This window comes from Vicugna pacos, chromosome 21 (assembly GCF_048564905.1).
Source record: "Vicugna pacos chromosome 21, VicPac4, whole genome shotgun sequence".
NCBI lineage: Eukaryota > Metazoa > Chordata > Mammalia > Artiodactyla > Camelidae > Vicugna > Vicugna pacos.
In genome coordinates this window covers 5515490-5657933 of record NC_133007.1, presented here as the reverse complement: position 1 = coordinate 5657933, position 142444 = coordinate 5515490, and the positions used below count along the sequence as shown (strand labels likewise).

The following is a 142444-nucleotide window of genomic DNA, read 5'->3' as shown; positions in this document are numbered from 1 at the left end:
ATTAATTTTGCATCCTTTCCCTCTCCAGTGTCCAGGTTTGATAATAAATTATGGAGTCACGTTAGTTATAGATTAAAATCCCACTGGATCATTATTCAAATGGAGATAAAATCTGCTGTGGGGTGCGTTAACCAAAGCAAGTCACCACGCCCATCAAGATGTCCCATCTCCTGATTGCCCTGTGGTCCTAACCATTCTTGACAAGTGTCAGGAGAAAATGTAAGACTTTCTGAAGTTAACACGAACATGCTTGTCTCCAAAACTTGGATCATATGCCCCATATCGTCTACATTTAACTTTTTCCACTTTATCTTGGAGAACTTTTCATGTCAGGACACAGAACGTCCCTGTTCCTTTTAACTTCTGCATAGTACTGTATGTTGTATTTACCCTTTCGCCTATTGGTGAACACATTATTTAAAGTTCCCTATGGACACAATGATTCAGTGACCATTCTTGTACGTGCTTTTTTGTGTGAATATGTATTTCTAGAATAGACACTGTATAAGAGTTCTTAGCTACAGACAGTGAGAATCCATTCTAGCTAGTTTAAGGGAAAGGAATTTACTAAAACAGATGTTAGATCACAGAATCATTAGGGAGGCTGGAGAAATGCTCCAGGTTAAGTTTGATGGACAAGTGTCCAGAGCTTTACTGTCAAAATGGACTTTGGTTGCTGCTCCTGGCATTGACCTCAAAACTCCAGGGCACTTCAGCCTGGTGACGAACAGAGGTTACCATCTTTCCCACTGCTCTTGCTACAGGAGCGAAACCCCATGCAGATTCAATTTCATTACACTGTTCACTTCTGAGTTGAAGCCTTAAGTGCGTATATCCAATTGGTCACAGGCCTGTGCCCTAGCTAGCCACAAGGGAAGCCAGGCTTTAAAAACAGAAATCTGCCAGGAAGGCAGGCCTGACCATGTGGAAACTGACCAAAATGCTGGGAATCTATTTCAAAGATATGGTTAGGCTCACGTGACAGACGTCCAGTACAGGTAGCAGGAAGCAGGATTGTCTGCTTGCAGGATATATGCGCTTGACATTCTGGCACACTCTGCCAAACTGCCTTCAAGAAAATGTAGACCACCGATATATGTAGGTATATGCATGACTGGGACATTGTGCTGTACACCAGAAATGGACACATTGTAACTGATGGTACTTAATAAAAAATGAAATAAGTAAATAAATAATAAAATAAATATAAAAATAAAAAAAGAAAAGGTAGACCACTTCACCAATTGCCACCTTCACTGTATGATAATCTGTTTTCCCCTAATCTTCTTCAGCAATAGGTAATACTGTTTTTTCAATTCTTGTGACAATTTTTGACAACCTGGTGAAAAATAGATCCAACTTTATTTAAATCTGCTTTTTCTCAAAATTGCTTAGGTTAGCACATTTTTGTCTGTTTTGAACCATTTGTTCTTCTGAGACAGTTACTTATATCTTCTGCCATTTTTTATATTAGGTTGTCTTTTTGTTTCTTTGTTAATATTTGAACATCTCTATATATTCTGGGTGTTGATTTTCTGTGTGTGTGTGTGTGTGTGTGTGTGTGTTACATATATTGAAAATATTCTTCCTTGTGACCCTTTATCTCTTTTTTTTGTGTCTTTTATTTATAGGAAATCTAAATAAAATGGATAATCTTTTCAGAGTATTTTTTCTTGCTCAAGAAAGCTTTTCATGTCTATTATTATTAAATATCTTCCTTTATTTATATATATTTATTATAAAATATCTTCCTTTATTTCCTTCAAAACTTTTTTAGTCTTATTGCTCATATTTAACTTCTCAGTCTGTCTGTAATTCTTTTTTGTGTGTGTATTGTATGAGGCTGTGTTTTTTTTCCCCCAAATAGAGTCATTTACTCCTCACATTGATTGAGGAGCCCATTCTTAACATTTATTTAATTCTCACATATTTCTGTTCCTGGGGTCTCTGTTACATGACACTATGTTAATGTCAACATATGATACTTGCTCCTACACCACAGTTTTAATTATTGAATATTTATAATGTATTATGAGATGAGTCAATTTATTCCTCATTTTCCTTCTAGGGGAAAAAAATAAGAAAACTGGGCTCTTCTCTAAATTTCTTTCCCAGGTATATTTTAGAGTGGGTTTGTTGAATTCTATTAAAATCATGTTGAGAATTTTTTTTTATCAGGAGTGACTTTAATTTAAATATGTTTCTATAAGTGCAGGTATGTTACCAGAAGATATGTTTTATGAGGTATTCTATTGGGAGAAATTCATTAATTATCAGAGATTTGTTTAGAACTGGGACACAAATGACTTGCTAAGCAATGAGCAAGCGTTTTCTGCATTTCTTCATCACTTATCATGACTGTATTAAAAAATGGGGGAAAAAAATGAAAGTCCAGAAGAAAAACAATGGGAAAGAGCCCAGCAACCAAGTGCGAAGAAGCAAGAGGGATTAGAAACAGTCAAAGCAGCATGTCCCAGGCTCCGCTCTGACCTGTACCCACTTTCTACCCATTTTGTTGTCTGGATCAGTCACCCCCATCTCTGCAGAAAAGTCAGTGGAGCCCAGATGACAGAAGCAGGGGCTTGACGTTCTCACCTATCAGCTTAAGTCCCTGTGCCTTCTCTGACCAGCCCTGAGTCTTTGGACAAATCAACTCATTGGAGTCTTAGTTATGGAGGCTCCTGGAAAGCTACCAGGGCATACCTGATGTAGAGATAAGAAGCAACTATATACAGAGAAACTCATTTTTTTTTTGTTTTTCTTAACATGTCCAATTTTTTTTATTTACTTATTTGGGGGCGGTAATTTATTTACTTTATTTATTTATATATAGACATGTTTTTTTTTTAGTGGAGGTACTGGGGATTGAACAGGACCTCATGCATGCCAAGCATGCACTCTACCACTGAGCTATACCCTCCCCCGAGAAACTATTTTAAATAGCTCAGTGGAGTGTTTTTACACACAGACCAGAAGGAGAGTGGACCTGCTGTTTAGAAAACTCAGACTTCAGACCGTTGATGCCTCCCTGAGCGCTCACACAGCAGTCAGATGTGACACTGAGGAGAGACAGGGCAGGGAGGCTCTGGAAGCAAATGAGACTTTATTAAGCATTAACTGTGTAGAAGGAAACATTATATTCTTCAGGAATGTGCAGAGCAAATTAGGTACCTAGGATACGACAGCCTCTGCTCTTAAGGAGTCTATTTTCTAGCTGGTGAGGGCAAAACCTCCCCGCCAGCAACACAAGAAACAGGACAGAGCAGAATGTATCATCTAATGGAGGAGAGAAGAGTAAAACTCAGGACCTCTCGCTGGAGGGCCCCTCAAGTTTTGGGCTGTGTATGCAGAGCTAATGTCTGCTTACTTTTATCATCTCCCTCTGCCCATTGCTCCCAGGCAGGATGGAAAGTTCTGGACAGGAGCTGACACCTTTGGTGGGGTGGGTCTCACTGTTCCATTCCATTCCAGTACACTGGGGACTGGGTGACTTCTGCCAAAGGAGGAAGATAAATATTTTCCAGTGTGCACCTGTAAGAACATGTGCTCTCATGCGGTCTGTTTGAGCCTTTGAGATGTTTCTGGTTACACTTGTCCCTCCCTCTCATGGTTTCCTTTCTTTTGCTTCTGCTGTCAGGCGCTTAGAGGAGCCATGGACAAGGTGCAGAAACACAGAGACTATCCAGAAAAGGCCTGAGTTATCCACACCATCTGCACATGGTTTAAGATCCCTTACTCATATCTTAGGTCTTATGTTGAAAGCATAAAACTTAATAAATATTTGGGAGTGTGCTCACATTAAACATACTGAGCATCTATCCAGCCTCTTCATTTGTCTGTAACAGACAGATTTGGGGGACCACCAAGGAAGCCCCTCCCCTGCCCCCAAAACTCTCTCCATTGGACAGTAGATGAACCTGAAAAACCACCTTTGAGATCAATTTTGGGGCATTAGGGTGTCATTTCTTATTAAAATGCAGATATGTTGAGACAAATAGACTTAGTGAGCTACTTATATTTAATATGAATTAGCTCTTCAACTTTATTCTAATTGTCACCAGCTGTGTGTCTGATACATACAGTTAGACAGAGTCCTGAGCACTAGATGGCATTCAGCTGCATTAGAAGGACTGTATCCAAGGCAAGCATCTTCATGTTAAAGGGGATGGCAAAGAACAAGGTACAGGGAATGTGGGGCATGCCCTGGGCATACAAATGGTCCTGGGTTTATTGTTTAAGAGGTACATGGAATAGGAGTTTCTCTGGGAGGGACAGGCTTGCTGACAGGAGAGGAAATTCATGTGATGCTGACATCACAGTCTTCTGCATAATTGTCTGTCTTTACCATATTAGCTGTTAGTGGGGCAGAGAGGCAGCATGCATATGCTGACAGCGCCCCTAGTGGAGAGGAGGACAGTTTACAGGCCGCAGCACTGCCTCTGAGCTCTGTCTCAGCCCTTAGCTTTTCCCTTTCCTACACCCATTTAATACCAGAAGGCCTATTCTGTCCACGCCCTTGAGTGTGAAGGTCACTTCTTGCACGTGGGAGAGTGAGAATCTGAATGTAAAAATGCTGCAGAAGAGAGAGAACTTAAGGTTGCTATAGAGAGGCATGTAACTTTCTCATTCCATTTTAACTTTGACTTTCTTTTCTTTTTCTCACCCAGGTGTGGCATAGGTGGGCTAGCAATTCACTGTATTCATTTCCTTTTCTTCTTTTGTATGCTAATAAACTATATTTGTGGATGCAGACTTGCAACTGGGTTCTAGGCAATGGAGTGTGGATGGAAGTGATATATATTATTTTCTGGTCATGAAATCCTGTCTGACACACTCTTCCATGCTACTTTCCTTGCCTCTGGATGTATACAGACTATCACAGCTTACCTGGGAGCCACCTGTTGTTGCGGACGGCGGAGCCCCAGCAGGAGGGAACAGGTCACCTGGATCGCTCCTTTTAGGAGGCCTATACTTCTTTCAGGAACACTCTTTTTTTTTTTTTTTAATACAAGTGGTCAGGAAATACTTTTTTTGTTTCAGCAATGGATATTCTTCACGTTGTTTGTCATAGCAGCTAGTTCACCAGAGCTAATGCAAAACCAATACGTAGCCTCTATAGACAAATTTGGAAAAATCCATAAGCAACAAATGAGAGACAAATAAGCACCTGCAATTCCGAACCTGATGACAACCACTGTTAACATTTTGCTGTAGAATCCTAGCTTTAAGAAGGCAGGGTGGTGAAATGGGGGAGGGGGATGACTGGGAAAAGAGAGAACAGGATTGTGGTTCCAATTCCCCCCTAAGTAGCAGAGCTTTGGTTTCTCTATTAGAGAAGAGAAAAAGCTTTGGCATCTGTGTTTTCCAAGGAGAGAGAGAGAGAAAAAGAGAGAGAGGGGGGAAAGAAAGGGAGGGAAGGGAAGGGAAGGGAAGGGAAGGGAAGGGAAGGGAAGGGAAGGGAAGGGAAGGGAAGAGATGGGAAGGGAAGGGAAGAGATGGGAAGGGAAGAGAAGAGGGAGGGAGACAAAGGGAGCGAAACATGGCATTGCTGCATAGAAAGGAGTGATTTTGTTACCCCATATGTTTTTCTTTTTAGCTGGTGGTTTAAACACCCAGAAAACTTTATAGAGCTAAATGCTCAGGGAGAGCAGGTGCAGAGGGAAGCCCTGAGCATGGCGCTGTAATAGAGTAAACCAGGGAAGGGAAATCTCCGGTACTGTCTTTGGTTCTTGCCTTTGCTCTGGGGGATTGTTGAGCTGCTCTGAGCGGAAGTGGCCTCTGTGCAGCCAAGTCCATTACTCCACTAAGTATTTACCATCAGCAAAGAGCCAGCGCCTGTTTCTAAGTAGTCCAATTCTACCTAGATTGGATGGCAGTGTCAGAAAAGGCTGTTTTAGGTCACTAGCAATGATATCTACAGCTCCTCAGAGCTGTGGGTCTAAGGGACGTGGTGGACATGGAGGGACAAACAGACACCACTCACGTCCTGACCACCACAGTAATCTCCACCTCTTGGCCATTTCTGGCAGCTGGGAGCCAGTGGTCAGAAGGGGAGAAAGAACAGCAGTGCTGAGCCAACAGCCAGGCCAGGCTGAAAGTGGCCCATCTGAGGATCAGGAGCCCCACTTAAGGTCCCATCCGGGTGGCTCAGGCCCCACCTTGGCCAGGCACCAAGGCTACGTGATATTCATTAAAACATGAACATCCTGACCAGGACTGTGAAGATAGGAATCGCCCATCCCAAACCAGACACTGCCCACAGGCAGCCGAGGAGGAAGCCAAAGGTGGTGAATGATTAGCAGGACTGGCGGCCGGTGCCACAGTCTATGGACGCCGAGTACCTGGGAAGAGTTTCATGAGGAAAGCTCAGTTTGACCGCAGGAGCCCACGGAGGTCCTTCATGGCCGGCTGCTCCACAGCGAGACCCCCCTCAGAGCCGCCCCCCACCCACCACCCCACATTCTCGAGGGGTCCCAGGCTCAGCCACTGCTCCTTGTCTGGCATGAAATGTCAGAGTGAGCCAGAAAGTCCTTGGGAATTCAGTGCACGTGAATTTACTAAAGGCTGTGAGAAAATCTTGTCCTCACAAAGCTAACAATATCAAGTGAAGTAGGGGGAGGGTATAGCTCATTGGTAGAGTGCGTGCCTAGCATGCACGAGGTCCTGGGTTCAGTCCCCAGCACCTCCACTAAAAAAATAAAATATGTAAATAAATAAACCTAATTACTTACCCCCACCCAAAAAAAAAATCAGAGGGAAAAAACCCAGAAATTTTTTTAAAAAGTAAAAAGTAAAGACACACACACACACACACACGAAATGTACAAATACACACTTGTTAGTGAATTATTAGAATTTGAGAATGTCATGCTGAGTGATGTGTAGAGTGCATATTAGAATATGTCAGTGACAGGAGGTGTTCAGGCAGGAGGTTCCAGGTTAGTCAGAATCAACCCTAGGTATGTCTCAGAAAACTGCCAGTAACTCGGGGAAGGCTTCACTGTCCAGTTCTTTCAAAGGCCTTTATAACCAGTCTAAAGGAATCCTTCCTTTCTTATCACTGCAGGGCCGATATGGCTAACAACCCAGTGCTGTACTGTATGGCTTGTAGACGGGCAGGGCCAATTAAACGCTTGCCCCACCAGTCCCTAATGCCAAGATGAGAGCACTTGTCGGGGAAGGCGTGGGACTCAGAGAGCTGGGACAGGGAAACAAGTGAAGCTGAGAAATCTGAACTCCCCAATTCCATAGGACCTCTCTTTCTAATGAAGGAAACCTCTCTCCCCACCTGCACAAAAGTCTTCCTCTGCATAAACACCCTTCAATGACCGCACCTGGGAGCGTTCCATCGCAGGCGGATGCTAGTCTCTGTAGGACCTGTTCCCACCACTCTTACTACCTCCACGTCCATAACGAGAGTAGATCCCAATACGGCCCAGACAAGGATGTACGAGGCCTGGTCTGAGGTGAGAGAGGAATCAATGCACCAAAAGGAGTGTAAACTCACCAATCCGAATTGGCAGAGTGTGGGGAGCGTGGATGTGAACGAGTTCTACAGGTGTTCGACCATGTAACGTGAAACTGGAGAGTTGAGTGAGCCACAGTTATCAATATGAGTTTACTTTCCTGAGATTCTAGGTTTAAAATGTGGCTTGAGCACCTGACAATGCTGTAAAGAGTCTGCTAGGTTGGCCAATTGGCACCTGGCCTTAGTGGCGGCCATTGGTGAAGGTGGCATGTTGGAATTTCCCTGGCGAATTCTAGAGAAGCATTGCCAGATAAGACTTTGTGTAAAGATAGGAATTTTCTAAAATCTGTTTCTATAAAGATAGGAATTTTCTATAAACTTCTAGCCATTTGTGGCTATTGGGCACTTGAAATGTAGCCAGTGCAACTAGGGAATTGAATTTTTAATTTTAGTGAATTTAAATTTAACTAGCCACACGTGGATAGTGGCCATTGTATCAAAGGATGTAGCTCTAGTGTAAAGAGCCTGAAGGCTCAGGAGAAATGGCAAGGAGACTTCCTTTTTGGTTGTTTTTTGGTTTGTTTTTGGTGGTGTGTAAACGAGCGCTCACTGTATAATTCTTTCCATTTTTCTTTTCTTTATTTACTTCTTATTGAAGTATCATTGATTTACAATGTTCTGTTAGGTTCTGGTGTACAGCACAGTGATTCAGTTATACATTTACATATATATTCTTTTTCATTACAGATTACTACAAGCCATTCAATATAGCTCCCTGTGCTCTACAGTAGGACCTTGTTGTTGGTCTATTTTATGTAGAGTAGTTTGTATCTGCTAATCCCAGACTCCTAATTTATCCCTCCTCCACTCCTTTTCCCCTTTAGTAACCATGTTTGTTTTTTATGTCTGTGAGTCTCTTTCTGTTTTGTAAATAAGTTTATTTGTGTTTTTTTTAGATTCCACATATAAGTCATATCATATGATATATGTCTTTCTCTGTCTGACTTACTTCACTTACTATGATCATCTCTAGATCCATCCATGTTGCTGCAAATGGCATTATTTTATTCTTTTTTATGGCTGAGTAGTATTCCATCATGTGTGTATGTGTATATCTATCTATCTGTCTGTCTGTCTATCTATCTATCTATCTATCTGTCTGTCTGTCTATCTATCTATCTATCTATCTATCTATCTATCTATCTATCTATCTCACAACTTCTTTATCCAATTGTCTGTTGATGGACATTTAGGTGGCTTCCATGTCTTGGCTTTTGTAAATAGTGATGCTATGAACACTGAGGGGCATGTTTCTTTTCAAGTTAGAGTTTTCTCTGGATATATGCCCAGGAGTGGGATTGCTGGATCATATATTAAATCTGTTTTTAGTTTTTTGAGGACCCTCCATACTGTTTTCCATAGTGGCTGCATCAAATTACATTCCCACCAACGGTGTAGGAGGGTTCCCGTTTCTCCACACCCTCTCCAGCATTTATTGTTTGTGGACTTTTTAACAATGTCCATTCTGACCTGTGTGAGGTGATACCTCTCTGTAGTTTGGATTTGCATTTCTCTGATAATTAGTGATACTGAGCATCTTTTCATGTGCCTGTTGGCCATCTAGACGTCTTCTTTGGAGAAATGTCTGTTTAGGTCTCCTGCCCATTTTCTTGATTGGGTTTTTGTAGTTGTTCTTGTTACTGAGTCGTATGAGCTATTTATGTATTCTGGAAATTAAGCCCTTGTCAGTTGCATCATTTGCAAGTATTTTCTCCCATTCTGTAGGTTGCCTTTTTGTTTATTTATGGTTTCCTTAGGAGACTCCTCTTCTATCTGAGGCCACTCTGGCTGCATCTCATGGGTTTTGATACATGAGGTGCTCTCGTTATCACTCACTTGTGAATAATTTTTCCATTTCTGTTGTTTTTTTTTTCTTTAACCCCAAAGTTATCTAGATGAACATACTTTAATTTTCAAAGAAATTGTATCTTTTTTCTTTCATTACTCTTTTTATGTTGATTTTTTTCTGCTTCTTAAACATATGTTGTTTTTCTTCATTAATGTTGTGGTAAGTACCTAATGATTTTATATTCCTATAGTTTTTATATGATATATGTGAAGATTCCTGAGAGGTGTGTGTTATGTTCTTTGACTATGACTCCATATTTGTTCATTTCTCCTTCTATTTCTATCAGTTTTTATTTTATGCGTATAGCTGCCCCAATGTTAATGCAGTAAAACTGATAATTGCTATATCCTCTTGTGAGTTACATGTAACTGAAAGAAGAAAATATATTTTCCCTTTTAATTGTTAGTGCTTCTCATCTTTAATTTTTGTCTGATGTTAGTATTCTAACATCTATTTTCTTTTATTATTTTTCTAGTGTTCTTTCATGCCTATGTTTTCAACGTTTCTGTGCTCAGTTTAAGCATATATCTTGTACTCAGCATATAGCTTGACTTTATGTGTTAACCTGTTCTGAAAATCTATTACTTTGACAGAAGAATTTAAGGCACTTACATTTATTGGGATCATTGATATATTTGGACTTATTTTTAGCGTTTTATTTTATGCTTGCATATTCCTTTTTTTTTTTCGGTCCTGACCCCAATTCCTCATTTAAAGGTATTTCCATAGGAATGAATAACTTACATTTACTAGAATTAAAATTTCCACTGAAACGAAGATATGTCTGTCAGAATGGAAGGTACGGGAACTTGGGTTTGGCAGCACATTACTGTGCCCCTGTGTCCCCGCTTCCCTCACCCCTCCGGCTCCGGCTTATTAACACTTTACAAATGTCCTGCTGAGTCCTGGAGCCTTGACGTGCCGTATGGGCATGTCACGTAGGCAGAGTTGTCCTTGGGTTCTCATGGCACCACTTGTTTCTGTGACAACCTCTATTCTTTCATTCCTCAAACACATGAATTTTTATATATGAAATTTCATAAAAACCAAGGCCTGACCCACTGGTACCTCATTCAGAGCGGCACCCTCCAAGGCGGCAGTTACTGGTTAATGCCTTTCCTGCCTGCTAAGAACACATTTTGAGGTAGCCTAACAAAGCAACAGGATGAGGCGGTTAGTAGCCCAGACCCTGGGACTGCCCTGCCGTGGTTGGAATCTCAGCTTCGTCACTTTCTCTGTCATCTGGTGGTTGTAAGATCTCAGTCCAGTAACTGTATTTCTCCTGGTCGCGCTTTCCTCATAAGAAAAATAGGGTCAATTGTAGCATCACCTCAGAGGATGACGGGGAGCATTACAAGAGAAAATCCATGTGAAGGTGCTCGGCACTGTCCCCAGCACACAGTAAGAACCAGAATGATACTGTTAACAGCTGATACTGTTAACAGTCATCTTAGTCCACACCTAGGACTCTAGACAAGACTGTTTTCATACAAACTGTCATTTCTTAATTACCTTCCCCTTCACTGAAGGAGAGCTGTGGGACTCCTTGAAGACTTACCATGTCTCTAGGAGAAGACACAATCTACTTCTCCTGATAGTCTTAGCATAGCAAGGCTGGTGAAGTCCATGAACAGAGGGTCCAGGGTTTAGACAGGTGCTACACACACTGACCTCGTACTGATAAACTCTGCCCTCCTTGTACATTTTGTCTACAGTCGCTGGATTAAGAAGACCTGGCCTGAATGAAATACTCAGTCCTGGGTCTTTTCATGTTCCAAATCAACTTTAGTGAGCAAACAGGGAAAGATCAAGAGGGCTGCGACTGGGACTTTGGGGGAACTTTGAAGTAGAAGCCAGGAGGGGGTAGATGCCCTCTGGACTTGCGCCAGCGTTTGCTCTTGATGACAGCAAACCCTCACATCTCGTTCAGCTGAGCTGCAAACAAGGGGCTCTGATACCAGCATACCTGAGATTTCACCTTTTGCAATGCCTCTGTGTTCCTCATTCAACAAACATGAGTTGAATACCTACTCCGAGCAAGAAACTTGCTCTACTGCTTTTATTACATGCTTTGCGTAATACCAAGGTGAATAAGACACTGTCATTGCCCGCAAGGATTTTTTTTGTTCTAGCAGAGGAAACGAGATATACACAAATGGCCACATTAGAAAGGGGAAGATGACATGTTGGAAAAGAGGTAAAACGTTCTGTCAGATTGAGGAAGGAGCAATTGCTTCTGCCTTGGAGGGACCCAGGACTGCTGTGCACAGGTAGTTAGAAGTGAGCTATCCTTTTAAGAAAGATGGGATCTGGACCCACAGGGATGAGCGGTGGTCTCTCGGGTGGCGCGTACACGGTGAGCCCTGGCAGGGGAGTCCCGGGGATGTTCTTGGGACGGCAGGTTGTACCTACCCTGTCTGTTTTAGCTGTGTTTTCATGGGAAAAGTCTCTTAAATAATTTGTGTCTCATTTTCTTCATGGGACTAGTTTGGTATATGCCTCAGAATAATTATAAAGTTTAAGTGGCTTGTAATAGGCAAGTGTGTAGATCATTGTATGTGCTTCAGTAATGGTCATTAGTGTCCCTCTTGCCTGCTTTCGTTTCTCCCCTTCATTCCAGTCCCTAAGCTGGTGAGAAATAGATTCTCAGGAATTTCTACTGGGATATGGAGTTTGGGGGCAAAAAAGGGGGAGATCTGTAGGCCAGTACTGATGTTTAAATACAGAGGTTCAGAATTGCCACAAGCAGCCCCCAGCAGAGACAGTTCCCTCCCGTCACCAAAGGGCCCTAGTGTCCTGGATAGAACTGTCCTCAGCTTTGTTGCAAACTCCCGGATGGCATGGGCATCTTTTCCAAGTGTCTTGTCACATCCACATCCCCAAGAACTCTTCTTTCACAGTCATTTCCTTCACTGTTTCCCCAGTCCTCTGGTTGAAGACTTTTCCAGAAAGGAGCTTAAGGAATCCTCAGCTGCTCTGTTCCTAGCAGAGCCAGTCTTCTGTGTCAAGAGCAATAGATCTCATTTGGAACTCTATCTTGTCATTTTCCACTTTTTGGTATTCAAGTCAATAAATACTTGAAACAAGATCTTAACTGTAATTCACCCTTTTGTCTCCAAGTTTCAGCAGAGGCTTCAAAGGCTAGTAGTACAACTGTTGATGAGAAATCTCATTGTCAGTCCAAGGGGAGGTGCTGGGGCCTCTTGCAAGACTTTCAAGGGAAGGCCTGGAGTCATGCTGCTGGTCTTTGCCCATCTCATCCAGCTTAGCCCATATAAGAAATTGAAGTTGACAAGAGATGGAAAAGTGAACAATTCTTTGCAGAGAATGTCAGTGAAAGAGCATAAATTGCCTCCAGCTTGCACCCAGACATGAGAGCTCATTCAACCAATGAAAGTCTCTGCCATAACCACACTGTATTAAGAGTCATGGGGGTCACCAAAGTGAATAAGCCTATTACTTGCAATCTAGGAGCTAAGGAACAGTAACTCCTTTAATGACAGGTAGACCCTGAGAAGCCTGACAGCAGCATTCCACTGGAATATAGGGAAATGGGAAAGAAATCCCATCTTAGGACCTGGAGCCTTTGTAGAAGGAGATCTGAGCCAGATAAATGGCATCGGTGGGGCAGAGGCATTTAATACAAACAGAGCTGCTTGAGACAAGATACATGTACAAGAAAGCACAGGAACACTTGGAGATCAAGATCATACAGTCTGTGCACCCAGTGTTCATAGCAGCACTGTTTACGATAGTCAAGTCCTGGAAGCAACCTAAATGTCCATCGACAGATGATTAGATAAAGAAGTTGTGGTATATTTATACAATGGAATACTACTCAGCCATAAAAAAGAATAAAATAATGCCCAGAAAGAGAGAAAAATACCATATGATGTCACTTCTATGTGGAATCTAAAAAAAAAAAAAGACACTAATAAACTCATTTATAAAGTAGAGACAGACTCATGGGAAACAAACTTATGTTTACCAGAGGGAAGTGGGGGTGGGGAGGGATAAATTGGGAGTTCAGAATTTGTAGATTCTAACTACTACATATAAAATATATAAACAACAAGGTCCTACTGTATCACACAAGGAAATATATTCAACACCTTGTACTGACTTGTAATGAAAAAGAATATGAAAAGTAATATATATGTATAAATGAATCACTACTCTGTAGAGTAGAAACTGATACAACATTGTAAGTTGACTATACTTCAATCAAAAAAAAAAAAAGATCCTGCAGAGGGTGTGCACAGAGTGAGCTGCAGATGAATGCCAGAGGGCTTGGATCTCAGCTAAAGGACTGTATTCCAGTTACTGAACTGTCACCAAGTGGACCTTTTGAAAGTCATGATCTTCGAAAAGGGTTTTCCTGTGTGAAAAAGGAACTTCTGCCCAGTATCCTCTTGAATTATCAGAAAAAAATTTCCAGCTCAACCAAGATAAAATGAACTTTTCCGCACTGAGAAACATCCAGGGTCTATTTGCTCCACTAAAGTTACAAATGGAATTCAAGGCAGCACGGCAGGTCCAGCGTCTTCCATTTCATCCAAGCTCAAACCTTTCACTGGATATTTTGAGGGGTAATGATGAGACTATTGGATTTGAAGATACTCTTTTTTTTTTTACATTTTTTATTGATTCATAATCATTTTACAGTGTTGTGTCAAATTCCAGTGTTCAGCATGAAGATACTTTTAATGACCTGTCACAAAGTGAACTAATGGGGGAACCACACTTGATGGTTGAATATAAGCTCGGTTACTGTAATGCATTGTGCTGTTCATGGAAACAGAGGGGTTGCTTCTTGTTTATTTAGTGTTCTCTTTACTATAATTTGATGTGCACAACATTAAAAATACTGACATCTAAGAATTTTTTCCTAAATAGTATTTGTGACCATTTGAAATTATTTGAGTCTTTGGTTTAAGGCCATGTGGTAATTGAAAGCACTAAAAGGGAGGTGATTTTAAAACTTCTCATTTATATTAAAACAGTAGCCTTCTATGTCTTTAAAAAATTGTTGCTAATTAATATTATAAAACTGTCCACAGGTTCCAATTCAGTCTGTTTCCTAGTTATTCAGATGGAATATTTGAGTCTGCAGCTTCATAGTAGCATTTTTCAGAATAAACCTTTGTAGTTGATTTCAGTGGTAACACTTCAAAGTAAGTACAAAATAAAAGTATTATATTTTACCTTGTTTCAGTATATAGTCCATTAATACTAGTAAGGATAATATTTGCTATTCTGATGCTACTTTAGAATTATAACTATATTCTTTGATTCCTTCATGTTGAAAAGTAGAAGTTCAGAGGTTTTGATTTTGGTCTTTAAAGTGAAAAATAGAAGAACAAACAGATGTTGATTAAAAAAAAAAGATCCTGTAGTCTATTATTGTGACAATGGGAAGGAAAATTGCAGTATGTTTTAAAGATAAACATAAAACAAATTCTTATAGTGCTTTATAGTTTGGAAATCTTTTTTGGATATCTTACTAAATTTGACAAATACCGCAACCCATAGAACAGGTGGGGACTGTGCTCTTTAATCTTATTTAACAAATGAAAAAACTGTAGGTCAGCATTATTATCTTATCCAGTAGAACAGGGCTAGCCAACTAGGATCTGAACCCAGGCTGCCTGGTTTCAGGTTTTGTTTGTTAGTTGTTTCATAGCATTTAATCCTGTCCCTCCATGCAAGTTAGGTGCAGTTTGTTTCTCGCGACTGTTTCAAATTTTACTTTTGAAATTATAGGGGTGTGTTGTCAAGATTATATTGATTGATTCATTCATTCAACAAATAATTACATTTTAGTGGGAGGAGACAGATAATAAAAGATGACCAAGATAAGCAAGCAGTGTACGTATATGCTAGATGCTGGTAAATGTTAGAGAGAAGAATAAAGCAGAGAAAGGGAATAGGATACGCCAGGCCTGCGAGGGGTTGCTATTTAAAATAGGGTCATCATTGAAGGCCTGTGTGATGCTGGCGAGATCTGAGCAGAGACCTGAAAGAAGCGAGGTCAGCTAGTGGCTCCCGCAGGTGTCTGGAGAAGAGACCTGTCAAGATGACAGCAGTTATCCAGGTGGGAGATGATGGTGGAATAGACCAGGATGAGAGAGGTGAAGATGTGAGAAGTGGCCAGAGTTTGCATGAGTTTTGAAGGTAGTGTCAAGAGGATTGAGAGATTGATAAGATGTGTGGTATAAGGGAAAGGAAAGCATCAAAAAAAAAAAAAAACCAATACAAAAAAGCCAGCAACAGCAGTAGCCAGAGAACCTGCCTTTTCCTGCCCTATTCTCTGAGTCTTCGTTCCCCAAGGCAATGTGGAGGGGAACACAGTGGGTCAAGTGACAGGAAAGGAACCCCAGGCTGAGGAAACCTGACGCCTTTGTAACGGGCAGTAAGCATGCCTAGCCTTTGTTCTGAGATGGACATTATCTGTATGTTCCAAAGCTGTTTGCTACACAGATGTCCTTGACAAGATAGTCTGGAATAAAGCCAGTCGGCATCTCTGCACATGAACCCTGGAGAAATGCGGGGGACCATGGAAAATCGTCACCCCCGAAAGAGCATTGTGGGAATCTTAAGGGGCACTTTGGGTTTTTTATAATAATCAGAGGTGCTACTGGCCTTTCACAGGCAGGAACCAGGGCTAATCAATAGCCCACAATATATGGGACAGTGTCACACAAAAAGAATGACCTCATGTCCCACACAGCTTTTAATGTCCTATCAGGCATTCACTTAAGAAAAAGAAAAAAAAAATATATATATATAAAATTATTTGAATTATTTGAGCCCAGGCTCTATTTCCACTTTACAAAATATTCTTAGTACAGGTTAATATACACTTAACATTTAATCATCTAAATCAAAGGAACATTGTCCTTTGCTCTGTTCAGAATTCTATCAAAGGAAGATTACCATCTGGGGGAAAAAATTCATTGCTAGCAGCAATACCAGTTATTTGAGTAGCCGCATTTATATCAGATTACAGTCACAGCTGACGCAGTTACAGTAATTTTAGCCGTGTGTTTATATATATTTATTCAGCCTTCATCTCACAAGATCAAATAGGAAAAATAATTTTCTGAATGTTATCTAACTTCTCTTAAATAAAACTTACTCATTATAAGAAGATAACGGTAGAGTCAGATGCTTGTATCAAATCCTATTGAAAGGTCAATGAAAAAGAGGATTGGAAAGCGACCAGTGGATTTAACAGCATAGAGATCATCAGTGACCTTGAAAAGGACAATTTCAGTGGAGAAGTGGGGGCAAGAGTGTGTTTGAAGTTGGTTCGAAAGAGCAGGAGAGGCCAGGAATTGAGACACAAGTACAAACAATTTCCTTGAGGAGGTTCCCTGTAAAGGGGAGCAGAGCAAGAGGGTGAGGTGCAGAGCACTCATCCTGGTACCTCGCACGCAGAAAGGGCGCAGAAAATGGTGGCCAAAGAAGGACTTGATGTCTCTCGGGAGGTGCTCGGGAGGTGCTGGTGAGCTAAGAGCTAATGAAAGAAATGTAGGTTTGGGGCTGGGTAGGAAGGGCTTCTTGGAGTCTTGTGAGTCTTAAGGGAAATGATGGATTTAGGGGAGGAGGATGGAGGTGAGAGGGTGTTTCAGGCGTGAGCCAAGGCACCATATGGGGAGGAGTCGTCAGGGGGCTGCCAGCCAAGCCAGAAAGCTTTGAGGGGAGCAGCCAGGCTTGACTAGAGAGCCCTGGAGACACAGCTGACAGAAGACCTTGAATGCCAGACTGTGGCATTTATCTGGGGTCTGCTGAATCAGCAGGGAGCCGGAGATCTCGAGCCCTGAGGGACATAGCGGGAAAATCACATTAATTGTATTTCTCACACTACTGTGCTGTGTTTCGATTCTGAGTGTTGACGTTGGGCAGGTTACAACTCATGCCGCAGCCAAGCTAATGAGAAGCACGTGGTTTTTTTTGCTAATCCAACCTTCAGTTTCTTCCCTGAGCTAGAACCATCCTAGGAATAAAATTCTGGGGATTAAGGTTAACAGGAAATAGAAACTCACTAGGGGTTTCAGGAGAGGCAAGGAGAAGAGGTCCTCCTGAGTGACTGCATTTGATGCTGGCTTTAAAACGGACTGTTTCTGCAGAAAGCCAAGCTGGCTGTTAGCAGGCTCTCGTTTCTCAGACGGGACTCCATCATCACTAACAATTATTGTTATTAACAACACCTCTTCATGTCCCTAAATCAGGGTGAGAAAGCTGTGTCCTGGCTGGGTATTTTAGAAGTAGCATTCTTCATCTTGTCACACATGGTGCTGAGACTCTGAGCAGGCATGGCTGGCATGGGTTACGCAGGGACATGAGTAGGGAGGGTGGGTCTGAGAGGCAGGTGGCCCAGGGGCAAGCACCAGGCTTTGGCCCCAGCTGAACATGGATTTGAATCCCCATCTTTCACCTCCTGGCTATGTGACCTTTGACAAGTCCCTGTACCTCGATTACTTTGTCTGTCAAATAAGGATAACGCTTACTGTGAGGATTTGCTATTCACAGACAGTGTTGCATAAGAAGGTTTATTACTGCCATTCGTTTTTTTTTTTTAATGCCATCCAGTTCTACTGAGTCAATTAATGTTAGAGAACCATGGGAGAGAAGCAGCAATACTTTTTGGCCAGAACATGACAGTTCCACCCAGTTAACCCTACTCAGCCCAGATTATAGTCCCCTTCGGCAGTCCTATTTTGTTCACGTGGTCCAGGTTATAAGGAAAGCTCTCACAGGACATTGCAGTCACTTCTGAATTCTTTAGATTATTAGGTTAACACTCAATATCCTTTTTTTTTAAATTGAGGTATAGCTGATTTACAATGTTGTGTTAGTTTCTGGTGTATAGTATAGTGATTCAGCTATACATTTATATATATTCTTTTTCATTATAGATTATTACAAGATATTGAATATAGTTCCCTGTGCTATACAGTAGGACCTTTTTGTTTATCTATTTTATATATAGTAGTTTGTGTCTGCTGATCCCAAACTCCTAATTTATCCCTGCCCCACCCCTTTTCCCCTATGGTAACCATAAGTTTGTTTCCTATGTCTGTGAGTCTGTCTCTGTTTTGTAAATAAGTTCATTTGTGTTGTTTTTTAGATTCCACATATAAGTGACATCATATGGTATTTTTCTTTCTCTTTCTGGCTTACTTCATTTAGAATGACAATATCCAGGTCCTTCCATGTTGCTGCAAATGGCATTATTTTTTTCTTTTTATGGCTGAGTAGTATTCCATTGTATATATACCACAACTTCTTTATCCAGTCATCTGTCAGTGGACATTTAGGTTGCTTCCGTGACTGACTATTGTAAATAGCGCTGCTGTGAACATTGGGGTGCTTGTAACTTTTTAAGAGTTTTCTCTGAATATATGCCCAGGAGTGGGATTGCTGGATCATATGGCAACTCTATTTTTAGTTTTTTAAGGATTCTCCATACTGTTCTCTATAGTGGCTGCACCAAGTTACATTCCCACCAACAGTGTAGCAGGGTTCCCTTTTCTCCACACCCTCTCCAGCATTTATTATTTGTGGACTTTTTAATGATGGCCATTCTGACCCACGTGAGGTGACGCCTCATTATAGTTTTGATTTGTGTTGACATCCTTTCTGATCCTGGGGCTTTTCACATAGAGAGATTAGGCAGGTACATAGCTAGAGGGAAAGGGCAGGCAAAGAAAGTGCTTATAAACCAGTGACCCTGGGCTTGATTGGCAGCTCAGAGCTATAAGGAACTATATAGAACTATAGGGTCCTATTAGATCATCTCCTGCTGGTTGGGACGATGGAGCCACCAAATGTGTTTCCATGGGTGTTAGGGCCCTGCTTGCCCCACTCCACCAAGGGAAAGCTGCAGTTCCAGCCACATAGGGGCAGCCACAGAAATTCACCCTGGCCCATGCACGGGGTGGATCTGACCTGTCCACCTGGAAGGGAGGTTGAATTCCTCTTGGAGCGGAACTCTGAAAGCTGGCCGTGGGGATGGGGGGCCAGGGCTACTCTGGGCCTGAACAGAGAGTGACGGAGAGACACTGGGGCCTGATCTGAGGGTCCTTTGCTGCTCTGCTCCCCTAACTAGCCCCTCCTCCCTCCTGACTCCCATCAGCCAAAACAGCTGAATTCTGCCATTGAATGGAAACTGGGAGCTGGGGTCTGCCTGAACTTAAACCCTGACTCTTACACTTACTAGCTATGTGAACTTAGGAATTATTTAGCCTAAGTGTCAGTTTCCTCACTCTCAAAATAAGAATAATAATTAGCATTATTGTTAGCATAAATTAGGATTTCTTTCTGATAAAGATTTAATGAGGAAAAACTATAAAGCCTAACTCGACGTGTGTCACAGAGCAACTCTCAGCAAACATGAGCACCAAGGCACGTGAGAATGCGACGCTGGGCGATGACGGCATTTTTAGCAAATGCTTTCACAAGCATCACCATTTTCAGTTTTCACAACTAAGAAGAACCATCACTCTGTTTAATTAGGTGATCGAGGTTCAGATCAGCTATGTCACTTTCCAAGTTTATGTTATAAGGAAAATTAGGACTTCAACTGGATGGTCCAACTTCAAAAGCCAATTTTTTTTCATTGCAATATGCTGCCAGCATCAATGCTTAGAGAGAAGGAGGCAGGATCAGATGGGAGAGGGAGAGAGGGAGGGCACACAGAAAGGAAAAATGAAAGGGTGCCCAAATCCACACTTTCATGCGTGGAGTTAGGTGTTAAAGAGTGGAATTTCTGAGAATAGTATCTACAGTTACCCTTCAGTCACCCTTGAAAGTTCATGTATAGGAAACCATAAGTTTCCAGAATATAGAGACGGTCCAAGAATAAAAAGCATCCTTAAAAACTTTAGCTTGAATCAACGTTCTAAAGTTCAAGCAGTGACAATCACAGAGAGGCACCTAGAAACCTCATTCAGGGGCTGTTCGCTCTCCTTTCATGTGCAAGGTTAACAAGTTTGTCTTCCTGATTCATTTACTAGGTCATAGCTTAGAAGCATATTAATCAAAGAAAACATTGACATATCAACAGCAGATAAGAACTAGCTGGTAGCCTAGAGAAAAACCTCTTGACAAGCAAAACAAAACTTAAACAATTTTAACAGTGTGGGGTTGAGTGTAGATAATCGCAGTGTCCCTTCGTACCCCACCCCCTGCCTCGTGGTGATCCTTCTTATATGATAGCACAAGATAACTGATAAAAAGCTATATTCACCATACCGTATTAAAGGCAGCAGATATTTCAACATATTTCAGTGATATTCACGCCTAAAATCATTTTAAAAACTAGGGGGAGAAAGCCCTCCATTTTAATTCTGGCTTCCTGGACACTTTGATGGCAAATAAACTTAGGTTTTATTGTCACTAACAAGTAATTCATTTGCATAAACATTATTAAGCCCAGAGGACTATCAGAAAGGTCAGATCTCAAGGTCATGGCGCACCATTTCCTGGTGTAATGGAGTGAGCCACCAAAACGCAACTTGAGTGTCCTGTGGGACTTCTAGCCTGCGTGTATGTATGTGTCTCTGCTGCAGGAAAAGTCCCCTTGTCTCCCTTGGGAAAAGAGATGGAAACTCAGCAAGAGGAATGAAAGGTATGGTGCTGACTATAGTGCCAGGGTGGCAAACAAGCCTCTTCCTGGTGATGCTCACACTATGGAAGCAGGAGGAGTCAGGATGGATCCTTTGCGTTTTAGGAAGTTAAAAAGCTGGCAGCAGCCCAGGCTCGAGGGAGATGCTCATGGGAAGAGTATGAGACTCAGGGCTTGGCTGGGAGTAGGTTCAATCGCTCCTCCTGAGCCGGACCGCAGAGGAGACAGACAGCAGGGGTTTGGTAGGACTGAGCGGGGAGACAACGTCCCAGGGCCCTTGTGGGGAGAAATGGTGTCTGAGGTCGCACAGAGTGGCCTTGGCAGCTCAGAGTGGCCCCAGCCACGGGGTTGCTGGAGGAAAGAGGAGACGGGTCCTGGTGGATGAGGCAGGATCCATTTCCTGGCAGTCTGGCTGACTGGGGCTGGAGCCAGAAGTGAGTGACATGCCTGCTGCCAGAGAGTGTGAAACCATTTACGTGGACTTTTTTACATCTGCAGGAAACCAGGAAGAAGGGCCATGTGCTGTCCTGTCTGGGGTTCACATGAGCGAGTCACTGATTCTTACAGCCACTCCAAGGACATGAGTGATTTTGATGCCCCTGGGTCTGCTTTCAGAATGACCCCAGTAACCACAAATTGCTCTCTCCCTTCTCCTGATGGAGATTCAAGCAAGTTTCCCCTCTCAGAGGCACATCCAGGCCCAGAGCTGATGTTCAGTGTGACGTGCGCAAGGCCGGCGTGGTCCTCAGAGGCTGGCTCACCAGCTGGCTGAAGCATCGCAGCGCGGAATCTTGCAGACGCAGGCGGATGGTGGGAACCAAACCGCGTGGGAGGACTTGAGGTTCCCAGACGGCCTGGAAGTAGCAGCCCCTCTGCTGCTTCCCCCGCCTCATCAGCTTGAGGATCCTTAGCTATGTGGAAATAATGCCAACGAGAGCGGGCAGGTCCCTTAGTTAACAGTCATTACCACAGGGTATGGGTTCACCGGGGTGTGTCTAATGGCTCTGACCCTGGCTTAAATAGTTAGAGTTTTCCGTATGCATCTCTCTACGTCTGTCCTCCTCAGGAGAAGAGAAATCAAAGTCCTTTTCAGGTGGTTTGGGACCCTGTTGCAGTCCAGCAACGCTCTCTGATTTCTCACCAGCACTGAAGGCCCCTGACAGGCGTGGCTTTGCCAGGGACGAGGGCCACGCTCAGGGTCCTCCTGTGGGAGCGACCCCAGCCCGCGGAGGAGGCGCCTTCTAGACCGCGGACACCCTCTCCCACCCACACGTGCACACAGCGGCTTGGCTGGACCAGAGCCCCCATGCCTGAGAACACAGCAAAGTCCCCATCTGGGGGTGAGAACTGCCCCAACTCAAACGCCCTGCTCCCTTTAGAAAATGCGCTTCTCTTTAATAACTACTCTGGGGACTTCCATTTTTGGCAACGCAGCAGACTGATCTAATACCCCAATCCTTGCTCCGTAGGGAAAGACATGTTGGATAAAATAAATAAGACGTAGGAGAACAAGATTATTAATTTCCATCCAAGATCTAAATAAGAAACCCCAAATCCCCAAGTGGTAAAATATAAACTGTGACTCAGAGCTGGATGTCAGGCTGACGTGGGTCCTGTGGCAGGCGGCGGTGGTGAGGAGGCTGGGGGGCTGGACCCAGGTAGGAGCTTTACCAGCTGGGGTTTTCATGCCAGCAGCATGGACTTGGGCTCAGACATTGAGGGAACTAAAACACAGGCTTGTGCATAAAGGCTGGATTTGGAAATGTAAGAGAGATACTCAGTGTAAGGGAAATAAACTCCCTGCAGCTCAGAAAAGGGTAAGGGAGCTGCTCTGCTAGGAGCTCAGGATAGAAAACAAGGCAAAAGTGAGAATTGGAGGACTCTCTGAATTCACATCACTCAAGTTTAAAGGATGCAAGGATTTTTTAAACACTTTTTTATTGAGTTATAGTCATTTTACAATGTTGTGTCAAATTCCAGTGTAGAGCACAATTTTTCAGTTAGACATGAACATACATATATACATTGTAGCATTCTTTTTCGCTGTGAGCTACCACAAGATCTTGTATATATTTCCCTGTGCTATACAGTGTAATCTTGCTTATCTGTTCTACATTTTGAAATCCCAGTCTGTCCCTTCCCACCCCCCCGCCCCCTTGGCAACCACAAGTTTGTATTCTATGTCTATGAGTCTGTTTCTGTTTTGTATGTATTTTTGGGGGGGGTTCCACATATGAGCGATCTCATATGGTATTTTTCTTTCTCTTTCTGGCTTACTTCACTTGGAATGACATTCTCCAGGGACATCCATGTTGCTGCAAATGAGGATGCAAGGATCTTGAGCTGTGAAATTGACATAAAAGCTAGTTAGCCCTGGACCAGTGAGACTCGTGGGGTGCCCAGCAGAAGCAATGAGACTCCCAAAGAGAAAAGCAAGCCCAGTGGGAGGCGGGGTAGCGCCTGCCCAAGGAGGCTGTATCAGTTTGCTGGAGCTGCTGTAACAAAGTACCACAAACTGAGTGGCTTCAACAACAGAAATGTATTATCTTTCAGTTCTGGAGGTGAGGCGTACGAGGTCAAGGTGTCAGCGGGGCTGGTTCCTTCCGAGGCTCTGAGGGGGTGTCTGCTGCACGCCTCTCCCCGAGCTTCTGGTTGTTTACTGGCCATCTGAGGTGCTCCTTGCCTCGTCGAAGGATCGCCCGGGTCTCTGCCATCATTTTCATGTGGCAATCACTGTGTGTGTGTGTGTGTCCAAATTTCCTCTTTTTATGAGGACGCCAGTCTCACTGGATTAGGGGCCCACCCTACTCTAGCACAAACTTATATAATTACACCGGCAGTACTCTTATTTCCAAGTAAGGTCACATCCTGAGGTGCTGGAGGGAGGACTTCAACTTAGGAATTTGGGGGTGGGAGGTGGGCATAATCCAGCCCAAAACATATAATCCACAAAAAGGAGGGTGAGCTGATGCACATGGTGGGGGAGGAGTGCCCCAAGAATGTACCATAGAAAGTAATAGAAGAATCTGAAAAAGACAAGGCTTGTGAGCACTCTCAGTCTCAGTCCCCCAACCTCACAGGGAGGGAGCATCCTTCCCCTTACGTGCTGGTTATGAGGCTCAGACCAGATAACGTGCAGAGAGCTCCACAAACTATGATAACATGAGTGTTTATTTTTTATTATACTAATTAAGAACAATGACTCCCATCTATTGAGGGCTGTGCTAAATTCTATCTCGTTCAGTTCTTACCGTAACCCTGTGTGGTCAATGCCCTCACTTTACGGATAAGGAGTCTGAGGCTGAGAGGTTCTGTCAGTGGCCTGAAGTCACGTGGCTCATGAGCGGCAGAGCTGGAACTGGGTCCAAAGTGTGAGCCCTCACTTGTTCTGAACATTTCCTGGAATTAGGGCTCAGTTCTGGGCAGTGATGAGGCTGAGGAAGAGGCAAAGAAAATTCAGTGCCTCGCTGGGAAAAAGGTCCAGCTACTGAGGAGGAAAATCCAGTCTCGTGAGGAGAGTAGATGGAGGTTTATTTTAAAAGCAAGAAAGCATGGCGTTAGAGGGTGGTGAAAAACGAGACATAAAATGATGAATGAGTCCCTGCCCTGGAGGAGGCGGGGCGGGCACATCACAGCTGTGCAATGCGGCCTTGAGGGCAAGACGCCGCTGAACCTGGAGTGAGTGACTGAGGTCAGGGAGGCTGCAGGGGGCAGGTGGCTTTGACCTGACCTGGAATGTGCCAGGGTATGGCTCTGCTTTGAATCCCAACCTGGCTGCTTTCAAGTTGCATGACCTTGAACAAGTTAATTAATTCTCGAAACTTCTCTCTCTCTTTTTTTTTTTTTGCAGTTCTTTTTTTTTACATTGTTTTATTGAGTTACAGTCATTTTACAATGTTGTGTCAAATTCCAGTGTAGAGCACAATTTTTCAGTTATAAATAACATACATATATTCATTGTCACATTTTTTTTTAGCTGTAAGCTACCACAAGATCTTGTATATATTTCCCTGTGCTATCGAAACGTCTCTTTCTTAAACTGTAAAATGTGATTTTTTTTTTTTTGCCTTTTTAACAAGCCATTTGCCTCTTCTTTCTTTAGGTGTGGGCCTGAAATCCAGGCCCAGTCAGGGAGATGTGAAGGAAGCTGGTCTAGTTACTCTGGTGAGTCCTCCCCCATCATAAAGAAATATACACATACACACAAATACGGCGGGGCTGTCTTCTCTGCCTCTGGACCTTCTCTGAGGATGTGGTGTCTGGAAGTTGGCAGCATCTTGAAACCGTGGTGGTTGCTAATCTGAGGACAAGGCCCAGGAGAATGGCAGAGAGAAAAACTAGACACAAATTGGACCTTGATGGTTGCATTCCGTTAGCCACCTCTGGAGCTGCATATCTCTGGAGTTCTTCAGCGAGACGTTGCATGTCTTAATGCTTAAGCCAGCAGCACCAAGGTTTTCTATTGTTTACAGGCAAAAACATATGAAATGACTTACTGCCGCATAGATTTGAGTAGAATAAATGAAGTCATTCCTGTCAAGTGTTTAACACTGTGAAGTATTAACACTGATCATCAATAGAACACTTTATTGTGAAATTATATACTGCTTTCTTCTTAACTAATATGTGTCCTATTTCTTCAAATGTATATGACAACATTTTTGGCAAGAATCTAAGATTCTGCATCTTTGGTGCCCAACTCAGTTGCCAAACAAAATGCATAGTAGATGTTTAATATCTGTTTCATAATTAATCTATACATATATACTTTTTTTCCTCTAAATGTAACCCTGATGGACAATATAATCCAGCTGCCCTTGTTAGCTGGGTGGAGATCCTGTCCTCAAGAAGTCAGTTTTATTTTGCCACTGAGCAGTGAATTCCAAAAGAATCTAAGCAATTTGAAAAAAGGGAATAGGCCAGACCTTTGTAAAACTGGAAGGTTCCAGAGTCACAGGCGGTCGGGGCTGGGGAGGGCCTGGGGATCATCTGGTCTATCTTCCTCGCTTTACAGCTGAGGCCCAGAGACCTCCTTATGGTCACGCAGCCAAGGGCCAGGCCAGGACTGGACTTCACCCTCCAGCCTCCGCCTCAGTCCCTTTCCTTTCTGTGTCATTACTTTCTCAACTTTCTCCAGAGTCAGCTTCTCTTACAACCTGAATAAAGAGGACACCGTCTCCCCAGAGGCTGTCTGGGCTGCTGGAAACCCGTGAGAATCCGTGGGAATCTGCGCATCCACTTCCTACCAAGGTCGTTCTGCAGAGTTGTTGCCAGAGACCAGGTGGCCTGGCATGAGATCTGAGACTCGGCATCCTTTGCTGTCTGCAAACATCAGCCCCTCATCCCCAAGGGGTCACTGAGGGCCAGGAGTGGGAAGAGGCTTCTAGGAAGAGATCAGTCCTGGCCTGGGGTGCTGGTAACGAGGGCCGTGCACAGGCAAGCACAGCCCTGCAGGCTGGGCAGCTCCATCCATCCCGGAGCGAGGCTTTGAGCTCTTGAAAGGCCACTGTTCCAGTCTGTCCCCATCTGGTTCTGTGCGTGGCCCACCCTCACCCCACCCCCAAAGCGTGCACAGCCAGAGCTTTGTTCACGCCATTGTCCACAAATGAATGCTCCTACCTACTCTCGGTTGCTCCCCGTCCCAAGTTGTTGGCCAGTTCAGTCTCAGTGCCAATGGCTGCTCCTTTCTCAGAATTAACCACAACCTACCTGATGCTCCCCTGACACTGGGTTTATTCCAGCATCATAAAATTTACTTCAAGATGGCTTTAGCTGGATCTTTCCTACTAGATCAGTGCTTCTCAAACTTTATATGCGAACAAGTCACCTGGAGATCTTGGGAAACAAAGTATATGTCCAGATTCAGGAGGTCTGGTCTGGGGCCTGGGAGCCTGCATTTTTCACAAGCTCCCAAGTGTCGCTGACACTGGTGACCTATGGACCCACGTGGCATGGCAAGTACTTCCTCTGAGTTCCTTGAAGGCAGCTGCCATATCTTACTCATCTTTGTAATACCAGCTTTTAGCATAGTGTCTGGCTGATTATAGCTGGTTTATAAACATTTGTTGAATTGAAATGAAATGGGTTAAGGCACTGGTATCTCTGAAGTGTTTCCTTTAGGTATAAATCTGTGATCTGGGCAGTGTTAGAGGAAGGTTGTAGCCGAGATGGCTGACAGGAGGGTAGGGCAGGGCTTGGGACTCAAAGGAAAGCAGGATAAATCCTGAGTAGGACCAAGACCTCAGCTTTACAAGACTCAGACATTCAGTTTTTTATCAGTCTGTTCAGGATCTGAAGGACTGACTGACACTAATGTATAAACCTGAAGGCCAGTGTATTTATTAACATCAAAGGATATGTCTTTCCACCCATCCAGGCTCCACCCCACTGCCCCACCCCTTGCCTGGGATCAAAGTAGCAAGGGATGGCTTAACTCAGAACATCGACTCAGAACATCAATAACCAAGTGTGCTTGTGGGGAAAATAAAGCAGGTGTGGAAGACCTTGATAGGTTGTCCCTTCTCCAAAAAGATTTCACTTCTGTAATAGAGTATCTATTTTCTCCCAAATATAGTCTTTCACTGGATGAAGACGGATAAGTTCTTGCTTCTAAGCATCTATGTTTCTGGAGTCCGTATTGACCAACTACCCCACTTCAGCCAACACATCCTTCTACTAGGAAGCCCAGCTTCAAAATAATGGACCCACTGACAGCCTTTTCCAGCTGTGCTCTAGTCCTTGAGGGTACATTCAAGCCGGCAAGTTCATGATGGATGTGTGTGTGGTGTCTGGCAGCTCTTGGGGTGGGATGCTTCTGCAGAGATAACTCTGCTCATTTGACACAGACTCTGCTGGACTTCCAATTCTGGGGATGCCTCATTTGGCCTCTCCTCTTGACAATATCCCTGAGGGGCTGGGCAGGGTGGGACAGACCAGCATCCAGCTCGTAGGCCAGCTGGAGTGCTGGGCTCTCCTGTGGCCTTGGAGCCATCAGCCGAGGGGGCTGGCTGGGAGAGAGGGCTCACAACCTTGGCCCATGTACCTTCCCTTTTGCCTGATGACAAGCTGAAGTTCTTTTGTACTTCTTACTGACAGTCAGCTTGTACTTTGTTACTAACTAACCCACTAACCACGTGACATCTTGTGAGTCACTTTTCTCTGAGCTTCAGTTTCTTCCTTTGTGAAAGAGGGGATTTGGAAGAAATAGACCCTATGGTCTCTTCCAGCCCTAAGGTTAACAACTTAAAGTACTTCATATTAATAACCTGCTTTAAAATACAATATTTCATGGGATCCTCACAATTAAACTTCCACATTTACCTAGGAGGAGAATGAGTCTTAGAGAAATATCTTAAATATCTTGTCTTAAAAATGGCCTCTTAATATTTATACAGTGGAATACTACACAGCCATAAAAAAGAATAAAATAATGACATTTGCAGCAACATGGATGGACCTGGAGATTGTCATCCTAAGTGAAGTAAGCCAGAAAGAAAAAGAAAAACACCATATGATATCACTTATATGTGGAATCTAAAAAAAGAAAAAAAAAGATAATAATGAACTCATCTACAAAACAGAAACAGACTTGCAGACATAGTAAACAATCTTATGGTTATGGGGGAAAGCAGGTGGGAAGGGATAAATTTGGGAGTTCAAGATTTGCAGATATTAACTACTATATATAAAAATAGAATAAAAAACAAATTTCTTCTGTAGAGCATAGGGAACTGTATTCAGTATCTTGTAATAATCTTTAATGAAAAAGAATATGAAAACGAATATATGTATATATATGTATGACTGGGACATTGTGCTGGACAGTGGAAATTGACACATTGTAACTGACTATACTTCAGTTTAAAAAAAAATCCACCTAGTAACTGGCCAGAGTAGGTCTCAAACCCACACTTTCTTAATCACTAGCTGGTAATGTCACCCGGGCCTGGACAAGGAGGCTTTTTTACTTTTCTCCCACCCTTGGGAAAGAAGGCACAGCCTTCTGACTCCCTCACTCTCCCCTCTCCTCACGTCTCCTTTCCAGGATTTGGGCTGTGCTCACCCTCTTTGTCTTCTTTCTGTGGAGGTCTCCACATTCTCCCTCAGCTTCCTCCATCTCCCTTTCTCTCTTCCACCTTCCCTGCCCTCCTCTGCCCTCCCTGTCCTCCCTGCCCTCCTCCTGCGTGCCAGCCTGTCTTGGTGGGTTTTGCTTTTATGAAGATGTCACCCCCACGCTCCTGTGTGAATCTTGGGGTCAGTGAGGGCAGGAAGGTAGCATCCAGGTGTGGCCTGACAACCAGGGGGCTGTTTTCTAGTCCAGTGCAATGGTTTCCAAGCATCAGGTGAAGGAGAGCCTGCGCTGGACTCACCTGTGACAGGAGAAGGGGTATGATTCAAGATGCAGATTCCTGGGCCCCAACTCAGAGACTTTATTCAGTAGGATCATACAAAACTCAGTACTCTTGTGTTTTAAAAAAAAAAAAAAGCTCTCTGGAGGTGACTCAGATGTGTAGCAAGATGCATACTTCACTGCTGAGACCTGTGCCCATCAGACCCCAACCCTGGGGGTGAGCCAGTGAGGGGCCAAGTGTCCACAGTAGTACCAGGAGGGCTGCCTCAGGCGGAGGCCTTGCTTCTAGGTCACAGAACGTCAGTTAGTGAGTCTGGCACCTACTCCTCCCCCATCCTGGCTGGATGTCCCTGTAGAGGTATGTCTGGCTTAATAGTGGGGAGCTCCTTGCTTCCGCCACATTTGGAGAGGTGAGTCCCCTGATTTGCACTTCGTCTATTTTTGGCTGCAGGCTGTGCATCAGAGATACACTCACCCCTCTCATCCTGTTAGGTGTCACTTCCTCCTCTCCCACAGTTGTCTCCCCTGTTATCAACTGGAGAGGAAACCAATTTTCACTCAAGTACTTCTAATTGAACATGAGTTTCCTAATTAGTTTAATTAGTTTCCTAATTAAATTAGTTTTCTAATTAAATACCAGGGCTTTCCCCCCTGAGATCTCTGGGCTCTGACAGCCACGTTTGCAGAATTTGGAGGGATCTTTGAAGTCATCTAGTCTACCTCTCACTAGGGACCCCCCCCAGCCCCCACTGCCTATCACTGAAAGACAAACGTTTTTCGAAAGGAAATATATTCTGAAGATGAGCTCTGTGCTGCATCACCAGGCTCTTTGCTGGGATCACACTCTGCTCCTGGTTTATACTATGTGCTCTCAAAGGGGAAAGTACCATCCCCAAGGACATAAAAATTTGTGATTTTAGATATTGCAATGGATTGTGGCTTTCCAAGAGGCCACAGGACATAAAACAGATAGACAGTATATCTAGGTATTAATTATTCATGGGGGAATATGATGACAGAACACGTTGAGAAGCTTCCTTAGGGAGGACAAAAATGAGAAAGGGGCTGAGAAACACTGGTTTATGCAAAAAAGAGTCTGTGTCTCTGGGAAGTTATAATTATGCCATGTCATCTACACCCTTTTAATCTGCCTCTTCTGTGTTTAATTAAGGACAAAGGAATCAAAGGTAAAATTTGGACACACAGATGTTAGTCTCTCCAGCTGTTCACTGGGAATGACCCCATTTGCCCTGACTTCTGCAGCTGGGGTGAGCCCTCCCCTCTAGTTCCACAGCTCTGGTCATTTGTTCTACACGTCTGGTGTTTCACCCTTAGCATGAGTGACCTTGCATCATTTGAATGTATCTGTTCTGTCTTTGTAACTAGATTAAAAGCATTTCATGGTAGAGACCACGTGTTTATGCGATAGCTCATTCAGGAATTCATACATTCATCAAACATCCATTGCGCACCTCCAGGCATGAGGCTAGATTCTAGAGACAAGACAGGACATGGTCTCCGACTTCAAAGACTTCCGAGTGAATGGAGAGTGGTGAAACAGCACGACAAGTGTAATTCTAGAGACGTGTGGACGTTGCATGGAGAGGGCTCCTTCCCGGTTGAGAGGAGACAGTGCTTGAGCTGGGTCTTAAAGGAAAAGCAGAGTTTCTCAGACAGGGGAAAAATGTGTAATGCGAAGACCATTCCAGACCAAGCTGGAAGCTTCCGACATGACTGGAGAAAATGGTACAAGGGGAAAGGGACCGGAAATGAGGCCAGGGCAAACCATGAGGGGCCTTGAAGCTCGTGCTAAGGGCCTGGATTTTATTCACAGTCAACGGGATGCCACTGGAGAATTTAAATTAGCCAGGGGCATGACTCCCTCTCTATTCCCAAAGCTCGCTCTGGTTGCAGTGTGGTAGGAATCGATGAGGATTGGAACCTGGTTAAGAGATGCTGCAACAATGCAGGGTTGGTAATGGCTGACCAAGGGCAGTGGGTGAGAGGAGGTGGGAGGAACTGACCAGAGGAGTTAATTAGGAAAGAGAATCTGGAGAACTTGTTAATTAATAAATAGGCTGTGGAGCTGAGTGAAAACTGGTACCACTACTTTGAAGGGACATGTATTAGCACCTGTTAAAACTGAAATAGGAAATACTAGTCTATAATTCAGAAATTAATTTATGGTTATCTACCCTAAAGAAGAATATTTATTCAGCATTGTTTGTTTTTTTAAAAATCGGATAGACCAATGCACGCATCAATAAGGAACTAGATAAAGAGTGTGATGGGAAAAGGAGCAAGCAGAGCTTCTATATAAAAAAATGGTTCTGTCTCCATCACAGTATATGACTGACTGAAAAAAGTCAGTTGTAGAATAATGCATGTTGAGTGTGATGTCCTAGAGAAAAGCTCACTTTGGCATTTGAGAGAGTGCCTTTGCAAACAGCTAACTTCCTACCTCCTCACTCCAAAGCAGCTCTGTTTGGCACCAAGTCTCACCCACACAGCACTTTTACTCTGTCTTCTTGTTTCTTAAAAAAAAAATGAACATTGAGTAAATACAAAATAACATTTATATAATGCACGGACCCTACAGAGGTGGGATACAACCCTCTTGTGCTCACCACACACCGTGAGAACAGGAAAACACCGCCATGATTTTCAATGTCTTGTGTGTCCCTCTCATATCTATCTCGTCCCTTCCCTCTCAGAGGTGACTGTTTTCCTGAATTTTGTTTATGGTTCCACATATGTGTTCACATCGTTCAGTTTTGTGTGGTTTTGAACTTTATATATAATCATCCAGTATGTATTATTTTGTGACATTCTTTTTTCACCCAAAATTATGTTTTTGAGGTTCCATGTTTGTATTAGTCAAGGTTCTCCAGAGAAATAGAACCAGTAGGAGACATATATAAAGAGATTTATCATGAGGAAGTGGCTCACGCAATCATGGAGTCTGAGAAGTCCCGCCACACGCTCTCTCCAGGAAGGTCAATGGTATCGTTCCAGTCTGAGTGTAACGTCTACTTTATTCATTTGACATAAATCCAGTGCAACAGCAGAAGACCCGTGACCCAGCTCAGTAGACAAGCAGGAAAAAAAAAAGGGGGGCAAATTCCTCTTTCCTCTGTCTTTTGTTCTTTTCAGGTCCTCAACAGATTAGATGAGCCCCACTCACATTGGGCAGGCCATCTACTTTCCTCAGTTCACCAATCCAAATGCTAACCTCACAGACACCCCCAGAAATGATGTTTAATCTGGACGCTCTGTGCCCAGACAAGTTGACAGAAAACTAATCACCACAACGTTGTTATTGAATGTAGCTGTGATTTTCATTTTCACTCCCCTATGGTATTATTTTATTTTATGAATATTTTATAAATTTATCTGTGCATTTAAATAGTGAAGGACATTTTGAGTAATTCTGTTCCTTTCTGCCAATTATAAACAGTGCTGTTGTGGGCATTCCTGAGTTACTATACGCTATGTGCAAGTAAGAATGTGTTGTCTTCGACTTCACTATCTCATGTCGTACGTTGCCAAATTCTTTCCCAAAGCGGTTGTATTAACTTACATCCCCCCTCATAATGTATTAATTATTCTATTTCTTTCACATTTTCAGACTATTTTCAGGCTATTTTTGTCAGTCTGTTAGGTGTAAAATGATAGTTAGCAAGTAAATGAGGGGACCTCAGTCCTACAACCACAAGGAACCAAATTCTGCAATAACCCTATCAGCTTGGAAGAGAACCCTGAGCTTCAGAATGAAACGCAGCCTGGCTGAAACCATGATCACACTTGGTGAGACTCTTGAGCAGAGGACCCAGCAAAGCTGTGCCTGCATCCTGACCCACAGAAACTGAGAATAAATGTATATTGTTTTAAGCACTAATTTTGTGTTAATCAGTTATACAACAACAGGTAACCAATACAATATGGATCCGTGGAGAAGGAGATATAAGCCGAATACACTGCTTGTTTCTGCAGTGAACAGAAGTCATTCAGTCCGTGAAAAGGCTGAGAGCTGTTGTCTTTGGTTAAAAAAAATCTGGTGAAGGGCTTAGGTTGCCCTGCTGGGTCATGCACTCATCTCGTGGCCACTCCGTGGCTAGGAATGCAGAATTTGTTGGAAGATGATAGCTTCCATCTAACCCAGATGGTTTAGGGGGACACTTCCCAGAAGAGGGAAGCTTTCACAATCAAAACGATAGATTTCTACCATGCCAATTCAATTAGAAAAGGCAATTAGAAAAGACAAAAATATATCTAAAAGGACACAATTTTCCCCCTTATTTACAGATAATATGATTACATACAATCATTCGAAAATTAGTAAGAAAAGTATGTAAATGCAACAAGATGGTGCATATAAAGATCAACATAAAAGTATAGTTTCTTATATCAGTAAAAGTTATAAAATAAAATGGAAGGTGCATTCATAGTAGCAACAAAAGACAAATAAACCAAAATGGAAACCCATAAAATCAATGTAAAACATAATAAATTTGAGACATTCCCTGTCCTTGATTGACTGTCATGAAGGGGTAATATGACCAATAAATGCTTCTTTCATGAGAGGAAATATTTGATGGTTAATTCACATGAAGTTTACTAGCTTAATAGGACCTTCTTTCCTATCAGTACCTACATTTACTCAGTGTTTCTCAAAATTTGGGATGCATAAGAATTACCTGGGATGTTTACTGAAAGGCTTATTGTAAGACACCAGCCCAAGAGATTTCAAATCAGTACCTCTGAGTAGAACCTACTTATCTGCATTTTAACTTGAAAAAACACTGAAACCCAAGGAAAGGAATCTCAGATGGTGGCATCTCAGTCCTGTCTGGAAAGGAGCAGAAGAGATTCTCAGGAGTGAACTGGCTCCCTCAAGTAACATCAGAGTCACTGGGCTGCGTGTGTTTCCTTGTGGCTCTTAAGACTGCTTGTACCCAGAAGAATATACTCGTACCTCGTGTTTGTGTGAGGCAACCTGTGTGTCCTCCCCCGTTGTCTCTGAGTTGTTCCTTCCGTTCTGTGAATCTGGGGGAAAGTAAGGAAGGTAGAGACCACATCAGGGACCAGTGGGGGGAGAGGCATGGTCTCTGAGAAGGGCAGATGCCAGGCGTTGTGCTGGAGAATATGCTTATTTCACCATTTGGCAATGGTTGGTTAGCCATCAGTGAACCAAGCAGAAGACCAGAACGGAAACCAGGACACTCACCCCACCGTAAGTTTGGGCCTTCTCCAAAACCATTTCCCTTCTGCATGTGCATGCAATGAGCTGAATATAAGCAGACTCCGAGAAGCTCCCTCCACACCCTAGAGCCCAGCACGGACGTTCCCCGAGCCTCTTGCTTCTGCTTGTGGTCAGACCTACCTTCAGTTCCATGGGAGGCTTCGAGGGTCATCTGTACCCAGGACTGTCCCTCTTCTTCTATGGACTTTATCACGCACGACTCGTCTCCAGGGCCTTGATATGCAGCCAGCCTGCCCAGTACCCGCCACGCCCTCCCTGGAGCAAAGGCAGATGGGCAAGGCTACAGCAGGTTCACTACGTGGGGCTGCTGAAGATACTGAGCACCTTCGTTCTAGTGGCCCAAGAGCTGCATAACATTTCTGGGCCGTTTGTACTCATCAGGAAGACGTACCACGCGAGAGACTTCCTGTACTGCAAGCAGTGGCAGCACCTCACCATATACACGACCTTCGTCCTGAGCGGCTGTGTCGACGCGGTGAGCCAGAACCTGCTGCCCCGCAGGAGTGCCGCGCTGGAGCAGGCCGCCCAGGCCCTGGGCCTGGCTCTGATCCTGCCCCTGATGCTGTCTCACTTGCAGGGCTCGGAAGGCGTGGACCTGCAGTCCCACCTCCTGTTCATCCAGGCCCTGTTCCTGCTGGTGCTGGTGGCGGTTGCCGAGCTGTGGGCTCCCGACGCGTGGCAGCTCCGGGTGATGAAGGCCTTTCTGTACATGCTTACGGGCTCTTGGCTGATCCAGATAGGCTTCATGCTCTACAGACCGATTTCCGGCCATAAGTGGATGGATGATGACAAAAACAATATTATGTTTGTCACCACCTTCTTCTGCTGGCATGTGGTCGTCCTCGCCTTTTTGATGGCCGGGATCCACGGCGTCTCCTTTTTGTGGTATCGCTACACGTGCTAATGCCTGAACCAGGTGAGCCCGGAGTGGCTGCTGTCACCTGCACACGCTGGGACACCTGGAGGAGGACTTGCCGGAGGTGGAGCTGCAGGGAGGGACACCAGGTGTCCTTCCTCCAGAGGGCGCTCCTGAGCCAGCCGACTCTGCGGGGAGGGGCAGCCCTCTCTCTCCCGCTTCTTGGCTCCCCTCTGTCTCGTTTGCTGAGCAGTGTGCGGAGAAAAGGCCAATGGAGCCCAGGAGGCATGTGACTCGGACCTTCGCTTTCAACTCCCCAAGTATTTCCCCCAACGCCCCTCAGCTGTCCTCAGCTCCAGCCACTGCCGTCTGCTGGCCCTTCCCCTTTCTCCCCGCCCCTGCCCCCCTTACTCTCCCCTCCCTGGTAGAGCATAAAAGTAAATGTACTATATCCTGCCTTTGGGTTTTTATACATACTCCTTGCCCACCGCATGGAATACTGACATATGATCCTAAGAATTTACATTCTTTAGTCCAATTTACCCATCATACAAACCACCTCCTCATCCTTTCCCTTCCCAGGTCTCTTCAGTACTCATACTAAATCCGAACTATCATTTTAACCATCTAGAACTCACAGAACTGTTACTGAGGTCTTTCTTTTTTTTTTTTTTATTACTTTATGGTTTATCTAACAGAAAGTCAGATTCTTTTTTTTTTAGCTTTGTGGAGGTACACTTAATGCACAAGCAATTGTGCAAATTTAATGTATACATTTTGGTGAGTTTGAGCATCTCTGTACTGTGAGACCATCACCAGAATCCTTAAAGGCAGTTTCCTCTGCAGAGTCCAGTAGAACAGACCAGCATCCTGCACATAGTGAGGGCGCAGAGGGTATGTCTCCTTCTAGAATTTCTCCACCCCTGTCTCCCCAAGTGTAGAGTCTGCCAGATTCTTCTGCCTGGGTAGATCAACCCATTGCTCTGCACACACTTCAATTTCCAAGTAAGACTCACCTGGACCTGCTCCTTTCTGGTTCTCATATCACATAAAAGCCAATGGTTTGCTTATTCTGCACACTTTTCTCTCTAATCCTCACAACTCTTCTCTGAGCTAGGCTTACAGATGGTGATCTAAAACTTCAAGTCTTAGGAAACTGGCTTAAAGTAGCTAGACATTCAGCCGTGTCACATAACACTCTGGCTGGGAGTATGTCATACGTGCCATCTGTATGTCACAGGGAGTGGCCTTCTGAGGGGCAGAGTTAAATTCCTGGGGACTTGCAAAAAAAGTGTCTGCCACCTGTTCTGCTCCCCTCCTTGCCATCCCCAGGATACAGAGAATCTGTTAAGCTTCCCTTGCTCGGGGTCACAGCTAAAAACATCCATGCTTAGGACAGAGTGAGGCTGGGGCAGGGATTCCAGAGGGCCATCATCTTTCTACTTTCCCCTTTGCTTCTAGTCCCTAGGAAAACCAGGGGTAGCCCTCTTCCTCTGGTTCTGGCCCTGTGCTTCCTTGTTAATTTTCTCATTCAGAAGTTAAGGGGTAGCAGGGGTGAATTGTTATCCAGCTGTTAAGGGCAGCTCCCCTCTGGTCTGGGGGGCTGGCGAACATCCTGAGTTATTGCAAAGGAAGAAGGTGCCTGCCGGTGTTACTCACAGGGGGCGCAGCGATGTCTTGGAACGCCGCCTGGCGGGCACACGCTGGACGTCGAGCGTGTGACCAGCAGGCGGCTCTCCACGGAAGGCTTACCCCTTGCACCGGCGGGATGACCCACTGGAGATGGGCAGTGGTCCCCGGGGCAGAAATAAAATCTTCCCCCCACATTGATTCAGCTTCGGCGCTTCTCCTTGCTCCGGATGACGTCGGAGCTCCGCACTGTCCCCTGGAGGTCCTGCCCTGTTCCTGCTCGTCACCTCTGGGGCCCGTCCCTTTGTTTCTCGCCCACCACCGTGGGTACCTTTTCAGGCCTTGCCCAGACTTGCGGCTCCTCCGTCCCGTGGCCCAGTTGAAACTCCTCTAGCGCCCTGAGGTTCGGGTGGTAAGGAATCCCTTTTCCTCTGTACTCTTTCCTAGTGATTTGTCAAAACTATTCTCTACTTCACTCAGGCCTCCTCTTTTTCATATTAAAAGTATATTTTGTTGTTGTCTTTTTTAAGCCTTAAAATTGACTCTTTTTTTTGCTATTACAATCTGGCCTCATCTTGAGGTCATTAATTAGGAGATAAGCTTTTATACACAAGGACAGAAAAGCAAATCCCAAATATGAATATTTCAAGGTGTTGTCTCTCCACAGCGGTAGAAGCTGAGGAGATGCCAAAGCCACCTCTTGGTGGATGTGTCCCGTTTCCGAGTACTTTTGAGGTCCTCTCAGATACCAATGAGCTCATCTCCTGTAGTAAATTAATGCCTTCAAATATTATTATGTATCACAACATACATCTTTGAGGTAAAATAATAAATTTTAGCAGGGGCCTTCAAGGCCACAAAGGATTATTCCTGAGGCCTGATGGTGGAACGGACAGGCCTGCTGTTTGGGTGATAAGGACCTTTCTGTATTCCTCACATCACAGTACGTACGAGCACTCTGCTAGGAATCCTAATCACGTAGAATGTAAAACCAACCAAAGATAAATCCAGGAGAGAGAAAAAAAAAAAAAAAACTAAAATAAAAACCCAAATGGAGTTTTAGAGAAAAAAGTGTAATCTTTACCACCATCCACCAGAGGGCACCATGTTTCCATGAACTGGGAAAGGGCCCGTGGGCTCCATTTGTACTAAGCATCAATTTAAAAGAAATGCAGGAAGGGTGAAGAGGAGGATAGAAAAACACATAAGCAAGTGCTTTCCAAGCACCTAGTGAACATAATGAAGGTGGACGTGAATAAGCACAGAATTCAACTGATAGATGTAGGACACATATGTATAGATCACTATAGATACATAGATATACGGATACATAGATGTATAGATGCCTAGACAGAGATGAAGTATCTGTACGTACATAAATATATAGATATAGGGGTATGTGTGTACCTCAAAAACACAGCGGTGTCAAAATGCTTGAGCTAAAATGGCTACATTTTAACAATTCTATAAAAATCATCAAAATGTTCATTTAGCTCATCACATAACAGGCATGCAATAAATGGCTGATAAACGAGTAAATAAAGCAGCTAGTAACTTGGATGAAATGGCAGTTTAATTCTGATTTGGGTTTTGAGGGATAAATAGGAGTTTGTTACAGGAGTTCAGGGCAGGCATTCTGAGGTCTTGTACATTCCTATACTCATACGCCTGGCAGTGCAGTTCCAGTGATGGGATGTCATGGCCCGATGATACCAGAGAAGGCTGTTGAGTTCTTGCCCACGAGGAAGGGTGGCTAAGGAAGAGCCACACAAATTGTTTTATAGAAAGCTTGATAATTTGCTTTTCAAGTTAACGACAGAAGATTATTAATGGGCTCTTACAATGGAACATGGTGCCATTAACAACAACAAAATGCTTGCAATGGCTTGTATTATAATCAATATTCAATATACACATTTAATAAACTAATTATTAAGCTTTTTAAAACATTTTTTATTGAGTTATAGTCAGTTTACAATGTTGTGTCAATTTCCGGTGAAGAGCACAATTTTTCAGTTATACATGAACATACATATATTCATTGTCACATTCTTTTTCTGTGAGCTACCATAAGATCTTGTATATATTTCCCTGTGCTATACCGTATAATCTTGTCTATCTATTCTACATATGCCTGACAGTACCTACAAATTTTGAACTCCTACTCTGTCCCTTCCCACCCCCCTCCTCCTTGGCAACCACAAGTATGTATTCTATGTCTATGAGTCTGTTTCTGTTTTGTATTTATGTTCTTTTTTTTAGATTCCACTATGAGCGATCTCATATGGTATTTTTCTTTCTCTTTCTGGCTTACTTCACTTAGAATGACATTCTCTAGGGACATCCATGTTGCTGCAAATGGCGTTATGTTGTCGGTTTTTATGGCTGAGTAGTATTCCACTGTATAAATATACCACAACTTCTTTATCCAGTCACCTGTTGATGGACACTTAGGCTGTCTCCATGTCTTGGCTATTGTAAATAGTGCTGCTATGAACATTGGGGTGCAGGTGCCTTTTTGAAGTAGAGTTCCTTCTGGATATATGCCCAGGAGCGTGATTACTGGGTCATATGGTAATTATTAAGCTTTTAAACTTGGCATATGGAATTACTTAGAATTACTTATAAATGTAGTGATTTTATTTAAAATTGCTTTCACTTGTTCATTATTTTTCAATAGTATGGTACATTTGATACATAAGATTTTCCTAAACAGATACCATTTCCATATTTTTGTTAACTAAAATTCCTTTGACATTTCATATTATGAATTTAAAATATGATTTTAAAAAATACTTTACATACCTAACAAGGCAGTTTTATACACCTAACAAAGAAAATTCTAAGAACTTAAAAAGACTCTTGTAAATTTAATGTCATATTTTCAAATAAATGCAAAACAAAAATTTGGCATTTTATTCTAGAAAAAACAACATTCACAAGATATCAGATTTTTTTAAAGTATATTTGCATGAATAAAACTTAAACAAAGGGAAATATTTTTATATGCTTGGGTTTAAATTTACTCATCCAACCAAAAGATATAAAATTAATGTCTCCAACTAGTTGGGGCTTCTTTGCCTGAAACTTGGAAGTCTCAAGTATATTTTAAGTTAACGAATATAGAGCCAAGAAAGACCTTCCAAGGCTGACCCTACAACTGTTGGCTAGACTCCTTCATATGATCATACACATGAGAGTTCTTTTTTTTTTTTTTAACCTTTGAGCAGGACTTAACCAATCACAAATCACAGAAGACTGTACTTCTTAATACTCAATTTCTTTCCCTGAAATGAATTGTTACACAGTTTATTTTAGTGGAAGACTTTCCAGTTTTTATTTTCTTTCTGTATTACTGCAGTACAGTTGCATCAAGACCTAATATGTAGCAATAGTATCTTGAACCCTTTGCTCAGAAGGAAAGTGCTCCTCTCTTGACTTTCAATCTTGTGTGTATTGCACTGACCACCGTTCTGAGGTCTTAGTGTTGAAATCTGTTTTACCCAAGAAGATCACAACAACAAGGGGTAAAACACAGGTTCTGGGTGCTGTGTCCTTCCCACAGGTGACTGACCAGGGGCCAAAGCAGACGCCAAGCTCTGAATCAGGAGGCGCTGTTCTGCCCAAGAGGCCTCCGTGGGCTGTCAATATTATATCGAAAGCTTTTATAAGTGAACACTGGAACAGTAAATGTGTTATTCGCTCAGTCTCTCCCTCACCCTCTTTCGCTGTCCTGACCCTTTGCTGAGACAATTTTTAGATCCTTGTATTTGTGCAGGACTTAAAGCTTTCCATATTGCCTTCGCATCCATTTCTCTGCCGAATCGAGCAAACGTTACTGAGCACCTACGAGGGCCAGGCCCTAGCGGCACGAAGATGAGTTGGACATGGAGGACCACCTCCTCTGTTGCCGTCTCTGCTGAGTCCATCCAATTACTAATTATTGTGACTTCTTTTTCTACTGTTAAAATAGGATGCCATGTTGCGATAACAGCTTGGGAAAGTGGTAGCTACTTATTTCATTGTCATCCAGTGTTCTATTTGCTTAATAACCTCTGAGTGCCTCTCCATACTGCTCCATCCTCGCCAGCCCTGGGGTGACTTCTGCATTGCTAAGCTCAGCTCCCAAGGGTTTTGTAAACTCTTACATTTGATGTCATTTTAATAAGCAACATCTCCTGGGTGGTCTGTCCGCTTAAAACATCAACTTCCAAGAGCTTGAATTCCCTTTCTCTGCAAGGCTGTCGGGCACTCGATTTTCTCCTTAAACAACTCTTCTATTCCTCTGGTGAATATCAAGATGAAAGACTGTCAGCTCCGTGAACCCTAATAATTTAGCCCAAAATTACTGGGAAGGGAGGAATTCAATGTCACATCCAAGAGAGAGCTGGAAGAATTTGTAAGTCCCAGGGTTGTTGGGAAGTGTATGTATATCTCAAAACCCTTGTCCTGTGAAAGAAAAGAAATTTGGAAGTTGAAAGGAATGTTGTTAATAGTGAATTGCCAATAATATATCACTTACATCTGAAAAAATTGCCAATAATGTATCACTTATACTTTCTTGAATCTATGTAAAGACCAGAAAGTTTTTTGAAGGGATTTTGCTAAGAAGAGATTCTTTATCACTTGATGTTTTTGTGTTCCAGGATGAGTTTGTAGCCTACCATATTTCTTCAATCATCAATTACTTCATTAGTCATTGTAACACATACAAACACACACACTTCTTAAGATAATTCAGGGTGATGCTCTGGATGGTTTAATAATCTCATTTTATTCCTTAGGTTATCACCTTTGAAAAAGAGCAATCATAGCCTGGGCAAAAGAAATTCCTTTAGGTCTTTTCCTAAAAGAGCAACCTATATAGCACTGATAGACACCTACATTCCTTAAGACACTGTGCTTTCAGACTTGCCTTCAATGAAGCTGTCTGAAGCCACTCTCTACTCCTAATCACTGCCCCACGGCCTTCCCCGCAGCTGGAAGAGGTTGACTACTGGAGCTACTGGCAGCCAGATGGAGTGTTGTCACCCCAGCAATAGCAAGGACTAAAAGCTGGCATTGCTGGCTGGAGGCTTGAATTCCATGGTCATTAGATCCCTGAACTTTTTAAGACTTATTTTTAATTGAAATATAGTCAGTTATGGTTATAGTGAATTTCTGGTACACAGCACAATGTCCCAGTCATACACATCTATACATATATTTGTTTTCATATTCTTTTTCATTAAAGATTATTACAAGATATTAAATACAGTTCCCTGTTCTATAAGAAGAAATTTAGTTTTTTAAATCCATTTTTATATGTAGTGGTTAACATTTGCAAATCTCAAACTCCCAAATTTATCCTTTCCCACCCTCTTTCCCCCAGTAACCATAAAATTGTTTACCATTTCTGCAAGTCTGTTTCTGTTCTTTAGATGAGTTCATTAGTGTCCTCTTTTGTTCTTTTTTAAGATTCCACATATGGGTGATATCATTATGGTATTTTTCTTTCTCTTTCTGGCTTACTTCACTTAGAATGACATTCTCCAGGAACATCCATGTTGCTGTAAATGGTGTTACCGTATTCTTTTTTGTGGCTGAGTAGTATTCCATTATATAAATGTACCACATCTTCTTTATCCAATCATCTGTCGATGGACATTTAGGTTACTTCCATGTCTTGGCGATTGTAAATAATGCTGATGTGAACATTGGGGTGCATGTATCTTTTCAAATTAGAGTTCCCTCTGGATATACGCCCAGGAGTGGGATTACTGGATCATATAGTAAGTCTATTTTTAGTTTTTTGAGGAATCTTCATATGGCTGCAGCAAACTAACATTCCCACCAACAGTGTAGGAGATTTCCCTTTTCTCCACACTCTCTCCAACGTTTATTGTTCTAATTCCCAAAGTGAAAGGGTTCCAGAAGTGTCCTGAACTTCTGTGATGATAAGAATCACCCAGGCACTTGTTAAACACATACATTACCAAGTCCTTCCTCTGGCAATTCTGATTTAGCAGAGTCTGGGTGAGGCTCAAGAGTTGGTATATTTAACAAGTGCCCCAGATGATCATTATTATCAGGAAAGTAGAAAAAAATATTGTTTTCTAAAAAATTATACTGAGTTCATATCTTAGCTCTAATGTTAACTTACTTGTTGTGTGTTGGATCAGACCCAGTCTGCAATGATTTCCCAAATCTCTGGGCATCACCTTTACTCCAGGGCACACTTACCCTGGAAATGGCAGCAGACCTCTTTGGCAAAAGTTAGGAAGAAGATTCACAGTAAATACTTGCAAGAATATTCCAAGGTTCTTCCTAAAAGGCAAAATGCCTTCCTTTCATTTAAGATCTTCTGGTTCTGACTCAGGATTGAAAATTGAATGAGGGCCCTGGTATCCTACATGGTGGCTCATTTTTTTTGTTCTCATTCATATCAATTCATTCACTCAAATATTTACTGAGCTCTTCCATGCGACAGAAACTGCCCTAGGTATTTGGAATGCATCTTTGAATCAGTCAAAAATTCCTACCACCATAAGCTTATGTTCTCAGGTGGAATCTTAGTGAGCTGCCACACATTCTTCCCAAGGCTCGCTATGATGACAGCCCCCACTAAGAATCTTTGGGTTAGATTATCCTGATACCCACGCTGCCATGGCTGCGATGATGATATCCACGTACCCTTTGTCTTTGGCGGCTAGCACCACCTCCCACTGAAATCAAAGCTAATTTTCAACTAAGGCATCTTCTTTCAACCTTTGTGGCCACCCCCACCATGCTGCTGGCACCATCACCAACGAGCACTTGTTGTCATAGGCACCACCATGCGTAATCTCTCATTGTCCCTGAGCTTGTGAGTCACCCCTTCAAGATGAAAAGTTCTTGATGGAGAATCTGATTGCTGGGTCTAGGACAGCTGTCCATGTCCTCGGCCCCTCTGGCATCCATAACGGGAGGCAATTCCTCTATTACTCACACAATTTTTCATCCCGAATAGGAAGGATGGTCAGAGACTGAAGGACCAAAACAGAACCTCACAAAATCCCAATAAATGCACTCGCTCCTGACCCACTTAGTGCTCTGGACCCTCTCTGGGCTAATTTACAGGTATCCTAGGACATTGTAAAGAGGGATCCAAATGTGGCAAATCAGACCAGAAGCCTGGATGAACCCAAAATGATTTCCCTCTCCTTCAAGTGAACAACAGCATAGTCTTCAAACTCTTTTGAAGGCAATAAAATATGAGTACAAAAAGTTAATTTCCACATTAAAATATTCTATACACTTGGGTTAAAACAAGTTATTCCCTGTGAGTAAACTCGTGCTGAGTTCCAAATTTCCAACTTGAAACAAATGTTTTAGTCCTTGGTAAGTTGGGGATATTCTAGAAATTTCTCCTGTCTCCTTTCTCATCATTTATTATTGTTTTCTCATTTCTAGGACTATTTCTATGTGGACAAAATTTTTCTGCTCCTTTTATTGAACTGGTCATGATCCAAAAGTAGGCCTGGCCCAGTATACAGTTGAAAAACATTATAGCATCCTGAGAAAAATTTAAATGAAGGACAATTATAACTTTTCCCCTATATAGCCTCTTGCTTGCACTGGCTTTTCTGGCGTGATCGGTCTAGATGAATGAGGGTCTGATTAGGATTAGAACACTGGTCAAAACTGGTCACAGAAAATCTGCAGTTCTTTTGTTTGCTATAATTTGATGAAAATATTAAATGGCATCGTTTCAATCTTCTGGTAAAATCCTTAGATATGTGGGGCACCTTTTTCTAAGTAACTTCTTTCCATATGGATATTGCAAAGTTCTTCCTTTATTACATCTGTGGCAAAGAAAGGCTAATTAAACATAAAAGGACACATAGAAGAAGTGGTGGGGGAAACTATACAGAAAAGACAATCATTGTGAGAAAGTCCAAGGGGGTTATTTTTAAGCCCCTTAAAATACATTTTTCATGTAAAAGGGAGGTTTGATTTCTTGGCACATTTGAACTAAGATGGGCTCTTGAATCAAATAGAGTCTCATCTCAGTGTGGCATTTACTATCTGTCATTGCAAAGAGGGTGCTGATAATCTCTATTTTGCAGGGCTGAGAATTTGAATGAGAATAAAGGATAATCACCTAGCCTAATTCCTCCTCGTGGAGGGCATTCAGCTAGTATTTATTCAATCTCTTTTCAAAGCCAATGGATACTAACCCACAACCAACCAGAGGAAACTGGGAAGAAACAGAGCGGGTAGAAAACAAAAAGTGGATATTAGGTTGAATTTTCCAGCTTATCTGAGTGACATGTCAAATCATTAAACATCCATTGAGTGCCTGTTAAATTTCTACAAGGATTTTAGATCCAAAAGACACATCAGAAATAAGTGAACAGATCCCTCCTCCCTCGAAGCGTTCAATCAAGTTAAAGAGACAGAACTTAAACTCAGGATCCATAATTACACAACAATTATAAAGAAACGGTCAATGCACACGAAACAGTATGGACCAAAGGCCTGAGTGTGGGAAGAGTCTGCACGTGCCAGGAAATCCAGGGGATCAGGTGACGTCCAGACCTATCCTCAGACTGAGGTCTATGCCAGAGGCAAGCAGGCCACTTCCGGGTAGAATCTGGAACCCCGTAGAGGAGGTGTCACTGTGCAGTCACAAGGTGAGGAGTTCTGTTGACTGGAGACTAATTCTGTCCCTAGTCAGTCACAGTGGCAGGAAGAGCATGGCAGCATGAACAATGCTGGTGAGTCCCTGAGGGGAAGGCCTCCGAGGCTTCGAGCCCCCAGATGAGGCAGACCACTCCCCTGCCCAGCCGTTAACAGGAATGAGTCACTCAGGGACACCACACGCAGACTTTGTGTTACTCAAGCCCTTTGTTTTTCTTCTCTCGTGTCCCCTTTGCCCACCTTATGCCACCAGATCTTTGAGAATCAAATCGGGTCCCATTCATAAGACAACTAAGGCAGCTAGGAGGGATCACTAAGAGGGAAGAATTAAATTGCACGCACCTCCTCCAGGGAGAAGGCTAGCATGAGGGGTGGGGTTATCCAGCAGTTTCTTTGTTAACCAGATCGGTATCAGGATTGTGTGGAATGAGTGCTGAAAGCCTTCTCAGGTTCTTAGGAAGTTTGAAAGCAGAACAGGAGAGAATGGAAACCCAGGAATGAGGAAACAGTCGGATGGGGAAGGGGCAGATATGAGAGCCTTGTTCCTAGACCCCACGAAGACTGTGCTGTTAATGCAAGCACTGCCACAGTCAAGCTCTGGTCACCAACAGTGTGTGCAGCTACAGGAAACAACGGGTGGAGAAATTTTCTTCCAAACTTTGCTTCCTGCATTCAGATCGCCTTAATAATCTTAGTCAACAAATCCATGCTAGGCTTTATGAAGGACAGAAAAATAAAAGCCCAAAAGATTGAAGATCTTCTCTTGAAAGAACAATTCATTCAACATACAGAAAACTTAGATGCTATGCAAACACTCTTAGTGTCTAGAAGAAGAAAGACGAAAAGACAACGTCCCTCCTCTCATGGAGCTCAGTCTGATGAGGAAGACAGATGCATCAATGAGTGAAAACAATGATGTGTTAATTGTCGTGATGGAAGTTGTACGTGACCATGTGGGGCAGGGATGGGGGACGTAGCGATCAATGTTACTCTTGTGGTGGATTCTACCATTCTTAGCTCACCAAGAAGATTATATGTAACCAGTTCTTGCCTGATGACTAATTTGCAAAGCGGGCCGGGGTTGAAAGGACATTTCAGGTGATTGAAATGTGGGACAAAGATGCAGTGGTTGGATGTGAGAGTTCATAGCATGTGCAGGAAAGAGCAAAGTCTTGTCCACAGGAGGCAACGTGGTGTGGAGTGGCGGCAGGTGAGGCTGGGAGGGAACCCAAAAGCCAGATTGGGTGAAGCCTCAGATACTGTACTAAGGAATTTAGACTTTATTTTGTAGGACATTGAAGAGTCTTTGAAGGGTTTTAACAAAAATATGGTGGCAGTGACTAAATTAGGGAGAACATTTTAAGAAACTGATGCAGTAGTCTAGACAAGAAATGATAGGGGCCTGACATAAGAGTGGCTTTATGGATGGAGAGGCGAGGACAGACATGTAGGAGAAATCACGTACCCCTCCATCGCACAAAGGAGTATTGAGAAAGAGAGGGAAACAGAGAGTAAGAGGACTCAAAGGTGAATTTCAGGTTTCTGGTTTAGACAGTTGCATGGTGGTTTCAGTAACTCAGACAAGGAATATAGGAAAAGGAGCAGGTTGGGAAGAAAAATGAGCAGATCAGCTTTGAAAACGTTGAAAGTGCCTGGTGGGTGTCCATGTAGAGATGTCCCATAGCTCACTGGATATTTAAAACTGGAGCCAAAGAAAGAAGTCTGGACTGAAAACATAGATTTTGAAATTATCCATGTGGAAGAGATTCAATAAATCAGGGAATTCTCATAAAAAGATGAGCAGAGGGCTGAGGAGGGAGACAGAAAAAACATATAAAAATTACAACACTAGATAGCAAAAAAAAAAAAAGACATCTATAAAACGGAGGGCAAGAACTGGTATCAGCTCTGTTACAATAGTGTTTGATGGCCTGGGTTTCCACTTCTATTGTTTCTATTATAAGAAGACAATAACCACCGAAGTGTCATTAGGGGAAGCAAGGAGGGGATTGCTCAGTTTTCTTACGTTTTTGTGACTTTCCTCTGGTGGAGGGGCACGTACTGTTCTCACCAGATGTTTAACTAGACTGAGAAATACGACCCGTGTATAATATTTGTCTCTCTCATTTTATAAGTCTTTCATTATAAACTTTAGGTATGATGGAAAAATGCTGGGCCACTGATAGAGCAATTAACTTCTTCGCAAGTTAACCACTGTACCCTGAAGAGCATGGACAGTGACTTAGACAAGTCACCTGGCCCACCTGTGGTCTCTGTGCTTGGCTTTGAGAGTCCATTTATCTCCTTGCATTAACTCGGGCAGCACAATGATCAAGCTTGAGAGAAATAAATGTGTTGCCCCACCAACATATTCAAAAAAGCTCCTTGGGGGCTTCAATGTTGGGTCCAAACCAACAGGTTGAAATTTAACTGGAATAAATGTAAATTCCTGCTTTGGTTGCTGAAAAGTGACTGTTTAAATAAAGGATGGTGGCGTTAATAGTGTAATGTGCGCGTGCCCAGAGCCAAGCCCACTTCCGGTCACACTGATGTCACGTAGAACGTGGGATGCAGTTCGTTGCCTTATGCTCTTCCCTGGGAAGCACGTGGGATGCTTGAGTCGTGGGTGCCACTCCTGCCACCGAGACAGGAACCAGATGGAAAGGGGGCCATGCAAGGAGGAATCGCTGAAGAACTGCTCAGTGGCCCGCCAGCGTGGGGGGAGGTGAGCAGAAGGCTGTGCTGTCTTTACACGTGTGGGAGCACTGTCCCTTAAAAGAGGATGTAGGTGACTTCTGTCAAGCTTCAGAGGGCAGAATTTCAGCGAATGGAGAGAAGATAGAGGAAGGCAGGTCACAGTAGGAAAGACCTTCATTTCATCTCTTCATTGATGGAATGGGCGGCTCTGGGAGGTGGCGAGCTCCCACAGCTGGGAGTGTGTGAGTGATGTTGAAGAGGGGCCTGGAGAGGGGGAGAGATTGAGTTAGATGACCCTAAGGGCCACCATCATGCTGAGGTTTGCCCATGTGAGATCATTCATTTAGTTACTTCATTTTCTCACCCTAAAAGCAATCTTGCTTCATAAGAGTTCATTTTTCTCTCCCTATGTAGAGATCATTGGTTCTACAAATCTTATTATTCTGCTAGAGGATGAAATCTTTGCTGATTTTTTCAACACGTTTCTTTCTCTCCCGGTAAGCATTCTCAGAATTAAATCCAAATGTTTCCTCGACAGCTGAATAGTGAGCCTTACCGAGCTGAGTGCCTGTTTTTTTTTTTTTAATTACACTTCTTACCAAATCAAAACAATTTCAATTTGAGCAAATAAATATGAATTAGAATGTCCTCTCAAATCTCCAGGAGTTCCCATGATCGATACAGTCAAACCCCAAGCCCCAGCCCCCCTGACCGCCTTTGCCTGTCCACAGTTGTTCCCCGTCAGGCCCTTCGCTGGTGCCCAGGGCTCCAGGGGCGGCGGCTCCAGCCTCCCAGAGGACACCTGGCGTTCTCCCACCTGTGCCCCGTCCTCGGCTATGTTCTTAGTTTTCCATAGTTTCCCCTACCAAAGTCTTAACCACTTTTCAGATCTCTGCTTAAGCCCTGCCCTCCTTAAGGACTTCCTAGGTCCTCCCAGTCAGAACTAATTTCTCCCTGCCACTGGCCCCCTTGCGCTTTGTGGCTCTCTTGTGTTGTATGTGAGTCTCTCCCCCTGCCTGGACCGTGAGGCTGCGAATTCCTGCAGGACCAGGACTGTGAGTTATTCGTTCTGCTCTAGTCCCATCACCAGGTGTTTGGCACATAGCAACTGCTGAGTTGTTAACTGGAACCAAATCCGTATATTTTCTCAACCTATGCAATTAAAACAAACCTCAAACATCAAGGTATTCTTGAACCCAAACCGACACTAATCCTGCATCATTTCTGGCTTAAATCTTTGGTTGCATCTGAATGCTGGTGCCTTATAAATTCCTGTTTCCATGGAATGCTACCTGCTGAAAGATGAAATTTCATACAGTTGGGGAAAAATACTCTTATTATCTCACGAACACCTGTCGGGTGGTCAGCTTGTGCAAGCCGCTGGGCTTAGCACTGGGGACAGAGACATAAATGACACCACGTGTGTCTTCAAGGAATTCCCAGTCTAATGTGAGACACCAGTCCCTAAGGTGAGTGCAAAAAGGGCTGTGGGTGACATGACTGACGTCTCTAGGCGGGAGTGGGGTACAAGTGCATCGGAGGGAGAGGCCATTTCTGCCAGGAAGGTCAGAAAGGATTCAGTGAAGAGGTGACACAAACCAAGCCTTGAAAGAAGAGCCAGTGTTTGACAGTTGTCTGGGCACGAGGATGGGCAGGAAGGGTGGAGAGAGAGGCAGGAGGGAAAGGCTGGGGAGCTGAGTATCGAGAGGAGCAGAGGCCTTAGAGAGAGAACAGAGTGAGTAAAGGCAGCAGGGAATACAGTCCCCTGGCACTTTGGGGGAAACTTTAAGCAGCTCAATAAGACTGAAGAAAAAGTCGTGAGAGGCAGACACAGCGGGAGACAAGGCCACACAGCTTCTCCATCCCTGACAGCAGGTGGGCCGTGCTCAGGGGCATCACCCTGAAGGTGAGAGAGAGCCATTGAAGGGTCCTAAGTAAAGGAGTAACGTGATCCGACTTTCATTTAAGGAAATTATTTCAGCGGAAGTCTGGCCATGGGCTGGGCTGTCGGGACCACATTGGAGGCAGGGAATCCGGTCAGAAGGTTGTCTCAGTAGTCGAGGTGGGAGGTGATGCGGGTCTAAAGGCAAAAATGATGCAGAGGATGGGATGGATAGGAGAGATTTTTCACAAAGTGAAATGGAGGACCTTGTCACTTTGAATGTCGAGGCGAGGTGGTAAACAAGAGGAGAGGAATCAGGGTGTCAGGCTTGGGTGCCTTGATGGGTGGTGCCAGCGATGGGGTGAGACAGGGAGGGAGGAGGTGGCCTCTGAGAGCGCGTGTTCGGGGGGACCCTCACTCAGGATTGCATCTGCCACTGTCTTAATGAAAGGTGTCCGAAGTAGCCGTAAGGCATTGTAGCTCATCAGTTTTGTAGCTCAACAGTTTTAACTATGCAGCCCTCGGTAACGTTACAGACGCGGAGGGAGAAGAATGCCGAGAACGTAAGCAAGTCCTGTGGTCTCTTTAGGCAGACAGTGGTACTTCATGTTGAATCCTGCTGTCAGTTTACAGATTTCTACCGTTTCATTTCCACAGTCACCCTGCGAGGTCGCCATCACTCCCTTCTGACAGGTGGATCTCCTGAGATCCCACGGCCAAGCCGGGGCAGCTCTGCGGCCGGCCAGGCCCCGCGGCTCCCGGCCTGGCGTGTTCTCCACGTCCGTCTCACGCCCTCTGTGGTACAAATGTCACGCCGCGTGGGGAACCTGCTTCCACGCACTAGTCCCACCTAATCGCATGCCTTCACGCTCCCACCGCACATCCCGCAGAGGTAACTTCACATGCCGGGCAGGGCGTGTCCAGCACCGAGTCCAGAGCAGGGAGGGGTCACTCAGGACCCGGTCTCCTTTCTAGACTAACATCTGTAACGTGCGGGCAGAGCCGTCACCTTCCCTTGCTACAGCCAAGGGCAAAAGCAAGAGAAGGAGGGACCACAAATGGACAAAATTTTGGGGCTGCGAGTCTTTCGAGATGGTCCGACCTACATGATGTGCTGAGCGTTTAGCCAGGAGTTGGGGCTTCACCCCGTCTAGTTTATCACAAATACTTCGGGGACATTTTATGACATTTTGGTGCCTATGATGAGACTCTAAGCTTAGATACCTATGAACATCGAAACCCTTTCCCATTAGTCTCAAAGCCGGTTGCCCAGGGCACAGTCCCTTCTCCATGACAAAAGAGGACAGTAGCCTAGAATTATCTGTCCATTTTGAACACTCAGAGCCCCCCACCCGAAGTAATTTGTATCCTTAATCCTCACATCCTCAGTTCTCTCTACTTTCTTCAGTTCAAGGATTTAGATAAATCCAAAGCTATTTCTCTTTATAAAAAGGCTTTGCTCTAACTTTCTAAGTCCTGGAGAAATGAATAATGCAATACACAAAGTCAATACCTTTTAATGTCATGGGCTTTGGCCTTTGTGCACAGGCAAGATAACTCCCAGGTCTGGGCAGGATGGAGCCAAAAGATAAACAAATCTTGCAATTTAGTCTTTCTTGGTTATTTTGTGCAGAGCAAGTTGATTCAGTGGAATAAATTTAACAATTGATGTCCCTTGAAATAGGAAAGCCGTGGAACCCCTCTTCCCCTGTGGCTGCAGTTGGACCGTGACACGTTCAGGAAGAGAAGCTCTACCCCTTTGGCTGTTTCTTAGCTTTCTTTTGCAGGTCTTTGGTCAGACACCATTTTACACTGTTGAAAATTCACAGTGGACCTTGTGGCCAGAAATACCTCATGACTTGGTGAGTATGATTCTTGGGTGGCAGAGGGTTTGGGATGGGAGAAGAGGGAGCTGGATTTGAAGTGTGGATTGGGAGAGGGTGGAGGAGAGGAGCTCCCGAGGGAAACCATAAAAGAAACAATAAAGCAGGTGAGTAGAACAAACAGCATCCAGCCAGGTAGGCATTTCTCCTTTCTGCGTTTTTACCACTTGGGCAGGCGATTGCTGGCGGGCTCTTTCATGGTTAGCAAAAGCAATTCATCTCTCTTGTCCACTGTGATGACTGGGTGGTAGGTGCTTGGAGCACTGTGTTGAGGAGAACCCTGAGGCCACACCTAAGCCAGAAGGGGTCTGGGAATCGATTGGTAATGCCTGCCACGGGTGTGGGATAGGAAGCGTGGGCCACGGGCCACATGGCAATGACTGGCGTTATCAGGTGTAGCACAAGTCAAGACGCCACCTTGTGGTTCCTAATGACAGCTTGGCCGTGAGGCATGTCCCCCAGGCTTTCTTTCTCTTTATATCTTTTCCCCTTGTCCTTGTGCATTGTCTTCCTCCTCTCCTTTCCCCCTTCCTGTTCTCCTTTTCCAGCTGCCCGACCCGTGGCGTGTGAGATCAGAAGGATTACTCTAAGCAGTGCTCACGACAAGGTTTTGTTTTCCTCTGGCATCTGGAGGGTTGAGAAAAAGCCTCCACTGAGATTCTTCCCTTTGGTTTCTCTAGGAGAATCCTGAAACTTCAGAAGTTTTATTTTCTTCTCCCTTCTCTGGTGGTTCAATCCCTCAGGGATCCATCCTGTGCTCTAATGATGTTGTATGTGAGTCTGTGTGTGTTTTTGTACATGTTGTGCAGTTGATATGGGCTGAGAGCTTGTGCGAAGTAATCAGTGTGCTTACAAAGAAGCAAATGAGTCAAGTTATGACCTGACACCACAGACTGAAATCTCTTCTGCTTCTCTTTTATCAAGCAAAACTTAGATTTTTTTGTTTCTTAGATCTTTAAAAAAAAAAAAAAAAGCTTCACCCAGGAATAAGAAAGACTTTTTGATGGAAAAGGCAAGCTTTTTTTCTTTCCTACCAATCCATTCACTCCTTTGGGAGCCTCAACCCCAGTCTCCACTTCCCTTTGATACTATTTTTAATCAATATAATTCTCCTCTGGGCCAAATACTGCAAGCGTGAGGTTGGTTTTTTGCCCCTTGCTAAGCTGCATTTCTTAGCAATTCAGTTCCATTTTTCGTTTCTGTTCCTGTTTTGTTTGGACTCTAGATCGCAAAGTACAAAGGATTATTGACCTGGTTGGAAAAATACCGGTTACCTTTCTTCTGTAAAACCAACTTGTGTTTCCATTACATTCTCTGTCAGAAGTTCATCAGTTTCATTAAGTCCCCAGAAGGAGGTAAGCACGCGGGGGTGTGTGTGGAGAAACATGGGAAGCCAGGTTGGCATAGCCATCCTGTGACTGTCAGTCCTACAGCAAAGCACAAATACTGGCTGCCTTTGTAGCCCTAGGTGTGCGGGACCTCAGCCTGTGCTGTGGCAGTAGATGAAATCTTAGAGTGAAAAGATTGGTACCTAGAGCAACAGGCAGGAGTCACGTGGGCTGGGCTATTTGTCTCACTGCAGCTGGAAACGAGAGGGTTAATCACGGCCACAGAACATGGTCCACCTAAAATACGTTCAGAATCAAAGCAGCTCGCCACCGTCAAGCTGTCACCTGGCTTACGCCATCTTCATTTCTCACTTGGCCGTTGAAATCATCTCTCAGTCAGTCTCCCCTCTCCTGCCCTTGTTCTCCTGCTTCTAGCAGCCAGGGTGAGCCTTTTCAAACTGCACTTAGATCATGTCACTCCGCTGCTCCCTGTCCCCTCCCCGCCACCACCCACCACTACCAATGGCTCCCGTCTCTCACATTCCCATTTCCAGCCTCTGCGCTGGCTGTTCACTCTGCCTGGAATGCTCTTCCTGCACATCTTCACACCGCCCCCTCAACCTCCGTGCAGTTCTCACCTCCCCAGTGAAGGCTGCCCTGACGGCCCGATGTCCACGCATCCAACCCCCGCCTCCACACTCCCTGTTCCTTCTTTACTTTTTCGCTGTTCCCTGTAGGGCTTAGAACCTTCAACCTTACTAGAAAATGTGGTTATTATACTCACTGCTTATGGCCTGTCTCCTTTGCTAGACTATAAGCTCCTCGAGGGCAGGAGCTTTTCTTCTGTTTGCTGATGTTTCCCAGACACCTAGAAGGGTGCTTGGCACCTAGTGGGCATGTGATACATATTTGTTGAAAGAATGAATGAATAAAATTTCCATCTAAGGTTGATTGGTGACTTGACTCCTCCCTCAAGCAGCCGCAGGAAACCAGGGGAAGTTAAGATTCAGGAGATCCCATTGAGTAAAATGTTGCAACAAATGTCCACTCTACTCATGACCCTCCTGTAATATGTGTTTTGGGGAAATCACTGTCAGGTGGGGACCATAGAAGGCAAGGGGCTTTATTTGGAGGGTGATTTTGATCTATGGATTGTATGCATGCTTGTGGGTCCCTCGCATGTCACCTGTGCATGTCACTAGAGGGTCTGGTGCCTAGCTTCAAAGGCACCACATAATCAGGGCCTGACTCATCTAACTGGCCACCATTCCCCCTCACTCACACTGAGCGAATGGGGGTCTGAGCATGTGCAAGGCTGAGAGAGGGGCTGGGGAAAGAGCTCATTCTAGTCTCTCACCGTGGACTTTTCCTGGCAGCCACGATGATGAGATGGAGGAAGGCAGACCAGTGGCTGCTCCAGAGATGCATTGGCGGGGTCAGAGGGATGTGGCGCTTCTGCACCTACCTCAAGGGCAGTGCAGGTGGGTTCTTGGAGTTGTTTCTGGGGCCTTTGCAAGTTCTTAACAGCTTCCAGGTTACCCCTGAACACAACTGACAGTTGTGTATGTTTATGGTGAATATAAAAAATGCTTTGTAATGCAGTTTGGGTTAAAGTGTTTGAAAATGGAGATCCATTATGTAAGTTCAAGAAAAGCAATCAGAGTCCCTTTCATTCATTCATTCATTCATTCATTCATTTAACAGTGTTTATTGAGCACCACTCTGTGGCAGCCACTGTGCTGCTGGGTGGGGATACAAAGGTGAACAAGAGTCATGAGTCCCTGCTTCCCAAAGCTGCCATGACATGGGGAGACAGATAAGGAACAAGCAAATAAACCAGTCCCTGTAGCAAAAGTGTTGGGATGTCCTGCTTTCTGTTCTACTGGGTCCAGGAGCTGTTGAGTCGGAGGCTGGCTGTGAGCACTGGCTGACACTCCAGTTCAGCATTATTAAACTTCAAGCAGAAGCAAGCCCCAGTTTAAGGGTAAAATCCTGGATCTCCAGTGATCCGGTGGAGATGAACTAGACAGACTATCTCACGCTTTGTCTCCCTGGCCAAGTTGTAAAACAGAGAACACAGTCTTTCGCATCTTTTGGCTCCAGTGTCCTTCTGCAGGCTGCTCTCGGTCCATGACCTAGGAAACATTCCTTTTCCTCTGATCTTTTTTTTTTTTTTTTTGACCAAAACTCAAATGTCTCATGATTCTTCCTTAGAGTCGTGCGGTTCTCCTCAAGTGACAGTTTTTCTAATAACCAAAAGCGATCATGAAACATTCCTATCCATGAAGTCCCTTTTTACCATGCCTCCCATCTGCTCCCAAATTAGGACATTTCTGGAGATGATGCTTTAAGCCAAAGGAGTGATGAAAAGTGATGTTGGAGGCAGTAGAGCAGGCTGGTGGGGAGGTGGGGTTTCAGTTGCTACGCTCAGATTCAACCACTGAAAGGGCAAGACTGGGGTGAAGCTCGGTGCCTACCCTGTCTCCTCTACAGGTGAAGAGCTGGTAGATTTCTGGGTTCTTGTTGAGAAGATCCTGAGCATAGATGAGATGGACCTGGAAGTGAGGGACTCCTACCTGTCCCTCCTCTTCGTGCTGAAGGCCACCCACCTGCAGGAGAGCTCCAGGGTGGCGACTCTCTGCAACACGAACATAAGTAAGAATCATGAAGTGTATCTGAAGTGAAATCCCTGGGAGACGCCAGGGAGAAATCAATCTGGTGTCTGACTGTCTTCAGTCTCTTGCTTTGCAGGCTGCTACCCTCTCCATCTTCTGTGTATCAGGAATGCCAGTGAGAACCCCAACCCTTAACAGGGCAGGGTTGAGAGAGACCAGCTGTCCTTGCTGGTATGTGCCTCTTCCCGAGACATTACTTATCCCTGAAGATGGGCTGGAAACAGTGAAGAGGAGGTGGGACAGGGTAATTGAACAGCTCCTGCAGCAACTAAGCCTGCATGCCTTGATTTTTTTTGCTTTGTTTTATTTTGTTTTTGGTTGTTATTTTTTCAATTGAGGTTCTTTAGAACAAACTACAGTCCAGAGGCCAAATGCAGTGCATGTGGCCTATGGGTTAAGAATATTTTTGCATCTTTAAAGGCTTAAAGAATAAGACTGTGCAACAGAGACTATATATGGCTCACAAAGCCTAAAATATTTACTATCTGGCTCTTTACAGAGAAGAGTTTTCCACTCGCTTTTCTAGAACATTAGATTTATTCAAATTTTTTCTTTGTTACTGGAAGAGGCGTTCCTAACCCAAATAGAAATGTGTTCCAGAAGATCTGCTATTTGGGATTAGTCATGCTTGTCTCTAATCATATAGGTAATTGAGAATTAATGACATTAAAATCAAGGCTAGTCAGAACTTTTTCAGATTGTCCAGTCCAAACTCCTTCCTTCAGTCAGATCTAATGTTGAGAAATCTCATTCAGAGGTACATGTTTTTTGTTCTTAAAAATATTTTCTTGTACCTTTTGCTTTTCTTTACTATAACATTCAGTAATCTGAAAAATGACCAGAGGAATCCCATAAAATGGCTTATTTCTACGAGGAAGAAGGAAGGTAATCAGAGAAAGGGGTCACTGTGCACTGAGCAAACACTGGAAACATGCACACTGTGTAATTGACCTGTCTACACCCCAGGATTGCATGAGGAATGAATGAAGTGCTGTGCCCAAAGACATCTGGAAAAATTCAAAAACCGCACCATCACCACATCATTGTCATCCTTTATCTCTCTTTATTCTTTCCAGAGTCCCTCCTGAACCTTTCCATCTGGCATCCCAACCAGTCAACCACCAGAAGAGAGATCCTGAGCCATATGCAGAAAGTGGCTCTGTTCAAACTTCAGAGCTACTGGCTCCCCAACTTTTATACCCACGCCAAGATGGCCATGGCCAAGGAGGAGTCATGCCAGGTGCTGATGCAAGAATATGAGACTCGCCTGTACAGTATTTGCTACACCCATGTAGGAGGGCTCCCTCTGAACATGAGCATCAGGAAGTGCCACCACCCCCAGAGGTGGTACTCGAGCAGGAAGACCAAGAGGAAGATGTGGCAGTTGATAGACCCTCGATCTTGGTCTCTGGAAATGGATCTCAAGCCAGAGAGCAACCTTTGCCTCCCCCAGGAGCTGTGTCCTCAGGAGAAGGTTGTTATACAACTGCCCCCCCTGAAAGAGGCCTCTTCAAAGGAGAGAAGAAGCAGTTTTCTGGAAAAAGACATTCTCTGTACCAGGAAGTCGAACATGAAGAAGAAAGCCAAGAGCCATCTCCACATGGAGGGCCTCTTTGAGACAGCATTCTCGACCCACCTGAGGACTGTCACCCCCATCATCAGTCACTCCCACCACACGACAATGAGGAAAGCCATCAAGCAAAACCACTCCTTGGGGTACACCCACTGGGCCTTGTGTGCTGATGCCTGTGCAGGGGGTCCCTTCCGGGACCACCTGAAGAAGCAAAATTTGAAAGAGGAGATCCAACTCCTGGACCTCTGGCAGGATCTGCACCATTTCCTCAGTGTCCTGATGAGTAACAGGAAGACTGGGAAAGCCATCTTTCGGCACATGCTGGGCAACCGAATCTGTGAGCTCTACCTGAATAAGCAGATTGGTCCATGCTTACCACTGAAGTCCCAAACCATCAAAGGCCTGAAGGAGCTGCTGCCTTCTGGGGATGCAAACCCCTGGATTCCCAGAGCTCAGAAGGAGATCTGTCAGGTAGGTCATTAGTATATGGAAGGTTAGGTCAAGACTGACCAAAGATCCCATCTGGTCATCCCCACTGGCTAACTTAATCATACAACTACCCACACAACCCTTTACATACTGAACTCTTCAAGAGTTGGTTCAGCTCTTAGGAGCAAGCTGTATAAATTCTCCAGAAGCAGCCAAAACCCCAAGTTAGGATGGAGGTAGAGAAGTGGTCCCTAGCCTCCTTTCTTTCCTTCTTCAAGTCCGCCTTCTATGGAGTCTTACTGCCTGTGTTGTGTACTTTTCTGAGTTTTCTTGAAGCTCATTGAGTTTCTTCATGACAGCTGTTTTGAATTCTCTATCAGTTAGATTGCAATATTTTATGATTTTAAGTTTGGTTTCTGAAGAACTGTCATTTTCTTTTTGTGACACCGTGTTACGTGTTTTTCATAGTGCTTGATGAGTTTTTCCCTCTGCCGGTGCATTTAAAGTAGCAACATCTTTATTCTTTAGGTAAAGCTTTTAAACTTGATTCTAACAATTCATGAAGTTAATAATTAGGGTCTTTTCTTTTGGTGCTGTTGCACAAGTTTTTGGTTCCTCTACCTGAGCTCCCTCTGACTATATTCAAGAACTGGCACTTTCCATCCTCCACCAGCTCTGCCAGAGTTGTCCCTGGTGCCCCTGCTGTCACTCCTTGTGCCTTGCTGGTCACTGGTGCCTTGCTGCTGCCAATGCCATTGCTGTTGCTGGCATAACTGCATGGGCCACTGGGATGTGGCCACCTCCATCATGTCTGGGAAACCTGGATCATGGGCTTAGCTGCTGGGAGGGCGGGGAGAGGATGGGGATAGGAGCTGGACTTGTGGGTGCCTCTACCTGTCCACCCATCTTTGTATAGATGTGTGGAAACCTTTTACATCTTGGTGTGTTGGACAGAGGAACATTTGTTGAATTATGGGTGTTTTATTATTCGTAAATTGAAGGAGAAAGACAAAGGGAGTGTCTCATTATACCATGATGCTGACATCATTCTTTTAAAACAAAATAGACATGAATAGAGTACTCATTTTATACATCTTTATTTTTCATATTAAATATATATATTTAGAGCTTATCCGTTAGTCAGTAACATTATATTACATTATATATTGCTATTATTCAATCACTGAGTTTCATTCTTTCAGGAAGATACTTGACTTTGGTTCCCCGAGGAGCCTAGGAGAGCTGATAAAGTTACTAAAATTCATACTCTTAACCTCTGTTCTTGGCAAAGTTACTTGGGCAGTTTGTGGAGACAATCTTACATTCCTTAAAAAATTATTATTGGCAACTTATTGCCTGCAAAATAATGCCCAGGCTACTTACCAAAGCACTCAAGTCCCTTATGTGCAGTCCCAACCAACCTTCCCTGTCTCATCCGTTGCCACTGCCCCATCCCTGAGCTCTTTGCGGTGATGTGACAGCTCAGCCATGCTGGAGTACTCATCATTCTCTTCCATGTTCTTTCCCATCTCTGTGTCTTTGCTTGAGTTCTTTCCACCACCTGGAAGGCCCTTTACTCCATGTCCACATGGTGAGCTCCTCCTTATCCTGCAAGGTGTAAATTCTGGTTTAAATCCCCTTGTCTTTATGAACTTTTCCTGAATTTCCTGAACTCAGAACATAAATAATGGTTTCCTCCTCTCTGCTTCCAAAGAACTTCATTCTTACCTCTGTCTTAGCACGAGTCCCATTGCTGTTCATCCTGCTGTTCAACCTTTGCTAGAAGGTTAGCTCCTTGAGAACCAGCCTTGTAGCACATTGATCTGTGTATTCCCAGCCATGTGCCCAGCGCCAGGCACCCAGAAAATGTTTGTCAAATAAATAAATAAGAATGAGAGTGCAGATAAATAAATCTAGCTAAGCACTGACTTGTAGGGGATGTTTTTGGTTGTTGTTTGTTTGTTTGTTCTAATGTAATGAAATATTCTTCACAAATGGGTAAGGTCTTCAAGTGGGAGATATTAAGAGTAGACATATTAAAGGAGATATTTGGTTTCCAGGACCGTTTTAAGAATTAAATGAGATAGTACTTTGCAAAGGAGCAAAGACGTATGAGGATGTCAAATAGTTGTCCTTCAGTAAATTGTTGTATCTCTTCTTAAGTAACTGTTGATCATTATTGTCTGAGATTCAGAGAGAGGCTGCATGAGCTGTCTATTCAGAGAGGCAAAGGAATACCCACTGTGTGGTCATGACTGGTGTTTGCTGTCTAGAGAATCCAGAACTGGCAGCCTAGTCTCCTCCCACATAAATGCCAGCAGGAGAGAGCCCGCAGGCATCTCATAGCACTTCCGTTGTGTTTGGGTTTCAGATGCTCAGCCCCTGGTATGCCGAATTCCTGGATGAAGAGGACTACTGGTTTCTCAGTTTTACAGTAGGAAGGATTTTGAGTTGGGGAGGAATCATGAAGTTGAGGGAATAAAAAGAGAATAATTGCTCTTGTAGACATGCTATTTGTTAAAGCAAATTAAATTTTGATTTTTCCTAGTAACACCTAGCGGTTGACATGGTCCCTCATGTTCTAAAGATAAACCTCCCCGGGAAAAACATTCAAGTGCATACACTGACTTTGAAGAAATCACATTCATATAGAATTTCTCCCTTATAGAAAATGAGTTTGATTCGAAGAGGGATGGGGGTGGGTTTGTGTGTAAAGGAGCTATAGTTCTCAACACATTGAAAATAATCTGCAAAGTCTACATGACTGGGAGGCCCAGAAGGAGCGGGCTGTAAACATCTGGCTTCTGGTCTAGTTTCTGTGGCAAATGCTGTCCGCCCCCACCCCATTCTCTTAGACGCAGACCAAGGTCGTCAGCAGCAGGTGGCATAAAAGAGAATCGATAAGCAAAGAAGAGAATCTCCTTCTTTATAGGAGGTTTGAGGAATCTCTAGAGTTAAGCCAGGGCTTGACTAACATGGAAGAAATGGAATCCATGCAGTGGCAGAGGATCGCGACTGAGGACCTGAAGCAAGGCGGATCTCTCCGCGTAGAAAGGAGGTCGCCAGTGTTTCTGGCAGGTAAGGACGGTCACCATCACTTTTCTCGTCCTTACACATCAGCAGCTGGGAAATGTCAGTATTTAACATTTAGTGAGTGTTTGCTGTGTGTCAGCGCTGTGCAATGCACATGACCTCATCTGATCTTCAAAACAACTGATGAGGTAAGTCCGGAGTAACTGAGGCACAGAGAAGACAAGTTGCGTTCCCAAGGTCACACAGAAAGTGGCAGAGCCAGGATGTGAATCCAGACTGAGTGATTGAAGGGAGCCAGAGCACTCAAACTGGGCCAGACTCATGCCCACCGAGGCATCACCCCGTTACCCTGACTGCTTCGTTTCATGCACCGAAAAGCATGTTCCACCTCACCACACCTCCCCCAGAATCAAAGCCTTCTTGTGAAATATTTTTAACAGCTACCCCACCCCCAACATAATACACCGGCCCCCCGGCAGTGGAGAGGAGGCTGGGGTTACATCCTGGCTCTACTGGTGACTGTGTGAACCTGAGCGCTGAATCTAACCTCTCTTTAAGCCCCCGTTTTCTCGTCTGTAAAACTGGAATAACAACAGGCTTGTTGTGGCGATGTCCCAAGACCATCTGTGAAAGCTGTTAGCATGACATCTGGCAACAGTAAGAGCAGCGGTCATTATTCAGGCTGAACAAGCTGCCTTAGTGATCGGTGCTGAGGCAGTCAGAGGGCTGCAGTGCTTCTCAAACTTCAGTCCGCAATGCATTTGGCTTCAGGATCCAGGGAGTGTACACCTGCGTATATGTGTGTGCATGTATGTAGAAAAATTTTTCGCAAAGCCACACCTGCCCTTACTGCGTAAGATGATACACTCTCGTATGTTGTTCTATTCTATACGTATTACATATCGTACTTACGTGCTATTCTGTTTCAGTCTGTGAAAGCTGGTGATGACTCTGTTTTTTGACATACTGTGGAGTCGTGCCCTATACTTTGAAAAACACAGATAACTAGGAGCAAGCCAGAGCTTTGAGAATTCATTTCCATGACTCCTTGGCTCTGTGAGCTTGCCTGGCAAGTTACTTTCTCTCTCCGGGCCTCATTTCCTCCTCTGTAGAATGGGGATGTTGGCGCTGTTGAAAGGACTGGAGGTGATGCATTTGCACAGCAAGCAGGTCCTCGATAAGCAGTACTTGCTAGATTTACACTAAAAGATGTAACACTCAACTCTTCCGTGCACTCCGTGTACAAAGCAAGAGGCTGTGGCTGCCTGCCCCTCAGATCATGCCTGGGCGTGATGTATTTAAACCTAGTATGAACAGGCCTTCTGTTTTATCTCAGGATTTCACCTTCCTTCTCTCTAAATCCCAAACATTCCAAATCCTCTTCCCAGAAATCAAGAGAAAAGTGAAAGAAAGGATGGCTGGTAAATTTGACCCTACACACATACTGGGCAAGGGGCGTTCCCTTGGTGGCCACGGAATGCCAGGGGAGGTCAGGAAGAGTGAGAATCACCTCCGTGGGGACGCCTCCCCCCTCCCCGCAGCACACCCCAGCACTTCCTCCACCAGAGCTTTTTGGAAAGCAAGTCTAACCTGATAAAGGGCCACCTGTGCATTTGTCCAAGCCAGGGCCCTGCCTCCCGGGTAGGCTGATGCCACCACTCAGACTGCACCCTAAATTCACTGAGCGCCAGAGCTGGAATACTCTCATCTTTCACATGGAGAAACTGCATCCCAGAGAGGTGAAAAGACTTGCCCAGGGTCTCTCAGCAAGGGAGGGACTGAGCCAGAACTGGAAACCTGGACCGTTGCAGCAACAATCCACACGGCTCTCACCACTCACAGGTTCCCCTGGGTGAGAGGTGACAATGATGACAGTGACAAGGCTGACATGTGGGCAGCGGACATCCGTGGGTCCACACCCCATAGTCCTTCTAGACGCCACCAGTATAACCTCAAAAAGTACCGGACTGCCCTGGAGAGTTCCAGGAGAACTGTGTGTGGTTAGACTTACTCTACCCCAGAAATCACAACGCACATGAGCGTTTTCACCTTGGTAGGTGCGGTGCTGCTGCTCAGCTGTTGCCCAATAATCATGAAAGCTTCTCTTGCTGCCTCAATCTTACTGTCCCATGTCACTTGGGATACAGAAAGGTGTTCCTTCTCAAGTCACCATGCATGACTAGAAACTGTGTATTTAGCTATCTCTAGAAAAAAAATCATTCACTCTCAGTGGACAATGATTTACTACTATTCATGATATTCATATATATGAGCTGTCAATTCTGAAAGCAATTCCCAAAGGCAGAGCCAAGAAAGAGAAAAAGGACCTAGTGAATCACGTGCCACATGCTATCCCTAAGTGCATCAAATTATTTGAAGCAATAGCAGAATGTCTGGAATGCATTTGCAGCTCCTCCCTGCAAAAGATGGGGCTTGAAGGGGTCAGTATTCATTTGGACGAATCACTTCTTATATATGTGTTGACAGTCAGTACCTCTTCCAAAGTCATATCTCAGTTACCCTAGCATACCTCAGGCAGACAGTCTCCATGGGTCAGGTGTCCCCGAGAAGGGCAGAAAGCCCCACTCTGGAGAGCAAGGGAGGCTGTATTTTCTTGCTTCTAATTTAGCCTAGGAAACTTGTATTCCCTGTGTAAACATTCCACTAGAACACTATTGTCTTACTTAAATAACATTTCAAAGGCAATACCTTCCAAAAACATGTACGACAGTCTTTGAAACCAGGATGGGTAACTAAAGGCTTCCCTGTTTTCCCCTATTTGATAGACATGGAGAAAATGTCCTTTGAGGAACTCTGCTATCAGTACCCAAAGGTGGCCGTAGAGAAGATCAGTGATGACTACAAGACATATTGCGAGAAAGCACCTCAGACAGGTAGGTTTGAGATAACAGGTAAGAGAGAATCTCCAAACTCAAGAGGCAGAAGCTGAAAGACGGATGGTCAGCGGAGAACCATCGTGTCTTTATTTTCTCCTGCAAACCCATGGAAGGGTATCGTGGAAACCAGATGCAATTATAAATGAATGTGGATGAAAATGAAACCGTTTATTTCTACCTTCTTACCTAGTTATCACTCTGGGGTTTTAGATAATACAGGTTTGTGTTTCTGCCAAGGTTCCTGGAGTCAGAGATTTGTGGAAGGTGGTTTGCTGCGGCGTGTTCCTAGGAATAACTCCCATAAGGGAGCGAGGAAAGCAGGACTGGGCAGAGGTGATGCTGAACCGTGCGGCAGTTAGGATAGATGTCAGCGTAGCCTATAGGAAGCGCTGAAGCTAGGATCGCCCTTCAGAGTGGCGCCCCATTGAGGCAGAAACTTTCGTACCTCCACATTGATTTATACGGGATGTGGATGCCCTCAAGGGGATACAACCTTGGGTTGCACAGTGCCCTTTGGCCAAGGCTGCTCCCAGAGGGACCTCAGTGGTGAGCTGTCAGCAGCCAGCACTCCAGGCAGCTAAGGGAATGAATGCTTTGCTCATAAAGGGAGGAGCCAAGCCAAGCTCCACAGCACCCAGGACTGTCCGCTTGCTTTGTGAGGAAGTCTTGCCCCATCTTTGGAACAGTTCTTCCCGGGGTGTGGTTGGTTTCTTTTCCTAGGCAGCTGATGCAGGAAAGGCCGACACGCACTACTACAGCTTGTCTGGAGATCACAACAAGTTCTCCTGTCCAACCTCCTCTGCTGCCCGCCATAGATTCCTTTTGTGCTCAGCTAAGGGCTCTGCTCGTCTTGGCGGGTTTAGCTGGCAGGATGGCCTAGACCTTCATCCGTGAGGGACGTGAGCTCCTGGTCATGATGACTTCTCAGGCTGTGGCTGCTCGCTTGTCAATTATCCTCAAAACCGGACAAGGGAATACAAGAGTGACAGACGAATTCTCCGCTGCCCCTCCTGGGTAATCGATGGCCCGACGATTGTCGTCAACTGACCTGCCAGAACAGTGAGTGCTTTGCTTGCCTGCCAGCCTCTTGGCGTAAATAAGGAACTCGAAGTGCCCGAGCTCCTACTGTGTCCCTAGTAGAAGCACTCCCACCCTGGGAACCAGGCCCTCCAGTCTGGCACTGTCCAGCCCAGGAGCCACTAGCCCCATGTGGCCACTGAGCAGTTGAAACACAGCCAGTACACATAGGTTAAATAAAATATATTACTGAAGTTAATTTCTCTTTTCCTTTTAGCTTTTTAAATTTGACTACTAGAACTAGAAAAATTATGTATGTGGCTTACTTTATATTTCTGTTGGACAGTGCTGGGCCAGACCCACAGAACCTGAAGTTGTAAGGATGAAAAATTTCCCTAAGAAAAGCCACTGATGCTGGTGGTAAATGGATCACGTTTGCTTTCATCCCTTGATTCCCACACCCAATATTCTACTTATTGGGGCCACAGCATCTTTTAATGGTCTTCAGTTTATCCTGGGGAATGAGGCCCCATTTTCCCAAGGGATCACCTTCAAGCTGGTTTCATAGCTAGACCTTCAGACCATGGCCCTGTCACTCTACCAAGCCAGCAGCCCTCGTAGGTGACAGACATGGTGGGTCCCATCCCCATATGCCCGTAGCCAACCTCCTTTACTGTCAAATGTATCCCTTGATCAAAGGCAATGTTATGTGGGATCCTATCCAGGGGATCACACACTTGTAAGCCCCCAGGCAGTGATGCTGATGGTGGCCTTACAGTTAGGAATACGAGTCAGTTCCAGTCCAGATGAACTACTGCCCCTTTCAGAGTAGGAAGGTCCAATGCCATCAGTCTGCCACCAAGTGGGTAGCTGGTTTTCTGCAAGGGATGTTAAAATATGAGAGTTCAGCATTTGTCTCTGTTGCTGGCAAGTTGAACGTTTGGCAGCATTGGTAGCTGGGTCAGCCATGGTCCCATGCTGTCGGGTCCATACCCAGCCTCCATCCCTGCCACCTCCCTACTCCACTCGTGAGCTCATTGTGCCAGGGCTGGGGTGGAGGATGGCAGAGACTCGCTGATACCAACTGGCTACGTCGTTCTGTTTTCTTGGCTGTTTAGTGCTGCTTTCATCCTGGTTGCTCATTGCTGGGCTTTAAGATACAATACAAAGATCTTCACGCTTCAAATACATATATATGTTCAGATTGTCTGTTTCTCCTTGTGTGATTTTTAGCAAATTTTGTCTTTCAAGGAATCGGTCCATTTCATCATTGTTATCAAGTTTGTGGCATAAAGTTATTAGCATTCTTTTATTCCCCTTTTTCTAACCATGCTATTAGTAGTGACATTCTTGTTTTCATTTCTGATGCTAGTAATCTGTGTCTCCTCTGTGTTTTTCCTAGTCTAGCTGGAGCCTTATTTGTATTATTGATCTTTTCAAAGAGCCAGGTTTTGGTTCCATTGATTTTTCTCTGTTGATTTGCTGAATCCAATTTCTTACATTTCTGCTCTAATTTCTGTTGTTTCTTTTCTTCTGCTTAATTTGGATTTTATTTGCTCTTCTTTAGTTTCCTAAGGTGGAAGCTCAGATGATTGATGTAGACAATCCTTCTCCTTTTCTAATATACACATTCAATGCTCTGCTTTTCCCTTGAAGCACTGCTTTTACTGCATCCCCCAGATTTTGGCAAAGTTGTGTTTTTATTTTTATTTTGTTCTAAATATTATAAGATGTCTTCTTTGACCCATGTGTTATTAGAAGCATGTTGTTAAATCTCTGTCTGTTTTGAGATTTTTCCAACCACCTTTCCATTATTGATTTTTAGTTTAATTGCATTGTGATCTGACAGCAGATTATAATTTCTATTCTTTTACTAGAATATTAAAGCAGTAATTTTGTTGGCTGCCCATCTGTTTAACCTATTCATGGTTAATGTTCTATCAACCACATTTACAGCTCTCTGAGGATCAGATCCTCCCGGCTGCCACTCTGACCTTATTACTCATTTCAATGCTAGCATCTTCCTTACTTCTGATAGCTAAGCACCTCCACCTCGTTTCTTTGATTTTAGGATTTTACCCCCATGGCTATTAGAAAACTCAATTTGATAATAGTCAACTGTGACCTACAGAAGGAAGTGTATTAGACAGCTTGGAGCTGGTGTGTTAAGAATATGCCGATTATGACCTGCTGAAGGAGAAGGCACAGGCCACCTGCCCAGGGTCAGCAGGCAGTTCCCTAGACATCCAGGCTCCCACTTTGGGGAACTGAAAACCCCAAAGCCATTGTGACTGAAGGCACAGTTTCGATACACTCACACAAAGGAAGTAAACGTTATTACTTACAAGTCCCCAAACAAAGTCGCAGTGAGCCAGGGAAGGGCCGTCCTCCATCCCAGGTCACGCGGGGGCAGGAGACAGTGAGCAGGGTAGTGACCACCTATTACCTGGAGGAGGTCGAGGCAGCAGTCACTAATTTTTTGCTGCCTCAAACTTTGAGTGGCCATCTTAAAATGTTCCTCGAGAAAAGCAAGGTGGGAGCTTGGGGTGGGAAACCTAAGCTCAGGTCCTTATTTAAATGTCCCGACTCTGGGTGTGAGCAGAGTTGTTATACCACGCAGTGCCTAGGCAGCAACTCAGAATGACTGTTTTCTCATCACGATTGACCCTGTGATGCCCTGGCGTTAGTCTTTAGGGAAAATCATGGGCACTGTCTGAATGATGGAGCTGTTAAAAGCCACTGGCAGGGTTTTGGTCACCCAATACCTGAAACATTTGAGCAAAAAACAAAAACTGCCAATCAACGATATCAATAGACAGATTATTTGTGACCCTGTCCATAACCATCCCCCCATTTTTGGGGGTCCATCCAAGAAAATAAATCAAAATCCCTGGATAAGATTAAGGCAGATATTTCATTAAAAACTTGGATGGGCTACAGAATATCTGTGCCTGTTGGGCCATCTTTTGTTTGTCTGAATCTGTGCAGAACTATTAACATACATGCAGCAGGTGGTGTCCTTTGCAGTGCCTGTACCTCCTTCCTTGGCCAGGAAGTGACCTACAGTTGAAGGGTTATCCAAAACCATCTGCGCCAAAGAATCGTGTCGTTGTTGCGTTAAGGCTGGGCGTTGGCGTAGCAGCCCATCCTGCTCAGACAGGGTGGCGGCAGGTTGTGTTTGCCTTAAGGACCTCTTGTGGTGCTGCCTAACCCAGTTCTTTCTTGAGGGGTGGTAGCAGACCTACTCCCAACTTAATCAGGATGGATACCACATGCTTTTGTTGGGAGGGGGCAGAAGGTTTGATGGGTGTGTCCGGTGACCTGTGAGGGCAGTCCCGGGAAGACTGAACTGCATTGGTGTGAGCAGACAGGACAGACTCCTGGCGGCCAGCGAGGAGGCGAACGCGTGGGAGGTTGCGGGAAGGAGAAACGCATATGTGCAGAACCACGAGTGCGTGACGGCCTCGGGGCACAGACCCACAGCGCACACCGACCGTTTGATCCGGAAAGACAAAGTCAGCTGGGGTTCTCCCGGGCAGCGGGACCCGTGGGCACTGCGCTCCTTGGGACAAGGTGTGGGTTATAATCATCCACCTGGTGTCAGTGTCTGGGCAGATATGGAGGGCGCACAGGGGCTCCTGCCAGGCGTCACATGCTCTGTTGTAAAGAGTCCTGCATGAGAGCAACTGAGCACCGCAAAGATCAGCCAGGCGAGCTGCAGGGTAGTGCGGGGTGCCTGCTGTTGGATAAACGGGGACAGGGTCAGCCAACCAGCCAGGTAGGCCACGAACTCAGGCAGAAGCCTTTGTTGAACCTGGTAACACGCTCAGCAATTACCATGGGCCAAAAATGAGACCTGGTGTCTGCTCATTACAGTAAAATATTAAGATTATTAGAGGGTCTGAAAGGGAGGATTGTGGGGCCCTGAGTGGTGCCGATGGGAGAAGGTCCCCTTTAGGGTGGCGTTGGTGAAGGAAGGTGACCCTGTGGTTGTGGTCCTGGAGGGTAGTTGAGGTGTGGTGGGGGCAGCATCCACAGCCAGGGAGGGGGTCCTCCCAACAGAAGTTAAACCCCCAGTGGGGCCAGTTTAACGGGTATGATGAGGGCAAGCAACCAGGTGTCTAAAGGGGCCCCCGTAAGGCCATGAGACTTGACGCATACCGCGGCCTTCCGAAGCGCAAAGGCCCTCCAAAGGCAGAGCGCAGCCTGGCGGCCAGAGCACCGCCTCACACTCGAGCAGCAAGCGTTGTAGTAAGCAAGGGGGCTCTGGGGGTAATCACACAGTTAACTCTGCAAAATGCCACTCAAGGGGGTTGTCAGTAGCAAGTTGAGGTAAACAAGCATTTAGCTCAGCAGCCAAGTCCTGGGGCACACTGGCCGTCATCAGCCACCGTGTCTTCCTGGGGGTCAGCTCTGCTGCAGCGGGAGGTTGTGGTTGTGGAGGTGGCATTCGGGATGAAATCACATCCTGTGACACTGAGGGCTGGGGCACAGCCTCTTCCAACATTGTCACCGCTGGAGGAGGTCATTCCAAAGGGCGTGGCTCTCCCAGGTAGCCACCCGGGAGAGAACTTAGAGGCCAAGGGGTCTGAACAGGGTCACAAAGATTTGGGACTCCCTGCTCAAGGTTTGCTTGCACCACTGGGAGTGTCTGCTAGCATCACAAATTCTCAGGAGATTTGGGGGGTTCTCAAGGATGCATCTTGCAAATGAACTGAGCGGTGTTCTTTTTTGAGGTATAAGAGGGTTCCGTCCATAAATAATCAAGGTTGGAGGCACATATGTAAACTTAGTTTAAAGAAAATTTAGTTTTATGCTCCTGAAAATCTAATGTTTGGCTCTGTATGGCCACAGGTGGGTCTGAACTGCATAAGCCTCTCAGCCAATTAGGGTTAAAAGCAGGGCAGTGCTGTGGCCAGTGCCCAGAGGTCAGGATGCAGGTGACTGTTTGGGCAGGGCTGGCGGCCTTCAAGCATTTGTGCCATTGGTCCCATTTAAGAAAGAGGGCCGGAATCACCCAGCTGGCATCCGTGCCTCAGGGCATTTCGGGTGCAGCCCCTCTAGGGCTGAACTTCCACCACTTGCCTACCGCCATCCCAGGTGCAGTTGTGGCGCACACTGCGCAGTTCCAGCTCATTTCTAGTGTCGCCTCTCCGGGTTTAAGGAGAAGCCCCATGACCCAGATGGCACAAAGGCACAGAGTAAAGGCAACAGTGGCAAGCGCCTGCACTTCGCAGTTTCGTGCCTGCCCACTGACTGCCCCACGTGAACACTGATCATAGGGCCCTTGTGGGTCAGCCACTTGTTGGGGGCCCCTCCTCAAGGGTGGGGTAGGGCCAAGGGTTATAAATGCCACGCGTCAACGTGTAACCCAGCAGCAGCGTGGTAAGTGCGTGTTCTTCTAATGGGCCAGGGGACCCCAGCTAACCGCCCTTCCCCGGTCAGGTTGCTGGTGAATACTGGAAGGCGAGATGATCAACATCTTAAATCTGCAAGGAGACCCAAAATTGCTGGGGAAAATGTAAATAATATTGTTCTGTAAGATGAAGGCATTAGATTCCACCATATTAATGATCATAAGCAACACGGCCTGGCCAACCCAGTTGGGACAAGGAGCGTGGTGGCCACAAGGCCTAGAGCTTAACTGATAAGTGCTTTTAGCAGCAAGGAGCCCTTTTACGGCCCTGTAGCTTAGGGAACAAGAATTTTAGAAGACCACTGTGGCATTCAGCAATGCCAGAGGTCTCTGGCCAGTGTGGGAAATGAAAGTTCCATGGGATGCCCCGTTGGAGAGCCCAGTGCTGGGTTGTACAGGCAGTAAGATGAGGTAAATCCCTGACCTGAGTCCGTGATGTCGGGAGGGCCAAGAGGGGCAGGATGTATTTGGAAAAGAGATTACCCGCTCAGCAGAGGCGTCCTGGCAGACGTGGCTAGCTGCTGGCCGGGGAAGGCATCCGCACATGCACTGGTGAAGCAGGTGGTGCCTGCAGATGGAGGCAGCAGCCCCGTGCAATCCACTCACCAGCCGTTGAAAGACCCCCTTGCAGAACTGGAGCTTGCCAAGGCAGTTTCCAGTGTTTGGTTTGGGAGCATAATTTGCAATTTAAAACAATTTTTGCAAGGGCTGCGGTCCATGGAACACCCGTGCAGCAGGCCCAGGCCAGCGTGGCAGCAGCTCCCCCATGACTTAGAGAGAGACGGGACCGTTCAGCCAGAGAATAAAGAGTATAAATTGGTGACTAGGAAGGGCCAGAATGGTGGGGATGGGGTGGGGAAACTGGGGGGGTTATGGTTTTCTGGTGGTGGGTGGAGCTGATGGACTTGGTGAAGAGTTGGTGGTTGAGAGTCCTGAGCAGGTGGTGAACTGGATTCAGACAGGCATGCCGCTTTGAGATTGAAGACAGCCTCTGGTGTGGTAGCATTTGTGTCTGTCGGAGCAGGTGCAACCTTATTTATGACTGGTGCTGGGGGAGGGTTCCTCCAAATTGGGGTACCCCAAATGGGACAGCCTTGATCGTGAAAATCATCCCCCTGCCATTGGCCTTAACAAACCACTGGCTCATTAGCAACTGCTCACGAGTCAGTAAAAATACACACAGAGCCTTTCCGCGGGCAGTGGCGCTCTGCACGGCCGTCTGTACCACCACGGGCTCAGGAAGCTGAGATCACCCCGACTTGCTGTCTTTGATAAGCAGGCTCCACCGCACACGATGGTGGCACTGCCACCGTGTAATACATGGTCTCCCTTTCTTGTTCCGTCAGCTCTTCCCAGGGGTTAGCCCAGGTCACCAGAGGTCTGGGCAACAGGGGCGCCCTCACCAGCCCCTCAGGGTCAGGACTGGGGAAGTCACATCCTCCTGTATTTGGAAAGACCTGCCGTGTCAGGCTTAGCCCATTCCTGAAGGTACCATTTTCCTGTGAGGAGGTGGATATGGTCGTGCTGAGCCACTGTTGGGGGACGTGCCTTATCCATGACGTGACAGGAACATGGGTACGGAGGACAACAGGCTCCACTCCTACGAGAGCCTCTGTGTCTCCCAAAGCCCGACAAGCAGAAGAATCTGATGTTCTAAGGGAGCATGAGGAGATGGCTGTGGAGAGCAGCCAAGAGGAGCTGTGTTTAGTCTGCAGACTCCAGGACGCACGGTCCATGGTGGCCAGTGCCTCAACCCAAAAGGGGGAGCCAGGGGAATCGGGGAAGAGCTTGAGGAATTGACCTTTGTGCCTCCTATAAAGACCATTATTAAGCTTGTCTCCAATAAGATGTGGATTTGCATGTGACTGCATAAATGTGTCTGAGAATGATGGACAAGTGTGGTGAAGGGGCCTAAGGCATGTTGCATGAGGCTGAAGTGTAAACAGTTGACGTTTAACTGCAAACAGAATGTCCCATCCTTTAGAGGACCAATTCATGCCCAGAAGTTTCACACCTGTGGCTTGCCCTTGAACTTTGTGTGGGGCAACAGCCCATCTCTATGTTGTAGATTTCATTTTTGAAGAACATAGTCTCTGGATGTAGAATTCTTGTTGGAGTTATTTTTCTCAGCACTTTGAAGCTGTTATTCTGTTGTCTCTTGGCTTCCTTAGTTCACATTGAGGAGTCAGACTTCAGCCTTCACTGACATTGCTCAGTAGAAGGAAATGTTTCTCTTTTTCCCTCCACTCATCCCCTTTTTTCTGTTTGTCTTTGCTCTTACGCAGCTTCACTATGATGCGCCTAAATATTTATGCCATTCATGGTGTTAGGACTTTCTGCATTTCTAACTTGGTGTTCTTTGTCAGTTTTAGGGGAATTTCAGTCATTACCTCTTCAAATATTTGTCCTGCCCTGTTTAATCTCTCCCCTCCTTCTGATGACCTTACTACATATATTTTTGAAATTTTAGCCGTATGTCGTATATGCTTTTTTCTGTATTGTTTTTGTATTTTCTCTATCTGTTTCAGTCTGGATATTTTACTTTTATCTAACTCCTAGTACAATTCTCACTTCAGCTGTGTCATTTGTCATTAAACGTTTTATTAATTCTTAATTTTCTAAGTTTCTGTCACTAAACTTTTTTATTTTTTAGAATTTCCATTTTTTTTTCTTTGATATTCAGTCTGTGTTGATGATTCCCTTGTTCTCTTTTATCTCCTTGATGTATGTTAATAATAGTAATTAAAGTCCATATTTGGATCTCCTGTCTGTGCTGGAAATATCTATACATGTCTACATGTCAAACGTCATGTTTTCTCCCCTTGATTTTTGGTCACATGTTTTTAAATACCTTATTATTTGTTTTATTTGTGAACATTATTGGTATAAATTTGTAGAGGTAATTTGAGGCTCTGGGTGACGTCATTTTCCTCCAGAGATTTTTTCCTTCTGGTATATACTGAGCTAATAGCATCCAGAGACCCTTAATCCATTTAGGGATTGAGTTGGTTCAAAGCTGCGTTCATCCCTTCTGGTGGATGAGCTGTTTCTGTTTTCCCTGACTGTGTGTGGTCCCAGCTGAAACCCAGGGCGTTTAGCAGGGCCTCTTCTCCTTTGCTGTTTTGCATTTTTTTTTTCCCCTTCTGCCCTGAAAGTCTGCCAAAGCTTTACTCAGTTTCTCAGCAGCAGTTGTCATAATTGCCCAGTGCCTTTAGGGTAAAAGCAGCACTGGAAGGGTCTTTCGGCCCATTTTCTAAAGGCCTGTAGCCTCGTCTTCTGTCTTGCTGAGGCTTCAGCCTGCAGACACCTCTAAGGCAGCTAGCGCGTTGGTGTCCGCCTACCTTTCTGGTTTCCAGCACTCCCTTTGTTTCTAATCTCCACATGTTTTATCTTAATTCCTTACACGTTTGCTTTCAAGTTTAAAAAGGTGTGTGTTTTCATCCAACACTTCTAAGTGTTTGGGGTTTCTTTGGTTTTTTTGTTTTTTGGGGTTTTTATACCTAACGTTTGATTGTCTGGATTTTATTTTTTACCTACTCAATTGCATTTATTTAGATCCAGTATGTAGTTCTATTGCTTTCAGTCGTTTTTGTATGCTGTTACTAAAAACATTAGCAAACCGCCCCCAAATTTCCTGTGGGCTACCATCTAGTTAACAAACGTTTTAAAGCATAAACTAGGCTACGTTCTAATTTGGGGGGTGAGCTGAGTAACATGCCATCCCTACCCCTAGTGAGTTGAGAATCTGTACTTTATTCTACAATATTAAGCTCAAAGGGCTCTTCTAATACTGAGATCCTGGGAGCCTACTACTCTTCAATAGTAATGTTTTCATTTATTTTTTTTAAATAATGGTTTCTAAATGGCCGTGGGGAGCCAGATGCCCACCCTGAATTGTGTGTGGTGTGGTGCAATCCCACTTGAGAAGCTTGCAGTGGAAGCGGTGTCCTCAGATAAGAGAACGTTTCAGGTAAAGCAAGAAGGTGGAGGATACTCTTCATGAAGAGATCAAGCGCCTGCAGGTGTTGGCTGGTTACGAAGCAGGAGATCCAGAGGGCGAGGGGAGGGGTTTAGGATAGGGGAGCAGAGGTGTCAAGGAAGACTGACTGCCGTGAGGAGTATGGTAGTACCAACGGCTGACTGAGAGAGGGGGGACGTTTGGAGTTCAAATGAGAAGTATGATGGACTTGGTCTCAGCTGTCTTCTGAGGAAGGCGAGCCCTGCCTAATGGCCGACAGACCTAGATAACACTGGACTGGCGCGAGTATCAGCGGTGGAAATTGGCACTGACGGCCCGAGAGGGCAGCACTTATGGGGACTCTGGCTCTTCCCCGTGCATTCGATGTATGATTAACGCCCTTGTTACTTTGTACCCTCCTAATCTCTGCAATGTTCTTTATAACACGGTGTCCCCCAATATTGTGATTTTTTAAATTAGATTTTACAGTGAAAATTGTCGAAGAACCAAGGATGCTTTCAACCTCGCGTAGGAAAATGTCGCGCTTCAGAAAGACTGCTTTAAGGAAGCCCTCAGTAAGACCCAGGTAGGACATAGGATCTGGCTATGGCCACATGTCCGGGCACAGGCTGTCTTTAATCATACATACATGCACAAATCATTATTTATTTTCTAAAATTGGCCCCGTGCTCTCTATATTATAGAATTACTTTTTTAAACGTATTGACTTATCATGGGTATCCTTTCATGTGAGTATGAATAGATCTACCTCCTTCCATAGTATGGATGTAGCATCATTTATTTAACTACTTTTTTTTTTCAGTTTTCGGTTTTATTACATAGAATTGTTACAATTTGACTGCACATATACAATGTATTGCATGTAAATACATATACACAATATACTGCACATATTTTTTAATTTACATGTATGTGCTGTTCATTCTTTCTAAGAAATTTAGAGCTTTAGCTTTTTAAACTTACTTAGTGATCAAAGGAATAAAGCCAACCACAAAATAAAAATTAATTCAAACGGATACATACACCCTGCTATTAACAGCAACATTATTTATAATTAACAAGATATGGAGCATCCTAAGTGCATGTCAATAGATGAATGGATAAAGAAGATACAGCATATATATGTGATGGAATAAAACTCACCCATAAAAAAGGAGCATATTTTGCCACTTGAGGCCCTTCATTCACTTTTTTTTCACTTCAAAAACCAGAATTTTATAACTGGGGTAAACATTTCCATTGCATCAAAAACAACAAAATACCTAGAAATAAACTTAAATAGGGAGGTTATCTATGCTCTGAACACTGTAAAACATTGATGAAGGAAACTGAAGAAGATACAAAGAAATAGAAAGATACCTTGTGCTCTTGGATTGGAAGAATCGGCATTATCAAAATGGCCATACTACCCAAAGCAATCTACAGATCCAGTGCAACCCCTGTCAAAATATTCACATTTTTCACAGAACTAGAACAAACAATTCCAAAATTTATAAGAAACCATAAAAGACCCCGAACTGCCAAAGCAATCTTTTGTACACCTTTTTTTCCCTCTCTCTTTCTTCTTTTTGTTCTCTTTTCTTACATACGGTTTGATGACTAGAGAAGGTCCTTTAGCATTTGTTGTAAGGCTGGTTTGGTGGTGCTGAATTCTTTTAGCTTTTATCTGTGAAGCTTTTGATTTCTCCATCAAGTCTAAATGAGAGCCTTGCTGGGTAGAGTATTCTTGGTTGTAAATTCTCTCCTTTCATTGCTTTAAGTATGTCCTGCCACACCCTTGTGGCCTGGAGAGTTTCTGGTGAAAAATCAGCTGATAACCTTGTGGGAGTTCCCTTGTGTGTTATTTGTTGCTTTTCTCTTGTTAATTATAATATCTTCTCCTTATCCTTAATTTTTATCAATTTGATGACTATGTGCCTCGGTGTGTTCCTCTTTGGGTTGATCCTGTGTGGAACTCTCTGCACTTCTGGACTTGGGTGAGTGTTTCCTTTCCCAAGTTGGGGAAGTTTTCAGTGACTATCGCTCCAAAAAACTTTCTCAGGTCTTTTCTCTCTCTCTTCTCTTCCTGGAACCCCTATGATGTGAATATTAGTGCACTTCATGTTGTCCCAGAGTTCTCTTAAACTGTCCTCATTTCTTTTCATTCTTTCTTCTTTTTTCTGTTCTGCGGTAGTGATTTCCACTAATCTGTCTTCTAGCTCACTGATCCATTCTTCTGCCTCATTTAGTCTATTCCTGGTTCCTTCTAGTGTGTTGTTCATTTCAGTGATTTTATTTTTCAACTCTGTTTGGGTGTTCTTTATATTTTCCAACTCTTTGCTAAAAACTTCTCTCTGTGCATCTATACTCCTCTTGAGTTCTCTAAATATCTTCACCATCTTTACTTTAAACTCTTAGATAAATTGCCTGTCTCCTCATCACTCATTTCTTCTTCTGGGATTTTATCTTGTGCCTTGGCCTGGAAAATATTCGTCTGCTTCTTCATATAGTCTGTCTTTCTATTTGTATTTTTAGGTAGCTTAGTCACATTTCTCAACCTTGGAGAGGTGGCCCACTGTGGGAGACGTCCTATGTGTCCCAGCAGTGCACTCCCCTCTTGGCACCCAAGGGCCAGGGTCCAGCCAGGCCCAGGGTGGAGTCTGGCCTGTGTTTGTGGATTCCTTCCACAGGCTTTGGGATTGTTCTTTTCTTATTTCTAGTACCTGCCCCTGGTGGATGAGGCTGGACTAGAGGTTTATGCAGGTTTCCTGGCAGGAGGAGCCAGTGCCTTCCCACTGCTGGGTGAAGTTTGGTCCTGGCCCTCTGGTGGGTAGGGCCCTGTCTAGAGGCCTTGGTGGCTCAGGAAGTCTTCTGATGGGTGGGGCTCTGTTCCCACCCTGCATGTTGTTTGGCCTGACACTTCCCTACAGACTGTAGGGTGGGGCTAGGTCTTGGTGCTAATGATCCAATCAAGATGTCAGCCTCCAGGAAAGCTCATATAGATGAACACTCCTGAAATGTCTTCCACCAGCTTTTATGTCCCCTGGGTGAGCCGTAGCCATCCCCTAAATCCCCAGGAGACCTTCCAACGCCAACAGGCAGGCCTGGCCCAGGTCCTATGAAATCACTGCCTCTGCCCCGTGAGATTCTGTGTATGCATCCCAAGAGAACGAAGTCTCTGTTTCCCCCAGTACCATGGGGCTCTTGAAGTTAAGCCCCACTGGCCTTCAAAACCATACGTCCTGGGGTCTCCTCCCCTTCCCAATGCTGGAACCCAGGCTGGGGAGCCGGACGTGGGACTTAGAGCTCTCACTCCTGTGGGAGGGCCTCTGCGGCTTAATTATCCTTCAGCTTGTGGGTCGCCCACCCCAGGGGTATGGGGCCTGATTATATTGTGAGAACACCCCTCCTACCGTCCCCCTGTGGTTCCCTCTTTATGTTTCCAGTTGCAGAAGATCTTTTTTGTTAGGTTCCAGTCTTCTTTCCGATGGTTGTTTAGCAGTCAGTTGTGGTTCTGTTGTAGTCACGAGGAGAGGCGAGCTGTGGTCCTGCCACTCCACCACCTTGACCGGAAATCTCTTAACTATATATTGTTAATGGACATTTACATCAGCTTTAATTTTTCATTGCTGTGAATAATACCCCAATAAATGTCTTTGTACATGTGGCCTCGCCAGGTTGTGCTTTTCTGGATTGCGTATTGGTGTAGTACCTCCTACCTGGCTCCTTATTCTTGTCTCTCCCCCTCATAGCCGACCTTAGAGTCAGCCTCCCTAAGGTCTCACTGCCAAGGAAAGGCTCTGTGGCCCTTTTCTTTCAGGAGTGCCCACTCACCTCTCTTTCCACTTACCTTAGCACAAGTTCCATCTCTGCGGAAAAAGTTCTCCAGTTGTATACCTGCTGTGACTTCCCTCTCTGATATACTAAACCCTTAAAATATAACATCAAGAACTTACTGTGTACTAGTTTTTACTGCTCTTTAATTTTTAGATATGTTTTCTACCTTCTCAACTTGACTATAATTTGTTGTAAATCATGACAATTCATTCAGCCATTTTTTAATATTTATTTATTTATTTATTCACTTATTTATGTCCAGTCAATTTACAATGTTGTCTTAATTTCTGGTGTACAGCATAGTGATTCATTTATATATATAAATGAAAAAGCTTATATATATATATATATGCTTTTTCATATTCTGTTTCATTTTAGGCTATAACAAGATATTGAATATAGTTCCCTCTGCTGTACAGTAGGACCTTGTTTTTTTAATGTTTTATATATAGTAGTTAGTATCTACAAACCCCAAACTCCCAATTTATTCTTCCCCACTGCATTTCCCCCATAAGTTTGTTTTCTATGTCTGTGAGTGTGTCTCTGTTTTCTAAATAATGTCATTTGTGTCTTTTTTTTTTTTTTAGATCCCACATATAAGTGATATCATATGATATTTTTCTTTCTCTTTCTGGATTATTTTGCTTAATCCTAAAAGTGGGACGATCCCCAGGTCCATCTATGCTGCTACAAATGACACTATTTTATTCTTTTTTATGGCTGAGTAGCATATATTCCGTGTGTAAATATACCACAACTTCTTTATCCAGTCATCTGTCAATGGACATTTAGGTTGTTTCCATGTCTTGGCTATTGTAAATAGTGCTGCTATGAACATTGGGGTGCGTGCATCTTTTCAAATTAGAGTTTTCTCCAAATATATGCCCAGGAGTGGGACTGCTGGGTCATCGGGTAAGTCTACTTTCAGTTTTTAATATTTTCCATAATGGCTGCACCAAACTACATTCCTACCAAAAGTCATGGACACACACACAGACTAAAAGTGACAAGATGGAAAAAGATTTCATGCAAATGAAAACAATGAGAAAGTGGAGGTAGCAATATTCATATTAGACAAAATCGACTTTCAAACAAATTATATAACCAAAGACAAAGAAGGGCATTATATAATAATAAAGGAATTAACACAGAAGAAGGTATAACCTTTGTTAACATATATGCACCTAATACAGGAGTAGCTAAATATGTAAAGCAAATATTAACAGACTTTTATAAAGGGCAAAATTGAGTAATACAATAATACTAGGAAACCTTAACACCCCACTTACATCAACGGACAGACCATCTAACAGAAAATCAGTAAGGAAATGGTGGTCTTAAATGACACATTAGACCATTGGACTTAATAGATATTATAAGACATTCCATCCAAAAATAGCATAATACACATTCTTTTCAAGTGTACCCAGAATGTTTTCCAGGATACATCACATGTTAGGCCACAAAATAAGTCTCAACAAATTTAAGAGGCTAGAAATTATCTCAAGCATTTTTAAGTGTCCATCAACAGATGAATGGATAAAGAAGTTGTGATACACACACACACACCATGGAATGTTACTCAGCCATAAAAAAAGAAAAATTCTGTCATTTGCAACAATGTGGATGGACCTAGATGGTATTATGCTGAGTGAAATATTATCTACATTATCTACATTATCAGTTTTATGTGGAACCTAAAAGAATAAAGCAAAGGAATGTATATAAACAAAACAGAACAGACTCACAGATACAGAGAACAAACTAGTGGTTACCAGTGGGGAGAGGGAAGCTGGGAGGGACAAGATAGGGGTAGAAGATTAAGAGATACAAATTACTACATACAAAATAAACAAGCAACAAGGATACATTGTACAGCACAGGGAAGTATAGCTACTATTTTGTAATAACTTTAAATGGACTATAATCTATAAAATTTTGAATCACTATGTTGTACATCTGAAACTAATATAAAATTATAAATCAACTATTCTTCAATAAAAAAGAAAATGGAGACTAAAGTTGGTGAGATGATGCTAGCAAACTAAGCTCAAGGTAAGTAGAAGGCAGTAAATAATAAGTATTGGAGTGGGAATCAATAAAACAGAGAGAAAAAATAGAGAAAATTCAGGCGTGAGTAGGTTTTTTGGTAATGATCAACAAAATTGATAAACCATTAGCTACACTGACAAAACCAGAAAAAATGAGATGACACAGATCGCCAAAATCTGGATAAAAAGAGAGGGCACGACCACTGACCCTACAGAAATTAATACATATGTAAGAAAATGTAAGGAGTAAATTAGACAACTTAGATGAAATAGATAAATTTCTTAGAGCGACTGAGGAATAGAAAATGTGAGTAAATCTGTAACAAGAGAAGAAACTGAATTAATAATTTGAAGTCTCACAGAGAAAAGTCTAGACACAGATGGCTTCACTGCAAAAACTTGTGAAATATTTAAAGGATAAATAATGCCGATCATCTATGACCTCTGTGAGGAAATACAGGGGAAAAGGACACTTGCTAACTTATTCTATGAGGCAGGCAAGTAGCATCCTGATCCCAAAGACGAACAAAGTTATCAAAAAAAGAAAACTACAGACCAATGTCCGTCTTAAATCTAGATATAAAATTCCTCAAGCCAAATTCACCCACATGTAGGAAGGATGCCATAGCTTGGCCAAGTGGGATTTGGCCAGGAATGCAGGATTGATTTAACATCTAAAAATAAATTAATACAATGTGTCATATTAATAAAATAAGGGAGGAAAATTTCACTTGATTATCTCAGTTGATGCATTAAAAGCATTTTACAAAATCCAGCACCATTTATAATAAAAACCTCAGTAAAATTAGAAGAGAACAGTCTCATCCTTTAAAAGGGAGCATCTATTTAAAAAACCTATAGCTAACGTCATTCTTAATGAGATAGGTGTGTGATGGAGGAAGAGCAAGTTGGACGACTTATGGGTTTATGTGGAGAGCTTGAAACAATAGCAATGACATAAAGATGAGGTTCAATGGGCAGCTGAAGTTCTGAAGTGGGGCTCATAGAAACTAGAGACACAGTTTCACCATATCAATGAAAATCACTTCACCATATCAATGAAAACCACTTCCCCACAAGAATGAAAACTGAAACCACAGAGGATGCAGAGATTAACCGCGGTTGGGGGGAGGAGGGAGGCAAGGTTCATAAGGCAAAAGTAAAGAGGACTGAAGGTGAAACATTAGGGGCACCTGTATTTAAGGAACCGTGAAAGAAGAAATTAGTAATGGAAACTTAGAAATATTGATCAGTAACTGCTGATCACTCGTGCTCTGCCTCACTGAAATGATTGCCCATTGAAGCCACAGTGTAAAAAGATTTTCTTGGAAAAAAAAACTGTCCCCTTTAAAATACTCCTTCTCCTCTTCCATTGGGGTTGTCATATGACTGGACCAAGCTTAGGATGGGTACCTAAAAGTTTAAGTTTATCTCCAAGGAAATAAGGTGAGTAACTCATTCACCCTGCTCTTCAGTCACAGCCAGAGCCTTGCAGCCTGGGAGGTGCCCTTCCCCATTCCCCAATCAGAGCAGAATCCAGGGTCACCAGCCCTGTCTCTCCACCAGTGATGCCTTCTTGTTTTCCAGAAACTTGACAGAAGTCCTCCTAAACCCACACCACTTGGAGTTCTTCATGGAGTTCCTGAAAGAACGGAAGGCTGACAGCCCATTGCAATTCCTGATGGCCATACAGAAGATCACTGTTGAGAGGAATGAAAAGATTTACAATTCTCTCCTTGAAAACATAGTCAAGACTTTCTTCCAGGGCCAAAACTCTCCTGGTATGCATCTTTCTCTCCTGATAATGTTTCCTTTGCCCTTTCAAATCTTAGAAGAGTTTGGGAAAGAGCCTGTCTTTCCCAAGGCAGGAAACAACAGAACAGGACAGAACAGAACAGGACTCAAGACATAGAACGGGAGACAAGATAAACAGCAGAGCAGAGCAGTGGCCACACGAGGCAGTATTGAGACAAAGATGAAGAAGGTCAGCGAGCAGAGAGGGATAAATGAGGAGTTTCAGATTGGCAGATACACACTACTATATATAAAATAGATAAACAACAAGTTCCTACGTTATAGCAGAGGAAACTATATTTAATATTTTGTAATAACCTATGATGAAAAAAAAATGTGTAACTGAATCACTATGCTGTACACCAGAAACTAACACAACATTGTAAATCAACTACACTTCAGTCAAAAAGAGGGACAGTGAAAGCAGAGAACAGTAAATCCATTTTTTTAAATTGAAGTACAGTTGATTTATAATAGTTTCATATGTACAGCATAGTGATTCTATATATTTTAAACTCCATTTAACGTTATTATAAAATATTGGCCATATTCCCTGTGCTGTATAATATATCCTTGTATCCTACTTCTTTTATACCAAGTATGTTGTACTTCTTAATCCCCTACCCCTATCTTGCCCCACCTTCCCTCTCCCCATTGGTAGCCACTAGTTTGTTCTCTACATCTGTGAGTCTGTTTCTGTTCGGTTATAGTCATTCATTTTATTTTTTAGATTCCACGTATAAGTGATAAAATACAGTATTTGAAAAAGGAAAAAAATAAATCAAATTTATCACTATTTTCCTCCAAGAAAAGAGAGGAGAACTTAAGGAAGCATAGGCAAAATAAAAAAACAAACCTGTCTGCTTTGTTATTCTTTGATACGTAACCATTCTGAAGTATAATGTTGAAAAGACAAAACGGATGGTTGGTTAAAATCAGAATTTGCTTGTAGTTCTTAAGCAAGAGTTTTCCTTAAATTCTCAACATGTGCTAGTATTTAGTTTTTTATAATAAATAAAATCGTTTTAGAAAAGCTGAAATAATAATATAATAATAAATCTAAAACATAACAGCAGCAGTAAAAGAAGCCAAGTGCAAAACACTTGCACTTATATGTAAAATATATCCTCTCATTTAGCTTTATTTAACCCTGAGAGAAGGATTTTATTTAATCCTTAAAAGGTAGGGATATATAGCTCCATTTTACCAATGAGGAAGGTAAAACACAGAGAAGTTAACTAGTCCAATTGTTGGAACTTGAATTCAAACTCAAGTCATTCAATCCTCAAATCAACCAGACTGGAGTTAGATACAAAAACAAGAGTTAGCAGCATGCACAGTTGGCATGCCCACCCTCCATAGGTTGTGAAGAGCACTAAAAGGTACTGAAAAGGAGAGCTGTCTCCCTGAAAATCCTTGTTTCATCAATTTTGTCTCACTTTCTTGCCTAAGGCGGGAAGGCAAATCTCACCCATGTAAATTCATCTCAGCCAGAAGCAGAGTTGCAAGTACTGACCTATAATGCTAGAGGAAAACAAAAGGAAATGAGCGTGGGCCCATCCTGGAGGTAAACAAATCTTAAAGCAAAGCAATGAAGATAAAGCCTCCTATTTTGGAATAGATGAGCAGATAGGTTGGTGTGCATTTGGCTTGTGGTAAAGCAAGAATAAGATTATACATTTTATGAAAGTAGAAAAGATAAAATTGGCAAGTATTTACTTGTAAGTAATATTTATTTATTGAGTCTCAGGATATCAAGTTCTGGGCATCATTTTGAATGAGCTAGAAGAGAAAGACGAGTATGTAGACCCTGTCCCTGATAAGTTTTTAAGTTTTATTACTGAACACAGCAGTCTTTGAACACCTGGAAAATCATATTGCCCTTAGAATACTTATTGGTAATCTTGGATTTCCCATCTGCCTCAGCCATTTAACTTTAATCCTTTATTCCTCAACTCTCTTTCTAAACTTCAAACTTACAACTTTAAACGAGCTGCAGAAATGAGTCCTTTAAACATTTCTTTCCCCTTAAGCACTTACCTTTGAAATTTGAATGGAACCAAACCAGGATAGAATTTGCTCTACAAACACACTTACACATAACATTCCAAATGTGCTTGTGAGATTTTCAAACAAATTGTGGCGAGCTGAGTCTAACCAGATTGAGAATAAGGAACCATAAGTCTCTAAGATGAGAAAAAACAAACAAACAAACAAAAAACAAAACAAGACAAAAAACAAAACAAAACAAAAACCAGCTATCAGAAATGGTAGACAAGAAAATGATGACTTTCTTTCTCTCTCCTGCATTTTCTAGAAGAATTACTGCAGTGCGATGCCCCTGTTATCAAAGAAGTCTCTCACATGAGTCACATTAGCACAGCCATGTTGTTACTGCTCCAGAGCTATGTCATGAGGTCTCTGGAAGACAGGTGGTGAGTGTTTTCGGGGGACAGTGAGAAGGCAGTGATTCTCTGGAGTCGCTGGTTGGCTTCTGAAAGCCACCACTTACTCAAGGAGCCTCATAACCCATTCTCATAGTGATAGGTTGGCCTTGACTGTTACCTTTTATGTGCCGGGTTTTTGCCTCCTTTGCTACTTATTTTAATTGAAGTATAGTCAGTTACAGTGTGTCGGTTTCTGGTGTGCAGCATAAATGTCTCAGTCATGCACATATATACATATATTCATTTTCATATTCTTTTTCATTAAAGGTTATTATAAGATATTGAATATAGTTCCTTGTGCTGTACAGAATAAATTTGTTTTTTAATCTATTTTTATATATAGTAGTTAATATTTGTAGATCTTGGACTCCCAAATTTATCCCTTCCCGTCTTTGTTGGCAGGTTTAAAGATTACCAAGATCTGTTCCCACATCACCGTCAGGAGAGGGAACGTGAAACCCTAACTTCGACCAGGAAGTCCTCAAAGACAACGGCAACTTACCTGCATGGATCCCAGGTCAGTGCGGAAGACGGTGACGACAGGACACTGGGGACAAGAAAACAGTCTAGGCATTGTCACTACACTGTTACCTTTTTTATTCACCAAAACAACTACCCTTTGGGGTAGGTTTTCAAATCCCCATTTACAAAGGCGGAATCTGTGGCTCAGAGGGATTGCTCTAGTGGGAACGCAAGGAAATCCCTGTCCTCGCTACTTGTGATTAGAACCAGTTGAGTGATGGGAATGGTCGCATGGAGATCAAAGCATCAGGTGTTTTGTTTTTTACTGCTGAAAGCTAATTTGGAGGACATTTGATAATCCTTTCTGCACCCTTACTTAGTTACTTACACATCCAGTCACTGGCATGACGGAACAATTAGGCCTCCATGTACCGGGTGAGCCCCTTACTGTACGACCAAGGGCAGACTTGAACACAGGGGTCTGCAGACCAGCGGCTCCCGAGGGAACGCAAAAGGCCAAAGAGCAGAGCGTGTCTTTTTCTCTCTTCCAAACTCATCAGTCATCCAGTTCATTCTCCCGTGGGAGGAGAGAAAAAGGAAAGAAAGAGGAGACAGGAATGTCATTAAAGAGCCTCTTCATATGGTTGGAGGAAAAAAAATACACACTCCTCTTAATCAATTGTTCATTGCGTCGCAGAATTGGTTATTATCAGAAAGATTTGAGCCTGGCTCTGCCTGACTCTAAAGATCGTGCTAAGGCCCCTGAAAACAACGCCTGTGTCACTCCCAGATGGACAGAAAAACTAGGGGTTACCGGTGGGGACAGGAACGAGGGGAGGGGCCAGATAAGGGTTGGCGGGAAGGGTTATTATGAGATTATATGAAATCACACGTGTGAAACTTCTGAGAATTGTAAAGCACTCTAGAGTTTCAAGAATCATTCAATTAAAAAACATGAGAAAAATTTTAAGAAAAACAGCAGATTCTCAAATTGTATGTGTATTATAATCACAACTATATAAAATTATATAAACACTGGCTGAATTAAAAACAATTACATTAGAATAGTGAAAAAAAGCAATGCCTCTGCCCACTAATGCAATAAATGTGCCACTCCCTCCTTCGTCCTCTTTATTTCATCATATGTGGAAAGCTCCATGTCAGGGTACCACGAAGGATCATGTGTCATATTAAAGCGCCAGGATGCTTTGTTTTCATTTCTGGGTTCCGGTTGCCCTCAGTTAAGAAAGTAAGAAAAGGATCCAGTGTGTACCTAGTGCCTACTTTGTGCCAAGCACTGTACGTGGGGATTTACATATATCATCACTAACCTTCACCACAGCCCTGAAGGCTGCTGTTTCTGTCTTACACATGGAGACATTGAGACATAAGGAAGTTGGCCCGAGTTACCCAATTAAGGTGAAGCTAGGCTCCAGACTCAAAGCTTCTGCTACTAAATCCAGTGGTTTTGTACTTAACCACTGGCTTGCGAAAGCCAAGCTTACACTGAGGTTCCCTCTCTACAGAATGAGACAGCTGAACTAGTTGATCAGCAAGGTTCTTTCTGGCTCTAAATAGCAATTTATTAAGGGGTAGAACAACTGGAGAATGGTCACTGGGTATCTATTAAGAAATGAATGCAGCAAGGAAGGTATAGCTCAAGTGGTAGAGCGCATGCATAGCATGCATGAGGTCTTGGGTTCAATTCCCAGTATCTCCTCTAAGAATAAATAAATAAACCTAATTACTTTCCCCACCAAAAAGAAAGGAAAAGAAAAAAAGAAATGGATGTAGAAATATAACAGGCATTTGTTTGTGTCCGTGTATGTGTGTGGTGTGTGCATGTAATTATGTTTTTCTTTAAGTATTGCTTAAAAATAGTTTACTCATTTCCTTATTTCTTCAACATTTCAAAATCTGCCTGAGCCATTATTTCTTTCTCATGAGTCACACTTATCTCTGTCCTCTGTTTCTTCCTGTTTTTAGCTCTCACACTTCCTCTCCCAGTCATGGCATCTCAAATCATCACCATAGAAAGACTGTAGAATTTGGAGAATTGCCAAGGGTCCCAGCCATGCCTGGGTGAAGCCAGGATTTTCCACCCACAAAGAACTTGCATTACGTTCCCAGAATAAGATACCAATTTATTAAGGGCTAGATAAACTGGGGAATGACCATCAGATATCTCTCTGACCTGAGTTTCCTCACCTTTAAATTGCAACTAAAAATTACTCCTTTTAAAGTACTGAATGTCAAGTTTCTGGCACATAGTAGACAGCCCATGAACAGCAGGCTATACTAAGGAAAATGTCTTACTCCTTTCTCTTTCTGCAGAAGAGAGGCTTGCTGAAGATGATCAGCTTTATCAAGAGCTTTTGTAAGTACCGCAGATGTATGTCTAATCTCCAAAAGCGCCGGGAGTTTGAAGACTATCTTCACCTGGAAGTACATGATAACAAGGAAAGTAAGTCACTTCTCTATTTATTCCCCTTTCCCACTGGTATTTTAGCTACCAGGGTTAGTCCCAGCAAGAAACTGCAGAGCTTACTGCTTTGTGTCATGCTGCGACTGAATCTAACTTGGGTCCAGTCATCCACATGTGGTGCAGCCAATCTACCAATGCCAGGTTGTGGTGAAGGAAAGTACAGCGTTTATTGCAAGGCACCCAATGTGGAGTCAAGCAAAGAGAATGGGCAGCTCATGCTCAAAAGACCCAAACTCCCCGATGGCTTTCAGGGAAGGGTTTTTAAAGGCAAGCTGAGGGAGAGGGTCACAGGGTGCCTGATCATCGGCGCATGGACATTCTTCTGATTGGTTGGCGGTTAGGTCATCGAAGTCAGTATCATCAACCTTCTGGTTCCAGCCAGTCTGGGATCTATGCACTGGTGGTCAGCATGCAGTTAACTTCTTTCACCTGGTGGAGGTTTTAGTATCTGTAATACAACTCAAGGATATGGATCAAAATATTATCTAGAACCCTTGAGGAGGAACTAAAGGCCCTTGACTTTGTTTTATGGCTAAACTCTTATTATTTTGTCTTGCTTGACTGTTTTCCTTTGTCTCTGCATTTTCTCATTTCTCTGATAAAATTTCCTCTTTGGAACTCAGGAAAGACCTAAGAAACTAAAGCTTTTCTACTAACAAGAGTCAGGGGACATGGGGAACAGGGGTGTCTGTCCCTGGGAAGGCCCTACATGATCCTACTCAGTTTCAATGCCTGCATTAGCCTGGGGTCTAGCAAGAACTCCATGCCCTAGGTGCAAATCCAAGCCTAGCTTCCCCCCCCACCACCAGAGAGGATGTGAGCCCGGTAGATTCTGCTAAAGGAGCCAGAAAGGGGAAGGAATGACTAGTCTCAGGCACTTTGAGATCTCACGTTTTTATAAAACTATTTCATTATGTGGTTTGTCCATAGTATCGATTTATTCTGCTGCTTCATTCATTCATCCGCTTGTTAGTTCGACACACTGTTTTGAGAATCCACAGTGTGGCAGGCACTTTGTCAGGTGCAAGAGGTACAGTAATGAACGTACAGCATAGGCTCTGCCCTCGTGGCACCTACAGTTTTGAGGACAAGACAGAAAATGAGAGTCAAAGATGTTGGAGCCAGAGGGCCTGGATTTGAATCTGCAACTTTCTAACTGGAGGGGGCCTGTGAACGAGACTTTGTGCCTATTTCCTCATCTGCAGAATGGCAATAATAATTGTGTCTTTCCCATCGGGTTGTTGTGAGAATTGAGTTAGTACATGTAAACCATCTTAGAACTATTCTTGGCAGCAGTAAGTGCTATAAAAAGGTTCATGAGTATTCTTGCTGTTTTTATATAATTGTGATGAGTGATTCCAATGATAATTGCAGAAAGATCATAACTAGTCAAGGAGAATTGGGGAGACTTCTCCCAGAAAAATGATATAAAAGTTGAGTTTTGGGGAATGAGAAAGTTAGGCAGGCAGAGTAGGAGACGAGCAACCTCTAGGATGCATAGAATCCTAAAATAAGAAAGAGAATGGTATAGTTTAGGAACTGCAATCAGGCCAGCTGGACTAGAGTCATAAGATGGGGAAAGTGCCTGAGAGAAGGCTGGAAGGATTGGTAGTAACAAATCTCACCTCTCTTGACTTTTGAGTTGTCCCAACTTTGACTTTTAACAAAAATTTTTTATATGTTTTATGAATTGCTTCACAATCAAACATTTAGGATTTAAGAATAGCTCTTTGGTTCCTTCTCTTTAAATAAAACTAGCTCAAACCCTTATGCCCCAGAATGGTAGGAAGTTCAAGTTCACCCTCCTTCAACTTCCCGCACCCCAGCATTGTATGCGAGCCAACAACGAAGGTGCTTCTGCAGCTCAGTGGGAAACCTGCTTGATCAGCGGTCTGCCTTCTACTATGATAACTTAGCCTTTCCTAGGATTGTCATGTCCTTCAAGTAACCGACCCATTTATCATTATGAAAGGACCTTCTTTATCCTTGGTAATATTCATTTCCCTGAAATACACTTTGTCTGATACTAAAATAGTTACGCCAACTCTCTTTTTATTAGTGTTAACATAAATACCTTTTTTTCCATTCCTTTACTTAGAATTTATTTGTGTCTTACATGTAAAATACTTCTCTTGTAGCCAGCATAGAGTTAAGCTTTGCTTTTAAAAAAATTCGACCTGAAAACCTTAGCCCAGTGGAGAGCCAGTTGTTAAATATTCAGGAATTTTGTGAGCCAGTTGACAGACCATCAATAGCTTGAAATCAACTGTGGGGGAGTGTTTACTACAGAAATTGGCAAATAACCCAAACTGGGTCTTCCCCTCCCCTACCAGAGCCAGTTTACAAGTACAATACTGCTTTCAGATTTTGAGGGTAGATTAGCATCCTCTTTTCCTAAACTACTTGACTATCATTTCACCTTCCACTGTTATCCAGATTTTTTTCCCCTTCAAATTCGAGGCTGAGAGATAAAGAAAGAGATTGTAAGGTAGTAAGGAGGGACCTTATGTCTTCTTTAGTGTGGTAACCCCAGGACCTAGTAGTGGGACATAACGGGAAGCAGGTATTTACTGAATGTTGTAGTTACCCTCCTGTCCTATGTGTAACACTGCACCAAAAGGAACCCTAACCCTAACCCTAACACTAACCCTAACCCCTAACCCTAACCCCTAACCGTAACCCCTAACCCTAACCCCTAACCCTAACCCTAACTATAACCCTAACCCTAACCCTAACTATAACCCTTAACCCTTACCCTAACCCTAACCCTTAACCCTAACCCCCAACCCTAACCCCCAACCCTAACCCTTAACCTTAACCCTAACCCTAATCCTAAACCCTAACCCTAATCCTAAACCCTAACCCATAGGGAGCACTATACCCACACCAGTTATTCCTGAACGGATATCCAGAATAATAGGTTTATTAGTACGTTTCTAATATATGTTAGTAGTTTATTTATAGAGTACATTCTAGAGCCGAATTAAACAATTTTCTTATGTCAGGCATGTCAGTGGCCTCGGATGAGTAGGCCGGACTCAAGGCCGAGGCCACAACAACGTGCTTGTAGTATAAGGTAAATAATGATTGTACGCATGCGCCGGTTATGTAAGTTTTAGAAGCAAGAAAGTAGAAGTGTGCACGCGATGGTGGTGTTATGGAAGCCTCTTGAACAAAGAGATGAGCACTGCACATGTGCAGGCAGGAAACAGATGAAAGCAGGACACGTGCACCTCGGGGGGTGGGGGCGCCATCATGTTAAACTAGAAGAAAATGCTGAGCGCTGCCGCCCGCTGCCACCCTCACCACCCGCTTGCGCTGCAAGAAAGTGCTGTTTTGCTCCATGTCGGCTCCTCGCACATTTTCCCGGTTGGACAGCTCACCTGCTCGAATCCCTCTTCAGCCCCCCTCAGCTGACAAGGCAGTTAACCAAGGTCTACCCGTCAGCTCCAGCCCCAAACTGTTGTCAGCCCTGAATCCCTCTGAATGAGTGTCTTTGGCTACATCTTAGTCAAGAAACTTGCTAAAATAAGTGTCTTATTTTTCTGAGACACAATCCAAACTTTCTAGAAGTGTCTGTGCTTTTCTTTACTCATTTCTGTCTTTTTTCTACTCAGTTTCTTTAATAAACTTCTTCTCTATTCTTCATGTTTGAGCTTTTCCTTTGTGCTGTTTTCCTAGTTACTTCTAAATTGCTTCCCCAGTAACCCTTGATAAGCATCATCGGACCCCACTGTATTTTGAAGATCTGGTCCGCATATTCGGCCTCTGAAGAAACGTTAAGGATTAGCCCAACTATGGTGTTGATTGTATTTCTATTAGTCAAGCACCAGGAATACACCGTACTCAGTTGATTTTTTTTTTCATTATATGTGTTGTCATACTAATCTGAGCAGATGGCTTTTTCAGCACGGTTAAGCCTAAGTTACAGGTTGAACAAAAGGGTAGGGAATCACTATTTCAACAGGCCCAAAGGTGGGTGCACAGTTTCTTTCTTTTTTTTTTTCATTTGGGTTATGCCCAGGTCAAAAGCTTCATGCTTAGAAGTGACATCTTGTTCATTCCTCTCTCGTTCTGTCTCAGATTTCTCCATATCCCCAAACACACCAGGACGCCTGGCCACAAATCCCACCAGTGTCCGGGGTGCAGACCATGAGAATGGAGACATAACCCTTGTGAAGCGCCGGATATTTGGCCACAGGATCATCGTTGTCAACTTTGCCATCAATGATTTATATTTCTTTTCTGAAATGGAGAAGTAAGTGTCCAGTTTCTCCTTCCTTTCACAGCTTTCCATCCCTAGTTTTTCCAACAAAGACTGGAGTGGTCTGGAAGTGACACAGGGACTTCAGCTCTGCTGGGTAGGACTCTCCCTCTGAAAATCTCACTGCAAGCTGTCACTGTATCCATGTCCGCCATTCTTTCCTTTGGGTCCTAAAGGCTCCACAGTATTCTGCAGCTCCCGGTGTTGAAATGCACTTACCTGTGCCCCGGATGTGGAGCACTTTTTTCCTGTTACTTATTGATATGATAGAAGTCCTCTTGTGTAGCACCACTGGGCCAGGAGTTCTTTAGTTAAAGCAAGGAATGATAATAATAAAAGTTGCGTGTGTCTGTGTGTGTGCATGACATTAAACAGATACTTTCAAGTTAAAAAAATATTAATGCACATTTGCTCACTTGTTAAACTTTTGAAGTAAAGCCAAAACCATTCCACTAATTGGAGGTTCACATATTTTTCTTGTATAAACAATACTCAAAATGCCATCTAGTATTTTTAATTTTTCTCCCCTTACAGTGGAGGGAGAAACTGTAGGTTACTGCAAAGCAATTTAATCCTTCTGAATTTTTATCCTTGTTTCCTCAATGTTTTAAATCTCAGTGCCACACATATCTAACTCAATAGCAATTTTTTAAAATAGCAACTTGTCTTTATTGGAATGTCCCAAAGCATTCAAGTGGGTTTTCACAGAAACAACACGTTCCTTTTCTTTTCATGTTCATTGTTTGTCACTTTTAATCAATTACAAGTTATAGTAACAACAGGCAGAAATATTTATTTGGGAAGCAACATGAATAACTCTTGGTAAATACTTGCCTCCATTAGTTGGAGAAACGTGAGGAAGTCCATGAAAAGACACCACCAGCGTATATGGTGGATGCGCCATCAGCATTAGGCAGGATGTTCTCCAGGTGTGCAGGGCACCGGGGAGCTCAGCACCCCGGTTAGGGCCATTTGGTTAAGGGATCTTCCGTGGCCCCCCAGTGAGGGATTTAACTCAGTTCCACCAATGCTTATTGATTTTTTCTTTTCTTTTTTTTTCTTTTCTTTTCGATAATTCTTTTGTGTGTGTTATTTTATTTTTTATTTTTTTAGCAGGGAGGTAATTAGGTTATTTATTTATTTATCTATTTTTAGTGGCGGCACTGGGGATTGAACCCAGAGCCTCGTGCATGCTAAGCACATGCTCTACCACTGAGCTATACCAACCCCCACCTGACTGTTTCTTAGGCACTGGATTTGGTGTGGCAAATACAAAAAAACAGCTAAGATGTTCTGTATTCTCCAAGGTTCCACAGACTAATGAGGGTGGCAGACAAAACACACAAATGAAAGTTAGGAAGTAGGGTGACAGGTGTCAAGTCAGGCCCTGGAAGTGCACTGAGACTCCTGGGTCCTTAGGTGTGGTTTCTTGGGAGACAGTTCGCCTCAGCTGAACTTTGAGTAGAGGTGGTGAGATTTGGGGGAGGAAAAAAAACGTGTGCAAGGGAGAGTATAGTGAGCAGGAAAAAAACCAAAAAAAACAAACCCAGAGCGAACAGCCCACCCTCCGCTGCTCCGTTGCGTCACCATCATCTCTGCTTTCTCACTTGCCCCCTGCAGACTGTTCTCTGCACAACAGCCAGGGTAGCTTTCTCTCAGTGCAAATCACATTATATCCCTCTCCTGCCTACCGTGTCCCGGTGGCTTCCTGTCACCTCTGGGATAAAGCCAAACCTCCACTCATCGCCTAAAAGGCTCTACGTGAACAGGGCCTGCCTGCATCCCGGAGCTCGCCCCCTCCTACTCACTGCTTGCTCCCCCCTCTAGCCTTGAGGGTCTCTGCTCTGTCCCGCTCGTGCCCCCTGCGCTGGTGCCTGCTTCAGAGCCTTTGCACTTGCTGCCCCCTCTTCGGGAAGAAGCCACTGCCCCCAGGTCTTCAGATGACTGTCTTTTTCTTTCTCATTGTTCAAGTCTCAGAGTCCGCCCCCTTCCCAACCATGTCATCCCCTTCTGTTGTCTTCATAGCTCTCTACCGCATATTTAATTAGTCCTCTATTTATTTACATGTCGTCTTCCTCTCATTGCTCATGAGCTCCTCGAAAGCAGGACTGTGTTTACAGTGTGCACTGCTGAATCCCTGCTCCCAGAACGGTGCCTGCATGGAGTAAACCCTTTATAAATATCCACTGATAGCATACGTGAATGGATATGCCAAACAGGCTTACAATGGGAACCCCATTATATTCTACTCCTAGGAAGATTTAAACTGGTTAAGATTGAAAATGGCCTGAGAGCAGCAGACAGTGTGCTTAAATCAAGATAAGGTGTACCTGACATGTATTTCAGTTAGTGGAAAGAAGATGTCGCTAGGAGGGACAGACAGTAGAATGGTGATCCCCCGGGGCTGAGGGAAGGGAGGAATGAGTTAGTGTTTAATGGGTACGGAGTTTATTTTGGGAAGATGAGAAAAGTTCTGGAGATGGATCATGGTGATGATTGCACAGTTTACATGGATTACTTCATGCCGCTGAACTCCACGTTTAAAAATGATTAAACTGGTAAATGTTGTGTTGTACTTATTGTACTAGAATAAAAGTGTTAAGAAAAGGAATGTGTTGCTCCAGAGAGCGGTGCTGGTAATTGTGAACTGGTCAGCACAGGAGAGGAAAGAGAGAGTCAGGGGCAAAACTGATGAAGGGGCCAAGACGGGTGAAGAAGGGAGGATGGGGTAAATGAGGGAGCTTGTGGTGAAGAAGCACTCAGCGCATCATCTGACATGTGGCATGTGTTCAATTAATATTTGCCGATGGATGAATTGCAATTGGATGTACGAAGTCACACCTGGGCCCAGAATGGTCCTTTCATTTTTAGGCCACAGATGGGTCTGGGCCGGCAGCCCTGCCTGGCCTTCCATCTTCTCCTCGGTGATTTCCTTCTTTCTGCCCTTTTTAGATTCAATGATTTGGTGAGTTCAGCTCATGTGCTGCAAGTCAACCGGGCGTACAACGAGAACGATGTGATCCTCATGAAGTCCAAAATTAACATCATCCTAAAGCTCTACCTGCATTCAGAGGTCCCCCCAAGGCTGCGGGTAAGGGGGACCGCCACTCCTTTCTGGCCTTTTGCCATGAAGCGTTTTCCCCACAAGAAACCTGAAAGCTAATTGTAAGGCACTGCGAAGTCAGGGTCAACCAGATGTCCTTTACCTATCAGCCCCATGAGAAGCTCCCACCTTCTGGGGAGGGGGTGGTCTTGAAAGTCCTGGGGGCCAAAAGAGGTTTTCTACCTTCCATGGAGCCTCTGCCAGTGACAGGTTTGCACTCTGTGGGTAGGTGAACATCTCTGAGTCCCAGAAGGATGCCATCCTTGCTGCCATTTCAGAGGGCCACTTAGACCGGAGCATCTTCCACGGGGCTATCATGGCTCTCTTCCCTGTCATTATGTACTTCTGGAAAAGGTAACTATCTCCCTTCACCTGAGGACCACGAGGTCAGGAAAATACATTCGACTTTCAAGAGACTTTTCTGGCTTCCTCTAGCCCTCTGTTTCTGTTTCCAGTTTCATGGGAATTGAGATGGTGTATCTGTATCCTACTCACTGCACTATGTCCCTCACACTCTCACACTGGACACTGAATCAGAGGGTGGAAAGTCCAGCAAGACTGGGGATCAGAGTGCCTGGCTCCCACCTCGCCTGAGCTTGCGTGGAACAGGTGTTAGGTTTTCTTATGTCTGGGTTCCTCCCCTGAGCAGGCCGGTGGACCGCAGCTACTTGGGGAGAAATTCTGTCAAGACTAACACAGTTGTGCTTGCACATAGGAAGCCTCATGGAGGCAGTAAGCCAGAAAAGCTTTGCTCTGTGATGCCCAAGTCGCACAATTGTCACCAGGGGCACAGTTGCTAGATATTCAATTTCCAAGAGGAGCTACAAATTCAGATTTGTATGATTACAAGATTGAAGTGGCAAATGTGTGGCAACTGATTCAAAAGGGAAACGTGGTGAGGAAGCTGTGAGGAGGCCAGCCCGGGTTCTCCCGTCTGGTGGCTTACACCTGTGATCCACTCCAGCTCTGGCTCCTACCACCCATGTAGTGAATGGCAGTGCCCCGGGAGACAGTGATCAGAGGACAGCTGGCTGGGATGCCCCCAGACCAGGCTATCTGGGACATCTAGATTATTACGTGATTCTGGCTCTTTGTGGAGTCCCCCTCTCCTACTCAAAAAATGTTGCTTTATTAAAATAGAAGTGTAGAGGTCACTTACCCATCACCAACCTTTACTTTAAAAGCTCCAAGATAATTTACTTAATACAGAATTGAAAGAATTACAAAAATCCAGGTTCAAGATAATCATTTAGCCTCTTGAACACCAACTGTCATCTAGCATTTAATTCTAGACTTGATTCTAGTTCTAACCAGGAGAAAAGCTTCCTGAAAATTTCCGAAGGATCAGAAGCCCCTGAGATACACATGCTGCTCCTGGTTGGAGTCAGTGCTGAGCTGTCCCTCATACCTACTGAGCGGTATAGAGGGGCTTCCGGCAGACTTTGAAGCCCTAATCCTCATGCAGCTGGTTCTTGACTTGCTTTGCTATATAAATAGTTTTATATCATGCAAACTGTGTCCATGTGTGTCATCTCTGATGAACCTCTCAACAACACTGTAAGACGGGTGGGCAAATATTATCCCTATTTTAGAGATGAGGAAACCAAGGTTCAGAGTGGTTAAGGGACTTGCCTACAATCACTTGGTAAGTGGTAAAACTAGGCTTAGAAACCAGATCTCTTGGTCTCTTAAGCATCATAAAGAATGCACTTATGGCAAATTGGGTGGTTCATGATGGGAGGGAGACCCAGTTCAGTGAGCGGAATGGGAGAAACCAACTGTGAATGAATAAAGTAAAGTGAATAAAGTTCCCCTCAGGGAGGAGGAGGGAGGGCAGCAGGCAAGACAAAGCAGGAGAGAAAATAAATCTAATTTTAGCCAAGACCGACCTCCAAGAGGTCCAATCCCAAGGCAGGCTGAGGGACAGCAAAGGGTTAGAGGGCAGGGAGGAAGAGATGGAGAGGGTTACAAGGACTTCTGGGGAGCAGGAGTCCCCAGGCTGCCGTGAGTACGCGCGCCTCTGTGAGGAACCAGGGTCCAGTCCAGGGAAAGGGCCCGGGAGGAAGGGGAGGGAGTCACAGCCCTCAGGTAAGGGGCCGGATGGAAACCAAGGGTCAGGACCAGAGGGGAGGCCAGTCAGGCACTCTGGCTGCACCGGGTGGGGTCAGATAGTCACCTCAGAGTCTAGCGCTGGAGCGAGCCCCCAGCGGTCACCCACGCCCACCCAGGCCCGAGCGCTGCGCAGTCTCACCCATTCTCTGGTGTGTCCAGACGGGGTCCCAGCCTCCTGCCCAGGCCAGGCCCTCACCGGAGCCAGGCCTGCACAGAGAGGAGGCCTCAGATGAAGGGCCTCTGGGCCAGGGGCCCCCCTCGCCTCTGTCGGACACCCCGCCCTCCGCGAGGACGGGCCCCGCCCCGCCTCGCCTGTGCTCAGTGTTCCCGCCTTGCTTGGTTTTCTCCTTGTGACCAGAAGCCGTTTTTCTCACAGGTTTTGTGTCTGGAAGGCAATTTGCTCTTACTTCCAGTACAGGGGGAAGAATTTCGAGGACAGAAAGACTGCTTCTAAATCTGTGTGCAAGTACCCTCCTTGGAGCGGAGGTGAGTCTCGCCGTGACCCACAGCCCCATTGTCTATAGCAGACGATGCTCACGCCGGGAGAGGGAGGGCCGGAGGGGTGGCCGTCTCATTCACGTGGCCCTCACAGGCGCAGTAACACGTGCTTCATCTGTGGCGATCAGTGCTGGCAGAAGGGGACCCGACCTGTGCCCTGCTGCCCAGCAGTACCTCCCAGGACGCCGCCGGGTGCGCGGGTCCCAGGCTCTGCGGTGGGTCAGCGGAGGCGATGGACGGCTTTACCGCTGTTGGTGGAGCCGCCTGCTCCAACTGTCTCCATTCAGTCCCACCATTTGAAAAGCATCTGTTTTATAGTGTTAACTGAGAAAATTAAAAGTGGGTGTAGAGTAGGACTTCCATTTGGTAAATATATATAAATCTTTTGTATTTATGTAATTTCTATGAAAATATGGGAAAGAACTCAGAAATAAAGCATCAGTAGAATTATCTCTGGGTAGCATGATTATGAGAGGTTTATACATTTATTATTCATGTGTTATACATTATTAATATCTTTATTAATAAATAAATATATACATATATATGCTTTCTTAACGCAAAGCAGATAAATTCAGTTCCTTTCCTGACATCTGCGCTGGGATCAGTATTTGAGCAAAAGGGAATTTTAAAGAGAGGGAGGAGTTGGTGCCCAGGGCAGTGCCTGATGTGGGCAAGGCCGGATATCTCCGCAGTGAAAATTTCGGGGAACTGAAGACAACAGGTCTGTGAATCTGGGAGCAGTACCAGCACTGGAACAAAATACCGAGATAGGACAAGAGTCTATAAGAGCCTTTAAGACAGCAGCTAACTGTCCCATGATGGAGCTGAGCCTCTGGTGTTCCGGCTCAAACCTGCCCCATCCTCCTGTCCATCTCCCCATATACTCACCCCGCCCCCACTCCAGCCCTCACAGACCAGCGGCCCACCCCCTTCCTGGAGTGCAAATGAGAGCCCCTGAGACCTCAGTCCACCTCTGACCAACCTGCATGGTCAGGGAAGCAACTCTGGCTGACTGTGGAGCCCGGCGCCTGCCCCTCTGAGAGGGTCCTCACCTTAGTGCAAAACAAATCACCTACGTCTCTGGCTGCAGCCGCCCCAAGGGTCCGTGAACATTGCTTATTATCTGGGCCTTGCAAAGTGTCACATCAGCAAACGGAAATTAGCAATCTTTTCAGTATGGGGTGGGGCAGAAGGTCCCTGTGGGTGCAAGGGCTTATTTAGGATGCGGGTGGGGGTAGGGGAAGAGGAAGGGAGTCGTAGGAGGAAAAGGAGAGGGAGGCGGGCAGGCAGGACAGGCAAGTGATGCTCACTCAGAGGAGCCAGAAAATGTCCCTCAGTGGTAGCCCCGGAGCTTGCAGCATTTGGCTCACCTCCTACTGCCGAGCCCCAAGAAGTAAATACCCCCTTCCTTTCTGGTGTCTGGAGTTGGAAGAGGGCAGCAGGGTGCCCTGAGCTAAGGGGTCAGGCCCCTGGGGCTCTAGGCCTGGAGGGTCAGGGTGTGGGGCTGAGGGACCCTGACCGTCGCACGGCCCCTCCCTCAGTCCCAGACCCTGATCGCAGATCCGGAGGCTTGGGCTTGGGCGATGCTCTGTCATTAACATCCTGTCACCCAGACAGCGTGGAGCAGGAGCTTTCTTGCTTGTTTACAAAGATTCGTCTCGTTGGGTGTTGCCGTGAGGGTTTGTGACGCTCCCCCTTCGTCCTCCTCCAGGAGACCACGCCGTCTTAAGATTCACCTTGCTCAGAGGTATCGAGTGGCTGCGGCCCCAGCAGCGGGAAGCAGCAGTAAGCTCGGTCCAAAACTGTGAGTTGAGTTGGAACCTCACTGATATCAAAGCCCACTACCCACTTAGAGGGTGGCTCGGGGGCCCGCTCGGCCAGTCTCCTACTGGCCATGAGGAGACCGAGACCCCCAAAATCACTCCTAAGGGATGTGGTGAGAACCGGATCTCCCGACCGTCCCCCCAGGGTCTGTGCACAGCCCTCCTTTCAGCACTCCTGCCTCCCTGATTACAGCCCCTGATACGGCCCCCTGCAGGCGGGCGCGTAAGCTTCTCTATGTCCCTCCTGGCACCTCGGCCCACTCCCAGGTTTGGTGTGTGAGCTTTATTAAGAGACATATTGATAACATCCCAGTGGTTGGTTTTTCCTCCCACTGAGAGCACCTGCCGGCTGGAACAGGAACCCCGTCCCATACCTCCTACTCCCCAGAGGCCCCTGATCTTCTTATCCCTGCAGTGAACACGCTGGCCCAAGCCTCCCATGTCGGGGCCCTTGTTAACATCCTTTTTCTTCCCCATCTTCAGCCTCAAGGAGTCACTCCTTCTCCTAAGCACTAAACCCACCTCTGTTTCTGCGTGGGCTCTCGCAGCAAGCCTTGCCTTTCTATCCCAATGGTCGGCATCTATTTCCAGGTTCTTTTCTGCTTCTTGAAGGTCTGTGATGCCAGCTTACCCGGCCTGCTCATTTGTGTACGTCTCCTCATTGCTTAATGGGGGCGGCCACTATGAAACATTGCCCGTGATCTATAGGACCCAAACAGCCCTAAAGTCTTGTGGTTCTAGTGTTCATCTGGCCTAATATTCTTACTTTACTTCCCTGGGTTTATGAGGTTGGCATCATGACCTTTGCATTCAAATGAAATTCTCCTATGACACAAAAGCATATTGCAGCATACACACCAGGTCTCCTGAATGTCCCTGGAGCATCGCTGCTTCCTCTTCCCTCTCCCAACTCCTCCCCTGGAGGTCTTCCCTGGACGCTGTCCTGGAATGGCCCTCCAGGGAGTAGCGAGTGCCTTGCCATGAGTCCTGAGGCATTTTTTCTCTGTATTTGTCTTTAGCTTCATCCAGCATCCTTATCCAGTCAAGACACGTGTTCTCCTCCATGCAGCTGTGTCCTGTCCCAGGGTAGGCATGAGCCAGAAGTCCTCTTCTTCAGTTCAGAGCTGTTTTGTCCAAGTGTATGATGGGAGATGGAGGAGAAACTTCCTTGAGACCTCCCTCCGTATCCTGATGCTCCTTGGCGTACGGAACCAAGAAGCTGAGCTTTCTGCTTCCCGAGAGACTTATAGTCAGGGCAGTGAGGGAAAGGTTTCTCTGCGGGTTGTGATCCACCTCCAACCAAGACAGGCACTTTTAGGAAAGTGGAGCCTCTGACCCGCCTTCCAGTAGAATGCTATTACTGAGGGAAGAGTCCCAGGTGATCTTTTGTTGCTGGCTCCCCTAATGCTCCAGAGCTGCGGGGCAAGACGCATAAGGTGGGAAGGGAGACCTGTTCTTCTGCTTGGCAGGATACTGGCAATAAGAATGGAAAGGATTTGAGGCTGTCAGAATCTGATTTAGCCTAATTCACTTCTGTACAAGCATCAGAGTGGGACTGTGGGGGGCCATAGGGGGGTCCCCAGGGGATCGGTGCTTGAAGATCAAGGTTATAGGCAGCAGGCTCTGTGGGTGGCGGGCCTGGCTTCTCAGCAGCCACCCCACCTTCTCAGGCCTGCTGCAAGTCCAGCAGGCATCACCTGCCAGTGCTGTGCCTGGAAGACAAGCCGGATACTAGGGAGTGCTTCGCCACAGAAAGGCCACGCATCGCTTCAGAGGTTACACGTTGTTGGGGAGGATGATGAGAATAAGAATGCGAGGGGCCCTGCTCGAAGGCCAAGGGTTCTGGTTTTGACCATTGCCATGCTTAAAGGGAGTGGCAGCAACCAGCCAGCAGAGAGTGCAGCGCGCTGCCTCACTGCCACTGTGGTAACCGGCCGCCCTCCTCTCTTCCTTCAGCCTGAAATTAGCCGGCACCAAAAAGGAGAAGTAGTCGAGTCCGGCCCACGACAGAGGCACGTCGTCTCTCAGGAGCCTCCTCCCACTGACAGAACCTTCTCTGGCCGGAAGCGAAATGCCCCGACGCCATCTGCCCCGGGACGATCGCTGGGCCGGCAGCCCAGACACAGCAGGACCGGCCGCAGTGGGGGAGCCGCGGGCAGAGAGCACCAGCAGGAGCACCTCCGCCCTCCCTGGTCCTGGCGGTCCTGTCAGAGCACGTCTTCTCACGGTGGGCGTGAGTGTCACAGAGCGTCTACCCTTGGGGTCAGGAGACCGGGGTTCTAGTCTGACCGCAGCTGCATGGCCTTGAGCAAATCCCTGGCTCAAGGGTGTTGAAGGATCCAGGAGAGATGTACGTAGATGGCATTAAACACTCTGGGAAGCAAGGTGCTGTTTTTTTTCAGATGGGATGGTTTATTTCTAGGAGCCCCCACTTGGACAATGACGCACACCCATTGTCTCAGCGAATCCTCCCGACCCTCTGAGTAACCTAGTGACCTCCCAGGGTCACCAGGGAGTGAACGGCAGAGTCTGGACTAGAGCACACCTCTTCGGATTCTTTAACCAGTTCTTGTTTCACAGTCACCATCCACACAACTTTTCACACACAAAAGGCACAGTTCTTCCCTGGAATCCTGTCCATTTGCCAATTAATAGATAAAGAGACTCTTGGGAAAATCTTTGACCTCACGGTTTGAGAGTGACTAGACTCAGTTTCTGTCCTTTGAAGATGGAGTAGAATGACAATGCCCTAAGCACGCCCTCCACTTGAGATCCTTGAGGAGAGGTTGGCTCATTGACTCCACAGGCCGCAGGACAAGGAAAGACTAGAAAGCTTACCGGAGAATCCTTTCCAATTTCCAGCCAAAGTTTCCTGCTAGACTGATGTTCTTAACTTCCTAGACTTTTCTCAGGATGACAAATGGTGTGATGGCAGGTCAGGGCTCATGAACACTCAGGACTGCGAGGTCGTCTGGGTGGGGCTGTAGCTGTGACAGGTTCGGGAAGGCTGTAGGCAGACGTGATTCAGGGAGGACTGGATGTAGGCGAGGTGGGCGGAGCCTCTCAGGACACTGGGACAGGGTCCAGCGAACCACGCATTCCGCACGAGGAAGGCCCAGAGGATGGCTTCCTCCCTCAACAGGCCCAGGGCTCCAGAGCAGGACTTAAGAGAAGGAGCAGAGGGCAGGATCTCCTCCCATGCCCTCTGCACGTCCGCCCTGAGCCCCTACACAATACATTAAAATATTCACACTTTATGTGATAGAAATTGTAAGACTCACTACAGATGAGCTGATAGAGGGGTAGAGGGGTCACATCTCTTCTAGCTTCTTGCTTGCATGACTTCGAGGAGTCAAACGTAATTCTTACCTTTCCTTCTCTGTAGGTAAGGTGTTTTATTCCTTTGTCCTCTTTCAAGATTTTTTTCTGTATCTTTGATATTCTATAGTCTGAATATGGTATGCCTAACTGTAGCTTTCTGGTAGATAATCTTCGTGGTTTTCTCTAAGTTTCCTGGATCTGTGATGTGGTGTCTAGCATTAATTTAGGGAAATTCTCAGTCACTGTTTTTTCTATATTTCTTTGGTTCCTTTCTTTTCTTTCTGGTTTTCCCTTTACATGTTACGTTATGCCTTTTGTAATTGTCACACAGTTCTTGAATATTCTGTTCCTTTTTCCCCATCTTTTTTTGATTTTTCAGTTTGTTCAGCTTTTACTTACTGCTGGGACCGAGTGATAACTTCTAAGCTCCTTACGTGATGGATCAGAAACCTGAAGTTTCCAGGAGATTCTTTTAAAAGGTTGAGCCTGGGCCCCACCAAGGTTCTGGCTGGTCTAGGGTGGGACCCAAGTGATTCTAACATACTGATGGTTTCAGGAACTACTGATGGTGCCACCTAGACTTTATTGCTGAAGAAGGAGAGAAGTAGACAATGGGAAGGAGCAGAGAGGGCTTTGTCCTCTGGTCACTCATCAGCCTTCTCTGAGCAGGATCCGATTCTTTGGGTATTAAAGGAAGTGTCCATGTGACATTTGTAGACTTTTATGTCTTTTTACTATATTCACAGGGTTGGGCAGTCATTGATATAATCTAATTTTAGAACATTTTTGTTGGGGGGAGGGCACAGCTCAGTGGTAGAGCACGGGCTTAGCCTGCACAGGGTCCTGGGTTCAACCCCCGGTAGCTCCATTTAAAAATAAATTAATCAAATTACCTCGAGTCTCCCAAACCAGGAGACACCCAGTGAGAGTGTTGTCGGTTTGAGGAACAGTGAAGAAAAAGCTTCAACCTGAAGCCTAAATGAAAGGATGTGAGCCTGCCTGCTCACAGACCTAGAGAGTTGAGGAAAAGCCCTCAGCCATGGCCTTGAAGTTGAAAGCCAACCCACAGGGAAGGGAATGACCCCCAAGATCAAGGTGAGGGAGGGACTGGCAACTAGAAGCAGTGAGGTTTCCATCACAGTGAGAAAATATTCTGAGATGGAGCATCAGTGCCTTCAGGTCCCTTGTGATCTGCCTCCCGTTACCGCTCACTCACAGCTCTCGTCACAGTCCGCTAGGACAGCTTTGTTCCTGGAATCTGACAGGGAGGAAGAAATTCTAAATCCCAAATGAAGCCCTCCACATTGTCAAGGGACAGAGGAAAGTGGGGCGGGCACGTGTGTGTCCTGCTATGAGCCCTGATTCAGAGCTGCATCTGCCTAACGGAAGGGACGTCTCTCTCGAATTCGCACAGAAGGGCTTAACGGGCAGCACCTCCAACCCGGGACACAGAGTGTTATCCTTTTTAGGTGAGTTACTTCACGTTTTCTGGTTGCAGACCCAAAGCTTCAGGCCAGTTTTTAATCACTGTTCCCTGTCCCTTTTAAGTCAGTGCTTGCTTTAGCACTTTCTGGCCCCTGGACTTCCTTTAGACCCTCCCCTCTTTGCTCCATATCCAAGACAGTCCCATCTCGTCCCACCTCATCCCAGATGCTGGGACTCGGACTTCTTTCACAGTTCTGGTCCTCCCACGGGTCTGGGAAAGAGTTTAAGGACTGAGAATGGCCACACTATGCTCAAAGTATTGTTGTGAGCTGGAATTTGCCATTAGTGTCGACATGATTTTCTACATTCTCCTAGTCGATTGCAAATACACGTAAGTGGCAGGAAACAGAGGAGCACAAACCCTTGTAGACGTTGCGCGCTGCAGCTCCTGGAGGGAAAATCCAGACGAGTGCGTCTCTCTCACGGCCTCCAGGGCACCTGGATGACCTCGTTCCCCTGGGCTGACCTCCAGCCCTGGAAGTGCTCTCCGGGTTCCTCTCACAGAGGGACCAGCAGAACCAGAACGAAGGTCTCTGTTCTCTGCAGAACAAGAAATGCTGTGAGCACACTTAGACTCTCAATAGTTTGGAATTTTTTTTTTTTTTTTTTTTGTCCAGGTGATTTCAAACCCCTTCTCTTTCTACCTGCGCTCACTCTCACGGCTTTTCGTGCACCCATCAGCCGACGCACACATTTCTCTCCATCCAGGGTCTTCCTGCAACCCTTCCTAGTAACAGATCTAGTGTGTGTGATGGCTCTATTTAATGTCTCATGAGAATCTCCCCTTTCGTGTCTTCAAAAATCACACGCTTGATTTTCCCTCTAAACCTCCTTCTCTCCTTTACTGGCAGCCTCATCCTGGGCCCCTCTCTTTCCCTCGTGGCCCGCCCCACTCTGTCAGCAAATCCTGCTGGCTCTACCACAGTCCGACAACATGAAGTCTGCCCCGCTGCTGTCACAGACGCAAGCTTCCGGTCTCTCGCAGGATGATCCAGCAGGCTCCCAGCTGCTCTCCTGGCCTTTCCTCTCCCCTCTCCCCAGAGAAGACTAAGTGACTCTCTTCAAATTTAAGCCACAGCATGCCAACCCTCTGCCCACAGTCCACTTGGGGTTTCCCATCTCACTCAGAGTAAAAAACCCAAAGCTTTATTTACATTTGCCATAAGGCCCTCTTGACTGGTGACTGGTTTCCTGTCTTCTCTCTGTCTTCCCACCTCCTTCCCCTTCTCCTGCTCACTTGTTGTATGACATACCTGCCTTGTGTCTATTCCTCAGATATGCCAGGCATGATCCTGCCCCAGGACCTTTGAACCAGCTCTTCCCTCAGATATCCCCAAAGCCTACTCTTTTACTTCCTTCCAGTCTTTGCTTGATTATCCCCTTCTTGATGAGGTCCACCTGACCACCTGCCCTCCCTAACTTCCAATCACCTGACCCTGTCTTACTTTTCCTCCTGGTCATTATCCCCTTTTAACGTGCTATACCTTTATTAATGCTTATTTCCATCTTCCACCTCCCTAATCCCCACGAGGGCAGGGATCTTGGTCTGGCTTGTTCACTCTAGTATTTCCAGTGCTTTAGTCACTGAGGATAGCAAAGCACGGTTCTCCACCTGACTCGTGGGGCATAAATGCCTGCTTCCTGGGCCGCTGGCCAGCTGAGTCTTTACCATGAAAGAAGTGGCAAACTTCCGTCTCACGTAAGTCACTTTCATTTGGTCTTTATTAAAAAGAGCTGCTGAGTAAAATCCTACTTAACTTCACAAAGTCACAAAAACAAAATCCTACCTAATACTCCAGAAGAGAGAAACTTCAGGAGAAAGAATGAAGATCTCTGGGCTGATATTTCTCACTACTTGGGTTCATCCCTTCGGGGGACATGAAATCACTTCAGGATTCTTGTGTTAAATCTGCACAGGGATAAACACAGCGAAGGGCATATGCTAATCTTCAAAAACAATAAAAATAAATATTATTAACATCTAATCCTATCAGTGGTTCTCTGGAGCCTCAGAAAATCGCCTGTTTTTTCCCACCCGCTTCCCTCCCTTTGTTATTACCGTCTCTTGGTCTTTAGGCTAAGTAAACAGGCCATGAAGTCACTGAGAGCGTGACTCCAATGGAAAACACCGTGGAGGAGGTGAGACCTTGTACCTCTATATTTCTGGTGAGAGAAGGGGCGTGAAACACTTGCCGCAAGCCTGTCGCGAGCGGCCACCGAGATTCGGGGCCACTGGATATCAGGCGCTGTGCTGGGCATGTGGGCCATCCTGAGAGCCCCACAGAAAGCAAAAGGGAAAGTTGGACTTCCCAGTGCCACCTCTGGAGGGGGAATTTGGCTGTACTTCGCCCAAAGCATCTAGAACCCCCACTGTGCTAAAGTGGAGGTGAGCCAGGAACAGGAAGAGGCTGCTAGGAGTCAGCTCCGAGAACTCGCTCTCTCCCAGGCTGCAGCTCCAGGAGGAACCTTCCCAAACTCCGGTTTAGAAAGTTTCTGCTCAATTCCAGTGAATTCAAGAAGCATCTCCTGTGTACCCATAACACGCCAGGCACTGTGCTAGGCTCTGGGGAGTCAGGTGTAAACACCACCCACTACTGAATACCGCACATGGGATAGAGCTGCTGCCTTAAGTGCGAGCAAGCTGATGCCAGAGAAATTTCATCTGGAAATGAAACTTCAGAGGGAGCAGGGCTGATGTGAGTCCACAAGCTGGGCTGTAGGACTTCTGGGGTGCTCCACAGGCCATGGGGAGTTAAGGACCCAGGAGCTACTTCTCTTGTGGCAGATGCCTTAAAATAATTTGAAAGATACCAGAAAGCACCCCAATGTCCTTCGCTACCTCCTGCCATGACACCTGCAGCCACACCTTTCAACTGTATTTTAATTAGGGCCTCAAAGCCTCTGCATCATTGAGAGACCCATGTTAATATGACAGGATCCCCTAGCGGTGGGGGGTTCGACCAAACACAACAGATTTTTATCAAGCCCCTATTCAATGCCAAGCACAATGAACAAGGAAAAAAAATACTGGCCTTATAGATGGTTATATTTTAATGAAAAATTGTTTAACTGATGGTGAAAGAGAATATGAAAATGAAATAAATAAATAAAGGCTTATAACAATAACTGTAACTCAGTGAGCTATTACATTCATCGGAGCATTTACTTCTCTGTTCAATAAAAATGTATTAAAATTGGCTTTGCTCCAGGCACTGTGCTGGTATCAGAGGTGAAATATAATGGTGAGTCAGACAGACACCATCACTGCTATCACGGAGCTTGTGTTCTACCGCCATGAGGAAGAAGGATTTTCTTTAATGTGAACAAATTTGATAATTTCAGATCATGTTCAGATAGTGCTATGGTGTCGTCAAAAATAATGACAGTTGTGAACAACTTTGGATAAGGAAGGCCATCAAAGCAGAGACGCTGTAGCTGAGGCCTAGATGATGGAAAGGAACCACCATGCGAAGATTGGCAGGACGAAACTGCAGGCAGGAAGGCGCACCAGAGCCATGGCCATGAGGAGGCTCTGGTCTCAGCATTCCTGGGGAACAGGGACAAGGCCAGCGCGGGAGGAGGTGAGCCTGCAAGACAGGAGAGCGAAGCGGTGAGCCCCGAGCTGCAGATGCTGCCAGTTCACACAAGGCCCCGCACGTGGTGGGGACAGTTGGGTTTTATCCTAACTGCCATGGAAAGTCATTGAAGGATTTTAATCAGGGAGGTGACCCGATCTGAGTTACATTTTTTCCACGATCCCTTTGTGGAGAAAGGATTTGGGGCACAGATATGAAAGCACAATTAGTCAACTATGAGACTCATGCATACAGTCCAAAGGAGAAATGATGGTGCTGTGTGCCAGGCAGCAGACGCAGAGAGTTGGTCCAAAGGAGAAATGATGGTGGCGTGCGCCAGGCAGCAGATGCAGAGGGTTGTGAACAGACTTGGGATTTATTTTGGTGGGAGAACCGATTGGACTTATTAATAGATTGGCTGGTGGGGGCGGCATGTGGAACAAAAGAATCAAACAAGACTGATACATTGCAAGTAGGTGGCTGATAGTAACATCCACAGGTGGAAGCTGGATTTCAGAACATGGGTATCACCTGCCTATTTATGATGACATTATTCATGGTATCTGCCTATTTATGTTGATATGAGTCATGGCATTTGAGAAGATCACCTACGGAGAAAGGGGGGAAAGTGAATTGCTGGCGGATTAATTCAGAGGCACTCAGCATTCAGAGGTTGAGCAAAGAAGGAGCTGGCAGAGGATGCTACGGAGGAGCAGCCAATGGGGAGAAAAAGCAGGTGAGCGTGGTGCTGAGGATGCTAAAGAAGACAGGTGCAAGAGCAAGAGTAGGCGGCCAAACCAACTGCTGTTGTGAGGTGAAGACAAGAAGGACCACTGGATCTGGCTGCTACAAAGGTCATGGGTAGCCTTGACCTCCTAGGCGTCAATGGGAAGGAATGGACGAAAGCCCCAGTACCCACCCTCACAATGACCATCCAGCTTTGACTCTCCAGAAAGACCACACCCTTTGCACTTTTCACACCCGGGTTTGCATCCTGGCTTTTCCACTTACTACCCATATGAACTTGGGCAGCTTGTCTGTCCTTCCTGAGCATCAGTTGCCTCTTGTGTAAAGTGGGAGTAATTGCATCTTGTAATGTCATCATGTGTGTTGCTGGATGTCATATATAAAAGCGTGAGGCACTGGGAAACGGTGGGTGTTTGAGAAGTGGACAGTATTATTCCTACCATAGTTTCCTCTCCTATGTTGCTGTTTCTGGGTGGCCAACCTTCCCTCTTCTTTGAGTAACTGGCATCTCTGCTTGACAAGCCCACACACAGATCACCTTCCCTAACACAGTACCTAACATGAACTACAGGCCCAGTTAAATGTTTGTGATAATGGCAACTGAATGGGAAATATTTGCAGTGTGTCTGTGGAAACCCTTATGGAATTAAAGCAGAGAGTAAAATGATCAGTTCTTTCCTTCTTTTGCTACATGGATGCCCAGGGCTCGAATTGTTCCTGGATCACCAGAGGGATGAAAATAGGCTCTTCCTTCCGTGATTAAGGAGCTGGACGCCCTTTCTTAGAACTTACCCGGGAATTAATCATCAAATATTTTCTATTGCAGAAATCCCTACTCTCTAACGTGGACGTGTCACTCAGAGAAAATCAGACATTCGGATAATTCATAGTTTTATTGAATATGCTTTACAAATGGGCATTTTGATTGTCATATCCAGGTACTCACTGCAAATCAGGAAGTCAAAGCTTAATTTTAAAACAAAGCAGTCTTACTGCTGCTGAAACCTTAAAGAATAGCCTTAAGTTTGTTTCTCCCGGCACTTCTTAATTTCATTCGGCGACACCCACTTTAGACAACCTCCTTTTCAGAAAGAGCCTGAGATACTAGTTCTTCACCTGGTTCCTCCCATCACAAAACAGCATTTTAACCGCCACAGCGAGGGTAAGTGGAAAGACCTCAGGCTTCATGTCAGAAAAGCTTTTCAAGTCAAGACAGTGACACTTCCCAGCTCTGCCTTAGAGTAAATCACCACGTCTCTAACCTTAGTTTCCTCATGTGCAAAATGAGGATTGCAACACTTATGGGATTGTTTTGAAAACTAAAAGAGAGAAAAATAGGCAGGTGTAATTTATAAATTATAAAGCACCATCAAAATGTAAGCGTGCGTTATTACTCATGTATGAAGATGGTTCATTCATTTCTTGATAAACGTTGATTCTTACCGTGCAGCAGACATTTTGCTATGCACTAACAATACAAATCAAAAATCTGTAGACCATTGACCCTAAGGAGCTTAGATTCCAGTGGAGAAGAGTCATGCTCAAGGTGGAGAGAAGCACGCTGTGGTGTGTTGACAGGTGCAAGAGAACCAGAGAGGACACTCAGACTGGGGTGTGAGGAGGGAAGGCATTGGGGAAAAAAAAAAACTCCAGTATTTTGGGCTCTTTCTGAAAAGGAGGAGGACTTCCTGAGGAGGTGACCCTGGAACTGTCTCACTACAGAGCCAAAAGCAAGACATTAAATTCAAATCACTCCTCGACACACTTCACGGTCCTGGGCCCCCAGCCAGTTGAAAGGCGTCACAGCCCCTTAAAGCAGAGTTTTTCAACCTCAGTGCCACTGATATTTTAGGCAAGATAATTCTGTATTGCAGGAGGGCAGGGGCTCCTGTGCATAGCGTAGAATGTTCAGCAGCGTCTCTGACCCCTATCAGACCAGTAACACCCCTTCCCCGCAGCTCTGACAGCCCCAAGTATCTCCAGACACTGCCAAATGGCCCCTGAGTGGCAAGATTGCCCACAGTTGAGAAATACTGCCTTAACGTCATAGAAAACCAGCACAGGTGATTCCAGAAGGAATAGAATTCACAGACTTACACTAACCAGTGCTCAAAAAATGCTGAATGGATAAATGGAGTGAATGAACGAATGCATGAGCCACCCAGAGCTGCCCTGACATATTCCTTCTGGGTCTCATCCAGAAGAGCTGAGCCAGTAATTAAGCACTAAGGTGCTCGAGTGAGAGGGAAGAGTAACACCATATCCATTTATACGGCCCTCTGTGTAATCTGAGGCAAGTGGTTTAAACCCTCTGAGCCTCTCTGGCTCTTCAGTTCCTAAATGGGGATGTTACTCCTATCTTGAAAGTTTGTTGGAAGAATTACATGAGGTAATTGATGTAAAACATACAGCATTAACGGCCTAGGAACTCACTCCTTTCGAGCAATTGACAAGAGGAATCTTAGCAGGATGCCTTCCCAGCTCCTGCCACTAAGTTTTGCGGGTAAAAAGGACTAGAGAAGTTTGGGTGTATAATTTTTTGGTTGTAAACATGTGGGGGATGCTGGACACTGCATCAGGAACTGACACAGCCGTGCAACTCATCTCTCACAAGCAACCAGGTTAGTTAAGAGGCCCAGAGAGCTGTGACTCGCCCAGGATTACACAGCTAATAAGCTCCTTGAACAACTCAGAAGGGCACTAGGGCTGGCCAGCCTGCTGATCACCACCACCTCCATCACACCCAGGCTTGTTTGGATGGTGAGTTTTTGGAAAATGCTTGCTGTAGTCTGTGTTCCGTAGTTTCGTATAGACATACATGACCAGATCGGGAAATTTCTCCTGAAAATACTGGGAAGGTTCTCCAATTGTTGACTTCATCCTGAAATGAAACATAAACATTCTGACATGCTTGTCCCGTACTCCACTCCCCTCCCCCACCTGTTCCAGCATGTGGCCCTAGAACTCTCTTTGCTCCCCTGGTTTCTACAGCAGAATAAAGCAGGACTTTGCTTTATCAGACAGAGCAAATTTCATTTCCTGACGCTCCAACTAATTGAGTGAACTTTGCCAACTAATTTGCTAATTTTTATGAATCTCAGTTTTATTGTCCATACAAGGGAGATGATGCAATTCCACAGTCCCTTAGCTACAATTCCCAAATCCCAGGGTCCTGGAAGCTACAAGATTTTTTGTGAATTTGCAGCCAAGACTTTTGGTAGCAAAAGTTGATTTAACTAACATGGGGCTACTTTTATAACACTACGTTCGCTTTGCCCAGCCACTCAGTCCCCCATTTCTTCACACCAGGGAGTCACCGGCCTGCTCTCCCATGGAGCTCAGCCAAGGCTGAAATGGAAGACCAGCCCCTGCTGGGCATGTCCACTGTCGACGGTGAGACCCTTGTGACGGCCCTTTTCCAAACAGAGGGGAGGAGTTACTTTTCTTTCATTGGAATAAATTTTCTTCTTTCCATTAACCAGCAGATATAAATCCAGAACTGGAATTTTGAAATTATTCTCAGCTGATGTATGACTTATAGGAGGGAAAAAATTCTTACTGTTTATTTTTTTTTTCATTAATGTGTTCTCCTAAATTCCGGATGAACTTCAGCAGATCACCCACAGTGTCCTGATAGGGATTGTTTCCTTTTTTATAAAATGCATCCATTTTTTTCATAACAGACTTGTTGATCTAAAAAAAACCAAACAAACCAAAATATTACACAAAACGTGATAGCAACACAAAATAAATCCTCATAGAATGTTAACGCCAAAAAGCAGAATACAAAAAAAAGGCAGAATACAAATCTGAAAATATGCTAAAATTCCCACTGATTAAGTAAATTAACAGAAAGAAAAAAATGGAAGTAAACACTGTACACCACAATGCTAACTGCAGTTGTGTTTGGATGTGGAATTAGAAATAACTTTAAACTCATATATCTGTTTTCCAAATGGATTGGTTTCATAAAAATTAACCATATCAAAATATGGTTTAGGAAATCGTTGGCTACTGTGCAAAAAAATTTGCTCATTATACTATACAGTATTGTTATCATTGTGGCCACCCTTCCAAATTCATACCTGATTACATTTCTTCTTTAAAGAGATTTTCCCTGACTGACACCAGGGAGCCATTGCTACAGTGAATGTGGTTGGTTTTGTTTTGAATAATGTTTCCAAAGGTTACATGTTTTCCCTTGTCTCTAAGCATCCAGGGGCAATTGCTCTCATATTAATAATGCCTTCCTCTTTGTGCTTCCGTTCTTGTACATGGTTCTGATGGAGTAAGAGAGTAAGAGGCAACAACCATGCAGCCAGAAGGTCCCTTAGGAAGAGTGACTGGCAACTCAAAGGCTTCCCGGGTGTCTGATGTGTGGAGCACGTGTGAGGAATGCTAAGCAGTGTATGTGTTGTAGAAGGGGCAGCTGTGCACAGAAAGAGGGGGTCCACCCTGGAAAACCGATTATACAACCATGAGAATGGGCAAGTCACAAAGATCAGCAGGAAAGCAAAACTTAGAGTGGGAATTAAAAGGTAAGATGCTGAAGTCAATCAAAAAGAAACCCTAAAAGGTCCACACAAAAACTACTAGAGTTGATCGAAGAATTCAGCAAGGTAGCAGGTTACAAGATTAACGTTCAAAAATCAATTGCATTTCTTTACAGTAACGATGAATCAACAGAAAAAGAAAGTAAAGAAACAATCCCCTTTAAAATAGCACCCAAAGTAATAAAATACCCAGGAATAAATCTAACCAAGGAGGTGAAAGAATTATACACAGAAAACTATAAACCATTGATGAAGGAAATTAAAGAAGACTTTAAAAAATGGAAAGATATCCCATGCTCTTGGATTGGAAGAATCAACATTGTTAAAATGGTCACACTGCCCAAGGCAATCTACAGATTTAATGCAATCCCCATCAAATTAGCCAGGACATATTTCACAGAACTACAACAGATCATAATAAAATTTATATGGAACCATCAAAGACCTAGAATTGCCAAAGCATTACTGAAGAGAAAGAAAGAGGCTGGAGGAATAATTCTCCCAGACTTCAGACATTACTATAGAGCTACAGTCATCAAGACAGCATGGTATTGGTACAAAAACAGACATATAGACCAATGGAACAGAATGGAGAGCCCAGAAATGAACCCACAAACTTTTGGTCAACTCATCTTCGACAAAGGAGGCAAGAATATACAATGGAATAAAGACAGTCTCTTCAGCAAATGGTGTTGGGAAAACTGGACAGCAGCATGTAAAGCAATGAAGCTAGAACACTCCCTTACACCATACACAAAAATAAACTCAAAATGGATCAAAGACTTAAACATAAGACAAGATACAATAAACCTCCTTGAAGAAAATATAGGCAAAACATTATCTGACATACATCTCAGAAATGTTCTCCTAGAACAGTCTACTCAAGCAATAGAAATAAAAGCAAGAATAAACAAATGGGACCTAATGAAACTTACAAGCTTCTGCACAGCAAAGGAAACCATAAGTAAAATAAAAAGACAACTTACGGAATGGGAGAACATTTTTGCAAATGAAACCGACAAAGGCTTGATCTCCAGAATACATAAGCAGCATATGACTTAATAAGAAAAACCAAACAACCCAATCCACAAATGGGCAGAAGACCTAAACAAGCAATTCTCCAAGGAAGAAATACAAATGATCAATAGGCACATGAAAAAATGCTCAATATCACTAATTATCAGAAAAATGCAAATCAAAACTACAATGAGGTATCACCTCACACCAGTCAGAATGGCCATCCTCCAAAAATCCACAAATGACAAATGCTGGAGAGGCTGTGGAGAAAAGGGAAACCTCCTACACTGCTGGTGGGAATGCAGTTTGGTGCAGCCACTGTGGAAAACAGTATGGAGAGTCCTCAAAAGACTAGTAATAGACTTACCGTATGACCTAGGAATCCCGCTCCTGGGCATATATCCAGAAGGAACCCTACTTCAAAAAGACACCTGCACCCCAATGTTCATAGCAGCATGGAGACAGCCTAAATGTCCATCAACAGATGACTGGATAAAGAAGTTGTGGTATATTTATATAATGGAATACTACTCAGCCATAAAAACTGACAACATAACACCATTTGCAGCAACATGGATGCTCCTGGAGAATGTCATTCTAAGTGAAGTAAGCCAGAAAGAGAAAGAAAAATACCATATGAGATCGCTCATATGTGGAATCTAAAAAAAAAAAAAAAAAAGCATAAATACAAAACAGAAACAGACTCATAGACATAGAATACAAACTTGTGGTTGCCATTGGGGTGGAGGGTGGGAAGGGATAGATAGGATTTCAAAATTATAGAATAGATAAACAAGATTATACTGTATAGCACAGGGAAATATACACAAGATCTTATAGTAGCTCACAGAGAAAAAAATGTGACAATGAATATATATATGTTCATGTATAACAGAAAAGTTGTGCTGAACACTGGAATTTGACACAGCATTGTAAAATGATTATAAATCAATAAAAAATGTTAAAAAAAAAAGTCAACACAAATCAAAGATGTTTAAGGGGAAGAACCAATGAATTGGGAGACGAAAGAACAGGATTCTCTTCCCAGCTCTGCCACCCTCTGGCTTTCCGGTCCTGGGTATTTTGGGTTCTACCTCTGAGCCTCAGTTTCCTCAGCAATTAAATGAGTTGATGGACCTTATGGCATCATGACTTTGTACAGAGAGTGGCTTTCCTGCATGGCTTCTAAGCCAGACTGCTCGGCTTCAACTCCTGCTGCCCCTTCCTGACTCTGTGCCTTTGCAAAAAGCATTTGTCTGTGCCTCAGTTTGCTCACCTGCAAGATGGAAATAATTGCCTCAGAAGTTGTTATAAAGGTGAACTGTGGCAACCCATGTAAAGTCCTGAGAACCAGAGCTGCCATGTAGTCGGGACTACATAATGGTTAGCTATTGTCAGCATCTGCTCTGAGTTCCAATGGCTTTGTTTCTACAAAAGATTAACTTTCAGCTGAAGTTTCATAGACATTCATTTAGCAGAGTCCTGGCACACCTACTCTAGGCCGGGAATACAATGACAAGACAGTGGATAATCTCTGCCCTCGTAGAACTTACAGGGTAGCGGGAAATGCAGACATTAAGCCAGCAACTATGAGTGCGATGTGTGGTCTAGAGGCAGGTGAAGGAAGGAAAGCAAAGTGAGACCTAGAAACAAAGAGAAGCAGAGTCCTAGATCAGGCCTAAGATAGCGAAGCTGAGAATTACGGGTTTTCCCATAATGCTTTGCACGGGTCTCTGGGGTACCCATCATTCCTGCGGGTCTCCCAGCCCTACATGGAACATGCTGCAGGCTGCTTTGCACATGCCTGACCTTGCATGGGCCTAACACACACTGGCACTTGACAGATGTCTGCTAATTAATAATAATGAAAGTTCTGAGAGTACTGACTAGGTTAAGATGGTGATTAATTTTCATGTTCCACTATATTCATCTCAAGTTAGTTGGACCTTCCTGGGAAAGGAAGGAATTTGAAAGATCATCTTTTTTTGTTGTTGTTGTCTGTTTTCTCACGCAGGAAGCAGGTGTGTATGGGGATGCTCAGAGCTCAGCTGTTCACGGGCAGCAGAGGCAGCCTGTCTCTCCCTGGACGAAACGCCCCAGGGGGGATCACCTCCTTTGGGCTAAACTCTATTTAATCAGCTGCTCTTGTCACAATGGTAATAGAATTATTAGGCCTCATTCAGAAAACAAGGCTTGAGAGAAAGAGCCCCAGAAAAGGAAAAGGCTCATGGGCTGGGCAAGGCCACCCTCATCCTAAAGAGGAGCCTAGAGGAGTCTGTCAGGAGGACCTGGCTTATGCAGAGGCCCAAAAGGGGATGGGCACAGGGGGACCAGGATGGTTGGAGGGGACCCGGGATGGGCAGAGGGGACCCGGGATGGGCAGAGGGGACCCAGCATGGGCAGAGGGGGACTGGGATGGGCAGAAGAGGGGCTGGGATGGGCAGAGGGAAAGAAAACTCCCCTCTCTCACCCCTTAGTTGGGCCAGGCTCACAGTATTAAAAAAAAAAAAAAAACTTAGGAAAACTAACAGACCACACAACCCAGACACTTATTTCTGGAAAAACTCCCAGACTGTGGGAATTGTTCATACCTTAGTCGTCCACTGGGCAAAACTTGTGGAAGTTTCGGATGCTCCAGGCTGTAGTAGCTGGAGGATCTCACCATTAGGATTTCGGGTTTTGATGTCAGATTCATTTCCCACGTCCCTAAGGGTCCTGTAGCGGCTGAATGTGACAGAATTATCAGAGTCATCCCATCCTCCCCACACCTTCCAGAAAGAGAAAACTATTCAATTTTGGCTTTTGGTAAAAGTATGTCTTTAAAAACTCTGCACAATGGGAAAGCAATGTCTCTCTCTCTCCCTCCCTCTCTCCCCACCCTCTCTCTCCCCTCTCCTCCATCTCTCTCCCCCCTCCCCCGTCTCTCTCCCCCCTCCACTCTCTCTCTCCCTCTCTCTCTCTCTTTCTCTCTAACTCCCGCCACCCCTTTCCTATTCTTCAATGGAGAAAATTAGAATCCAGAGAAGTGAAGTCACTGCTCAGTGACCCCCCTCCAGGAAGTGCCAAGCTGACCGAAGGGCCTGGTTCTGCTGATTCACAGCCTGACCCCTGCCCACACCACCTCACTGTGATGCTTAATTTTATGTGTGAACCTAACTGACCACAGAGGGCTCAGATTAAGCATTATTCTAGCTGTCTATGAGGATGTTTCCAGAGGAGACTGGCATTTGGACCAGTGGACTCAGCAAAGCAGATGGCCTTCCCTAGTGTGAGTGGGCAGCGTCCAGTCCATGGGGGGTCAGAATAGAACGAAAGGGGGAAATCCTCCCTCGCTGCTGGATTGCTTCATCTGGGACAGCTCTCTTCTCTCACCCTCGGCTCTGCTAGCTCTCAGGCCTTCAGACCCTTACTGGGATCTACAGCTTCAGCTCCCCTGGTTCTCAGGCCTTTGGATTCAGACTAAATCACACGATTTGCTTTCCTGGGTCTTCAGCTTGAAGATGGCGGAGAGATGCGCCCTGACTCGTACCCTCACCGTCTCCATCCTGGAGGCCTGTAACATACAAGCAGTCTTCTTACCTCTCCCAACTCCAAAAGAAGGGGTGGCCCAGCAGGCCACTCAGATGGTCCTTCACACTGTCACCAGGGCAGAACAGGCAACGAATGAGGTCCCGAGTTTCCTCATCTGGAGAGAACTGGATCAGTTCCTCTGTATCCTGATTACCTTGATCCTTCAGTCTCCCAAAAGGAATGCTCCCCTTATTCACCACATACAGGACCAGCAGCCCGAGCGCCTGCACAAAAGTCATAAATCGAGCCAAAGGTGCTTATGAATTCTCTCCCTAGTTGGGGAACCGTGGAGGGTGTGGCACAGACTATGAGCAAATGGAAAACACACAGAATTCCGAGGAGTCCACGGGCTGGTCAGGGAGAGAAGACACAAGCTTGTGCATAGAGAACTCGTCAAGGCAGTATGTGGTCCCCACGATTTAGGTTTATAAGGAACAAAAGATAGTCCCAGGCCAGAGTTTTCAGGGCAGACTGCTTGGAGGAAGAGGAATTCAAGCTAGACCCCAAAGTTTAGATACAATTTAGATAAAAGGAGGAAAGGGAGAAGGTTTTAAATAAGGGGGATGCCCAGAGTCTGGCTGGGAACTGGGACCCTGGGTCTGGGCTTTATCTGCTATCAGGCAGCAGATAAAGGAGCCAGACCAGGTCCAGTAGAGCACAGTGATGGCCCCAGAAGTTAGGCCACAGCAGGGAGGCAAGGCCAGGGAGAAGGCCAGCATAGGGACCTCTGCACCCGGCAAGACACCAGTCAGGGGAGGAGCTCAGATCTGGAGCCACAGAAAGGCCAGACAGGGATGGATGGAGAGCTCTTGCTATTGTGTGGGAATTCCAGCACCCTGGACAGCTCCAGGAGAGCGCCGCCCGGCCGGGGTCAGAATGGAGCTGGGAGCGGGGCTCTGCAGAGGCTACATCCGTCTCTGCTCCGCTGTTTCAGGATCTTAACCTTTGGGGCTCAGTTCAGTCTCCCTTGAGCTGGGGATCAATCCCATCCCTCCCATGTGCTTCAGCGGATCTTAGCTTCTGGCCCTCCCAGGAGCTCATCACACACGTTTGAGTGGAGTAGGGAAAGAAATCTCATTTACTTTGTCTTTAGGCAGCAAACATCTCCTGCAGGAATTGTGCAGTTATTTTAGATGCCTGCTGGAGGTAACTCTGGGAGAAATGTGGCATGCTCAGTGTATTTACTATTTAGCCTGTGGAAGGAGAGGGATCCAGAGAGATACAGAAAGTACCACAGTGACTACCAACCCCATCCCAGCCCAGGGAAATGCTGTCTGTCATCTGTCATCTGTCTGCAAGGGAGTGAGGGCAATGGGTACAGGGAGGCGCAGGGCTTGAACCATCTTTCCCACCAGGTTAAAATGGGAACGTCCTCTAATTGGCCACAGGAAGTAAGGTAATGAACAAATAAGGAAGCAGAAAGATAGAAAAGTAAATTGTTTGTAGAAATTACCTCTAAATCTCTCTTGATTGCCTGTGGATCTCCAGCCCACTTGACGCTTTTATCAAAATCTGCCAGGCAAGCACCATTCTTGGCATCTAGGGGGTAATTTGTAGAGATGCAAGGAAAAACCCTCATTCTCCATGTTGTAATTAATTTAAATAAATACGTAACACAATGTATAATCCATCATCGCTGAGGAAGGCAACAGTAAGTTCATACCTGCCTTGTTTACTCCTCAAAACACTATCATGTGCACTGTGTCCTTTCACATATTATGTATCTGCTAAGAGCAGGAGTTACATTTTATCTTTTTCTGAGTCAACGGGTGGGGAAATACAAGGATAAGTTTAACCAGCTCCCCATTCATGCCCTTTTTGGGGACAAAGTGCACAGATTTGTAAAGAAGCTGCTGGAGGGAGTTAAGGTTACGTCCTATAGCTAAAGAACAATAAACAACAAGGTCCAAATCCAAGACCACCTTAGCACAGCGTCCCACCAATCGAGCCCACTCGCTCCTGCCCACTATGATGTGGTGATCAGTTACCCTGGGAACCATGTGCTTGTAATGAGTCACTGCCTCCTTGTCCCCTTCAGAATCTTTCTCTCTTAATGGAAGCCACTGAGTCCTCAAAAAGAGGGATGTGTGGATGGGAGAGGTCGGGAACAACATGAAAGGTGAGTGGGTCAGTGACTTGTCCTCGAGGAGGTGGCTTGGAGGAGTCGGAGAAGGAAGGCTGGGGAACCCCAGATAGGATGACGGCAAGTACCACTGTGTGTTTCTCACACCCCTTTCGTTATGAACTTAGACATCAACGTTGTGTGGAAACCCAGAGTCTAACAAAAAGTGAACCCATCAAATTATTCAACAAGTGTTTAGTGAGGGAAAAAGCGGTGGTGAGGAAGGAGAACATAGTTCTGGCCCTAGACAGTTCAGAGTCTCTGGGCAAGGGAACCGATACTCAATAAGGAATGATTACACACATAAACATAAAATTCATTGCAAGTTTGAAAATGCTAGCCAAAGTGCAGGAGGCCCTGAGAGTGTAACATGGAAGGGCCACTGGGTTGTGAGTGGAGGGGAGAAGTCTTCCTTCAGGAAGAGACACCTCGATGGAAAAGGTCAGTAGAATTTGGGTGGATGAGTGGAATGGGGAAGAGAGAATTCCAGATGGGAATTCCTGGGGAACTCCACTCTCACCGAAGGAAGGACTGATAGCCTGGGGAGGAGGGATGGAGTCAGAAGGTGGCCTGCAATGAAGCTGAAGGGGCAGATGGGGTGCAGATCATAATCCACAGACTGTTTCCAATTCTTTGAAATGATAAATTCCCTTCACTTGCTTAAGCCACCTTGAGTTTCCTGCTGTTGAAATTTGAAAGTGTCTGATGGAACTCTTCACATCTCTTCTAACTCCTGATTTTTTTTGTTTATAGGCCCCAATTTTTTTAACTTTAGTTTCAACAGACATTGCTAAAGTGTTATAAAATTGTTTCACGCTGACACCCAGTTTCTGTCCTCCAGCGTCCCAGGGGAATCTGGCCCTGCAGACACCTGACTTGGTGCCAGTGGAACAGGTTTCTTACTTCTGGCCCCCAGAAGTGTGGGAGGTTAAATTTCTGTCGTTTTAAGCCACCCAGTTTGTGACAATTTCTTTCAGTAGCCACGGGAAACTTACACACTTGGTTAGCTATGTTTCTTTGGGTGTAAATTCTTCTGTTCCAGGCCTCTCTTTCAGGGTATTGGCAGCTCTTAAATATTTTAAGTGATTTTTGACTGGAAGCCTTACTTTGCAGTTGACATCCCATGAGTTCCTTCTGTCAATTCCACCCAACGTAGGGGAGGGATGGATGTACCTGCCAGAGCTTCCGCTATGGGTTTTATTCAGTGGAGCTCTGGGGCAAGCAGAACATGCCACTTAGTAGGTGCTTTGGCAGAAATTGTGTGTGTTTAACTGCTCTTGGTTCCTCTTGAGATCACCAGCCACCCAGCGTCTCACATAGGCCCCCTGTTTGCAGACAGACAGGCCTGTCATGGATGCTTGATCCCTGGGGAAGAAGGGAAGCCCAGAGTCTGACCTCCCTAGTTCCTACTGATGCGCGGATCTGCCTGCTAGCTGGTCCCTGGTCCTCTCCTGCTTCTGGCTTCCATCACTTCCAAGTGGCCCTTTTCTGCACTGTTCCCACTTTCATGATGAGGAAAGCCTTGCTGTGGCTTCCTCACATTTGTCCTGGGCTCCTGTGCTAGTCTTCAGTCCCCTCCTGCCTACGTTTGGTCTCTCCATGATTCTTCAAGATTTCATCCTGTAAGGATTTTTTTTATGTTGATCTCAGCTATGAAATCTCAAAACTCCTGTCCTGTTATTTTAGGGATTCAATACAAGGAAGAGTCTACAGTATGGGCTAGGTCCACCACCTGGAGGCCAAAATAGAATCAAGTCTTTATTGTTCCAGCTTATGAATGGAAGAAGTGGTGCCAGAAATTTCAAAGACCAAGGGATCACAAGCTGTTCTGCTTTGGAGCATGATATATGACCCTTTGGCATCAAGATGGGCAGTTACGTTTGCCTGACTCTTGAAGATGCTTCCTCACCTGGCAGAGCTGGACATATTCCTGGCCCTCGTCCGTCTCCCCAGCAAAGTTGCTTAAAATCAGGAAGACGTGCCACGAGCACTGTCTTCACACTAAAAACCAGCTCTCAGCTGTATTCTTATGCAGAGCTGATTTCTCTCTTCCAGGACCTTAAATACTGTTCCCTGCCTCTCAATGCCTACACCCTCTTGTCGCCCTGGTGCCTGACATGAAGCTTAAATCTCAGGGCATATCTGTAGGTTAGGCTCTGCTTGCCCCCCTAGTCAAGCACCTGGCCTTTGCTGGGCACCTACAACGCACAGGTGACTGGTCCCTTTGACACACTGCACTTAGACCTCATAACAACCTTATGAAGGAGGTAGTATCAGTCTCAGATGAGAAAACAAAGGCTCACAGATTTAAGCAACTTGGTCAAGGTTGCAAAGCTACAAAGTGGTGGGACTAGGCTGCAAGACAACCTGAATGTGGCTAAAGCCAAGGCTCTTTACACTGTGCCACCTTGCCCCCAACCCGGCCCCCTCCAGGATCGTACACTGAGCTCTGCTTGTTACCTTTGACATTGGATTAGTTTATTTTGTTCTGGGATTGCACCAGCGGACGCTGACTTATTCGGCCTGCTTGCAGTCTGTTTCACTGAGTCACAATTTGTCCTGGATCCCAATTTTGACCTCGGTTTTGCCGTTAAGTTCCACGGTAACTGCCATCTTGCCTAAAGGAACACGTTTCCCGGATTCTCTGACTTGCAGACTATCTAAGAATGCAAACTTCTGGAGTTGGCTCCATCCAAGACCTGCCTTCATATTTGCATTTGCCAAAGGTGACACAAAGTTAGCCTGGTGCTCTGCTGGCATCCGCCACCTCCACGTGGGGTAAGAGTTATAACTGGTGGTGCCCTAACTATGGAGTTGTTACATTAATCCTCACACTAAATAATGCACCGTGACTCTAGTTCTTTATTTTTCTGCAGTGAAAATCCCTTCGTTTTGTAAAGAAAGAGCCCACAGTTTCTAAGAGAAGACTGGGAACTCACCCATTAAGATATTTTGTGGCTGCAAATCCTGGTGAGTGTATCCAGCCCAGTGTAGTTCTTGAACAGCCTTAAACATAGATGAGAGGATGTTTCGAGAAAACTCATCTTCTTTGTCTCCCACAGCCTCCCCTCCATGGTTGTCCAAGTGCTTCTCCAGAGTCTGCTCACAGAGGGCAAGGCACACATACAGACAGCCCCCGTGGCTCTCACTGCCGTAGAATGTCACCACGTCACTGTTGGCTCGGCTGCTCTGCAAACAGGAGACTTCATTTTGTCCACGTGCGCTGCCTTCATAGAATCGCTTCACGGCTACCTCTTGGTCTTCATAGAACCCCAGGTAGACGCCCCCTTCAGCAGTGTCAGCAAGTTTATACTCGTCATCAATAAAGATCTTGAGTTTGCCGATCATAGGACGGCGCATCCCGCGGAGCTGTTTCAGGGCCTTTCCCCAGCGTGAGCTCTGAGGCTCCCAGTCTTCAGCGGGAGGGTGAGCATCTTCGGTGGCTCCATGAAGTTGAAGAAGCTTTGCGAGGCTAGTGTCATAATTAGCCTTTGCTATGGCAACCAGGTCCCCACAATTTGTGCTGGCTCCTCGTTCGCATAGCAACTGGACGATTTCCTTCAGACTGTGCTCGACAGCCACCCGCAATGCCGTCCTGCCCTTGTCGTCTGTGTCATTCATCTCTATGTGTCCTTGTTCCAGAAACATCTGCACCAAATCCAGGTTCTTCCTTTCCACTGCCAGGATCAGGGGCGTCTTCCTTCCTTCTCCCCTCACATTGACATCAGCCCCACGGTCCAGCAGAAGACGAGTGATGGCCCTCACATTCCCATTGTCAGGGCTCCGAAAGGCATAGATCAAAGCATTTCTGCCCATGTTGTCGCGGGCATCGGCCTCTGCCCCCATCTCATGGAGGAGGATGTCCACGACTTCTACGTGCCCTTTCTCAGCAGCATCCATCAGAGCAGTGGCCCCTCCTTTCCGAATCCTCCGATGATCCTCCTTTGTCTTTCGATGCAAATTCACCTCTGCTCCATTCTCATACAGGAATCTTAAGGCTTCGACCTTACCGTACACAGCGGCTTCCATGAAAGCCGTGAAGCCGTTAACGTCACACTCGTTGATGTCTGCCCCCTTAGAAAGGAAAAGTTCGAGCAGCTTCACATTTCCCACGATCCCAGCGATGATAAAGGGAGTGGCCCCATTCCTCTTCCTCAAACAAGGGTCAGCATTGTGACTGAGCAGAAGATCCACAATGTCCTCGCTGTGCATTTGCACTGCATTATGCAGAGGAGACCAGCTCCCTTTCTCTTCCTGGAAATTGACATCAGCCCCTCTTTCCAGCAACTGCTGGACCAGCTCAATGTCTTCCTTTTGAACAGCTTTAATCAACAAATGATTGTCTTCCTCTGAAGCCCTCCCAGAGGGTATGGGTCTTTGCTGAGGGTTGTTACAGTTCTTGGTCTCCATAATGGTAAATACCATTGGCTACAATTTTTTGCTTTTTCTTTGAGAAAATGAAAACGTATGTCCTTAGGGCTTGATCAAAGAGACATGGAGCCCTTAGAGACTGCTCTCAGGGTGAATAGCAATTATCTGGCTACAGACCACCAGTCGAGGAAGGACAACACTTTTGGAATCTTCTGACTTTCCACCTGGAGATGAGAGAGGTACTTTGTAATTTTATAATAGTGAGAAAATATTTAAGACAAGAGAAATTAATTTTACTAGCAACTTTTTCAAAATTCATCTACTTATTATAGAACTTTTTACTATAGAATATTATAAATATGTATAAATTATAAACAAGAAAATTATTACTCTATTCTCCCACTACCCAGAAACAGGCATTGTTAATATTTTAACATAATTCTATAGATTAAAAAAAAAACAGTTGGACTCACACTACGTAATGAACTTTGTAATATGCTTCCTTTCATTTAGTGCCTTACTTTACATGATATCCTACATCATTACAAAGTGTTTTAAAACACTTTAATGGCTGTGCAAGTTGCCATCAGAGAGTTATTTCTGTTCCCTATTACTGAACAGCTTTTTAAAATAACTTTGAAACAAGAGTTTTTAAATTAGAACTTTTTCACAATTCTAAATAATGTTGCAGCAAATTTAGCTTATTTTAGCTTGTTTTCTTACGTTAGATCTTATATAGATTTCTTACGATAGATTTCAAAGAATTGAATGACTGCTCAAAGGCTATGATTGTTTTTTCGGATTCTCAACCTATATTAATAAAAAATTTATTCCAATGCCACATGAACATACTCCTACTAGAAACAGGCGGCCTCTTTAAAAAACCAGAACCCTCCTATAATGAGAGGGAAAAAAAAGTGTCAATTTGCATTTCTGGTTGAAGTGCAACCACTCTTGGTGGGTGTATCCCCGGCTCTTTGCGCAGGTGCAAATTCAAAGTAGTGCGGAGCCGCAGAGCGAGCTCAGACTCCGGCCTCAGCCAGATGGAAGGTAGAGCCCCTGGTCTTGTGACTTTAGACTTAACTTCCTAATTGTGTGACCTTGGATTATTGTCTGGATTTCCTGTTCCCTCAAATGGGGGCAAGCATAAATACAGCGCCCCACATAAAGTGCACCAAAGTAGGGAGGGCGGAGATAGTAGGCATTCAATAAATGATACAGCTAATTATGCCACTTCATGAAAAAAAGTGTTTAACGAACCCCATTCTCCCCACTTATGTGCATACACGTAATACACGAATAAGGAACCTAGGGTGTCAATTTAGTCCAGCTGCCCTCAACCAGATCTGAGCTCAAACAGCAGGTAGCACCAAACTGTAGCCTGAATATTTATATAACTGCATACGCTACAAAATTCAGAAAGCAACCGTTTTTCAGCAGTCGGACCCCTCTGACAGTCTCAAAGCCCCCACCTCAGAGGTCTAATCAGACTCGCAGCGTAAGCACAATCCTCATCAGTGACATCTTTGGCCCATATGTGGGTGTGGACGGTTCCCGTCACAGCAGGTGAAGGGTGGGGCTGGAGCAAACAGGGGCAGAGAAGGAAGAAGGAAGGAAGGAAGGTCAAGGAGGCGCGGAGCACAGTAGCAGGAGAGGACAAAGACAGCCCCGCAAAAGCGCTGCGAGGGACCCGTCCTGCTTTCGGTTTCACTTTCTCCGTGTGCCCAGAGGTGCCCGATACACCCACGATTTGAATAAATAAGGTGTGGATTGTTACAACGTCTGGGGTTCTCAAGGCGCCCTGCGGCTGGCCGGCTGGCTGTGTGGCTCCTTCGGTTCCCGAGTTCCACGCCCACTGTCGTCTCCGGTCCCCAAAGCCCCAGGAATCCTGCAACTAAAACAATGTCTCAGACTTTTCCAACTCTGCTCCCTCTGCCCATCTCACCTTCTAAACGCACTTCTAGCTCTGGGAGCCCGCAGTCTTCAAACACTACTGCCAGCCGGGAAGCGCTTCCTCCTGGGGACGTCACTGAGCCGGCGGGGCGGAGCTGAGAACGGGGACGGCGGCGGAGGGGGGAGGGGACGGCGGCGGAGGGGGGAGGGGACGGCGGCGGAGGAGGGAGGGGACGCGCGCAGGCAGGGATGCCCTGCGCTGATAGCGCTGTCAACCCCTCCAGAGGAGAGCGACTTACTTCCCTGACTGATGAGGACTGGTTTCTTCCCTCCAAGACCAGGTCTTGCCGCTCAGCCGGCCGCCTTTCAGGTCACAGCATCCCGCTCCATCCGGACCACGTTATCGCAAACTCCCTGTCTTCCTGAGGGACGTGAACAGTAAATGAACAGTAACTGTATGCCGACTGGGTGCCTGGCACTGTGCTGGTTGCTTCACCAGTGACACAGTCCCAGGCGACCCCTAACAACCCCGCTGCTGATGGAACTGAGGCTCCAAGCAGCCAGGTGGGCCCACTGCCCCAGCTCCCTCGCTCACCTGGGCGCTCTCAACGCACCGCCCCGAGGCAGCGTGGCCTCCTTGAAGGGGCACCAGGCTGGCCGCCTTGAGCTGCGGCTGTTTTGCTGGGTGACCTCAGGCGGGTGGATGAAAGATGTTGGGCCCCATTCTCTCATGTGAAGTGGTTTTTAAGGTTCCTTTCTGCTCCAGTTCTGTCCTTGGCCATTTTCCTAGCACTGAGGTGCCTACTGTGTCCTGAAGGCTGCAGTGGGACTTAGCCCTGTCCCCAGAGAATATCCAGTCTTGCTGGAGGGACAAACTCCCAAAAGGGTCATGAACAGTGAGCAACATGTGTGCACATGAAGGTCACCAGCATCACGCCATCCAGACTCTGGGCTTCTGTTGCCCCTTACACCCCAGTAACGCCCAAGCCTCTCTCTCTGGCTCCAGCCTCTGCTGAGCTTCAGACCCACAAATCTAGAGCATGTCCCGAACAGAGACCCTCATCTCTCCCTAATCTGCTCCTCCTCCTTTTCCTCCATCTCCATGAATTGGCACCATCACCTGAATGCCTCTCCTCATCCTCATCCCAAGTCTCCTGCTTTCATCTGCAAGGGACTGACCAAGCTTATTGCAAGAAACTGATGACCTGCTTCCCAGCCTCTTATTTAGTGTTTTAACTGCTTCACTGACTCACCATTGTGTTCAGGGCAGAGTTCAAAATCCTTAACCCATCATTCATTCAATTAATATTTATTGAGCACTGACTAGGTTGCCAGGGACTCTCCTAAATGCTTGGGATACAGTGATTTGCCACATAAATGCCTCATGGGGGTCTTCCCGGAGTTTGCATTGTAGTAGGCAGAAATAGATTATAAACAATTGAGAAATGCAATATATAACATGATTTCAGATTATGATATGGTCCCTACTCCTCAGGGGCATCATCACTACTGACATTTAGTTCCCCATCACATCATACCGCTTTCTACCTCTGTGTCTCTGCACACCCTGCTTTTGCTATCTGAACTAATAAGATTGATGATGATGATGGTAACAAGCATTTATGTAGCTCTTTGGTATGCTCCAGGAACTATTTTGAGCCCTTTAAATATATTAAATTATATAATCTAATCCTTATGAGGTAGGTTCTATTTTTGACCCCATTGTACAGATGCGGAAACTGAGGCACAAAGTGATTAAGTAGTTTCCTTCCTTCTAGAGATTTGGGCTACATCACTGAACAACACAGAGAAAGATGCCTGCCCTCATCCTTGTTGGAAAAGCCAGACAATAAACAAAATAAGTAAATTATATACAATATGTTTTATAGTGAAAATCCTACAGAAAATAATAAAGTAGAATAAGGAGGGTTGAAAATACCAGGCTGGGGATTGTCAGTCAAGAGATAATATTTGCTAAATAATGAAGACTCAAATTCCGTTCTCTAGCACCTAACTACACGACATCCCTTACCCTTAGGATCATACCTCAATTATTTAAGTTGTCAATCTTTCTTTTCCTCATAAAGCAATTTGAAACATTGGACCAATTTAAGAGATTTGGTGACAGTGAATTACCCTGCGATCAGCACTTAATATTCCCTGAACACTTTTTTCTCTTTACCTAAGAACTTTAATTAAAAGTTTTTTTTCTAGTTTTATTGAGAAATAATTGACATACATCACAGTAGAAGTTTCAGTTATGATGGTTTGACTTACATATACTGTGAAATTATTACCACAATAGGATTTAGTTAACATCCATCCTCTCATACAGCTACAATAAAAAGAAAAAAGGTAGAATTTCAGGATCACATGGCCATTCTATTTTTATTTTTTTGAGGAACCTCCATACTGTTTTCTATCTTGGCTGTACCAATTTACAGTCCCACCAACAACTGTGCACAAGAGCCCCTTTTTCTCACATTGACGCCAAGAGCTTCAACATTTAAAGATAATTTCAGCCCTGTTGCTTAGAGAAATCTTAACCCTTCTACCCACAGGGCCATCTTAGCAATTATGCCAATAATTTTCAGCTCTATTAAAACTTCACATCTTTATTAAAATGCATTAATAAACAAAACTAAAAGTTATATCTCTTGGATATAATTCCAAAGGAGGGAGCCAAACTTAAAGAGCAAAATGAGGCAATTCCAGGGGAACGTTTGTCTCTCCTGACACGACATGGCCACAAGGGGGCAGCAGACGGCGAGGCACGGACCAGCGCCATCCACAGTCACCGGGAAGCAGCAGCACTGATTTGGAAACAGCGCCCGCTGGCCTGGGTTTGCGTGAGGACTGTGCGGATTCATGGCTCAGCCCTACCTGCCCTCATCTGGAATTCTGGAATGTGCTGCCCAGCAGATGAAATATGGAAACAGTCGAACTATAACTTGAAAAAATAGACTTGGAATCCTGGCTTTGAATCATGGCTCTTTCATTCTTTTCAAATAATTAGTTACTGTGTCAGTAAATAGTCATTGACTATTATTATTCATTATTATTATTATTTAAAGGACAATGATGCCTACTGTGTACAAGGAAGGCACTATGCTAAGTACTTGGAATCTGATGATAACAGCTAATATTCATAGGATATCAGCACTATGCCAAACACGTTCATTTTATTCCGTGTTCCCTAGGAGAGGTGCACGCTTATTGTCCTCATTTACAGATGAGGGGCTAAGCCTTGGAGAGGCTTAATCACTTCCCAGGATCATATGGCGAATAAGCCAGGATTCCAAGTCCCACATTCCAACAGCCCGGGCTGTGAGTCACTTGGTGTGATCTGTTCCGTCCCATCCTATCAAATGATATGGCTCCTGACCTTGAAGAGAGCAGTTCAGTGAAAGAAAAAGAGCTGTGAAGGGGTGAATGACAGTCCCGCATCATACGTGAGGCCACCAAGGTAGGCACAGGGCGTCCCGCAATCACAGAAGTGACGGGCAGAGATTCATTCTATGTGGTGGACATCTGGGAAGGCGTCAGCTGAGGAGGTGTTTTTGCTAGATTTTCAGGAGGCATTTTGAGGAGGGCGTTCTCCTCCTTAGCCCCCAACCCCTAATTCTAAAAATAGTAATAATAATAAAAGGAAGGGGGCTTTCCAAGCAGAGAGAACAGCATGTGTGTATGGGCCATCTGGGTGAATGATAAGTCAGGAGAGAGACTTGGGTTGGATCAGAGCGAGCCTCATGTGTCATCGTAAGAGCTGGACTTTCTCTCTTAGTCAAAGGTGAGTCACTGAAGGGCCTTCATGCAGACTTGGCATGCTCAGATCTGCGCTTTATGGAAAAAGACTGGCACAGCGCAGAATATGAGCTGGAGGGGGAGAGGACCGGGGAGCGAGGCCCAGTGGGAAGCGGTTTTTATAGCCCAGGTTGAAGAGAATGACAGTTTCCTCTAGAAGTCTCGGGGATTTGGGAGGAGAAGCAGCGTCTCTGTGGAGGGGGGTTAGGGGCACAGAGGGCAGTGGCTACCTGAGGGGACGGCAATGACCTTGATTTTGAACTCGCTCCATATGAAGAGCCTGTGGGACACCCAGGGGGAGAAGTCTGGCAGGAAGTTGGAAATGGTCATTGAAACTTTCCTCCTGCTGGATTTAAAATTAATCATTAAGAGCTATTTGCTGAACATTATATGCTGGACTTTGGGTGTAGAAAATTGGAGAGGGTCGTGCCTGATCCCAGGAGTTTGCGTCTGGGAAGGGGAGGCAGAAAGTAGGCATCTTCTCTGACCCTGGAGAGCAGCAGCCGTCATGGTGCGTGAAGCAGAGGCTTCTGCAATCAGACCCGCAGGCTCAGGGAAGGTGTCTCAGAAAGACCCTGGAGCTGGCTTTTGAAACATGCATCCCTCGGCTGATTAGGGAGGTGGTGGGTAGCAGTGATGAGAGGAGGGGACACAGCAGAGAGGCGATCCAGAATGCAAAAGCAAGAAGGCTTGAACAGAGGTGAATCTGTGAACCATGAGAGAGTTGTTTGCAGCGGGCAGGTGAGGGAGTAGGGAGCAGAGGCCTGGAGGCATGAACAGCCCACTCGAGGAGCACTTTGCTTGCTAAGTCAAGGCTGGAAGTGCTCTAGGGGGAGGGGCCAGTGAGTTTAAAGGTATTGGAGACCTTTTGCTGGTTGTGTGATTTTCAGGAAGTCGCTTAACCTCTCTGAGAACCAATACAGAACCCGTGCTGTATTGGTTTGTGCCTGACACCTGGGCGATGTCAAGGTCAGCAAAGAGCCGTTCTTCTTTATCTCTAATGTGTGCTACCACCTTCAGGCCACACCGCGGCTCCGAGACCACCCTGAATGTGAGAGGAAGGGCTAGCGGGAGGGGAACAGGCCTTGAGGGTGGTCTTGCTGGACTGAGGAGCCTGCCAGCCCCCCCGCCCAGTCACCGGATGTCCGTCATCCCCGTTCGTTTCTCCATCACTCGCCAATCACACCCATATTTTCCCACCGGCACCTGTTCTGCTTCGGAAAATACCCTTGTCCAGACTTATCCCGAATCCCTACCCACCATTAAACAAGGCTGCCGCGGCTGATGGGACAGCTGCTGCTTTTGGTTTTCTGTCAGGCACACAGGATGCACTCAATGCACTAAATGCATATGTTAAAAGAGGCAAAAAATGGAAGGAAAGTAACGAGAAGACACGCTTGCCACCGCCCCACCTCCCTGGGTACCACCTTTCTTCCTCCTTCATCCATCGTATCTCTCGACCATCCTTCACAGACTAGACTCCCCCGCGGTGTAACTGGGTTTGATCCCATCTCCGCCACTCTCTCAAGCCAGCCGCCCTGGGCGTGTTCCTCCCCCTGGAGCTTTAATTTCCTCATCTGGGTCAGAGGGCAATCATACCGACCTTACAGAGCTGCCAGAAGGACTCGAGGAGACCAGAAGCCCGCCTTGGTGCTAGTCCCCATCTTCCTTCCCAGGCCTTTCAACTCCAAGTCCCTTCTGGCCTCGCCCACAGAATCGCCCCTGAGATCTGGGCTAAGAGTGAGACTTCCTGAGGTTTTCTGCTCCCTGTCCCTGAAGTCTGGTCACTGTACTCAGACTAACAACAAGAGAAAAATAAAAGTCAACGTAAGGTCTAGATCTGTATACAAACTGATAATTCAGCATAGAGAAGAATTTTTAAATAGAGGCAATCAGAAAAAAAGAACAGATTCGTAGGATAAGACAGGAGAATACGTAGGTGATGGGCCACGAACAGCAGATTTGATCCTTGCAAGTCCCCCCCCAGGTTCTCTCAAGCCCAGGGCGAACCCCCATAGCCTCTGCCCGGGGGCGGAGCAGTCTCACGTGCAAAGCGGCTTCCCGTGGCTCAGCTCAGAGATGTCCACGACATTATAAATAATACTAATTCTTTGAATTTATATGACATCATGAAGGAATACTACTGCAAACTGAAAATGGGCGAAGGTGAAAATGGCACAGAAGTCCCCCCCCCACTCCCCGCCAACTGATAATGTGTGGCTACTTGGCTGGGGGAACTGCCCTTTGCTCCATTCCAGGCAGACCTGGGAGTGGTTCCTGCTGGGTGGAGAGAGGATGTGGATTCTGAAAAGACAGCTGAGCCAGGTCCAATCAACACAACACCACAGCTTGACCCAAGTTGGGCTGTCACCAGCTGCAGGAAGTTACGCGTCATGGTGGCCACCATTAGAACCAGTTACCAGGTGAACACGGGTCTTGACTTCTGTCTCAGTCGATAGCTCGAAAGCACACCCATCCGTCCCATCGTATTTCCGGAAGCCACAGCTTCCACAAGACTCCCCACGGCATTTCCCTTCCCCTTTTTTCCCCCGACTGCAAGGCCCTTGGAGACAAGATCTCATATTTAGGTTTTACTTTTATTCCACAATAAAATAACATGCTGAGACAGGAAAAAGGGGAGACTGAGTACATCGTTTATATCCAGGAAACCAGCTCCAGTTGTCAACAATAAATAAATATTTAAACAGTGGGGAGTTCCTGACAGGTGCCGAGAGGTTCCCAGCAAGTTCAGAGGTAGAGTCTGGTGGAGAGGGAGACAGACAGGCTGCCAGGTACTGTTGAGAGTCTCCAGTCGAGGCAAACTCAAGTTTCAAACAATAAATAACAGCAAAACACAAGGACAGAAACAACAAGAAAACATGTGCGGTGACCACTGTCAGACCTGAAAAACACTTCGCTCCCGGAGGAGCTCATAGTGCAGAGAGAGCAGTGCTGATTTTCCTGGGGCCGAAGAGGGGCTGCCCGGTTCATTCACCTCCCCGGCCCAGGCCCGTGCACAAGTCCCAGCATGGAATGCGTGTTCCGTGATGCCTTGAGGTGACAAGCAGGTTCTGATTTCCCCCAGGCCTGCTCTTCCCACATCCTCTCTCCCCAGCTTCTATGGGCTGTCCGAGGGCCCTCAAGGCCCCTGCCCCGTTCCTCCCAGCACCCCCATAAGTGCACCTCACATCCACAGGAAAGAAACACAAGGCTCCCCTTCCATCCTGGGGAATCTCTTTTTTCCCTGTTCTCATACCCAACGGAAAAAAAAAAAAAAGATACATGTTGGCTTGATTTAAATGGGATTTTCTGGAACTGTCAAGAGATTTGTTTCTTAGGACCCCTTTCTCCCTGGCTCTGTGCTGCCCGGATAAGAGCGGGACTAGCCGCTCACCAAGAGGCCCAGGCCTTTCTCCTGATGGGCCCCATGTCCAAGCGCAGCTTGAGCGAAGAGAGGGCACATCCCAGCAAGAGGCCCTCAGCGGGCCCTGCTGCACACACAGGGTCGGGGCCACGGGCAAGAGGGCACCAAGAGCACCAAGATTCATTTCACAAGAGCCAGGCGGCCTCTTTTCAGGGTTCTCTGCTGATTTGGAAAGGGGCTTGAGGGCCAGTTTTTGAGCTAAAAACCCCATTTGGGGCAAGCATCGCATTGGTTCTCTGGCCCTGACAAGACTGCAAGGCTGAGCGCGGGAGGGTTAAGTGCAGGCTAGGGGCCCCCAGGGCAGCCCAGAGGCAGGCGAGGAGGACCAGTCAGGAAGGCTCCACCTCCACGGCTCCCTCTGGACCAGGACGGTCTGGGAATCAGAGAAACAGGATGTGACCAGAGTCAGCTGTTCAACAGGCGAAACGGCTGACCTGGTCGTCTTTCCCGCTCTCGTTTTCGAGTTTCCCTTTATCCACACGTCTCCCAAAGCGCCCTGGAAGATTCCTTGCCCCGCTGAGAACGGCCAGAGCCGGTGGTGATCCTTGTGCCACCGTTCTTTCCCCCAAGAGCCCCATGCAACCCTCCTCTTCAGCCCTCGTCCACAGGTCCTAGAAGTAGGGGGACCCTCTCGTGCATGGAATTCAGTCCCGTAGTATCTGGAGGAGAGGATGTCGCCAGATGTCCCTTCACTGTCCTCTCTGGCTTTGCAGAACCTGCCTCCCTCTCGGGGCTGGGTGACTCAACCTCTCTGCTCGGCTGGCTTCCTCGTGGCCCTGAGGCTCAGGTGTGCGAGGGCTCGGCTGGGCTGCACGGAGAGGAGGTGGCGGCCGAGGCTTGGGCAGCCAGGTCCCTGTAAGCGGGTGACTTCAGGAAGCGGGGATACGAGTCTTTCTCCATCAGGGCGCGTGCCTTCCCCTGAGCCACATCGAAGCACGCGGCTGTGGCGGCCTGAAGGTTCGTCCTGGTTAGCTCCCTGGTCTCATGGTCTATGTTCACCTGTGGGATGGAGACAAGCGCGGGGGTGAGCGGGGTTGGGGGAGGCCGGTGAGGCCAGGGGGCCAGCAGCCCTAGAAGGACTGGCTGAGGGGGAAGTGGAAGGAGTTGAACCAATTCCCTGGAGTCTCCCGAGTCGACCATCCACTGGCCTTTCAACTCTGGGCCTGTGGCCACCTCCGATCCTGTGCCTGCCTCCAGTCTCTCTGAGCGACTGAGGCTATGTTAGGAATGCATACAAATCCAGCCTCTTTTCACCCCTTCCTCTGTAACAACCCCGTTCAGGTCGCCATCACCCCTCTCCCAGATTAGTGCCAGCGCCTGCTAACGGGTCCCTCCCTTCTCCCCTTAGCCCCTCGGGGTCAGTTCTCTGCCCAGGAGCAGGGTGAGCCTTTTAAAACCCAAGCCAGTTGGCCAGCAGCTCTGTTGTCTCCTCACATCGCTGAGAGGAAAAGCCAAAGTGTGTGTGGAGCCCGCAGGACTACCTGGGCCACAGCTGGCCATCTGCCACCCGTGTGGCGTCACCTCCCGCTCGCTCCCCACTCCACACGGGCCCACATGCTGGTCTGTGACCACAGCAGGTGCCCTCTGGTCTTTGCACTTTCTGTTTCCTGTGTTAGAATGTTCTTTCCTCCCTTAACTTTTTCATGTCTCTGTTTGTTATGTCACCTCGTGGGACAGCCCACCCCTCGCTTCCTGGTATGAAACGGAACAACCTCACCTCCTCCCACCCTGTCTCCTGATACGTCCTCTCACATCCGGCTTTGTTTCATCGCAGCCCCTACCGCTCCCCAGCAATGTTTAGTTACTTGGTTATTGGCATCTTCTCCCACCGGGGTAGACACTGTTTGTTCCCTGCCATATCCTCACTGACAACAGTGCCTTGCATGTAACTGGTACTCAATAAATCTTTATAGAATAAACAAAAGAGCTCGGAAAATCAAAAAAAGATCCAAAAGCTAGGCTTTACTACTCTCTCTCTCCACAAGGTGGCTCCGTGTCCTTTATTCGAGGCAGCGGAGGTTTGCGGGAAGGTGGACCCCAGGCAGGTCAGCCAGGGGAGAATCAGGTTATCCCAGGTCCCTGCGACGACCTGTCTCCCCAGTTGTGTAAGTGTTTTGAGCCTCTAAAAAGACCTTAGTTTACAAAAGTGGGTGTGGGCAGAAGGCAAAACCCCTGCCAACTTCTCTGGGTCCATCAGTGAGTCTGAGGGTAGCAGCACCCAGAGCACCCAGGGGTGGCTTTTTCAGTCTCCAGTGCCAGATGAGGACACTCTGCTTCAACACTCAGCCCCTCCCCCGCTGCGCCCACCACCCCCAGTTCTCAGTGGGGAAGGAGCAGGCAAGGTCTGGCGGATCCCCAAAAGAGCCCTGACCTCTTTGGGGGCTTCACAGCGTATGAACTCCTCAAAGATCCTGTGCGCCCGGGACGCCAGCTTGGTGGCCGACCGGAGCTTCTTGAACTCCTCACAGGCCAGCCAGAACTCCAGGTTCTCCTCGCTGAACTCTGTCTTCAGGAAGGTATGGAAGGCGGCCACTCCATCTGCGGTGGCAGGGAGAGAGGACGAGACAGGTCAGACAGCGGGGACAGCCAGCCCGGAATAAAAGAAGACAGCAATTGTAGTTAATGGCTCTATTTTTAGGGTGTAATTTTCTCGAACAAGGACCTGCCTTTGTGTTCTGAATAGAGGCTGGCACACCAGAGGAATCATTATTATTATTACTACTACTATTATTTTGCCCATGCTTTCAGCATCCCTCAGGCGGGCCCCACCGCACGTGAGTACCCACGTGCCATCCACAGACAGACACAACAGGGTCCCACTCACTTCTACTGCTCAGCAGTAAGTCAAATGACTCTCTCCATGCCAGCACGTCTTCTGGGAAGTTTCTGCTAAAAAAAAAAAAAAAGGCTTTTAAATTTTAAAAACATCAACAAATGAGTGCATAAGCACAAGTCCTAGCCATAACGCTGACGACAGTTATGTAACTCACACAAGCTTGCTTGGTGGTTATTGGAGCTGATTCGTCAAACTCCTGGTTGGGGTTAAAGGAAATAGTTGTGTTTTCCAGAGGACAGTTCACTAACCAGAAACCAAAGCAGGGACCTTTCGGCCCTCAGTACATATCTCAGATCGTCTTGACGGTCCAAAATTCTTTCTATTCCCCTGAGTCTCAGAGCTTGATTTGCACACTTCCTCCAGGAAATCAGAGATTCGGTCTATCCAGAGCTGCAGAGCCTAGCACAGCACTGGGCACAGTTGATGATGGCTATAAAAGGGCTTCTAGGTGAAGTGCGTGCTAATGGAAGTAGAGTCATTGATTTAAGACCCTCCAGAGGTCTTGGACCCTGCCCTCGCCCTGGCTGCGTGTGCAGTGACATCTCCAGGTGGCAGAGTCTGGTCACTAGACATTCAGGCCCTGGGTCCACTCCTTTGTTGGTGGACTGAGAAGCCTGGAGCCACTCACCCAGTCAGGCAGCTACAGCAGGCCCAGCAAGAACCTCCATGACAGTCTCTATGAACGGGGCACCAAGGTTCACCTGGCGCGTCCTAATTTCTGCTTGTAGTTTCCTTCTCGGGCCTCTTTTCCTAAATCTGGCTCCCTCCTCTCTAAGAGCCTTCGGCTGGTTGGCAGGACTTACCCCTCTTTGCTGTGTTTACTGCCAACACTCCCGGTATCGGAGCCCAGCTCCGACTTGTGAAGAAAGATCCCCAGCCGGGTCTTGAACTCTTTGGCTCTGGAAGACAAAGCATGAGCATGTTTGCATTCTCCATTTGCTCAGGCAGGACAGATTGATTTACGGGGTCCCAGAAGGGCTCAGACTGGCACCACCCAAATTCCAGCCTTGAGGGTTCCTGGGTTCCTTGGGCTGTTCCCTGGGCCCAAACATTGCTTCTCTCATCAGTATCATGAACTCAGAGACAGTGAAAGTCGCGTGTGAGCTGCGTCTTGCTGGGTCTTACAGTTTCTGGGCCTACAGTACAACGTACGTGGGCTACTCCCACTTTAGTCACCCAGATCTTTGTGCCTGTTCATTAGCAGAAGGTAGGCCAGCACTTTCTAGGCTTGTCACAAATATTTCTGGAATTGTGTGGAAGCTGATTTCCGCCTTTGTCTTTACGTTTTTCTTCCCAGCCACTAGCTGGGCTTTTGAGCAGCTCCCTGGGATGTGGGCACATCCCGCACTGGGGGGCCTGAAAAACACATCTCTGCCTTCCCAGGGCCAGAGGAGGCCATGCCCCTATATCTGTGTTTTAGAATAAAACTAAGCGCTTAAGAAACCAGGGAAGACTCAGTTCTGCCTGGTGATGCCAACGTGATCTAGGTCTTCAGCAGGTCACCTGAGTACAATAGCCACTTGTCAGAGGATGGGGAATGACAGTAAGCAGTGGTCCCCCTGCTCCACCTTCTCCCTTCTCGCGGCTCATCCTTCTCTAAGACTCTAAGGGAGGCATCTGAGAACGTGGAACCAAGTTGACCCCTGCCTCTCAAATCACTAGTTTCCCATTCTCCCGCCCACCCCGGTCCCCAAGCCTGCCGCTCCTCTCCCTAAGGGTGGTGGGACTTGGACTTCTTCCTCCAGGCAGCTGGGGACAGGCTCCTCTTACCTCTCCAGGCAGGTGGTGGGGAAGGCGGCCAGGGTCCGGCACATGGCTGCGGGCGCAGGGCAGCACGTCGTGGAGAGGATGGCAGCGGGCTCCAGCGGGCACTGCAGGGCGCGAGGAGGCAGAGCTGCGGCGGTAGCCGGTGCCTGTTCACGCGAATTGGGTTTATCAAGCAGCACGCGAAGAGCCAGCGGCTTTTAATGCGTTGGAGGGGCGGGGCGGGGCTGAACGCTGCCGACCAATCGGAGAGCGGTACTGCGCGCGGGCGAAGGGGGAGGCGGGGCCCAGGAGCTCAACGGGGCGGGGCGACCCGCCCAGGAGGCACCGCCCCTACCCTCGTGCAACCTTCTCCCCGCGGGGGTGCGCACGGGGCTGCCCCCTCCTCCGGGCGGACGGCGGCGTGGGGAGCGGGAAGCGGCAGAGAAGCCACACGGAGACGAGACGTGCACACCCAGTTTATTAAGAAAACACCTGTCGGCCCGGAGTAAAAGCAGGAAGCCAACTCAGCGGGGCCGGGGGGATTTGAGTGGGGGTTGGTGGGTCGGGGCGGTACTCGCTGTGTCGATCACCGCCTAAGCCTGAGCCTGAGCCAGAGCCAGGAGCTCCCGAGCACAGGGTACAAACAAGCCGGCCAAGACAGCATCATGGTTATACTGGTAACTTCCTTTTACTGCGCTCCCACCCAGATGGCCACGGGTCTAAGGAAGCCCTTTATCGTCCTCACCTGCGTTTTATAGACGAAGACACTGAGTCAGACAGTTAAAGAGACTTGCCCGAGATCAGAGTTAGAAATAACAGACAAATGGCGGGGAGGGGAGATGGCTTTACAGAGCATCTACTATGTACTACAGAATCTGTTCCTAAGATGTACCATGTACATCTACCACTAAGACTTGGGTTTAATAATTTGCTCAAAGCCACACAGTAAGTGTTTTGCCAGAATTTAGATATGAAATTTACCATGCGTTTTGCACGGCCCCTCCCCAAATTAGAATCTTAACACCTCTATAACCGGTGGATGATCCTGCCTTTAAGCAGTTGCTAGTTAAGTGTCCTCAGCTGTGAGATAAAGGTAATACATGCCCTGCCTCTCCCTCTCACTTTCCCGTAAAGGCATCACAGCCTCCCCATTGCCCCTCCCTTCTCTTTGGGATTGGAATTAAGAGGCTGCACATGAGGTTAAAAGTGCGCCCGCGATCTAGAGAAATTTCTCTGTTTCACATCTCAGCTCCACCGTTTACAGGTATCCAAGATGATCTTGGACAAGCTTCTCAACCTTTCCATGCCTCCATTTCCGCATCTCTAGGATGGAAACATGATACAATTAATTCATAAAGTTAGAAGCATAAGGTTGTTATGAGGACTAAGTAAATTTAATTCTCAAGAGTTCCCCAGGAAACCGGAAACTCAGTTCCTCCGAGGCAGAGACTTGCTGGGGAGCGTTCTCGGAACGAAGAGGGTGGGAGGGAAGAGGGCTGGGCAGAGGGAGGAAACAAATGCCATAACTGGTCCCAGGGAATGCCCTGGAGCAACACGGCCTTCTGAGCCGTCCCCCCTGTGAAGCAAAGGGGCGGGCCTTTGTGCACCACATCAGCCACTCACTGGACAGCCTAATCTTTTTTTTTTTACATTTTTTATTGAGTTATAGTCATTTTATAATGTTGTGTCAAATTCCAGTGTAGAGAGCACAATTTTTCAATTATACGTGAACATACATATATTCATTATTACTTTTTTTCCTCTGTCAGCTACCACAAGATCTTGTATATATTTCCCTGTGCTATACCGTATAATCTTGTCTATTTATTCTGCATATGCCTGTCAGTATCTACAAATTTTGAAACCCCAGTCTGTCCCTTCCCACCCTCCGCCCCCTTGGCAACCACAAGTTTGTATTCTATGTCTATGAGTCTGTTTCTGTTTTGTATGTATTTTTGGGGGGGGTTCCACATATGAGCGATCTCATATGGTATTTTTCTTTCTCTTTCTGGCTTATTTCACTTAGAATGACATTCTCCAGGAACATCCATGTTGCTGCAAATGGCGTTACGTTGTCGGTTTTTATGTCTGAATAGTATTCCATTGTATAAATATATACCACCTCTTCTTTATCCAGTCATCTGTCGGTGGACATTTAGGCTGTTTCCATGTCTTGGCTATTGTAAATAGTGCTGCTATGAACAGTGGGGGTGCAAGTGTCTTTCTGAAGTAGAGTTCCTTCTGGATATATGCCCAGAAGCAGGATTACTGGGTCATATGGTAAGTCTAATCTTAAACAAGGCAGTTCCCCCTGAGAGAGACCGTTGTGAGCCTCCAGCAGACAGCACCCTGAGGATGAGGACCTGGCCCCAAATGAACTGGGAAACACACCACAGCCCCGGCAGCCTCACCTGTAAGGTGCTTAGGATAGGGCTCAGCATGTAACCAGCCCTCAGTCGACGTTAGCTCTCGGGTTTACTGAGTAGGGGTACAGGGGTTGCTACTCGATGAGGAAAAGTAGCAAGTTTTGTGTGACTCTTGGAGTTTAAGTGTTTATTTCTCGAGGGGCATTTAAGAGTTGCTGTTCCTTAGCAAGGCCTGGAAATAGAGGGTCAGAAAAGAGGAAACGAGGAGAAGAAGTTCCACCTGAGAGAACCTGAGTGAAAAGGCCCAGAAAAGCTGGTCAGGGAAAGAGAGGGAAACCAAGAGGGAAAGGGGAGGGAGGGCTGTGAGACAGTCACTGCTGGAGCCGAGAGGTCCAAATCGGAACAGTGGACGGGGTCTGTGTCAAAGCAGATTCCCTTGTTTCGCCAGGGCCTGCAGAAGATGAGCCAGTTAGTCAAAACCGAATGCACACGCTGAAAAGCCTGAGCTGTGGTCCCCGCAGCATCCCCGGGGCTAGTGGGCTGGGAGTGGAGCACAGGGGCAGGTGTGGCAGCAGCACACACACTGGCTGCGCCGTCTTAGATGCTGGCTTCCCCCCTGCATCCCCATCTCGCCCTGTCTTTTCTTCCTCCTGTTCTTGGCTCCCGTTCTTCCTTCCTCACAAGTCCAGGGCTGGATTGATGTGGGGCAAGGAGATGGACAAGGGCGGGGGGCGGGCGGTAGGGAGCAACCAGGCAATGGAAGGATGCCTTTCCGAGCGCTTGCTTCTCAGCACAGCCCTTTGTCCGCGCGGTGACGCAGCCCACCCGGCCCAGCGGCCGGCCTTTCTGCTGGAGGGGTTTGTCGGCTGAGATGAGAGTTGTTGTTTCACCTGGTGCCGCTCGTGTCCGGCGCACGCTTTCGTTATGCGGCTGCCAAATGGGGATGTGCGTGGTGTCTGGGACAGCTTTTCTTTAAGCGATAAAAGCGAGTTTAAGGATAGATTGAGCCCCCCCCCCCCGTCTTACCCTCAGTAGCACCATGTTGGAATCAGCCTGGATGTGGCCACGTGACGACAATAATAGTGACTGAGCAGAAAACCTCCTCAAGCCTTCCTGTCCTTCCTGCATCCCCGTGAATAGGGCCAGGGGAGCTTTTTCATTTCCATTCTGCAGACAACGGAACAGCCTGCCTAAGGCGCCCATGGTTAAGTGCACTGGAGCTGAAAACAGCTGAACCCGGGCCCGGGCTCCACATTCCTGAGCTAGTACTTTTTCACTCGACAAAGAAAGACAAAGGGACTGATGCTCGGTGCACAGACGGGCAAATCCGAGAGCACAAATCTCCCACCACAGGATGAAGCGCCCTCTCCGAGTTCAACCTGCCTCCCGGTTGCCATGGTTACCTCTTCAGTTTCCAGGCAGAAACTTTTTGAAGTTCACGGTTTATCCCAAATTTCTCTTCCCAGCAGGTAGGTCGGTTCGTGTCTGCAATTTACGTAACGACTCGACAGTTACTGTCAATCCAGCAAGTTGAGCTTGCCTGCAGATCGCACTGGCTCTGACGGAGCCTGACCTCGTTTCTGCCCAGCGCTCCCAGGGCAGCTGCACTGCCTTTAATGGAGGAGGGTGTGGAGCCGCGGCTCTGCTGCCTGGGTCATCCGGGGTCAGCATCCCACAATGTCCCAGCCACACTGCCTCCCACCTCCTTCAGCCCCTCTGACCCCCGACACCCCTCTTTCCACCGAGCCTTAAGTCGAGACGGGACCTTTGCTAAAAATGGTTAAAGAAAATGAAAACACTTTATCGACTTCTGATTTGGGACAGACGATCTGCACGTGGTCTGGATCTTCCCAACTCAATCATCAATCTTCCAGTAAATAGTCAGGAAGAATTTACTATGTTCCCAAGTTGGTAGGAGAAACCACAGCTTTTAAAGTCTCTTCCCTGACTTTAATGGCCTTGTATTTCTTCCTACCTGAGGAAACAGAACTACCACAGCAGGGAGGGAGAGGTGACAGGAAATTATTGCCTCGTGTGACGAGTGTCCAGGAGAGGAAGTGATCAGAAAGGATCGGCAGTGTTAAAAAGGTGGGGGCGGGGGCCTGTGAGGGGGGTTTGAGTGCTGTGGAAGGTCAGAACAGGCGGGGGAGGTAGGGGAAGCATGCTTCGAGTGGGACAA

At 45.6% G+C, this 142444-nt stretch overlaps 4 protein-coding genes, 1 long non-coding RNA gene and 1 pseudogene across 16 annotated transcripts; 4 read left to right on the top strand and 2 right to left on the bottom strand.

Annotated features, from left to right (window-relative positions):
* The first annotated feature begins 13651 nt into the window (after positions 1–13651).
* Positions 13652–14219, top strand: LOC140688157 (proteasome maturation protein pseudogene; annotated as a pseudogene).
* Positions 14220–34752: 20533 nt separating this feature from the next.
* On the top strand, positions 34753–35526 carry LOC102525471 (transmembrane epididymal protein 1-like). The gene has a single exon (XM_006211804.3). It carries the CDS (start codon positions 34753–34755, stop codon positions 35524–35526), a length of 774 nt encoding a protein of 257 aa, XP_006211866.1.
* A 10284-nt stretch (positions 35527–45810) lies between these two features.
* RGSL1 (regulator of G protein signaling like 1) lies at positions 45811–101819 on the top strand. 11 transcript variants are annotated; one of them, XR_012062671.1, is made up of 23 exons: positions 45817–45845; positions 48880–48962; positions 52135–52209; positions 53456–53585; positions 54935–55039; positions 56052–56213; positions 57310–58277; positions 60607–60669; positions 61091–61313; positions 64055–64162; positions 75037–75142; positions 82011–82225; positions 84556–84673; positions 85088–85202; positions 87482–87611; positions 91716–91890; positions 94849–94987; positions 95229–95353; positions 97488–97597; positions 99324–99416; positions 100027–100083; positions 100455–100521; positions 101392–101415. XR_012062671.1 is itself a non-coding variant. In XM_072945988.1 (22 exons), exons 2-22 carry the CDS (start codon positions 48919–48921, stop codon positions 101423–101425), a joined length of 3318 nt encoding a protein of 1105 aa, XP_072802089.1. In that variant the 5' UTR covers positions 45811–45845; positions 48880–48918; the 3' UTR covers positions 101426–101819. The 11 variants fall into 11 exon arrangements, 7 of the variants coding, with proteins under 7 accessions (XP_072802089.1, XP_072802088.1, XP_072802087.1 ...); XM_072945988.1 differs by lacking the exon at positions 100027–100083 and having other exon boundaries at positions 45811–45845; positions 52122–52209; positions 101392–101819; XM_072945987.1 differs by lacking the exon at positions 100027–100083 and having other exon boundaries at positions 82032–82225; positions 101392–101819.
* A 7618-nt stretch (positions 101820–109437) lies between these two features.
* RNASEL (ribonuclease L) lies at positions 109438–126217 on the bottom strand. The gene is made up of 7 exons (XM_072945984.1): positions 126142–126217; positions 122765–124420; positions 119157–119242; positions 117713–117927; positions 116725–116857; positions 112123–112256; positions 109438–111444 (listed from the first exon to the last, which is right to left on the bottom strand). The coding sequence occupies exons 2-7, from the start codon at positions 124248–124250 to the stop codon at positions 111264–111266; spliced, it is 2235 nt and encodes a 744-aa protein (XP_072802085.1). The 5' UTR covers positions 124251–124420; positions 126142–126217; the 3' UTR covers positions 109438–111263.
* Positions 119767–123172, top strand: LOC140688016 (uncharacterized). Its single transcript, XR_012062670.1, has 4 exons — positions 119767–119822; positions 121512–122603; positions 122702–122795; positions 122888–123172. It is a non-coding gene; the product is annotated as an uncharacterized lncRNA (long non-coding RNA).
* A 6254-nt stretch (positions 126218–132471) lies between the features above and the next one.
* On the bottom strand, positions 132472–138078 carry RGS16 (regulator of G protein signaling 16). Of its 2 annotated transcripts, none has more exons than XM_015245709.3 (5): positions 137924–138078; positions 136957–137052; positions 136142–136206; positions 135689–135855; positions 132472–134316 (listed from the first exon to the last, which is right to left on the bottom strand). In XM_015245709.3, the coding sequence occupies exons 1-5, from the start codon at positions 137965–137967 to the stop codon at positions 134101–134103; spliced, it is 588 nt and encodes a 195-aa protein (XP_015101195.2). In that variant the 5' UTR covers positions 137968–138078; the 3' UTR covers positions 132472–134100. The 2 variants fall into 2 exon arrangements, with proteins under 2 accessions (XP_015101195.2, XP_006211845.2); XM_006211783.4 differs by having other exon boundaries at positions 136142–136203.
* Between the last annotated feature and the right edge of the window lie 4366 nt (positions 138079–142444).

What these genes read in the sequence shown, in the direction of transcription:
- LOC102525471 (XM_006211804.3), top strand. Translation starts at nt 34,753, where the DNA reads ATGGGAGGCTTCGAGGGTCATCTGTACCCAGGACTGTCCCTCTTCTTC.
- RGSL1 (XM_072945986.1), top strand. An exon ending in CTCAGAAGGAGATCTGTCAG is followed by an intron (nt 58,278 to 60,606) that starts GTAGGTCATTAG and finishes TTTGGGTTTCAG; the next exon opens with ATGCTCAGCCCCTGGTATGC. An exon ending in AGGTCCCCCCAAGGCTGCGG is followed by an intron (nt 94,988 to 95,228) that starts GTAAGGGGGACC and finishes CTCTGTGGGTAG; the next exon opens with GTGAACATCTCTGAGTCCCA.
- RNASEL (XM_072945984.1), bottom strand. Translation starts at nt 124,250, where the DNA reads ATGGTATTTACCATTATGGAGACCAAGAACTGTAACAACCCTCAGCAA. An exon ending in GCCACAAAATATCTTAATGG is followed by an intron (nt 119,243 to 122,764) that starts GTGAGTTCCCAG and finishes ATTACCCCCTAG; the next exon opens with ATGCCAAGAATGGTGCTTGC. An exon ending in AATGAAAAAAAAAATAAACA is followed by an intron (nt 111,445 to 112,122) that starts GTAAGAATTTTT and finishes GTTTCATTTCAG; the next exon opens with GATGAAGTCAACAATTGGAG.
- RGS16 (XM_015245709.3), bottom strand. Translation starts at nt 137,967, where the DNA reads ATGTGCCGGACCCTGGCCGCCTTCCCCACCACCTGCCTGGAGAG. An exon ending in CCCACCACCTGCCTGGAGAG is followed by an intron (nt 137,053 to 137,923) that starts GTAAGAGGAGCC and finishes TTTGTCTTCCAG; the next exon opens with AGCCAAAGAGTTCAAGACCC. An exon ending in GCTGTGAAGCCCCCAAAGAG is followed by an intron (nt 134,317 to 135,688) that starts GTCAGGGCTCTT and finishes TCCATCCCACAG; the next exon opens with GTGAACATAGACCATGAGAC.